At 56.0% G+C, this 119,677-nt stretch overlaps 9 protein-coding genes across 12 annotated transcripts; 1 reads left to right on the forward strand and 8 right to left on the reverse strand.

Annotated features, from left to right (window-relative positions):
* Positions 1-4,638: 4,638 nt before the first annotated feature.
* On the forward strand, positions 4,639-15,721 carry EPS8L1 (EPS8 signaling adaptor L1; the record flags this gene model as incomplete). Of its 2 annotated transcripts, XM_079723943.1 has the most annotated exons (19): positions 4,639-4,655; positions 6,252-6,292; positions 6,509-6,567; positions 7,129-7,290; positions 7,620-7,769; positions 8,346-8,428; positions 8,804-9,065; positions 9,316-9,442; positions 9,647-9,735; positions 9,831-9,905; positions 10,004-10,152; positions 11,279-11,420; positions 11,527-11,555; positions 13,505-13,634; positions 13,735-13,848; positions 14,055-14,463; positions 14,648-14,822; positions 15,264-15,396; positions 15,485-15,721. In XM_079723943.1, 19 exons carry the CDS (start codon positions 4,639-4,641, stop codon positions 15,569-15,571), a joined length of 2,433 nt encoding a protein of 810 aa, XP_079580069.1. In that variant the 3' UTR covers positions 15,572-15,721. The 2 variants fall into 2 exon arrangements, with proteins under 2 accessions (XP_079580069.1, XP_079580068.1); XM_079723942.1 differs by lacking the exon at positions 4,639-4,655 and having other exon boundaries at positions 6,151-6,292; positions 7,129-7,341.
* Positions 15,722-18,510: 2,789 nt separating this feature from the next.
* PPP1R12C (protein phosphatase 1 regulatory subunit 12C) lies at positions 18,511-39,304 on the reverse strand. 2 transcript variants are annotated; one of them, XM_079723944.1, is made up of 22 exons: positions 38,926-39,304; positions 34,975-35,105; positions 34,780-34,898; positions 28,505-28,664; positions 24,621-24,765; positions 24,457-24,531; positions 23,058-23,131; positions 22,850-22,977; positions 22,658-22,731; positions 22,240-22,398; positions 22,096-22,163; positions 21,345-21,482; positions 21,095-21,185; positions 20,885-20,968; positions 20,746-20,806; positions 20,506-20,588; positions 20,361-20,407; positions 20,189-20,282; positions 19,867-19,971; positions 19,484-19,534; positions 19,242-19,292; positions 18,511-19,149 (listed from the first exon to the last, which is right to left on the reverse strand). In XM_079723944.1, exons 1-22 carry the CDS (start codon positions 39,244-39,246, stop codon positions 19,063-19,065), a joined length of 2,346 nt encoding a protein of 781 aa, XP_079580070.1. In that variant the 5' UTR covers positions 39,247-39,304; the 3' UTR covers positions 18,511-19,062. The 2 variants fall into 2 exon arrangements, with proteins under 2 accessions (XP_079580070.1, XP_079580071.1); XM_079723945.1 differs by having other exon boundaries at positions 20,506-20,591.
* Positions 39,305-43,082: 3,778 nt separating this feature from the next.
* TNNT1 (troponin T1, slow skeletal type) lies at positions 43,083-53,863 on the reverse strand. The gene is made up of 10 exons (XM_079724457.1): positions 53,844-53,863; positions 53,000-53,021; positions 50,591-50,654; positions 49,778-49,894; positions 49,487-49,564; positions 47,126-47,239; positions 46,607-46,716; positions 44,241-44,331; positions 44,081-44,121; positions 43,083-43,225 (listed from the first exon to the last, which is right to left on the reverse strand). Exons 4-10 carry the CDS (start codon positions 49,874-49,876, stop codon positions 43,180-43,182), a joined length of 579 nt encoding a protein of 192 aa, XP_079580583.1. The 5' UTR covers positions 49,877-49,894; positions 50,591-50,654; positions 53,000-53,021; positions 53,844-53,863; the 3' UTR covers positions 43,083-43,179.
* A 3,451-nt stretch (positions 53,864-57,314) lies between these two features.
* Positions 57,315-60,658, reverse strand: TNNI3 (troponin I3, cardiac type; the record flags this gene model as incomplete). Its single annotated transcript, XM_079724148.1, has 8 exons — positions 57,315-57,464; positions 58,030-58,206; positions 58,737-58,826; positions 59,225-59,356; positions 59,615-59,656; positions 60,108-60,200; positions 60,345-60,357; positions 60,648-60,658. The coding sequence occupies 8 exons, from the start codon at positions 60,656-60,658 to the stop codon at positions 57,381-57,383; spliced, it is 642 nt and encodes a 213-aa protein (XP_079580274.1). The 3' UTR covers positions 57,315-57,380.
* A 1,085-nt stretch (positions 60,659-61,743) lies between these two features.
* On the reverse strand, positions 61,744-66,838 carry DNAAF3 (dynein axonemal assembly factor 3; the record flags this gene model as incomplete). The annotated part of the gene is given in 12 exon segments (XM_079723298.1): positions 61,744-62,152; positions 62,237-62,311; positions 62,471-62,648; positions 62,651-62,748; positions 63,217-63,346; positions 63,590-63,698; positions 63,803-63,928; positions 64,140-64,322; positions 64,619-64,776; positions 65,865-65,958; positions 66,314-66,456; positions 66,754-66,838. Coding segments are annotated over 12 exon segments (1,788 nt in total).
* Positions 66,839-71,238: 4,400 nt separating this feature from the next.
* SYT5 (synaptotagmin 5) lies at positions 71,239-76,549 on the reverse strand (the record flags this gene model as incomplete). The annotated part of the gene is made up of 8 exons (XM_079723629.1): positions 71,239-71,814; positions 72,414-72,547; positions 72,832-72,949; positions 73,246-73,413; positions 73,736-73,903; positions 74,019-74,138; positions 75,732-75,904; positions 76,471-76,549. The coding sequence occupies 8 exons, from the start codon at positions 76,547-76,549 to the stop codon at positions 71,614-71,616; spliced, it is 1,161 nt and encodes a 386-aa protein (XP_079579755.1). The 3' UTR covers positions 71,239-71,613.
* Positions 76,550-76,733: 184 nt separating this feature from the next.
* Positions 76,734-93,104, reverse strand: PTPRH (protein tyrosine phosphatase receptor type H; the record flags this gene model as incomplete). Its single annotated transcript, XM_079724149.1, is given in 22 exon segments — positions 76,734-76,742; positions 76,917-76,987; positions 77,676-77,766; positions 78,962-79,066; positions 79,179-79,208; positions 79,212-79,314; positions 80,162-80,174; positions 80,177-80,321; positions 80,527-80,544; positions 80,548-80,649; positions 81,016-81,069; positions 81,073-81,150; positions 81,248-81,324; positions 81,590-81,680; positions 82,563-82,653; positions 87,486-87,533; positions 87,650-87,728; positions 89,256-89,396; positions 89,399-89,455; positions 89,458-89,514; positions 92,513-92,748; positions 93,040-93,104. Coding segments are annotated over 22 exon segments (1,761 nt in total).
* A 1,095-nt stretch (positions 93,105-94,199) lies between these two features.
* On the reverse strand, positions 94,200-96,694 carry TMEM86B (transmembrane protein 86B). 2 transcript variants are annotated; one of them, XM_079724338.1, is made up of 4 exons: positions 96,641-96,694; positions 96,032-96,129; positions 95,462-95,705; positions 94,200-94,790 (listed from the first exon to the last, which is right to left on the reverse strand). In XM_079724338.1, the coding sequence occupies exons 2-4, from the start codon at positions 96,113-96,115 to the stop codon at positions 94,408-94,410; spliced, it is 711 nt and encodes a 236-aa protein (XP_079580464.1). In that variant the 5' UTR covers positions 96,116-96,129; positions 96,641-96,694; the 3' UTR covers positions 94,200-94,407. The 2 variants fall into 2 exon arrangements, with proteins under 2 accessions (XP_079580464.1, XP_079580463.1); XM_079724337.1 differs by having other exon boundaries at positions 95,462-95,708.
* A 1,417-nt stretch (positions 96,695-98,111) lies between these two features.
* PPP6R1 (protein phosphatase 6 regulatory subunit 1) lies at positions 98,112-118,018 on the reverse strand (the record flags this gene model as incomplete). The annotated part of the gene is made up of 23 exons (XM_079724336.1): positions 98,112-98,187; positions 98,270-98,380; positions 98,848-98,929; positions 99,087-99,157; positions 99,250-99,430; positions 99,512-99,645; positions 102,017-102,189; positions 102,276-102,333; positions 104,772-104,869; positions 104,944-105,033; positions 105,195-105,280; positions 105,363-105,478; positions 105,570-105,634; positions 106,181-106,315; positions 106,431-106,583; positions 106,678-106,840; positions 107,167-107,280; positions 107,367-107,479; positions 108,827-108,892; positions 108,976-109,113; positions 109,194-109,380; positions 110,953-111,185; positions 117,995-118,018. 23 exons carry the CDS (start codon positions 118,016-118,018, stop codon positions 98,112-98,114), a joined length of 2,667 nt encoding a protein of 888 aa, XP_079580462.1.
* Between the last annotated feature and the right edge of the window lie 1,659 nt (positions 118,019-119,677).

Raw genomic sequence — 119,677 nt, forward strand, 5'->3', positions numbered from 1 at the left:
AGAGGTCATCCGTGACTACCTCACCAGAAGTGGCCACACCTGCCTGCACCTCAGCGACTCCATTTCTTCACATTTATTTCCTCCACAGAGATTACCACAATCTGAAAGTCTTACTCATGTGTGTCTCCCTACCTGTTTACCTTCTGTCTCCCCACCACACCGGCTAGAATGACAACTACACAAGGGCAGGGGCTTTGTCTGCCTAGCACTTAGAACGTGCTTGGTACACAGTAGGTGCTCGAGTATTTGCTACTACATGACTTTGGGACTTTGCATACGCCACTCCCCAAGCTTAGGATATCATTCCTTGCTGCATCTTCCTTGGTGAACTCCTATTCATCCTTCAGAACCCCATCCAGTTATCACTTAACCTGGGTAGTCTTCTTTGACTGCCTCACATACTCACCACAAAGCTGGAATAAGTGTCTCCTCTGGGGACACTCAATGCCCTGTTGCCACCTCCAGCAGTGCACATGTCACTGTGAATTGCTACCGTGGGTGCCAGAAGGGTCTATTTCCCCAGTCGACCTGACTTCTTGAGGGCAAAGGATGAGGCACAATTAGGTCTCAGGGACCATTTATTGAATGAATGAATGAATGAATGGACAAATATGTAAGTAACTCTATCTCCCTGAGAGCCAGCTCCCGTCTTATTTACAGGCCCTGCCCCAGCAAGCTGCCAGACCTGTGCATTCGACCTCCCTCCCTGTCCTAGGAATTCATCAGCAAATCCTACAGTTGGGGGACAGATGTGGGGGGCATGACTCGGGCGAGGAGGATGAGGGAAGAGATGGGGTGCTTTCAGATGCGACCTACAGAGGATCTTGGCTTAACAAGCAGCAGTGAGAGTTCTGTTTGGTTCCTGGGATCTCCCGACAGAGAGAATAAACAATCCAGTTCCCCAGTAACAAAGCTACCCCAGTTCAGAGACAGAGGCACATTCAGACCCACGGAGTCCTAAAGTTCACTCAGTACAAAGTGCGCTACCGTTGGTGTTGTGGTGCCGGGTTCCCCCCGGTGAGCGCCTCCACCCAGGGCTTACGGAGGCAGACTGTGCAGGGTGTGGGCCTCCACTGGTATTTGGGAACCACGTGCTACGGTTTGGAAAGAGGGAGGCGCCTCCTTTGTGGCAGGGAAGAAGGAAGGAGGCCCTGGGCCCTGAACGAGGGCGGAGGCTCGGGTTTTGGTCTCACCTGCTGCTCCGGAGCACAACGGATCTGCTGTGGGTGGGGCCTGGGGGTGCCTGTGTTCCACCGCCCTCCCCCCTCAGACCCAGGAACCAGGCCCCCAGCCCCTCCCGCCTCAGACCCAGGGGTCCAGGCCCCCAGCCCCTCCCCCCTCAGACCAAGGATCCAGGCCCCCAGCCCCTCCCCCCTCAGACCCAGGATCCAGACCCCCGGCCCCTTCCCCCTCAGACCCAGGACTCCTGGCCCCTGACTCACACTGAATGCCTTTACAAGGACACTTCTCTCCACCTGCACATGAAGAAAGAGCCTGGTCTCAGCCAGATCTGCATCTGTCACGGCCCGGAGCCACTGAGACTTGGACTAGTGGCCTCCCCACTCCGAGCCTCTGTCTTCTCTATCAACGGGGTACCAGTCCCAGCCCCGTCTGCCTCACAGAGAGTAAAGGGTCTGCTCCTTCCCTCGGACTCCAAACCAGGCAGGGCCAAGCTCAGAAAGCATTTGTGGCATGGATGTGCCAGGGACACAGACTGACAGAAGCCGGACACAGAAGAGCACAGGACCCTCTCCCTGCTGCACGGAGGAGGGGGGCAGTGGCTACTCGCCCAGCTGGTCACTATGTCTCTGTGCCCAGCAGTGCCCGGCACACTCGCTGGCTAGACGGCCCTCCCCTCCGTGGCTCAGGCGGCTCCTGGCCTGGAACACTCCTCCCTCATGCTCCAGGCCACCTGGGGCTGCCAAACTTGCCCTTCAGGTTTAGCTCTGGCCACCCCACCCCTCCTCCTTCAGGAAGCCTGCCCTGACCCTCTGAGCAGCCGCTTCCAGGCTTCCAAGGCATCCTTAGCATCTGCCATTGTAGGACCTGTGGAAAGAAAGACATCATCGATGTGGTCGCTAACACTTCTTCCCTAGGATTTTCTCTTCGTCGAGTACTGTACTAAGAGCTCTCCGTAACCTCCTTTAATCTCCCCAGTGCTGTTGTCCCCATTTTACAGATGGGGGACTGGGGCACAGAGAGGTTAAGTAATTTGCCCAGGGTCACACAGCTAGATAAGGGCCTGGACCATGAGGTGGTGGCACAGAGTAACAACCAAGATGCAGTGTCTAAACTGTATGGCCTGGGTTCAACCATCTCTACCACTTATTAGTTGTGTGATTATAGACATGTTACGTAACTTGAATATGTCTCGGTTTCTTCATGTATAAAATGGGGATAATTGAACCCATTTCCTAGGACGTTGTGAGGTTTATACAAATACACACACACACACACACACACACATAAGGTACTCAGAAGAGGATATAAGCACACAATAAGTATTACCAAAATTATTAAGCGGCAAAGCCAGGACTCGAACCCACACCCACTTGAGCTCTTTACCATCACACCACACAATATGATTATCTCTCTTTCTGTCTATTCTTTCTTCCCCATCAATCCAGGACAAGGATGTGCCTTCTGTGGTTTCCAGCCTCTCTTAGTATAGACTGTGGGGTCAACATGTGTTCAGTGAAGCAATAATGTACATGAGTGCACCAAATGCAAAAACTCAGTAATTCAGCAAATGTCACTCTAGCACTTACTACGTGCAAGACCCTATTCTATACGCTGCAGATACATTGGGGGACTGAACATACAATAGTCTTTGTCCTCATGAAGCCTTACATTCTAATGGGGAAGACATAAAATAGACAAAATAAACAGGTAATATAGTGTGTTACAGGGTGATAAATGATCTGGAGATAAGCTAAATGTTGGGGGAGGGGGAAGAGACTCTGAAGGAGGGAAGGGTCAGAGGTGCTGCCACGTTAAACAAGGTTGCCAGCCAGGCCTCCCTGAGGTGGTGCCATTCAAGCAAAGACCTGAAGAAGATGAGGAAGCAAGCCTCTTCTCATCTGAGGATGTGAGAAGAGCTTTCCAGGCAAAGGGTACAGCAAGTGCAAAGGCCCTGAGGCAGAATGGCATCTGGGTACTCAAGGAGCAAAGGAAGAGATGAGGTAGGGTACCATCACTTACGGCCTTGTAGAAGGTCTTCTTTTTTTTTTTTTTTTTTTTTGAAGTTCTTCTCTTTTATCCAGAGAAATGGGGAGCCACCGAAGGCTTTTGAGAGTGGAGTGACGTAAGCTGATTTAGGTTTCTATGGGGTCCATGCATTGAGACCGGACTGGGGAGGAAGACAGCAGGGAGACCACTCACTGCATGTGTAACTCTGAGCAAGTCTCTGAGCCCTTGTGAGCCTCAGTTTCCTCATCTGCAAAATGGAGACACCCCAACACTCACTTCACAGGGTTCGGGGAAGAAGTGGTGTGTATAACTCAGTTAGCGAGGACCATGGCACAGGGGAAGTTCTCGAAAGGAGATTTTTATGCCTGAGGAGGCTGTTCATTTTTGTGATGCCCTTGGAGCAGTGTTGGGCATTGAATCTTAGCTGTCATCGTTATCGGGAATTACTGAGGGACATTTCCAAAGGAGGAGGGAAGGCGAGGGCTGGGGGCCGAGGGCACCGGTGGAGGATTGCTGTAGTTCTTGTTCTCCTGTTGTGATGGAGACTATTAGCGTTCTGGCTCCCCCGAGGACATCCCAGCCGGCGCCCTGGGTCTGTCAGCCAGCCCCGCCCAGGGGCCACGCCAGCAGGCTGTACCAGGTGAGTGCTCAGGCATGCGGAGGAGGGAGGGCCCTGGGAGTGAGCAGGAAGGAGAGGCCCCTGTCGGGAAGGGAGAGAAGAGCTCAGAGCCTCCCGTCTGACACAGCTTGAGCAGCAGGTGAGGAGGGGGCCCAGGGAAGAGAGCCGGGTCCTAGTGAGGAGGGGCTGGAGGTGGGGACTCCTGGGTCTGGGGGAGGGAGCAGGGGGCCCAGACTCCTGGGTCCAGACCCAGGCAAGGCTGGGGGAACTAAAGTCTAGTTCTGAAGAGCTAGAGGCTGGAGATCGGACCCGGACACCTAAGGGAAGACTATGGGGTCGTAGGGGCTGAAGAATTGGATGAATGGTTCTCTGAGGAGACTTGGTGTCAAAACCCTTTAGTTCCACGGGACAAGGAGCTCTGAGTTCTGGACTCCTGGGCCCCTGAGAAAGTAAAAGGCTAGAAGACAGGGAGACAGGATCCCTGGGTAGAGGAAGGAAAATGGAGCACACATAGGTTAGGGAGCTGAATGTATGGAGCCCTGAGGGATTGGGGGTGCGGCAGTGTACTAGGTGTGAGGGGGGAGGGGCTGGGGGTCTGGATCCCTGGGTCTGAGGGAGGAGGGCCTGCAGGTCTAGATTCCTGGCCTGAGGAACAAGGGCCTGAGGGCCTGGACATCTGGGTCTGAGGGAGGCGGGGCTGGGGGCCCGGATTCCTGGTCTGAGCGGGGAGGTGCTGGGGCAGGGATCATAGGTCCTGCGATCAGGTCCGGCCTCACCTCTTTGCTGGCTCCCAGGGCTCCAGGTGGCAGGAGCTCCCCATTCTCAGTGCCATGAGCACCACCACTGGGTAAGTACCCCCGTCCGCCAGGTCCCCCGGCCGCCCACCCTCCCCCCCCACCCTTTCATCCACACCCGCAGGTGGCATTTACAGCAGCCCAGGCCTGGACACTCTTGATAGGCTAACGCACATACAGGACCTAGCAGAGCATCTGACCAACAGCAGGTGTTCAACTCATGAGAACTGCTAGGCTATCGTTGTTACCTTTTCTTTTTCTTTCTTTTTTTTTTTTTTTTGGCGGTACGCGGGCCTCTTACTGCCGTGGCCTCTCCCGCTGCGGAGCACAGGCTCCAGACGCGTAGGCTCAGTGGCCATGGCTCACGGACCCAGCCGCTCCTTGGCACGTGGGATCTTCCCGGACCGGGGCACGAACCCATGTCCCCTGCATCGGCAGGCGGACTCTCAACCACTGCGCCACCAGGGAAGCCCTCTTTTTCTTTTTTTGGCTGCGCTGCGTGGCATATGGGATCTTAGTTCCCCAACCAGGGATGGAACCCGGGCCCACGGCACTGAAAGCACCGAGTCCTAACCACTGGACCTCCAGGGAATTCCCAGTTGTTATATCTTATTATTAAATATTGACCCTTTGCTAAAAACTCAGGGCTGTTTATAATGAAGGGTCAAGTCTCCTGGAGTGAGCAGGGAGAAGGATAAAGAGAGAAGCATGGGAATAGCTGCATGGGAGATGGAAGGAAAGGAGTTCTCCAGCCCAGAGGTAATCAAATTGTGGGGAGATTTGACTGACAAGAGCAGGATGAGGAGCAGAGGTTTGACTAAAAGAGCTTCTCATCCTTCATCTCTCATCTCCGACCCCAACCAAGCTCCGAGTTTCTGTTATTTCTGTGGAAACGGGGACTCGAGAATTCTCAGAGAAAGTGACCTTGAAGAGGAGGTCGAGGGCAAGAGACAGAGAAGGATTTGGTTGAAAAGAACCTGGCCCGTGGGGTAGGAGAGGAAGAAGATAACTTTCCATCTACTCCCAATACTAATGCTACTGTAAAAAATCCCATTTATTGGGAGTTCCCTGGTGGTCTAGTGGTTAGGATTTGGCACTTTCAGTGCCGTGGCCCAGGTTCAATCCCTGGTCAGGGAACTGAGATCCTGCAAGCCACGCAGCACAGCATAGCCAAAAAAAAAAAAAAAAAAAATCCCATTTATTGAGCAACTACTGTGTGTTAAGCCCTTTGCATCATCTTAACAATGATAATAACAGTTACTAAGGCTGCACAGCATTCCAGCTGCATCATCTCATTGAATTAGCCCAACAGACCTACCAGACAGACACTATAGGGTAACTAACCCCTGTCTTATGGAAAGGGAAGCTGAAGCAGGAGAGATCGTCTCCCACCCGGGGTCTTATGACAACGCAGTAGCTGACAGAGGAGTCGAACCCAGGTCTGTGTGACAGTAGAGACCACACTCGCCACCACGACACAGTACCACTGCCATACTTGTCTCGTTAAAGTCCAGCTCTGGCCCTGCCCTCCCTTGCTCAAAACCCTCCATGGCTCCCCACTGCCCTCACAAGCTCTGCTGGGCACTCAAAACTCCCATGACCTGCCCCCAATTCCCATGGCCCCTCTCACCCCTCGTTTCCTTCACTAGTCCAGAAGCTTCTCCCAAACGGAATGCCAAGTCTATCTATGGTGAGTTGAGGGGCAAGGAAGCCCCAGGCCAAGAGAAACTAGGTCTGGGGGAGGAGGTAACTGAGGACCCGAACTCCTGGATCTGATGGGGGAAGGGTTTAGGGGTCTGGACTCCTTTTCTCAGGGAGGAGGGGCTGGAGGTCTGGCCTCCTGGGTCTGAGGGGGAAGGGGCTGGGAGCTGGGTCTCCTGCAGCCATTCTCCTTCTCCCCCCACAGAACAGAGGAAGCGTTACTCCACTGAGGTTATGGCCGATGTTTCCCAATATCCAGTCAATGTGAGTCTGGGGTCTCTGTTGCCACGGGGAGTCTTGCAGGAGGCAAGGCAGGCCTGAGGAGATGGGGGAGTTGAAAGCAGTTAGACCTCCAAGCAGCAAGAACTTGGGAAACTCAGTTTGCTCATCTGCAAAGTGGACTTCTTCTGCCTTGCCTCAGATGTGGGTATTCCGTGGAGGAAATCAATTCCACTTGAATCTGCCAACTTTTCCTCTGAACCAGCTCCTGTGCTGGATAGTTGGACCACAGGGACAAATCAGATGCAATCCTGGATGAGTAGGGGTCAGACAAGGTCCACAGGTACCAGCAAAATTGCCAGGTGCTCTAACAGAGGTAGAGCTGCTTAGAAGGAACTAGATATAATCCAGACCATTCTCTGCCTCCAAGGGGTCTAGCTGGAGAGCCTAACCCAGGGAAGACACACAGAGGGCACTGGGAGGAGGTGGCGCAGGTGATCAGAGAAGGCTTCCCAGAGGAGGTGTGCGTAGTCGCAGGCTGGAAGGCTGATTCCAGGGGCTTCTCAGCCCACCTGGCTTCATCTTGGGACTCACTGCTTTCTCCAGCACCTGGTGACCTTCTGCCTGGGTGACGAGGACGGCGTGCACACGGTGGAGGACGCCTCGCGGAAGCTGGCCCTCATGGACAGCCAAGGCCGCGTCTGGGCCCAGAACATGCTGCTGCGCGTGTCTCCCAAACACGTTGCGCTGCTGGACCCAGTCTCCAAGGTGCCACGGGGCACATGGGTGGAAGGAGCAGCTTGGACTGAGCCCACTAAGGCATGGAGAGCCCCAGGGACGTCAGGGATCTGAGTGTGAATCTTGATTCCTGCACGTCCTTCCTCTAGGAACTTTGGCAAGGGACCCCCGCCCCCTTTTTGAGCCTCATTAGCCTCATCTATTAAACAGGGGTGTTATCCCTGGCCCCTCAACTTGGGGTGGAGGTTGCCCCGCGCAGTGCCTGTACGTGCTGGCACTGCTGGCACTGCTGTCACCACTTAGGAGTATCCTTGGCTCAGGGTCTCAGTTTACCCGCCGTCCCACCCTCCACCCCACAGGAGGAGCTGGAGTCTTACCCGCTGAGCGCCATCGTGCGTTGCGACACGGTGATACCGCCGGGCCAGAGCTGCTCACTGCTGCTGCTCGTGTGCCAGGAGCCCGAGCGCACGCAGCCCGACGTGCACTTCTTCCAGGGCCTGCGTCTGGGGGTGAGCGAACGGGGGTCGGGGCCACAGGCTGAGACCCTGCGGATTCCGGGGGCGGAGCTGAAACTGGGCGGAGCCCGGAGCCGGACCTCCAACGGGGCGGGGCCTCTAAGACGGGGGGCATGGTGTACGGCAAAGGCGGGGTCAGGGCCAGCGGAGGGGGCGTGACCTGTAAAGGAATTCTGGGAGGGAGGGGGATTTGAGGACAGATTGAACGTAGGGTCGAGAAGGAACGAGAGGGCATAATGGAGACGGAGGCTAAGAGCTAAGAGCTCGGACAGCACGTGGACAGAACATGGAAGTGAGAGTCTGGGGGAGCAGCCAGAACTAGGATGGGAGTGAGTGTGGTCCAGGGGCGAAGTGCCGTCTGGACTGGGTCTCCGTGGTTGGGGGCGCGGCCCAAGGCAGGGACAGTTTAAGAGGCGGGGTGTGAGTGCAGGGCGTGGACGTGCGTGGGCGCAGTGCGTGAGCTATGACTGGACGTGGTCTGGGGCCGAGCTGAGGAATCGATCCGGTCGGAGAGCCGCCTGGGCGGGCAGTGGGTGGGTTGGGGTCGTGCCCTGACGGCGTGATTGACAGGCGGAGTTGATCCGAGAGGACATCCAGGGGGCTCTGCACAACTACCGCTCGGGCCGCGGGGAGCGCAGGGCGGCGGCGCTCAGGTAAGGGGGCCGGGCTGGAAGCTGGGGAGAGGAGACGACGGGGAGGTCTCTGGGGAGCCGGCTCCCCTCTTTGGGCCTCAGTTTCCCCATCCGAGAAATCGGTGGATACCACTAGCCTAGAGCAGAACGAGTTTTAAATGGAGTCAAACAAACCCTGTACCAAGTGTACTCCCCTCCCCTCGGTTTCTCCTCCCTCTGCCTCAGTTTCCCTCCGGAGAGGTGCTCTCCCATCCCCCATATATCGGATTTCTCCCTACCACTGAGAGCCTAGGTTTGACCCCTTTGGCCACAGTGTTTCAGATTGAAGCCCCGAATTTCTCCCCTCCCCGGACCCCTCGGTGTGCCCAGCCTCAGTTTCCCCTTCTTCCCCCGCAGGGCCACGCGAAAGGAGCTGCAGTGCCACCCCTCGCCCACCGCCGAGACCCCGTCCCTGCAGCACCGCCCGACGGTCCACGCCGCGATCAACACGGTGGAGCCGGCCGCGGGCCGCGGGCGACCCCAGGCGGACCCCATCCCAGAGACTGCAGAGATACGGAGGCCGGGCCGGGCGGAGGTCTGCAGCAGCGCTGAGCCGGCCTCTCGGGACCTGGGCCCCTGCGGCCCAGACCTGGCCAGTCTGCAGGCGGAGCGGGAAGTGGTGAGTGAGGCGGGGCTAGGGCCGGGGCGGGACTGGCTGCAGGTGTGAATCTTCGGTCAGGGGGTGGGGCTTGGTTCTGGGGACTTCTGGGGGTGTGGCCGGCGGGGACAGAATGGGGGCAGGGTCAAGCATCAGAGGGCGTGGGCTGGCCTGAATGTGCCTAAGCGCTCTTGGTTTAAGAGGGCTTGGACAGGGGTGATGAGGGTCCGAGATTCAGGGGTCCCACGCATCCCCCTGCTCTGCCCCCCAGGACATCCTGAACCACGTGTTCGACGACGTGGAAACCTTCGTATCAAGGCTGCAGAAGTCTGCCGAGGCGACCCGAGTGCTGGAGCACCGAGAGCGCAGCCGCAGGACCCGGCACCGGGAGGCCGGGGGTGAGGAGGCGCCACCGAGTGGCAATCCTGAACACCCCCGTCCCGGCCACTCCCAAATATCCACCCTCTCCCTTGGGTCTCCCCTTGCACCCCCTGCCAGTTTGACTCCCTATCGCGATCTCACTGGGTCACTGCCTCTCTCTTCGACCCTGCCTGACGCTGTCTGCATGTGCCCCATCACCGCGCCTGCCTCTCTACCCACAGAGGGCCTCCTGACGCTGCGGGCCAAGCCGCCCTCAGAGGCCGAGTTCATTGATGTGCTTCAGAAAATCAAGTACGCCTTCAGCTTGCTGGTGAGGACGCGTTCATCCCGGGGCGTCAGGGGGCGAGGGGAATAACAAACCTGACCTGTCCGCGCACTAATACCAGCACCTCCCCGGCTCCACAGGCCCGGCTGCGCAGCAACATCTCCAACCCCTCCTCCCCAGAACTGCTGCACTTCCTGTTCGGACCTCTGCAAATGGTGAGACACCCCCGACCTCAGCCCTCAGGGCAGCCTGCAGCAGGAGGGTTCCACTTCAAGAAGGTCTGATAGCTTGCCCACTCTTGCGCCCCTGCCAGATTGTGGACACCTCGGGGGGCCCCCAGTTCGCGAGCTGCGTGCGGCGGCCGCATCTGACTTCCGAGGCTGTGGCGCTGCTGTGGGACAACGTCACCCAACTTGAAAACACGCTCTGGACCTCGTTGGGGGACTCTTGGACCCGCCCGGGGTAAGGGGCGGGGCTGGGAGGCTGGAGGAGCGGCAATTTAGGGTCGGGGCTGGGAGGCTGGGGTCGTGGTGATTGGAGAGACAGGTCTGGAAGGCAGGAGGCGTGGTGATTCAGGGGCGGGGCGGGGGGGCTGGGGTCGTGGTGATTGGTGAGACAGGCCTGGAAGGCAGGAGGCGTGGTGATCCAGGGGCGGGGCGGGGGGCTGGGAGCGTGTTGATTGGAGGGACAGGGCTGGGAAGCAGGAGGCGTGGTGATTTACGGGTGGGGCTGGGAGGAAGTGGCGGGGCTGTTGGAAAGATGGGGCTAGGAGGGTAGGTTAGTTGTGGGGTTTAGCTGGAGGGTGTCGCCAAAGAAATTGAAGTTCAGGTGGGACTAGGTCAAATGCCACGATCCGATTGGAGGGAAGGCCAGCAGCTTTCCGTGGCGTATGAAACTGTCTGCTGAGCCTCAGACAGCAGCTACCCCCTTTGGTGGTGTGGCGGTGCCCGTGGTTCTCTCCTAGGCAGGCCTATCAACTCCAGGCTCTGTGGTAGTAATTTGTACCCAGGACCTGTCCTCTTAGTCACTCACCTTTCCCCAAGGAGTGTGTTGTTTTCTCTGTTTAAAAAAGTTGCAAAAATAAATCTTAAAGTTAGGTAGTTAGGTTTTTCGTAGCATGGTTAAAAAAAAAAAAAAAAACAAACCTCAAACCGGAATAAAAGGCAGGACTTAGAGGAATGGAGTGAGGCTATGCCCAAGAGGCCGGCTTAGGAAACGTTTGGTCTGTGGTTTTGGAAAGGGGGTGCAGTCTTCGCGCTTGGAGGCTGAGAGCTTCAAGGGAGTACGTGCAGAGCTAGTTGCTGCGCTTAGGGGAAAGGGACAGGATGTGTGTAGCTAGAAACACGGTTTGGAATCAGAAGTGAGATTCAGAGGCCAGGGCGGAGCATGAATGGAATCAGGGTATTTACAAATATAGTTGATGTTGTGGATGCAGCTTAGAGGCAAGGGCAGGGCTTGGCAAAAGGGGGCAAGATTAGAATTGTTGGAATAGAACGAGGCTTAAGGGGAGGGGGAAAACTTCACGAAGTTACTGACAGGGAGGTCAGACCAGGGTCCCTGAGGATCCCTTGCCCCTCCTTGGCTGCAGGATGGAGCTACCCTCAGAGGAGGGAACCCCATACAGACCTGAGTTCTACAGCGGCTGGGAGCCCACAGCCACGGACCCACAGGGCCGCACCTGGGAGGACCCAGTAGAGAAACAGCTACAACACGAGCGGCGGCGCCAGCAGGTGAGGCTAAGGCTTAAGCTCCCCCAGGTGACACAGGGGGGCCGTGACTGGGAATTCTGGGGTGCAGGCCGGGCCCCACCTGATCTACTGCTCTCATCTCCTGCAGCAAAGCACTCCTCAGGTCGCTGTCAACGGGTGAGTGTCAATGGGTGAGTCGGGTCAGGTGGGCTCCAGGAGGGGTGCGTCCTGGGGGCTCCCAGCGCTGACTCCGCTTCCCCTTTTTTCTTTTTCCTTTTGTCTTCCGGCTCTTCGAAGGTGGGTGAGGTGGTGATGAGGCAGGGGCCCGGGCTGGGAGAGGGGGGAGGATCAAGGAGGGAGGGAGTGGGGCCCAGACTTCTGGGTTCGGGGAGGAGGGAACTGGAGGCCCAGATTCCAGGGTCTAAGGGAGGAGGGTGCTGGGAGTGGGTGAAGTTTGAGAGGGACCCCTAGATCCCCAAAGGTCTGGAAGAAGGCAGTTTGGTTTCCCAGGGCCTGGGAAGCTCCCTGCCTGGGTCCCTATATGGACAGAGTTCTGGGTGTTGGAGAGAAGAGGCTGGGGAATTATATATTGGGCTTTGAGGAAGAGCTCAAGTCTGGTGCTTGGGACCTTGGAGACCCAGGGAAGTAGGCTTGGGACTTAAAGGGCCAAGGGGCAAGTTTCTGGGAAAGTTAGGAAGTGGTAATATCTCTGGGCTCCTGAGAGAGGTAAAGGCTGGGAGGCTGGACCCTTGCTTTCCCAAGGCTGTAGAGCAATTGTCTCAGTCCCTGCTGGGTGTTACACTGGGACCTTTTAAGCATTAAAAGGTGGAGGACATTAAAGCTTGAGATCTGGACTCCTAGGTCTCTGGAGGAGGAAATAACTGGGGGTGCAAATTCATAGTTCCAACAAGCAATGGCGGTGCAGACTCTTGGGTCCCGGGGGAAGAAGGGCCTAGAGGAACTAGGATTCCTTGGGCAAGTCGGGGGGCAGATGTGAGGAAAGCTGCGTGGGATGAGAAGACAACAAAGCAGCAGGTCTGGAGGAGCAGAAGGGGGTGTGGGTGAGGGGTCAGGCAGTCTCAGCAGAGACGGCGGGAGCTGCCGCCGGCCCCGCACGGGGTGCCTCGGCCCTGAAGACTCCCCTCTCGCACAGGTAGGCCTGATCCGGGCTGAGGTGCCTTTTACTGGGTTGTCAGAGCTAAAAGTCTGCTCCCCCTCCCCCCAGCTGCCTGGTCTAGCGGACCCCCCTCTCGGTGCGCTTCTGAATCTTGAGCTTGACACCCACAGCTTTTAACTCACCTTTTTTTTGCGCTTCAAGTTCTTTGTGGGGGGCAGGAGAGGAATGGAAATAATAATAATCCCTCCCTGAAAGAGGGAGAAGTCTGTGAGGCTGTACAGGCTAGCAGTTAGGAGCTCAGGGTCATGGGAGCACTCAGGTTCACGTCCAGCTGTGTGCAAGTAGAATGGAATTACTCAGGACATGAGCTCCGGGGCCAGCCTGCCTGGGTCCCAATCTGACTACACCTCTTTCTTGCTCTGTGACCTTTACATCACCGTGTCACTTTCTATCGCTGTTCCTTTCCTATAAAATGGAGATAACAGTTGGGTCTCTGGAGGGAGGAAGGAACTCGGGGGTCCGAACTCACGGCTCTACCAAGTGTTGTCTCTAGCATCAAATCAGCTAATATATGTAGTATGTAGCAGACTTTGAACAGTGTCTGGCATGTAATAAGTGCTATATAAGTGTTAACTATTGTTTTTATTATGCTTGTGAGTTATCATTATGCATGACTCAAGTACACAGTAGATGCTCAATAAATAGCAGCTGTCTCTAGCTGTGTAATCTGGGGAGAGTCATTTTATTTCTCTGAGCCTGAATGTTCTCATCTATAAAATGGAGCTGAGGCTAGACTCATATCATGTGCTTACTGCATGGTGCCAGGCACATAAGGAGCACAATATATTCAAACCCGTATTCCAATTTCAAACCTCCGTTAACAGTATTAACCTGCCTCCCCTGCCTCGACCCCTGCTTGGCTTTAACCCCAGCTCACACCAACACCCTACAGTCCAGAGCAGTGGAGCTGGCTACCTCCTTACCCCCCAACCCTTCCCCTTCTCCTCAGTCACCAAGACCAGGAACCAGAAGATGAGCCCCAGGGGCTGGAGCCGGCGGGAAAGTGGGTCCTATGCAATTATGACTTCCAGGCGCGCAATAGCAGCGAGCTGCCCGTCAAGCAGTGGGACATATTGGAGGTCAGAGGAGTGGGGGACGGGGTGGGGGGCTGGGGGGTTGGAGTCCACCCAACCCTAGCTACAGATACAGCCTCAGAACCCTCCCCTGTACCTCTTCCAGGTCCTGGATGACCAGCGCAAGTGGTGGAAGGTTCGGGACCAGAGGGGGCAGGAGGGATATGTACCCTATAATATCCTGACACCCCACCCGGGGCCGCGGGGGGGCCGCAGCCTGGTGAGCCAGGGCAGACTCCTGGGTCTTGAGGGAAGAGGGGCTGGGGTCAGATCCTGGGTCTTGGGAACAAGAGGCGTGGGGGATAAGGGGTCAAAATCACTGGCAGAGGAAGTGGCTGAGGATTCGGAAATTTACCTCCAGGCGAAGGGGACTGGGACTCAGTCCTCCTTCTGATCCAGGTGCTCTCCTCTTTTTCCCCTCTCTAGGAGAACAGCACTCCCTTTCCCCCTCCACCACCAATGTCGGCCCCGGCTCCGGCTCCCCCTCCACCACCAGCGCCGGCCGTGGCTCCGGCTCCCCCTCCTCCACCAGTGTCGGCCGTGGCTCCGGCTCCCCCTCCACCACCAGCGCCGGCCGTGGCTCCGGCTCCCCCTCCACCACCAGCTCCGGCCGTGGCTCCGGCTCCCCCTCCTCCACCAGCGTCGGCCGTGGCTCCGGCTCCCCCTCCCCCACCAGCCTCGGCCCCGGCTCCTCCCCCGCCGACCCCTCCCGCACCAGCGCCGACCCTGGCTCCCGCTCCCCGTCCCCGACCAGCGCGGACCCAGGCTCCGGCTCCGTCTCGGTCTCCCAGGGACAGCTGCGAGAGCCTCAACAACTTGGACTCCGGCAAGAAGGGTGAGTGGTAGGGGCACCCCTTCGAAGGAGCGGCCCTTGTCCTCGCTTTCCAGGCAGAGAAACCGAGGCTCAGAAAGAGTAAACGGACTCCCGACCCATCACAAGGACGCTGGAGGTCCCCGACCCTCTGAGCCCAGGGCCCTTCGCCCTGAGTCCGCCCTCCCTCCCGGTTTCCCGCCTGCAGAGAAATTCTCCCAGATGCTCAGTATCAACGAGGAGCTGCAGGCACGCCTGGCCCAGGGCCTCACGGGCCCCAGCCGCGCAGCCCCGGGGCCCCGCGCCCCGGAGCCGCAGCTCAGCCCGCGCTCCAGCGCTTCGGAGGTCCGCGCCTGGCTGCAGGGCAAGGGCTTTAGTTCAGGGTGAGTGTGGCAGGTGCCGGCTAGGGGACCCTGAGATACCGGCGCTAGAGGCGGAGCGCTCCGATTGGCCCAGAGGGGGCATGGAAGACCACGGGAGACCGGGATTGGTCCCAAACGGGGGTCTGCCTGATAGCAACTAGACTGTCGGGCTGTGATTGGCATGTTTTTCCAGGCTCCGATTGGAGTCTCCAGGGAAGCCCCGCCTCCCTTGGAAGGCAGCCCCCACCCCACCCCACCCCACCCCACCCCACGGCGCGCTATGATTGGTGGTGGATGGGGATTCAGGAGCCATCAGCAGCGGCCGCCCCCCAGCTTGAGAGTTAGACTGCTGCTCAGATTGGACAAAGGGCTAAGCGGGCGTAAAGTGGTTGGTGGGGCTGAGGAGGCTTGAGCCGTGATTGGCCAACAGGCCTGACTGTGCCCTGGGATGACCCTGCTCAGGACCCTGGCCGCGCTAGGCGCACTGAGCGGCGCGCAGCTATTCTCGCTGCAGAAAGAGAAGTTTCGGGCGCTGAGCCCCGAGGAGGGGGCGCGCGTGTACAGCCAGATCACAGTGCAGCGCTCGCTGCTGGAGGTGAGGCGGGCGCTCGTCCCCGAGCCCGGACTGGGGAGGGCGCTGAGGGCTCTGCCTCCAACATCCTGATTTTCCACCCCCCCTCCAGGACAAAGAGAAAGTGTCGGAGCTGGAGGCGGTAATGAAGAAGCAAAAGAAGAGGATGGAAGACGAGGTGGAAACGGAAGTCATCTGATCCTTCCCCGCCCCTCCACTAAGTTTCCAGGCAGCAGCCCCGCGGGAGAACGGACTCTGCAGACTGCCCCCACCAACGGAAGTAGATCCCTCCAGGGACCGCCGACCTGTTCCAGCCTTGGTCTTACCCCGTCCGGTTAGATAAATCGGCCCGTCCTTAATGGAGTCTCCTGAGAAGTGCTCTCGTATTGGCCGAGAACGGGCACTGAGACAATTTAGGGCAAGTGCTTGCGCTCTGGAGCCCTGTGTATTGTGATAATGCTACCCCGTCTATAAACAGCCTCCTCTTAGCAGGCGGTGTCAACTGCTGTCCCTTCTCTACCCGGGTACCAGGGGCCAGGAACCTGACCCTCACCCCAGCAACAGCCTCACAGGAAAGGAATCTAGCAGATGTCCCCACTCTCTTTGGTTTCTTTCTCTGAATCCTCCCAACTCAGGCTTCCTCCTGACCTCCCAGCCTCCAGTCTGTCCTCTAGTTCACTCCAGAGGGATCTTCCGAACACCCAATGCCCCCGTCCACCCCTTGCTCAAAATCCTTTCCTGGCTCCCCGTTGCCGTCATAGCCCCATAGCCTGGCATTCGAGGCCCTGAGTGGTTTGGTGCCTACATCTCCAACCTCGTCCTCACCTCCTCATCCCCAGTGCATTCTGGTCCTGCCCTTCTCCACACACTCCCCCAAACCCCTTCAATCACTGGGGTTTTAACAGTTGCTGGTTTCTGCTGGCTGGAACGATTCTCTGCCTGTTGAACTCCTATTCAGCTGTCCTGACCCAGCTCAAATACCCTCTTTGGAAAAGCCTGCCCTCATCCCCTAGGTTAGTCTCCCAGCATCCACTTTCACACCTTGTTCCCCATCTCCAGCCAGGGGTCCAGCTACGGAGAAGTGGCTGCCTCCTGAATGTGTCACAGGCTTCCTGGCCACTCTTCATCCTGTGAGACGACAGCCTAACAGGAAGCTTCCTACCTCCTCAGCAACAGCTCCTTTTCCCTCTGGCCAGCCAGCAACTTTTTCCCGTCATCTGGGTGGCTGGCGAGGCTGGTTTGGGACTGGTTTTCTCTGGATCCCAACCTGGTTCAGCGTGGACGCTTCTGCTTCCCCAGAATGCCCCCCTGACAAGCTCCCCTCCCCACCCCAACCAATTCCTGTTGGCCTCTCCCCCGGAGCTCAGCTTCTAGCCGAGCCACCAGATGGCGCCCTCCAAAATCAGATCAGAAGGGACCAGAGGCACAGCCCTAGGCAGGCAGGAGCTGATCCTCAGCCCCTATTTGCCGCCCTGACGCCTCGGCTTCCTTCTGGAACCAGACACATCATCTCTCCAAGATTCCTTCCCACCTCAACCCCACCCTCTCCCCTGCTCACACACCTCCCCTGGCTCCCCATGTCCCACCAGATAAAATGCAAGGTCTGGCTCGGCAGCTGAGGCCCTGTAGCCTGCCAAGCTTACAAGCTTCCCGAGCACAGCGCTCAGCTTCCCTCTTCCTGTCTCCACGCCTCAGTTCATGCTGTTCGTTTCACCCGGAATACTCTCAGCCCTAGCAGGTGTCTAATCGTCTTTCAGCCTCTTGCCTGGTGCCCCAGCCCGTTTCTAACCAAAGAACCACGGAAGCAAGCAGTTCCCCCAAACAAAAGTTTTCCCCTGGGACTTCCCTGGAGGTCCAGTGGTCAGGACTGCACTTCCACTGCAAGGGACACAGATTCAATCCCTGGTCGGGGAGCTTAGATCCCACAAGCCACGCAGCACAGCCAAAAAAAAAAAAAGTCCTTACCAGGGCCACACTCCTACAAGGCCAGCCCTTACTTCTTCAACCTCATCCCTTGCTACTTTCCTACATTTCAGGCACATTTTTATCCCTTTGCCCACGCTGTCCTCCTCATCCAGAACCCACATGGCTCGTTCCCAGATGCCTTCAAGTATCTGCCAGTGCCAGCTTTCCAGTAAGGCCGATTCTGACCACCCTGTACAAAATGTCACAGCCTGACATTCGGTGTTGCAATCAGGCCCCCGTTTTGGACCAATCCCGGACTCCCGTGGTCTGCCACGCCCCCTCTGGGCCAATCAGTGTTCCGCCAGGCACGCACTCCTGCACACGCGCACACCAGCCTCCCTAACCCCTGCTGCCCCCTCCCTCCGCTTTCTCTCCGCAGCACTACCACTGGCAACACATTTATTTTGTCACTGGGTGCCTCATGCCTCTCCTCCTAACATGTATCGGATCTTTACCTGTCTCATGCACTACTGTACCACCAACACGTAGGACGGGGCCAGGCAAGGAGAACAGGACCATGAATGGGCGAGTGAATGAATGAATGCCCCAACTTGGAGGAGAGCTCCTACTTGGCTCCAGCCAACTGCTGCCGTGCAGGACTGAACAGCTCGCACTGTCAGAGTCCTGTTTAGTCAGAAAAGTCAAAACCCCGGACTTTATATGTGAACTACCCTAAGTTTTAAATGTTGGCAACTGACTCAAATTTGTTTCAAAAGCAGTGATGGGGGGCTTCCCTGGTGGCGCAGTGGTTGAGGGTCCGCCGGCCGATGCAGGGGACACGGGTTCGTGCCCCGGTCCGGGAAGATCCCACATGCCGCGGAGCGGCTGGGCCCGTGAGCCATGGCCGCTGAGCCTGCGCGTCCGGAGCCTGTGCTCCGCAATGGGAGAGGCCACAGCAGTGAGAGGCCCGCGTACCGGGGGAAAAAAAAAAAAAAAGCAGTGATGACAAGACCCAAGCCCCCGACCCGATATCCGCAGCCCCTACCGTCGCCCGGCTGACCCTTCCTGCTCTGTACCAAGCCAGCTTGTGACCACGTGGGCCCTGGATTGCGACCTCTGCTCCAACTGGCCGCTCTTCCTGAAGCCCCGTCCCACCCCGTGACGGGCAGGCACAGCCCCAGCACGGAAGGGGGAAGCAGTGCCCCACCTCCAGCCAAGGACGCAGCCACTGAGTGGCAACTTCCTGACTTTTATTTGTGGTGCCTGTGTGCTTTATCTCGAAAATACCTTCTCCCCCTGCCCCAGACAGTGGGCCGCAAGGGGGCAGCAAAAATAGAAGACACCCCTCCCTATTGCACACGGACCCTATATACAGGCCCACCTGGCCGAGGCCGGAGGGACTATTGGCACATTCTCGGATCCCTGTTCACGAGTGGGAGGGGTGATGAGGGTGGCATCACACGTGAGGGGGGACCTCTGGGCGGCCACTCTGGTCCTGGCGCTTCTTGGTCCTCGGTTCCTTCCTGGTCCCACCTCCAGCTCCAGTCCCCCCTCAGCGACGTCCCCCTACCTGGCTCGGCCTCCGCCTCCATCCCGGCCTCGGACGGCCCCCCTTGGCTCCCGGGGACTCTGTTCTCCCCTCCCAGTCTGGAGGTCCCCAGGGGAGGTTATGGCTTCTCAGAGACTCCCCGGGAGCCCTGTCACTCGTGTTCACGCAAAGGAAGGGGTGCATGTGGCAGAAGCAGCTGCATAAATATGGGTGCAGGGGAAGGGCCTCCTCCAGAGTCACTTGGAGAGTTTGCTGATGACGCGAATCAGGGCTGCGTTCTCATCCTTGAGTCGCTGGTTGTCAGCCCGGAGGTCGGACAGGGCCTGCGAGGTGGGACGGGTCAGCCAGGTGGCCCTGGGCAGGCTGCACCCACTGCACACCCCCGCTCTGCCCTCAGCTCCCCATTGACATTCACCTTCAGCTCCTCCTCCAGCTCCGCTGCCTTCCGCTCCAGGGCCCTGCGCTCCTGGAATGAACAGGGGAAGGTGAGGACGAGGCACTGGGGGTCGGGGAGGGCCGCAGGTCAAGTACGGCTGAGAGAGGTGGGGCATGAGCAGGGGGGCGGGTTAGGAGGTCAATGCGGCCCCTTCATCCAGAGCCGCCTGAGCCTGTAAGGCTGGGGACACAGCTGGCCCCACTGCAGCCGCCCTTACTCACGAATCTCTCCAGCTCCAGAAGGGCGGGCCTCTCTGCGAATCGCTCCTGCCTCTGGTGAGGACACAAGAAGAGCAGGGCTCAGAGAAGCGTCCAAACCGCAGTGGCCAGAAGGGGGAAACCAGCAGTGAGAGGGGGAAAGGCAGACCCCTGGCTGGCCCAGACCTCCCCACCCACGGCTCAGGACCGCCAGCCCCGCCCCTCCTGGGCCAGGCTCCGCCCCCGAGACCTTAGCTCTGCCCCTCATTCGCCCCTCACTGCCCACGCTCCTCCTCCCAAGGGTCCTAGTACCCCCGCCACGCAGGCCCCTCCCCTCGACGCTCCGGCCCTACCGCCCAGGGCTCCGGAGCCAATTCCCACCACCTCCAGGGCCGCGGCGTCCTCACCTGCGTGGCACGCTCCAGCTCCACCTTGAGCTGCGCCAGCTGCAGTGTGGTCTCGGTCAGGGCCTCGCGAAGTCGTTCGTTCTCACTGCGCAGCTCTGCATACAGCTGGGGGCCCCGGGAGGAGGGACACGGGGGTCAGGCTTGCCGGCTGAGATGCCGCATGTTTGCGGGGAAGGAGGGTGACTGTGGCTCAGGTGGGGCCGGAAAAGAGCAGGATGCCCGGACCGGTCAGGCAGAGCCACTAAGTAGGGGGCAGGAGGGCAGGTATATAAAAGCCAGCACGTGGGGGTTAATGGCACGATCGAGGGGTGGGATCGCGAACCTTCCTGAAGCCTCCATCAGGCTCTTCTGATTCTGGCTCTGGTTCTGGGTTGAGGTCCCGCTGCCTGCGGGAAGAGGGGCCGCCCTCGGGAGTGCTGGGGTGAGGGCAAGGAGGGCGTCATGGGGCGCGCCCACGGCCCCACAGACAGCCCGGACCCCTCCCCACCCTGTACCTGGATCCTGGGCTGCGGTCTGCAGGCGCCGGCTCCGCCTCCTCCCCCTGTGGGCGGAGGTGGGCGTCAGCTTGGCTCCACCCCCAGCCCACCTCCAGGGCCGGCCCACAGCCCCAGCTCGCCCCGCCTGGGCCCCACCCCGCACCTCCGCAGGGCCCCGCCACTCCTTGCTGGCTCGGCGGTGCTCCTCGGCGGCCTGTGGTCCTTGCCCTTGGCCGTCGGGCGCCTCTGCTGGGGGAGGGGCAGGAGTCAGCCCAGTGGTCGGCGGAGGGGTCCCCTCTGCAGGGTCAGGGTCTCTGGGCCCAACCCCCAGGAAAACAGTAAGACTGTAGCAGGAGGGTGCCGGTGGGCCCAGGACGACCACCTCCCAGAGACCAGACCTCACCTCTCTGCGCAGGGCCGTCAGAGTTCCCGACCCCAGGGACTCGGGGTCGCCGGGAAGCGTCCTGCGGGAGAGGGGCACGGGGCTCAGAGGACGAGGGCATCGTGTACCACCCCCTGCCCGGGCACCTGAACCCCCTCACCAGGCTTTGCAGGCACGACTTCTCTGGCTCTGGGGCCTTTCCTGCAGCCTTCTCTGCTTCTTTAAGGTCTGTCAGAGTCACACCCTGGCACGGAGAAGGGGCAGTCCGGGGGTCCAGGACTCAGGGCCCAGCCCCTCCCCCCTCAGACCCAGGGGTCCAGGCCCCCAGCCCCTCCCCCCTCAGACCCGGGGATCCAGGCCCCGCCCACACCTGTGTGGACCTCCGAGACTGGCGCATGAGCCGAGAGCGAGCTTTCCGCTGAGACTCAGACTCCTCATCCCGCACAGGCATCTGGTAGGACCTGAGTGAAGGGCCCCCGACCTCAGAGAGGGTTCCTTTGGACCCTGTCCCAGCCCATGGTAGACACTCTCAGGGGGAGTCAGGTTCGGCCAGAGGACCTCAACGCCAACCCGCAGCTGTCTCCCCAGCTGCTTCCTGCCCCCAGGCCTCTTCACCTCACCTCCGGCGGTCCCGGGAGTCCGCTGGGGGCGCTGCAGAGGCTACGGGGACATTTGGCTTCACCGGGGATTCAGGCTCCGGAATCCTGGAGGCAGGAGTGGAGTTATCCAAGGGAGGAGGAGGCCTGGAGATCTCAGACCTGTGTGAATGCATTCAATCAGCAAATGTTACTCAAGCCTGCGTTACGTGGCAGGCACCAGACATCCAGCAAGGAGCAAACGAAAAAGAAACAAATGATCTCCGCCCCGATGAGTCAAATGTGAGCAGAAAAGATGCAAGCAAAAGAAAGGATAACCACAGAAAGATCAGGACAGCACATGACACGTCAGGAGGATAAAGTACTCTGGAGAAAAAAAGAGCAAGGACGGGAGACCGGAGGTGTGCGTGTCCGGATGCCGGGGCGGTGCGTGCAGTGGGGCTGGTGGGCCTCCCCGAGAAGCTGACATTCAAACAAACCTGAGAGAGGGAGGAAGGAAGCCCTGTGCGGGTGAGTGGGGAGCCACAGTGAAGGGCCCGGGCAGGAGCGAGCCCGTGTCAGAAAGGAGGGCGGAGGGGTGGAGCGCGGGGTGGGGGCCGCCGGAGGCCGGATCACGGTGGCCTTGGAGTTTTACTGTGAGCTTTTACTTGATGCACCAAAAGGGAAACTGAGGCCAAGAGTGGGAGGCAGGGACCAGACCCCCGAGAGCAAAGGCTGACAAGACAGGGGCCCAGACCTGCCCCACCCCCGGCGGGACCCGGGCCGTCAGACTCACGGGGCCGAAGACTCCGGCACCTTCCGGGAGGGGGTGGGGGTAATTCTGGCAAGACGGGGCTCCCTGGCCTGCGGGGAGAGGAGAGGAGGGGGCTATTCTCCTTGACTAGGCAGGGTCTGGTCCCCTGCCCCTCACCCTGCTCACCTGAGTGGAGGTCCCTTCCAGCCGCGAGGAGGAGGCGGAGCGCTGCGGCCCAGCCCCCGAGGCACCCTCGGCAAACCGCCTCTCCGCAGGACCTAGGGCCCCAGAGCTCCCCGTCTTCTGGAGGCCAAAGCGCGTGGAGAAAGGGGCCTTGTCGGGAGTCTGGAGAAGGGAAGGGTATCAGTTACAGGGAGAGGGTCCTACTTCTCAAGAACTTCAAGCGTTACCCCCAAAAGGCCCACCACAAACTACAACTGGGGGGTGGGGAGGACAGGCACAGTCAGGAAAAGGCAGTTGTCCCAGAGGATTCTGGGAACTGTAGTCTTCACCCCACCTGCCCTGACAAGAGGTTCACAGGCTTTATGGCTACGCCCCCCACAACCTCCCAGGCCAGCACGGCCTCCTGGGAACCCAGACTCACCATGGGGCTCCGAGGGCTAGAGGGTGGCGGGGAGGAGACCCCATTGAGGGTTCTGGATTCTGCAGGGGGTGGCTCTACAGTGTAGGACGCAGGAGAGGTCACAAGAGTCAGCCAGCTGCCTCTGAGCACCAGCCCTTCCGCCCTCAGACCCCTCCTCTCCAGACTGAGGACCCCAGCCCCCCAGCCCCTCACCTGAGGGGCCTTCTTCTCCCTCATCCTCGTCCCGGATTGGGGGCCCCCCTGCCCCACCAGGCCGGCGCTCCTTGGACAAGTCCTGGAGGGAGATCTTCTCACGGCTGCTCAGACGACATACAGAGCTCCTGGTGGGAAGGGGAGGGCGTTGGGGTCCAAGCCCTGGGGAGCCTCCAGCCCACCTACCCTCCAGGCGCCTCTCCCCTACCTTCGGTGTTTGCTGCTGGAGGGCCCCTGGGGCTCCTGGCCCCTGCTCGGGGAGGCTTCCTTTTGGTTCCGAAGCTGAAAGGGGGACGGGGGGCCACTGGGGAGGGGCAGAACACGCAGACCCTCCTGGGTCCCACATACAACCGTGCCGGGGTGGACGTGGTGCAGGGGGGAATGGGATGATCTGTGCTCTCGCTGAGTTTTCCTAGACATGGCGCCCTGGGTCTCAAGTGAGTCGTCCAGTACTCAGGGGCCCCCAGGCTTCCTGGCCTCTACCTCCCAGGGGCGACCTGCCCAAACTTCCCCCCAACCCCTCAGCACACCCGGACACGGGCTGCCAGGCCCGGCCTCCTCCCTTAAGGCTCGCTGTCAGGCCCAGCCCCCAAATGGCATCTCAGGGCGCAGTTCCCAGACTGCTGTGTCTTCACACCTCGGAGCCTGCACAGCAGTTCCCCCGCCCCTCCCAGCAAACCCCTTGTGCTGCAGGTCTCCCTTCCCAGACACGCCCAGGCCTCGTCTGCGCCCCCACCTCTCAGAGACCCTGCTTCACCCACTAAACGCCCTCCCAGAGCCCCCAGCCTCCTCCCCGTCGCACTGCTCCTCCCTGGCATTCAAGCCCCTTCAGGGTCTGCCCCTCTCCAAATTCCGGGTACCATACGACTCCCCACCCCTGAGCCTTTGCACGTACTGTTCCCTCAACAGTGTGCGAGCCCTGGTCCCCAGGAAGCTGCCCAAGTCCGCCAAGCCAGAAACAGGACCATCTCCCTCAATGTTGCCACAGCCAAGCTTTAAACACGGGGATCTGGCCCTGTCTACCTACCACTCACCAGAAGCTCCAGGTAGAGGGCCTGGCCCCCAGAAGGCCTCAGGAGATGTTTCTTGCTACCTTAGAGTGCTTACTGTGTGCCAGGCAGGGTTCTGAATGCTTTTGTTTAGTAACATACATACCACTCATAGCATAATACATATTCCACGTAACAGAACACGTAACTCATAAAGTGCGCAGTACTATCCCCATTTTACAGCTGAGGTAACTGAGGCCCAAAGAGGTTAAGTGACTGGCCTGAGCTCACACAGCAAATCCATGGCAGAGCTGGGATTCAGACCCCGAGTCCACACCGTTCACCCCTTCATTCTGCGTTTTTCCAGCGACAAGGCCTGGCCCAGTGCTGGTGTTGGGTGGGGGGGGGGTCCCAGGGGTGACAAGGCCCAGCCCAAGCCTGGATAGATGACCCTCATCTGCATCCCAAGGTCCCCCGGGGGCCCCAGGCCCCGCCTCCCCCTAGTGCCCAGCTGTGCCCCTCCTCCTGGCTCCCCACTGGGCCCTGGTCACCGGCCAGGGAAGAGCAGGTCCCCAGGGATGTGGAGGCCCTCCCTCCTGGCTGCAGACAGACACTCACGTCCTCCTGCTTCCGGGCCAGCTCCTCCAGCAGGCTCAGCACCTCCTCATCCGCTAGATCACAGGGACGCTGCCCCTGGGTGGGGAGGGGAAAAGGCAGGTGAGGAGGAGGCGGAGGGGCCCTCCCACCCCCCACCGGGCCCGGGCCCCAGACCCAGCCCTCACCGCGTGCGTTAGCGAGTCCATGCCCCCGCCGTGCTCTGCCAGCAGGCGGCAGGCGTCCTCCACGCCCCAGTGGGCTGCGGCGTGCAGGGGCGTCCAGCCATCCCCGTCCCGCAGCTCCGGGTCGTAGCCGGCCTGAAGGAGCAGCCTGGGGGCCGGGGAGGCTCAGGTCAAGGACCAGGACAGGGGCTCGGGGCCAAGAGCTAAGGTCGGCCAGCTGTGCTGTGGTGGCAGTACCAGCTGTGACAGTACCGAAAACAGTCCTGGGCCAGGGGGTAAAGCGCCATGGCCCCAAGGCGCCCCCTCCCCGAAGTGACCCCCTCGGCCACCGCTTTGGCTCCTCCCCTGGCCCAGCAGGTGGCCTCTGGAGCCCTGCTTCTTGCACCTGCAGTGCTCAACTCTTGTGAGCGTCACCCCTGGTTGTGAGACAGCTCCAGGGGAGGTGAGGGCAGGGGTTCCCCAGCACCCAAGCCTGGAGAAAGGATGAGACCCCAGAAGGGGCAGCCTGGGGGCAGCACTGTTCCAGGACCCCTCTGGCTCAGAGCAGCGGTTCTCAACCAGGACCACACTGCCGCCTGGGGACGTCTGGCCGTGTCTGGAGATGTTTCTAGATGTCACAACGTAGGGGTGGGTGCCAGAAGCATCAGTGGGTCGGCACCAGGGATGCTGCTTAACATCCCACAGCACAGAGGTGGGCCCACAGCCAGGAACGATCTGGTCCAAATGCCACCAGTGCCGAGACAGAACCCCTGGCTTAGGCGATTCTTTCCCGGGAGATAATCACCACCTTAGACCACACGACCTGGTCCAGGGCAATTCTGCAAACTCAGCTTAGGGTAGACACGCCTGCTTTTAGAGAACTGCATTTAGGTTCTGTGTCAGTGAGAAAGAGCTAAAGCAAGGTGGGAAAGGCGGAGAAATGAGGTACCTTGTAAAGAACCATTTTAAACAAAAGCTCCTCTGTGGGGCCCCCCAGCTCACTCTGCTCCAGCCGTGTGGGCATCCCGCTCCTCCCCCAAGCATGCGCCCACCTTGGGCTCCGCTGTTCTCTCTGCCCAGTGAATGTTCTCGAGGCATCAATGCCTTTCACGCGGCCAGGGCGTGACCACCCTCTCGGCAGTCACAACCTCCTCACCAAATCTCGAAGGGGACCTCCCCACCACACTCACTCTCCCCCAATGCCCTGTTTATATCCCTCTGGACCAATGGTTCTCAACTGGGGATGACGCTGACCCCAAGGGACATTGGGCAACGCCCAGAGATGTGCCTGGTTGTCGTGACTGCGGTGGAGTGTGGCTCCTGGCATCTAGCGGGTGGAGGTCAGTGTCCCACCCCCATGAACAGGACAGGCCCCCAGGGTTATCCAGCCCCACGTCACCAGGGTGGAGGCTGAGGACCCCTCTCTGAGCACTCAGGGCCATGTGATGTGACCGGCTTCCTCAGTCACTTGTCTGTCTGTCTCCTCGACAAGGCTGCGAACTGCACATGGGCCCAGATCTGTCTCATTTGCTGCTATATCCCCAGTACCTAAAAGATGGCCTGGCACACAGCAGGTGCTCAGTAAGTGTTGAGTGAATAGCATCAGAGAAATGTACACCTTTACTCTGCCACTCATCTTTAACGAGGAGAACGTCAGCTAAATTCTTCCAAAAATGCAGTCCATAGATGTGGCTGTAAACCCATACTAAGGGGCGGAAGTGAAATTACAGTCAGTGAGTATCTCTAAGGCCAAAGCGTTTCAGTTCTGTGGCAGAGAATGAGGCTGTCCATGAATATCCACTCTCCTTCCACCTTTAATAATGGCACCCAGGGACTTCCCCAGTGGTCCAGTGGTTAAGACACTGTGCTCCCAATGCAGGGGGCCCGGGTTCAATCCCTGGTCAGGGAACTAGATCCCGTGTGCTGCAACTAAGACCCGGAGCAGCCAAATAAATAAATAAATAAATAAATAAATAGGTGGGGAGCCACTGCAGAGCCCTGAATGAAGATGAGGCCCCCTGCCCTGGGAAGACCCTTCTAAAAAAAAAAAAATGGCACCCAGCTTTCAGTGGGTCACCTGCTGAAGTAGAATCTCCCAGTCTCCCTCACAGCTAGGAGTGGCCAGCTGAGAAGGGTCTGGCAAATGGGATGTCAGTATTCAGTATGTACGCTGCTTCTGGACTGTTCTTTTAAAAGAAATGGACATTTGCTCCTTTTGCCCCCTGCTTTTTCCTGCTGGCTGGGACACAGATTCAGTGACAGGAGGTGAAGCAGCCACCTGAGACTCAGGGGTGGAAGCCATGGGTAGAAGAGGGCACAGCTTCCAGGGCTGGGCACGTCACCGGGCCTGACCAGTCACAGGGTCCCACCCTCCTTGCCACAGGGATCAGCCCTGGGATGAGCAGGTGTGCAAGGCAGCCCAGTGAGTATCAGACCCAGGGCTTTCGCTGGAACTACGGAGGACGAGGCACCCTACCTGTGAATTAGGGGAAGCAGCCAGGACATAAGCCTGGAGCTGTTAGGCGTCATCTTAAGTTCCTCACTGAAAAGCTTCCTTTTTTTTTCCCCCCCAGCCGCACCGTGCAGCTTTCGGAATCTCAGTTTCCCGACCAGGTACTGAACCTGGCTCACGGCAATGAAAGCCCAGCATCCTAACCACTAGACCACCAGGGAATTCCCCTGGAAGACCTTTCTAAAAATTCATTAACACAGAGGTGAGCAGGGATGGAGAGATTCATCTGGACTCCATGTATATACTAAATATAAAGTATAACATCACATGAGAGAGAGGGAAAAAATAAAGAGAGAACAGGGGAGTATGATGATAAGAAGTAGAACCAACTACTGACAGGAAGGGGTGAGGCACTCAGAAATGGACAAAACCAAGGTGAGGATGAGAAGCAGAGAGTACACACTGCAACAATTTAAAATACAGATGCACCAAGCAACCTGGCCTTGAAATATGCAGCACAAACATTGACACAACTACAAGGAGAAACAGCAAAAATCCACAATCATCGTGAGACATTTTACTGTACTTCTCCCAGCAACTGACAGAATAAGCAGATGAGGGGAAAAAATCACTACGGATATAGACGATCTAAAGAGCATGAGTACAAAGTGGACCTAATAACCTATATGGGACGCTGGATTTAACAACACAATTCGTTTCCAGCTTACGGACTGGGTTATGAAGCATTCCAGCTTACACAGACTGGGGTATGAAGCAAACCTCAATGAATTCCAGAAATCTGGAATCATAGAGAACCTGTTCTCTGACCACAGCACAAGTAAGCCAGGAAGTGAGTACAGGCAGATCTCGGAGATATTGAGGATTTGGTTCCAGACCACCGAAATAAAGCAAATATTGAAATAAAGCGAGTCACATTAATTTTTTGGTTTGCCAGTGCATATAAAAGTTAAGTCTGTTATGTGTACAACAGCATTATGTCTTAAAAAATGTACATACATTAAAAAACACTTTATTGGTAAAAAACGTTCACCTTCATCTGACAACGTAGGGTTGCCACAAATCTTCAATTTGTAAAAAAAAAAAAAAACCACTATTGGCGAAGCACAATAAAATGAGGCATGCATGTAATTCAACTACGACTAGAAAATCCCATGTATTTGGAAACTAACGACGTACTTCTAAATGATCCCTGGGTCAAGGAAGACTACAAGTTGGAAAACGTTTTAAACTGAAGGACAGGGAGAAGCCTGCACATCAAGACTTATGGATGCAGCTAAGGCTGTATTTAGAGGGAAATGCATGGCCTTAGGTACATAAATTAGAAAAGGGAGGGAATGGACAAAATCCACAAGAAGGTGTAAGACAGTGAGAAGCAACAGGCTGGCCCAGTGCAAGGGGCGGGGGAAGAGGGAGGGTCTACACCGGCCCAGCTCACCTCATCACTTCGATGTAGCCCTTGGCGGCGGCCACGTGCAGGGCAGAAGCCCCCGTGCGGGGGTGCCGGGCCTCTGGCATGGCGCCCCCGTTCAGCCAGCACCTTGTGTCGTGAAGCAGCAACTCCTCCTCGGCCCGTTTGGCTGCTTCCACATCCACACCTGGGAGGACGAGAAGGGGGGATAGGTGGGACTCCCACCCTGAGACCCAGGAAGCACAGAGTGGCACCTGGCCTGGTTCCTCTGCTCTGAGCACTCCTCAGGGGCTCAGAGGACCTGAACTAGCTCTGTTACTTCCCAACCATGCTCCGTGAAGCCCTGGGTTCCACTAAGGGTCTCTGAGTCACTGCTGGGGGCTGGGAGGATGGAGGGCGCAGGAATCTTACATCTCACACTTCCTATCACTACAGATACAGCCCTTAGCCCAGCAGCTTTGTGTGTTTCGTCACCATTATCACTCACGAGGAGGATAAACCAGGCAAAAAGCGACTAAACAGTGCCCGTACCTTGGGGCAACAGCACCTTCCCACCAGCTGCTGTCCCCTGCTGGCACCTGCACAAATCTGTGCGAGGCAAGCATGCTTCCTCACTCGCCAATTTCACTGCAGTCAGTTGGTCTCATGGACAACTGTACTGCATTTATGGATGCAAAAAGCAAGTTATGACTCTAAACATAAGTTGACTGTGGATCAAAACAGGCAGCCATGTTGAGGCTGGAATATTACCTTTTGACTGTCACTGAGAATCTGTACTTTGCACGTTATGAACTATTGAGACGGGAGTCAAAAACAGTCTCTTCTAGGGAATGTGTACTCTTTCTCCTGGGAAGTGTATTAATGGCTGTTATTTTTTCGATTGTGAAATTTCTCACTCGCCCAAGTGCTGCACAGAGTTGAGCCGTCCTGCTCAACAGCCTTCAGCAACGTGCAGCTATGGAGCCCCTGAACTGTGGCTACTTCCCACTGAGACGCCTTGTAAATGTAAAATACAGTGGGTTTCGGGCTTCCCTGGTGGCTCAGTGGTTGAAAGTCCGCCTGCCGATGCAGGGGACACGGGTTCGTGACCCGGTCCGCGAAGATCCCACATGCCGCGGAGCGGCTGGGCCCGTGAGCCATGGCCGCTGAGCCTGCACGTCCGGAGCCTGTGCTCCGCAACGGCAGAGGCCACAGCAGTGAGAGGCCCGCGTACCGCAAAAAAAAAAAAACAAAAAAACCAAAACAAAACACTGGATTTCGAAGCATAGAAAAAAAGAGTGTGCGGCAGCTCACGCGTAGTTTTTCATATTGATTACATATTGAAATGATAATGTCTTGGACGTACTGGATTAAGTAAAATATATTACTATAATTAACTTCACCTGTTTTTGTTTTTCCACGCACCTACTTGGAAATTCTCAATTATGCTTGTGGCTGACTCTGGCTTTCCACTGGACAGCACTGGCGAAGACGCGGTGTATGGCCGCTTGGCTTACAGCAGTACAAGGCGACAGAGGCAATGACAGGGTGCCCCTCCCCGCGGCCCCAGAGGTAACCACCATCACGAATCTGCTTTCATGAACGTGAACCTGGTTACACCCTTACTGCAAGTTGTAAATGCTGCCCCGGGGCTACCCGGAGGATCCCAGAAACGCAATCCCCGCCGGGACCAAATCCGCCCCGGTCCAGCTGCGCACTGGCGCCACCCGGTGGCACCTGGGCACTCGGACTAAACTCCAACGGATTACCTTAGGGTCCCCGGGCTGGCGGGGACTCCCAGAGGCAGCTATTCCAGGAATGTCTGGCTGGCTAGGGCCCATCCCGCAGGCGCAGGCTGGGGTGGAGGCCAGGAGAGTGCCGGGGACTCAGGGACGCCCCTCCCTCTCTCCTCCCCGACCTCCTTAAAGGGAATCACCTACATTCAGTCCTATTATAGATGCAGGCGCCTTGCTGCGGGCGGGAAAGGGCAGAGTTTGCCAATCTTTTATTCAGCAACCACGGTTAGTATCCTGCGTGTTCAAACGCATCCTCTGCAATTTTGCTCTTTGCCGAGATGTGCCCATGTTTATTAACAGAGCTCTTGATGGGGGTTGGCAAACTACAGCCTGCACGTGCAGGCCACCTGTTTGGTTAACATAAAATTTACCAATTTCACTATTTTATTTATTTATTTATTTATTTTTGGCTGTGTTGGGTCTTCGTTTCTGCGCGAGGGCTTTCTCTAGCTGCGGCAAGCGGGGGCCACTCCTCATCGCGGTGCGCGGGCCTCTCACTATCGCGGCCTCTCTTGTTGTGGAGCACAGGCTCCAGACGCGCAGGCTCAGTAGTTGTGGCTCACGGGCCTAGTTGCTCCGCGGCATGTGGGATCTTCCCAGACCAGGGCTCGAACCCATGTCCTCTGCATCAGCAGGCGGACTCTCAAACTCTGCACCACCAGGGAAGCCCAATTTCACTATTTTAAAGCGTACTACTCAGTGGCTTTTAGGACATTCACAACGTGCAACCATTGACCCTATCTGACCTCAACTTTCTCATCACCCCAAATGGAAACCTCGTACCCCATTAAGCAGTCCCTCCCCAGCCCCTGGCAACCACCAATCCCCTTCCTGTCACTGCGGACTTGCCTCTTCTGGACAGCCACCTGTGTTTGTAAGTAAAGTTTTATTGGAACACAGCCACACCCACTTATTTACATATCCTCCCTGGCTGTTTTCCCCACCACAGCAGCAGGGTAGAGTGGTTGCAACCTGACAGCATGTCCCGCAAAGCCTAAAATATTTACTGGCTACGGACTTCCCCAGTGGTCCAGTGGTTAAGACTCTGAGCTTCCACTGCAGGGGGCATGGGTTCGATTCCTGGTCGGGGAAGTTCCGCATGCCATGCAGTGTGGCTAAAAAAAAAAAAAAACTGACTGCCTAAAACGTTTGCCGACCACTGCTTGGATCACTCATTTATAGATTATTGACTGATCCGTTCGCCCTTTGGTGTCGGCCACATCCTCTCAACACCGAAGCCTCGAGTTTGGAGTGCTCCGTCAGGTGGCCTAGGAGTGGAACTGCTGGAACCCTGGGAATGTGGATCTCCAGCTGGAAGCCGTGCTGCTCGGCTGGTTCCCACAGCAGCTGGATCACCCACAGCCCTGCCGGCCAGAGGTAAGAGGCCATCACTGGAACTGACTGTCGAAGCCGCCCGTCTCTGAGAGCAACTGCCCCATGTCCACTGTCCTGCTGCTGGGATTCCACGTGATTGCTTCAAATGCTTCAGAAACACTTCACGTGTCCTCCGTGCCCAGTTCCGAGTTCCTGTGGGTCCGACCATGGCCCTTCCGAGCAAGCGGCCAGAGAGTCCTGTGCTTGGACTGTGTCCCTGCGGCCTGGGCTGTGGGAACAGCATCTGCAGTGGAGCTGTTTCTTGGACCTGCAGGCATCCAGTCTCCCGCCTCCGTGAAGACGTCTGCCTTGTCCTGAGCCCTGCTTTCCGCGGATGTGGCTGAGCCCACAGCCCGGCTCTGTGGGCGGCCGCGTCACCAGGCCCGACCATCCTCCTTGCCACTGTGACTGGCTCAGGGGCACGCTTGGGACCAAGGTGGCCCTAAGAGCGTCAGGCAGAGGACTGTGGATGGGACTATGGACGCGTCGAGTTCTAGCCCCGCTGGGGCATCAGCCTGCACTGCTGGCAGCCATGCTAAGAATCAACACCTCACGGAGAGGACCTGTCTAAGAATGAAGTCAGTACCGAGTTCATCAGTGATGGAGCGATGCTCTTGACTCTGTGCCCCTCGATCAAACCACGCCTTAAGTCCATATAACTCCTAGACCGTGGTTACCTAAGCCCATAAATTGTCTTCTTTTTTAAATTGTGGTAGAATACAGAGACTCTGCCAACCACACTCGGCTGAGGCTTCCGTGTGAAGGCAAGCATCACGGAGCCGTGGGGCAGGAGCCCCCCGATTCCAGAGGCGGTGGCTGCAGTGGTGCTGGCAGGCGCCTCCCACCCCCAGCAGTGCAGCAGAGGGTCTCCCCAGTAGGACCACAGGCCTTTGTGCCTGGTCGGCCCTACAAGCCAACATCCCCCAGCCTTCGCCCCGCAGAAGGGGAACGTGGGCTGCTGTGAGAAGGTGATGTGAGCTCTGGGCACTTCCTGCAGCAACACACAGGATGTCCAAGAGATCACCCACCCCCTGGTGGCCTCCAAGCATTGCCCTGCAGACTACTTTTTTTTTTAATTTTTAAATTTTATTTTATTGATTTTTTATACAGCAGGTTCTTACTAGTTATCTATTTTATACATATTAGTGTATTATGTGTCCATCCCCATCTCAGACTACTTTTTAATGACAAAGGGAGGAAGATGCCTCCACGGTAGTCACCTGGGCAACCCCCCTGAACGAGGTTCAAGGTTTACATCGCCAGTAACGGGGCAGAGACAGAGCCTGTCTCCCGGAGGGACTCGCTGAGAAGGTCCTGCCAAAACTGCAGAACTGAAGAAACAGCCAGGTCCAAGCTGAGGGACCTGTGTGTGAAACAAGGGAGGGGGAGAAGGGCAAAGGCTGATCCAGGTGGAGGGAGCTGGACGTGACACGAGACCCAGGTGCGGGGAGGGACCCAGGGAGGTCCGTCCCAGAGGCGAGGGAGGGAGCACGGGCAATCGTGCCCAGAAGTTAAAAACCCCCGAGTCCATACTTTACGATTCCACTTGTACAAAACGTCCAGAATAGGCAAATCTAGAGACACAAAGCCAATGAGAGGGATGCAGGGCTGGGGATGACAGCTCAGGGGTGTGGGATTTCTCTTGGGGTGATCAAAATCATCTAAAATCGATGTGGGGACTTCCCTGGTGGCGCAATGGTTAAGAATCCGCCTGCCAATGCAGGGGACACGGGTTCGGGCCCTGGTCCGGGAAGATCCCACAGGCCGCGGAACAACTAAGCCCGAGCGCCACAACTACTGAGCCTGCATTCAAGAGCCTGCGTGCCACAACTACCGAGCCCGCGTGCTACAACTGCTGAAGCCCGCGCAGCCAAAACTAAATAAATAAAATAAAATTTTTAAAAATAATAAAAATTAAAAAAATAAAATAAAATCGATGTGGTGATGGATGCACAACATTTAGTGTGAATACACTAAAAACAAACAAACACCAGATCGTACACTTCCAAAGGGTGAACTGTACACACTGTGAATTGTATCTCCATGAAGCTGCTGAAAAGCCCTGGTAAATCTCAGTGGAGGTCATGTGGACACTCATCGGACTGCTATCGAAACCCGCCTCTGAGTTTGAAGTTTTTTGAGATGAAAAGGTGAACACGGGGAGGGAGAAAACCCCGGTTCTGCCTTTCCTTTGCTTCCCCTCCACCTGAGCCAAAGCAGGCCTCCTGGACCCCAGCCGCCCACCTCGGCTCGCCCACCAGCACCTCCATACCCTGTGCGGCTCTCACGGCCACCGACACACAGCTGCCCAAGGGCGGGCCCTTGCCCTTCCCACCCAGAGCCAAGCCGGCAGTCTGGGCGTCACCTCGGACGCCCCGGCATCTACTTTTCACCAGCCTGCCCGCACCTCCTGCGCAGCCCTCCAGGCCTGCCAGGCCCACGGGCCCTGCGCTCATACCTTCCCACCCACTGAGCCCTGACCACCCGCGAGGCACTGCTGCCGCCACCCTCGCTCTGCGGATGAGACAGTCACCTCCACAGATGGGCTGTGACCCAGGGCTCCGGCGGGAGGCTGGGTGAATTGGTGAAGCTGCTGGCCATCCCCCACCTGACCTGCCCCGTGTCCTCCGCCCCCAGCTCAGCCAGGCAACAGCCTTCCCCACGCACACTGCACACCATCTGGCCCCAGACGGCTATTTTTAGCGGGGCGGGGGGAAGGTGAGAACCTGCCAGAAGTAATACACACTCCCCCTAGAAAAATGAGCATGGCCAGACAGAGTTTTGAGGGGTCCTGGGCCCCATATTGAGGACACTGGGGCTCAGTGACCCTGAGCACGGGAGAGACCAGTTCCCCAGAAGCCTGTGCATTCCCCTACCGGCACCCCAGCAAAATTCCTGAGATCACCTGCAATCACGTAATGAAGCCCTGGACAAGCCTCTACCTCAATTTCCTCAGTCACTCGAGGATAAAGCGACACTTCAGGCCAGCAGTGGTTTGAGCTCTTATTCTGTGCCAAGCACTTCCTCCAATTACTCTAGGTAACCCTGGGGGTAGGTACTCACACCCCGCTTCCCATGTAGGGACACTGAGGCCCAGAGAGTCAGTGTCCTCGGAAACGGAGGGCCCGCCCCACAGCAGCCCCCGAGGCCCACCTCGGCGGGCAATCTCCACCTTCAGCAGCCCCTCCATGGCGTCAGACTCGGCCAGGTCCAGGGGCAGGTCCCCGTCACTGTTCACAGCGGCGATGTTGGCCCCGTGGCTCAGGAGGTACCTGGGGGCAGGGCGAGGTCAGAGCGGAGGGGTCCGGGCCCATTCTCATCGGGCCCCGCCCACCCTCCCCGCCTCACCTGGCGATGTCCAGGTAACCACAGGAGGCGGCCACATGCAGGGGTGTCCAGCCCTCGTTATCCGCCTGGTTCACCGTGGCACCCTGCTCCACCAGGAAGCGCACCACCTCCAGGTTCTCGTCGATGCAGGCCTGGGGGGGCGGGACAGAGTGTCACCTTCACCTGGTCCAGACCCTGCATGCCCTGCAGGCAGGACCCCTGGCAGGGACCGCTAAGCAGATACAGGGCCAAGCGGCCCTGACAATCAAGGAGAAGACCCAGATGGCCCTGGAAAGCACCAACCCTGTCCGTGGAGGCCCCTCCAGCCACGCAGCTGTTTAAAACCCCCCGGCTTCCCAGTGGTTAGGTCAGCCAGGCATCTGGGGCTTACTGGAGACCATGAGAGGAGGACCTGGACAGAGAAGAGAGAGGGGCTTCACATCCAGGTGTAGGAATCCTGAACGGTGCCTGTTAGATGAGATGCACCCCACAGTCACCACCGAAGGGTGGGGCTTCCAGTGATGAACCAAAGGGAGGAGGCCCAGCCCCCCTCCCTCAGACCCAGGGATCCAGGCCCCCAGTCCCTCCCTCAGATCCAACAGATACTCTACAAGAACTGACCATGGCCCTGCCTTGTACCTGGAGGGGAGACTGCTGGACCCCTGGGGCCCAAGGCTGTGCAGGGCTGGTAAAGTCACCAGGTCCCTGGAAACCTGGAACAGAGTGAGGGTCCCGGGCAGGCCTCCTCCACTGGGAGACGTGGCTGAGTTAGCACATGCCCAGGACCTGGGGCCCGAGGAGAGGCAACTCCCCTGCGCCGAGGGTCTCCTAGGCACAGGACGCTGCACCAAGGGGCTTCCACGGGCACCTTCCCCAATCCTACGGCTGTCAGGGTCCTGTTCGATGCAGGAAGAATCAAAGCTCCAGGAGACAAGCGCTCTTGCCCAAGCTGGCACCCCAAGTGGGGGCCAGAGAAGGGATGTAGCCCCGGGCACGTGTGAACGCTGGGTGGGCACTGGGACCTGAGCGAGGGCTGAGGGACAGGAGTGGACCTGGACTCCCCGGTCCTCAGGGTAGATTAACCTCCAGCTCCCTCACCTCTCCAAAACCTTCCATCTGGAGAAGGGGGAGGAAGCTACAAGGGCCAAGAGCATGAAGTCATGGAAACTCAGGCTGTGGAAGGGGGGCCACACGTGCCCTGGGAACGGGATGAACTCTGGGCTCCGTTTATTTCCATTTGGTTGTCATGGTGATGGGGGGGCAAGCAGGGAGATGGGCCTTTCCCTTTCAAGGACCTGGCCGGGCACAGGCATCCATGTGAAAGATGCCTGAGGCCTGGGCACCAGGGATCCGAGAATCTAGGCCCCCAGCCCCTCGACCCTCAGACTCAGGGGTCCAGACTCCCCCGCCCCTCCCTGTTCAGAACGAAGAATCCTGGCTCACAGTCTTTCCTATTCTAGACCCCAGACCCCTGGCCACTAATTACAAGGTAATTTCAGGGAGGGGGTGGAATATACCGGCCTCGTCTAGCAGTGGACAAACCAGCCTGAGGTTGGGGCTGAGGCTCCAGGACTCCTAGGGACACGACCAGAGCAGGGAGCTGATGCCTGGGGACCTGCCCCACGCAGAACAGAAACCACAGCCGCAGGACTCACCCAGATAACGTGAGCAACTGTTCCGGTTTGCCTCTCTGGGGGTTTCCTGGGACCTGGGACTTTCAGTGCTAAAACCAGGCCGGTCTTGGGCAAACCAGCACGAGTTGGTCACCAGACACCCAGCCCTGACCCAAACCCCGGCACCGCTGCTTGCTGGCTGTGTGACCTGAGGCGGGGACTTGCCCTCTCTGAACCTCAGATGCCCGAATCCTTCAGGCCTCCTGCAAAGTCCTGGCAAGGGAGTGTACCGAGGGCTCGCCTGCAGCGGGAGCGGGAGAGGGATCCCCAGGGATCCCGCCTGACAGGCCCGGCCGGGGTGCTCTTCTGCAGGGTCTGGGCCAAGGGAGAGGGCGGCGAATGGGGCCTGGCCTGCAACGCAGGGCCACGAACCCCTTCGGGAAGGTCGAGGGGAGCCAGGGGCGGGGACGATGGAACCTGAGGCCCCTCTCCTGGGCGAGCCACGCGAGACCCTCCTCTAGATGGAGGAAAACGTCCCAGAGAGCACTAGGGCCTCTGCAGGGCACAGGCCTGGGAGTAGGGAAAGGGAAAGCGGGGAGGGGTAGTACTTGGACCAGGGGCTGCAACTCCCCAACTGGATGCCCACGGCCGCTTCCTGAAGGGTGTTTTTCCTCCTTTGCCAGAGCCCTGCCAGGGAGGGGCTGACTACTGGCCCCATTAACAGATAAGAAACCTGAGGCACAGAGAGAAAAGACACTAATCCGAGATCACAAAGTTGAGCAGCTGAGATCAGAACTCAGGACTATTCCGCTTTGCTGAGCCGCTCCTCTTCCTGGGAACCTGAGAAGTGGGCCTCTTCCTGCCTCCACCCCAGTCCCCTGCCCCCTGCCAAGGTTTCCTTCCCAGGGTCCTCTCTGGGCCCCAAAGTAACCAAACCCTAGTGGTTCCGGCACAGAAGAGGGCTGGGGACTGGACCAATTCGAGGAGACTAGGAGGCAGACAGCCTCGGGGACAGGGCTCTTCTGTGGCTTGTGCCTGGTGCTCCCACTGGAGGGGGGTGGGGAGTGACAAAAGCACGCAGAACTAGAGAGAACTCTGGTTGTGGGACATGTGGGGGGCCCTAGTTCAGAGGAACCCTGGAGACAGCAATCAGAGTGTTTTGGAACGGCATGGGGGCCCCAGGGTGGACAGAGAGGAGAAACAGGGTGCTAGGCCCCTTGGGAAGGTGATATGACGGGGGGCTGGGAGAAATGGCACATGCTGCGGGAGAAAGAATCTGCCCAAATCCACAGGAGGGGATCCAGGCAGAGAAAGCAAGGTGACCAAAGGACAGAGAGGTGTCCCGAAGCCAGGAAGAGGTGGGTACTCTGAGTGTGCCCAGAAAAAAAGGGTGAAGATGCAGGTCTGGCCAAGGCAAGAGGAGAGGCAGGGAGGAGGTGCCTGGAGAAGAAGAAACATCCCTGAGAGAAGAACTACGTGGGAGACAAGAGGTGGCACAGCCCTAAGGAGAATGAAGAGGCCATGAGGGTGAAGGGGGGCGGGGAGACAGCATGGGGTGACCCAGACCCGGGGAGCATCCCCTTCAAGAATACAGAGCTGGAATTCCCTGGGGGTCCAGTGGTTAGGACTCCGCGCTTCCACTGCAGGGGGCATGGGTTCGATTCCTGGTCAGGGAACTGAGATCCCACGTGCTGCGTGCCACGGCCAAAAACAAAATACAGAGCCTTGAAGGCAGGGGCTCAGGAAGGAGCATCCTTAGACAGCAACACATGGCACAGACCAAGGACGGAAGAAGTGGCGTGGAAGGCCCTAGGCCTAGCCAAAGAGGTGGCCCAAACCAGAGACCAAGGGGGGAAGCAGCACAGGCCCAAGAAAGAGGAGGATGCTGCTCCAGGAAAGTGATACCTGCATGGAAGGGGGAAACTGTGGGCACCGGTTGAGCTGTAAGTGTCACAGACTCAGGAAAGAGGTCCAGCATTAGATGACAAAGTAGAGGTGGAACCGCTGGAAGTGGCACAGGCGAGACTAGTAAAGAGAGCTCAAGGTCGGGAAAGAGCAGCGCGAAGTGACGAGGCTAGGAGGGCCTGGACTGAGGCTGTCAGCAATGGCTCGGGTCCAGGGAGAGGGCGGCGCAGGGTGGCAAAGACCAGGGTCAGTTCAAGTGTCTCAGGATCGGAAGAAGGGAGTTCGAGGTGGGTGGGCAGAAAAGGGCCAGCACGGGATGGCAAGGACCGGAGCAGCAGCGACGGCGCAGACCAGGACTAGCAACGGTGACTCCGAACAGGAGGGAGGGTGCTCGAGGTGGGGCAGACCCAGGGCGATTCAGGTCCCCGGGACGGGCCCGGGCGGGGGCGCTGACCTGGTGCAGGGCGCTGATGCCGTCGGCGTTGGTGGAGTCCAGCACTGCGCGGGCGGGCGGCGGGGCAGCAGGGTCGAGCTCGGCGCCCGGGCCGGGGTCGGCCGCGCGCAGCATCAGGCGCGCCTCGTCCAGATCGCCGCCCGCGCAGGCCGCCAGGAACTCGGCGGCGCGCTCGAAGCGCACGGTGCGGGCGCGCCGCTCCCCGGGGCCCGGCTCGGCGCCCGCCCGCGCCCCCCACTGCCGCAGCTGCTCCCGCCGCCGCTCGCGGGCCGCTGCCGCCGCCGCCCCGGAGCCCGCCCCCGGGCCATCCTCGCCCGACATCGCGCCGCCCGCCCGCCCGTGAGCGAACGAGCGAGCGAGCGCCGAGCTCCGAGCCCTGAGCTGCCGCCGCCCGCCCACGGGCCGCCGGGATCTGCCGCCCGCCCAGCACCGTCCCGCGCCGCCCCGCGCCACCCAAGGATCCACTGGCCCCCGCCCGGCGCGTGACGTCACCACGCCATCCCGGGGCGCGCTGGGAAATGGAGTCCTCAGCATGGAGAGGTGAATGGCAACCGCCTCACGGAAGGCCGCGGGGAGCGCTGGGAAATGGAGTCCATAAGCGGAAATTGCTCTTGGCAACACTCCGGCCTCGATCGGCCCCGAGGCACACTGGGAAGTTCGCAGCTCCGAGGTGTCGAAAGGAAACATGATTGAGAGAATTCTCCTGCGAGTGCTGGGAAATGGAGTCTAAAGGCCACAGGTGTGCCCCCCAGGGCATGCTGTGAAATGTAGTTCACAGCATCAAAAGGACGAAGAACTGGCCCCTGGGGACCTAGTAGGAAATGGACCTGACAGCCCGGGAGTCCTAAATGGTATAGAACTAATTGTTCCATACACCTTACCCGCTTTCCTCATACCATGTAATTTATTTATTTTGGGTTAGTCTCCTCGCTTCATCTAGAAATAAGCCCCAGGAGGACAGGAATTTTTGTCTTCCGTGTGCACTACTTGCTCCCAGTGCCAAGAACTGAGCCTAATAAAGCGCGATCGGAAATAGTATTTTGGATTAATGAATGAATGAATGATTGGATTCCCTAGGTCGTGGGAAACGTCAGGACACTACGGGAAATTGAGTCCGCAACTCTTACACCAAGACAATCCCTGGGTGACCTCCCGGGGCATGCTGGGAAGTAAAGATCCCTGCTACTGACTGTCTCCTTGGGACGTGGAGCACGCTGGGAAATGTAGTCCGGGCTCTACATCCTCGCAAGCCATGCTGGGATTTGTAGTCCAGGGCGAGGAGATCGAACAGATGTGGAGGGTGAATTGCCTCATACATAGCACCATAAAGCATGAAATAATCCTTATGTTAAGCACTCTGCACTTAAATCCTCATTGGGAAAGAGGCAGGCACTTTTAGACCGGAACAAAGACCCATAAAAAGCGCAAACGTTTCAGCATAACGGCCCTGAAATCCAAACAGAAGCAAGATTCTTTTTTCCTGGGACTTCCCTGGTGGCGCAGTGGTTAAGAGTCTGCTTGCCAATGCAGGCGGCCACAGGTTCAGTCCCTGGTCTGGGAAGATCCCACATGCCGCGGAGCAACTAAGCCTGTACACTACAACTACTGAGCCCGCACGCCCTACAGCTCACACGTCGCAACTACTGAGCCCGTGTGCTGCAATTACTGAAGGCCGCATGCTTAGGGCCCGTGCTCCGCAACAGGGGAAACCACTGCAGTGAGAAGCCCGCGCACCACAGGGAAGAGTGGCCCGCATCCCCCACAACTAGGGAAAGCCCATGCGCAGCAACGAAGACCCAACGCAGCCAAAAACAAACAAAAAAGATTCTTTTTTCCCAAGGGATGTCGGAGCAGCCCTACCCACTCTGAAGTCCCTGGGCTTGTGCAATAATAATAATAATAATAAACTACAAATCCCGTGAGGCCTGGAGACCGTTGGGATGGACACAAAGGGGATAGCAGTCCCGGGAGCTCTTGGGATGTGTAGTCCCTAAATCCCACACTTCCCACTCAAGGTACACACCCACCTCCTTCTCCAGGGAGCTTAAACTATTCGTATGTTGTTACGGTGCCTGTATTTATGTGTGTTTCTGTGCCTGTGCATAACTGTGATAATTGTGTGTATTTGTGATCATGTCTGTGGCTGGGTGTATGCTGTTTCTGGATGCTTGTGTTTGTTGTGTCTGTAAGTTTTGGTGTAAATATGTCTGTATTTTTGTGACTTTTCTTTATGGGAGACACAATTTGGGGTATCTGCTCAACCCATACAACTTACTACTACGGGATGTGCTCCCACCATAAGTTCTATTAGGAATCTTTAGGTTGCTATGCTTAGACTTTAACCTCTATTTAACAAATTATATTCTACTACAATTGTTAGGAATTCCAGCTCTGGTTTAGGCAGTCCTGGATTTGACCTTGCCTCTGCCCACTTTCTAGCTCTGTGACCTACGCTTAGTCTCTTTATCTCTGCCTCTCGTAGCTGCTGGGATGGTGTACCTGGCCTGTCTCATAGGTAGACATCGGCTCTGTACAGGCACTTTTATATTCCACTCATTACAATTCTCCTCTGCCCTTCTCTTTTCCATGATGAAGGTTTTTTTCACTTCTCAAGCCTGCTGTTTTCTCTCAGTGCTAGCACTGGAAGTTTGATGCTTAGCCTGGGAACTGCAGGCCCTCCTCAAGGCTGGTGAAAATAACCTCAGAAAGATAAGAAGATGTGGGTTGGGGGAGACCGGGTCAGAGACCACTAACTGCCTGCCCATCAAAAATAGAATTCTGCTTTTGTTTGGAGCAGCAAAGCACCCAACCAGCTAAAGAGCGAGCAAGAGACCTAGTCATCTTTGCACTTAGGGGTGGCCATAAGATGTAAGTGAGCGTTGCTGGGTGGGGCATCCAGAAAGTCTTTGGAAAGGGATTTGATTTAGCTGAGAGGTGCACATTTCTGGCTTCTTGTCTTCTGCTGCCTTCCTTCCTGGAAGCGGATGTGATGGCTTGGAGCTCCAGAAATCATACTGTGACCCATCTGTGACCTCACAGACGGAGGCAGAACAGAAAGGCGGGAGGCATCTCGGTTCCTGATGGCAGTTTTGTTTTTGTTTTTTTTAGGTTTATCCACTTTTGGCTTTCTGTTTTGTTTTGTTTTGTTTTCAAGAGCCACAGTGCATTTAAGCATTTTTAAAAATTGAAGTACAGTTAATTTACAATGTTGTGTTAGTTTCAGCTATACAGCAAAATAAAATAACTCAGTTATTTTATATATATATATATTATTAAGATTCTTTTCTCCTATAGGTTATTACAATTTTTTTTTTTTTTTTTTTTTGGCTACACCCTGCAGCTTGTGGGATCTTAGTTCCCCAACCAGGGATCGAACCCAGGCCCCAGGCAGTGGAAGTGCGGAGTCCTAACCACTGAACCACCCTACTACAAAATATTGAGTATAGTTCTCTGTGCTCTACAGTAGGTCCTTGTTGGTTATCTATCTTATATATAGCAGTGTGATCAGTGGGATTTTTTTTTTTTAGTCTATTCACAAGGTTGTGCAACCATCACTACTGTCTATTCACAAGGTTGTGCAACCATCACTACTGTCTAAGTCCAGAACACTCCCATCACCCCCAAAATGAAACACTATTCCTTTTAGCCATAACCCTTCATTCCTTCCTTTTCCTGAGGCCCTGGAGACCACGATTCTACTCCCTGCCTCTATGGATTTGCCTTCTAGAAATTTCCTATCAGTGGCATCACACAATGTGTGGCCTTTTGTGTCTGGCTTCTTTCGTTATGATTTGGAGACTCATCTACATTGTAGCCTGTGTCAGAGTCTCATTTGTTTTTATAGCTGAATGATATTCCCTTGTATCCATTCACCAGTGGACGGACGTTTGGGTTGTTTCCACCTCTTGGCTCTCGTGAGTAATGCTGCCAAGATTCCTGTACAAGTTTTTGTGAGGACAGAGATTTTCAGTTCTATTGGGGCAGAACTGCTGGGTCCTATGGTAACTCGACGTTTAACGTTTTGAGGAACCGCTGGACTGTTTTCCAAAGCGGCAGCCCTATTTTACATTCCTGCCAGCTGTGTGTGAGGGTTCAACCTTACACATCACCGTCATGATTGTTGAAGATTCTAATAATAACAATCAAAGAACAGCAGGTGCTGAGGGGGAGCATTTATTTCAAGTCCCAGATGGGACACACACTCCAAGGGCTCCCGGGTGCCTGGAGCGGGGTTGGGGGGCAGCGCCCAGATCCTCACTTCCAGCGGCCTCCAACGCGGCCCTTCCCGGCCCCCTTCCGGCTGTAGGAGAAGGAGTGGCGTCAGGAAGGAAGGCCTCCCTGACCCACCTCTGAGATGGGTCCCTGTCCTCAATTCAGGGAGTCCATCCCCCCAAATCCCCGCCCTCCCCGCCAGAGGAAGAGGCCGGCAAGTGCCTTCTCATTAGGCTCACTGCCTGGAGTGGTGATTAGTGGTCACAGGCCCACAGGCGGGTAGGAGTTGATGTCAGTGGGTGAGCTCAGGATGTTCATATGGGTGCTGATAAATATTTATGGGTACAGGGACAGGGGGAAGGAAAGGGTGAGTGACTGAGAGAGGATCAGGGAGGCTGGGGTGAAAGAGACAGAAAGACGAAAAGTGAGGTGGAGAGAGAAGATGAAGAGAAGGCAGAGGGGAGGGAGGGAGGGAAGGAGAGAGGGGAGATAGAACAAGAAACAGAGGAAAAGCCGGGCTTCTCAACCTCAGCACGAGCGACTCGGGGGACGGATCGTTCTGTGGTGAGGGCTGTCCTGTGCGTTGTAGGACGTGGAACAGCAGCCCTGGGCTCCACCCACCAGGTGCCAGTAGCATCCCCCTCCCCAAACAGGTTTGAGACATCCCCCTGTGTCCCCGGGGTTGGGGGCAAGATCACCCCCTCCCCGAGAACCAGTGATTTAGAGGGACATAGAAACAGGGATTGAGACCCCAGAAGAGAGCTGGAGGGTGGAGAGGAAAGGACAGATTATGAGACCGTCCCAGAGGAAGAGGGACAAAGACAGAGCCCCCAGGAAGGGGTGGAGAACTGAAACTCAGAGTAAGGGACAGCCAGAGGAAAGGAAAGAGCGGCCCCAAGAGTCAGATGGAGGGGTGTGGGGCTCAGGGCGGGTTCACACTTACAACTTCTGGGCGTGGCTGATGCGATTGTACAGAACATTGATCTGCAGAGACAGGAGGGAGATTCTGGCACAGCCGGAGGGACAGGCCCGCTCATCCCCTACCCAGCCCCCCACCCAGCCATCCCCAGCCCAGCCTGGCCTCCAGCAGAGATGGGTCTCACCTCATATTTCTGCTGCTTCAGCTTCTCCATCAAGTCAAACTTCTCGGACTCCAACTGGTGGATCCAGTCCGACAGTTCCTGGGCCTTGTCCCTGGCAGGGCAGAAGGGCTGTCAGGGAAGGGAGCCAGGCCAGGCCATGAGCCCAAAGAGGTTGAGGGAATTGTTCAAAGCCACACAGCGAGTCTCTGAGTTCGACATTATTGGTGCCATTTTGTTAATATTTGAGGCCACGATATTCAAAGTGAATTGCAGCAAGGGGTTTTAAAATCTCTGCCCACTTCTCCATATCCAAAACAGAGAGCTCACGTTTCTCTAAGGGAGAATGAGCATGGTTAAGGGCCTAGGCCCTGGAGTCAGAAAGCCTTGGTTCAAATACCAGCTTTGGAATTCTCTGGTTTGTGACTATGGCCAACTGACTCCCCCTAGGATCCTTCTTCCCTCTCCAGAAAAATGTAGAAATCAAACGGTGAAAGAAATGGCTGGTTGCCCACCTTCTCCCCTTCTTCCTTAGAAATCGAAGTTTTTGCAGTAGGCTCAGTTAAAATGTTTCTCTCCCCAATCTCCCTTACAGGTAGGGTAGCCAATGGGATGAAAGTAGGTCATTGGGTGGAGCTTCCAGGTAAGACTTTGTGGGTTCTGCTTTACAATTTCTGCTGCTTGGATATGATGGCTGGAACTCCAGCAGCCACATTGGACCATGAGGTGATTTTGAGAACAGAAATATTGGGCTAAAAGTAGTGGAGCAGAAAAATAGGAGCTTGAGTCTCTAATGATGTTGTAGAGTTGCCATACCGGCTATGGACTACCGATTTCTTCTATGTGAGAAAACAAACCTCTATATTTTAGGCTGCTATAGCCAGATCTCAGTTATTAGAGGCCAAACTTATTCTGAACTGTTAAAAATCTACTGCCTTGAACTGTTATAGAATGAGAGAATATGTATAAAGTACCTGGCACCTGCTAAATATTTGACAAATATTACTATTCTTTTTATTCTTACTAGCAGTCTTTGTTTTCTTTTGCCAGCTAATGGTCTTCAAATGCTGTCTCTTCCATGGTGTATTTTACTTTAAAATTTTATAGACCATCATATGACCTCTATCTAATAAATAAAACTTAAATAACTCGAGATCCTCAAAATATATTAGTAGATCCAAATTATGAGTGGATGTGTGGTGAGGGAAGGAAAGAGGAGGAAAAAGGAACTTTAGCGACATGGTGGGCTGGAGCCAAATCTGCGCATCCTTTCCCGACTCCGAGTGCACGGTTCTCACGCTGGTAGTTTGACCTCAGCATGGTGGGAGTATTTACACCATGGAAATGAGCAAATGCTAAGATGTGGACTTTTAGGCCCTGGAGATCCACTTGTTAAACATTTACCATCACACCACTTTGTAAAAGAGTGAGGAAGAGCACAGACTACCGCACCAGACTGCCTGGGTTCAAATCCCCACTCTTCCACTTGCAAGGTGTGCAACCCTGGAAAGGTTACTTAACCTCTCTGTGCCTAGGGTTGCTCTTTTTTTTTTTTTTTTTTAATGTTCCAGTTGCTTGCTTATCTTTAACATGAGGGTGATAACAGTATTACAGTGTCTACCTCATAGGGTTGTAAGCCCTCCACAGGGGCTGCTGCTGCCATTATCATGATGATGAAGATCAGCCCCCCGACCTTTCACTGCTCTGTGACGTAGATTTTGTTATCATAGCCTCATTTTACCAGTGAGGTAAGCAAGGCTCACAGAAGGTAAACAACGTGCCTAAGATCACACAGCTGTACGTGGTGAAGCCGGCACTGAGCCCCTGGCAAGTGGTTTCAGATGTTGAGCTCCAAACCCCATCACTGTGCTGCCTAGGAGGTGGTGGATGTTTCTGACTTTAAAGTCTGTGCCTGGGCCAGAAAATGTCAAGACGCAGACAAGGGCCCTGAAGGAAAGACCCTCCCCGGCCTTCCCTCAGGTGGCTTACCATGAGATGCAGGCTGTGCAGACAGTGAGCTGTGAAGGGCAAGACAGAGCCCCATCCAGAAGAGATTTGGCTGGAAAACTGTTGCCAGTGCATCTGGCTTTAATTCAGGTAAAAGATGGGGCCCATTCAGAGTTCCCAGGGGGCATCAAAACACCATAATCTCCTAAATTTTGGTCAGATCTGTTGTCTGGCTTCCGTAGTATCACCCAGACTCTACAGGTCTCGGCACCCACAAAACGTGGGGCCGATATCAGTGAAACGTTCCACAGGGGAGTCTACAGGGGCGCAGAGAGGGAGAGACACTTGCCCAAAGGCACACAACACCAGGGCTTCCGCCCATTCGGATCTGGGTCAGGTGTCCCCTTATCTGCCTATCTCATACCCAGGCCCCTGCCACCTACCGGAGCTGTTCTTCTCCCATGTGGTCGATGTTCAGAGGCTTTTTACGCTCCGACAAGATGCGCAGTTTCATCTCACGCCCTGTCTGGCGCTTACCCCGCTTCTGTTCTGCCTGAGGTTGAAAAGGACATCGTGAGCTGGGGGATGGGTCCTCCGGAGGGCTCCGCACATCAGGACCCAGGGGTCGGGGCCCCGAGCCCTCCTCGCTCAGACCCAGACCTCCAGCCCCTCCTCCCTCAGACCCAGGGGTCCAGGCCCCCAACACCTCCCCCCTCAGCCCAGACACCCAGCCCCTCCCCACTCAGACCCAGGGAACGGGCCCCCAGTGCCTCGCCCTTCAGACCCAAGGGTCCGGGTCTCCAGCCTCTCCCCCTGCAGACCCAGGAGTCCTGCCCCTATTTCCTCCCACTTCAGACCCAGGGGTCCGGGCCCCCAGCCCCTCGCCCCACATCTTTGGGAGACCAGTCCTTTGCGTACCACACCACCCGTTTCCTGTTCAGGCCCTAGCAGGCTGAACTCACCTTGACCAGGTAACCCCCAAAATGGGCCCCCATGTTGGACAGAACTTTCTTCTTTTTGGCGTCATCCTCAGCCCGCTTCTTGGCCTCTTCCTCTTCCTTCCGCATCTTCTCCTCCTGTGGGAAGAAAGGGGTTAATCCCTGGGCCTCCCTCCAGCACCCTGGACTGAGAGGGGAGGGGGTCTGGGATGGGCACGTGGGAGGGGGCCCTCTTCTGCACTGAGTGAAGCAGGGATCAGTCAGACCCAAGCATAAAACAAGGTCAATATCAGAACAGACAAGGATGCCGACGGTCCCCTCCTCACCTTTCCAGGCCTGGCTGTGTGACCACCTGCAAGTCCTTCCTCCTCTTTGAGACTTTATATACCACCCCCAAGGAAAATATTAAACTAGTGGAGGGATGTGCTTGCTTTTTTCTGCATGCTCCAGCCTGAAATGGCCAATGGTGATCTTTGCTGTGTGACCTCAGTGCAGGCACGTACCCTCTCTGGGACTTACTCTTCCTTAGTCTCATGAGAGGAGAATGACTGTCCTCAGAGGGTCATGGAAGGTAACTTGTGATGGGAGTTGGGGGGCTTGGGGCAGTAAAGAGGCTCTTGGCCTTGAGCCTGAGGAAGAGGTTCTAGAATGCCTTCACTAAGGCATTACCACATCCAGAAAGTCTGCATTGCATGTTCCAGAATTAGTGGCTTGTCCAGACCAAAGGCCCCTCCCCACTGGAGAGGCAGGTGAGATGGGCATGATGGTGTTTCACTTGCCCAGGATTCCCCACCTGAATTAATTTCCTCTCGCTGATGTAATTTGCAAACAGAGTGGCTTAAAACAATGAAAGTTTATCAGCTTATATTTCTGTAGGTCAGAAGTCTGAAATGGGTCTCACGAACTAAGTTAAGGTATGGACAGGGCTGGGTCCTTCTGGAGGCATTAGGGGAGATTCGCTCCCTTTGCTCTCCCGGCTTCTAGGGGCCGCCTGCATCCCTTGGCTCGGGGCCATTTCCTCCATCTTCAAAGGTCCTCCCTTGTTTAAGGGCCCTTGTGATAACACTGGGCTCATCCAGAAAATCCAGGAGAATCTCCCGTTCTCAAGATCCTTAACTTAATCATACCCACAAAGTCCCTTTTGCCAGGTAGGTTCCCATATTCATAGTCTCTGGGAATTAGGATGTGGACATCTTTGGGAGACCAGTCCTTTGCGTACCACACCACCCGTTTCCTGTTCTTTAAAAGTGGTTTCAGGGGGCTTCCCTGGTGGCACAGTGGTTAAGAATCCACCTGCCAATGCAGGGGACACGGGTTCGAGCCCTGGTCTGGGAAGATCCCACATGTCATGGAGCAACTAAGCCCGTGCGCCACAACTACTGAGCCTGTGCTCTAGAGCCCACGAGCCACACCTACTGAGCCTGCGTGCCACATCTAGTGAAGCCCACATGTCTAGAGCCCGTGCTCTGAAACAAGAGAAGCCACCACAATGAGAAGCCCGCGCACCGCAATGAAGAGTAGCCCCTGCTCACCGCAACTAGAGAAAGCCGGTGCACAGCAGCAACGAAGACCCAATGAAGCCAATAAATAAATAAACAAACCAAAAAAAAATAAATAAATAAATAAAGTGGTTTGAGGGACTTCGCTGGTGGTCCAGTGGTTAAGACTCTGTGAGGGAGCATGGGTTCGATCCCTGGTCGGGGAACTAAGATCCCACGTGCCGCACAGCGTGGCAAAAAAATAAATAAATAAATAAAAAGTTGTTTGAGTGAGCCACTCCTGATGCCAAGTCAGGTCATGTTTTCAAGGGTTAAACCAATGGGAGCATTCTAGCCACTCTCTCCCAACTAGCCAGTGATTCACTCCACAGTGGACAGGTGAACAATCTGAAAACATCCCAGGATTTGTGCAGGAGACAGAGAAAAGAGGAGTTTAAGCCAAAGCTGCTGGTGGCCATTTGCCACTCCTGCCTGGGAACCATCTGGTTTGCCTGGGACTGATGGGATGCAGGATTTTCAGGGCTCAGACCAGGAAAGTGCCAGGCAAACCAGGATGAGTTGCTCACCCTCCTGGACACACTGTCCACAGAAATATTGGCCAAGATGGGAAGATAAAAGCTGGGTCTTTGTGATATTATTTGAGTCCCTTGATCCAGCCATGCCTGAAGCAAGCCATGCCCTAGACCTTTTAGTTATATGAGCCAATAAAGTTCTCTTTCTGCTAAGTTCAGTTTGGGTTGGAGTTTCTGTCCCTTCCAACAGAAAGACCCTTGAATAATACAGCATGAGGACTTTTATGGGATCACAGAGAATATCGTGAGTGGAAAATTGCAGTGTCCAGCTGAAAAAGTAACATATGGGCCCCGGGAGGAGGGGAAACACCCACCACCAGCTTAGCCTGACGCTCGCGCTCCTTCTCGGTTCTGAAGCGCTGTTGCTCAGCTCTCTCCGCCCGGCGCCGCTCCTGGGGGAGAGAGAAGAATGAGGGGGTGCAGGGACCACCACGCACCCCCTTTATCACTTCCCACGGTAGGTCAAGAGTGGCGATGGGCACCAACTTGGGTACTTTCCCAAAAGTTTCAGCCTTGGGTCTGTAGTGGATGGGAACGTATCTCCCAAGGCCCAAAGGATGGAAGTAGGGAGAAGAATTTGGGGAACCCCACCTCCCTTGACTCACAATGCGCTCTTTTAGCGCCACGAGCTCCTCTTCCTCTTTCTTCCGCTGTTCAAAATGCACGTCAATGAGCGTCTGCAGCTCCAGCAGATCTTTTTCCATGCGCTTCCGGTGGATGTCCTAGGGGCAGAGGGTGGGAGCACGGTCATACCCCAGGTGGTGCCCCAAGAGGGCGCCAACCTCTCAGCACTTCTGAGAAGCATCAGGAGAGGGAGCCCTTTGCAGCAAGAATTGGTGCGGTTGGGCTTCCCTGGTGGCGCAGTGGTTAAGAATCCGCCTGCCAATGCAGGGCACACATGTTTGAGCCCTAGTCTGGGAAGATACCCCATGCCACAGAGCAACTAAGCCCGTGGGCCACAACTACTGAGCCTGCACTCTAGAGCCCGCGAGCCACAACTACTGAAGCCTGTGCGCCTAGAGCCCGTGCGCCGCAACAAGAGAAGCCACCTCAATGAGAAGCCCGCGCACCGCAACGAAGAGTAGCCCCTGCTCGCTCTGCAACTAGAGAAAGCCCGCGCACAGCAACGAAGACCCAACGCAGGCAAAAATAAATAAATTAAAAAAAAAAAAGAATTGGTGGGGTTGACAGCTGGGACAGACGTCTGCCATGCATTGCGTTTCCAGCAGATGGCAGCAAAGCATCGTATTCTGACACTAAGGGGCTGTCAAGACACAATTCCAAAAGAAGGGGGTAGGAAACAAACAAACAAAAGGGAAAAAACAAACAAAAAACAGTGGCTAGGGAGGGGCACCTCTTCCTAATTTTGCACCCTATAGGCTAGCAGCCCCTCCTGGGATGGGATGTCTGTTACTTACATCGAAGTCCACACGTTCCCCCTCTGGGATCTTTGGGGGTATCAGCGGAGGCACCACGGGCCGGCTAAGTGGACAGAAGAGAAGAAACACTGAGTAGTCTGACCTCCCTGCTGAATGTGAAATATTTTACTAATAACGTTTTATATGGACTAATGTTGAAATTATGAGATTTTGGCTATAACAGGTTGAGTAAAATACACTATTGGGATTCATTTTACCTGTTTGGGTTTACCTTTTAAAAGGCTTCTAGTAAAAAAAAAATTGTTTTTTAAGTTATTACATATGTGGCTTGCATTGTGTTTGTACTGGGTGGTGCTGCTCTGGGGCACTGCCCTTGTCCTCGCCTTGATTTCCTGCCCTGGGCACTCCCACTTCTTAGAATTTTCTCTTTCTTTGGTTTCTTTCTTTCTTCCTTTTTTAAGCTGGAGAATTTATTTTTATTCTTGCAGTTTTATACGAGGAAGTCAACATTTAATTTAATAATTCATTGTTCACAATGGATTTATAAGAAACTTTAATCCTTAAGTTGTACATCAGTATCCCATGACTCCAAATCTTATTTATCACTCTCCTTCCAGTCTAAAGAAAATGATCATGTCATTTATTAACTTCCACAGACAGCACAGTCCCACTGACATAACATTTGGCTTGAAGTCCTACACTCATATGAAAATTAAGAATAGCCAGTATCAAACTGGCCTGAAACCTGATTGTGTTCCTGGCTCAAGATACCTGTAGTAAATTTGTAAGTCCACACTAAGACACAAAAATAAACTAGGGTGTGTATATCGTATAAAAAACTTTTCACAGTAGAGTAAAAATAACATTAAAATGTTACAAAATTTCAATCATATTACAGTGTTTTAATCAATTAGCTTTCAAAATGCCTGATTAACTGAATTAAATGCAAATAACTTTGTATGGGATTTTTTTTATGTTTGCCCAGCATTTCAAAATGGTTATGGAATATAACTTTTAAAATATCAAAATATGCTATACATATTGCACTTTTCTGCTAGGCTGGGCTAGTATCCCCCATGGCAAGATACCAAAACTACTGAATAAAATACACTTTAAAATCAATAGGTATTTTATTAATTTCCTTGAAATTATCATCATCATTACCAAAACCTTCCAGGATTTTGTAAGATTTGATTTCTTAAATACAGTTTTAAAGTTTAACTTAAGGAATGAAAAAAACCCTCATATACTTGACTTTTTATTTTTGGTCATTCAATGATCAAAGAGAATATTAAACAAATTATGCTTCATCTTTCCTGGCTTAATAAAAAGCAACAATTTCTATTAACCAAATTAAGAGAGCTTTGCCCTTTGATTCATTCGTGGGACACTCTTGTGATTAATGTCATTCACTCCTGTGACTTCGATTATCATCAATTACCAAGGAGTCACCAACTCTGTCTCCAGCCCAGACTCTTTCCCAAACCCCAGACTCCAGTAAACAGATGCTTCCTGAACATTTCCTGCCTTTGCACACACCCTGCCCCAACTGAGCTCATCAACCTGTGGGTCTCTCAGTCTGTGGCCCCTTTCCACCCTATGCCCTCTGCTCCAGCTTAGGCCTTTTCCCCTTGAAAACTCACCACATCCTACAGTTCCCTGGTCATGTCACGTGCCTTTGTGCCCCCGGGCCTTTGCACACTCTGTTTGCTCTGCCTACAATGCCCTTCCCCTGATATACTCCACCCCTGAGACCTTCCCTCCTCCAACAAGCTTTCCCTGACACTGAAGCACACCTGTGCTTTCATGTGCCCCTGTGCTCTCAGCCAGATCTGATCCTCGGCCCCCTCTGCTCAGAACCCTTCCATGGCTCCCCGGTGTCCCAGAGAATTTCTGCAACTCATGCTCGATTGCTGCCTCCTTGCATCTCCAAGCTTTGTCCCCAATGTCGCACCCTCCAGGGGTGAGCTCTCACAGACTTCACTGGTCTGCCTAGTTTGGATCTTTCTCATCAGAATGACCTGTGTCTGCCTCTGTTCCCTGAAACACTGGCCTAGATCCAGCTACTGGACCTTGCACACACTACTCCGCTTCGTCATCTACAACCTCCCTTCTACTTCCTTCAGCTAGAAAACTCTTCTGCCCTCAGGACTCGGCATCACCTCCCCTGGGAAGCCTTCCTTGATTGCCTAGGGCACAGATAGGGCCCTCTTCTGCACTACCATTGCTGTATCTGGGTCTGTTTCACCAACAGGACAGCAAGAGTCTGACTCTTGCCAAACACAGTGGGAAGTTCACCAGAAATGTTTGTGGAAAGAAGGAATCACTGTCCTTTTCTATGTTTCCATTTCCCCGCTCTCCTTCTCTGCCTTTCTTGCATCCTATCTCTGGAGGTGGGCGACATATCTAAGAGGACATGATTGGGACCCTCACCCCCCAGGATCTCACCTTGGCTTGGGGCGCTCCTCTTCTGGTGGAGGGATACAAAAAGATAATTAGCAAGAGTTCGTGGGGTGAGCATGACACATCCAAAGTAGGGACCCGCCTCCAAGCCTTTGTCCCCACAAGCCCAGTTCCCTTCTCCTGCAGCTCTGGGGGAAGGGTATGGGGGGGGAAGAGGATAAGGGAAATCGGGGTGGCCATAAAGGAGGGATAGGGTCACACGCATCAGATATACATTCAGAACTGGTGTGGGGATCACCCTCCCATTTCTCTGGGAACCCAGATGTCCAAACCCCCAGACCATAAGGAGAAAAAAAAAAGCAAACCCACAGACCCTCGTTCTACATACCCAGAGCTCCTGCCCTCCATCAAGATCTAGCAGTGCAGGGAGGCCCCAAGCACCCTCTTCACTCGGTGACCCAGGAGTTGTGTCCCCAGCCCCCTCCCCCTTGGGGACAGAGGAATACAGACTCCCACTGCTAGTCCCTGCTACAACCCACGCCCCAACCTTTGAATGTATATGAAGGAGACAAGTAACAGACAGGCGAAGATGAGAGGGGGGAGGGGTGCCTTTCCGCACACATCCAACCCTTCTATAAGTATTCCTCCAGACTGGGGAAGAAGGCTTGGGTGTCGGTCCCTTTAAGAAGGAAGGGAACGGGTTAAAGCCATTGCGAGGCTATTTCCCTTCTTGGCCACCAGAGAGCGCGACAGCTCTCCGGGGCTTAAAGGACCGGGCCTGGGACGGGTTACGGGGACGGGTTACGGGGGAGGGGAGGGAGTCATCTTGGAGGTCAGGGCCCTGAGGACCCCCGAAATCGGCCTCAGGAAGCGAAGCAGCCGCGGTTACCTCGCTCATCCACCGGCTCCGGCTCCTCGGGGGCTGGGGAGGGGGCGGGAGGAGAAGCGAGGACTTGGGGAGCCGGGGGAGGGGAGCAGCCATGCCCGGATGCGGGAAGGGGAGAGAGGGGAGAGAGGGGAGAGGCTGTTAAAGGAGCTGAGGCCGAGGCCGTCGAGATCCCCGTCCCCCGCCCAGCCTGCACCCCGTGGACTAGCGTCCCCACCGCACCCAGCCCCCCGGTGCTGCGTCCAGCTCCAGACCTGCGGAGTCCAGGGCCTCACCTTCCTCCTCCTCCTCCTCAGCAGCCTCCTCTACTGGAAGGGGTGGGGGAGAGAAGAGGAGGCGTGAGGAGCCCGGGTCGGGGTGGGGCGGAGACCGAAGGAACTTCAGATGCGGGGAAGAGTGGGTGAGTGCGCAGAGACCCGCGTTCGGGTTCGAGTCTCATCTAGACGGGGGGAACCCCTCTGGGCCTCAGCTGCAAGTGGGCCCACTGAGCTTTTCCCACGGGCTGTGCGGACCAGGAGGGTGGGCTTGGGGCAGGGTGGGCTAAGATGCGCCAAGGTGTCCCCACCTCCCCTCCCCCCCAAGGCCAGCCCACTCTCCACTCACCTTCAGGCTGCTCCCTGAGGACCCGGGTGGGAAGGAAAGAGGGAGGGGGAGAGTTAGGCGCCTTGGAGGTGGGAGGTGTCTCCACCGCTCCAGGGCCCCAGCCCTCCTGCCAGCATCACTCACTCCTCATATTCCTGCTCTTCGGCGTCCGACATCCTGGTGTCCTGCTGTGACCTACTAACAGCAGAGAACAGGCGGAGTGGGGTGGGGTCCAGAGGAGGAGGGGCTTGGGGCCTGGATCCTGGGTCTGAAGGAGGAAGGACTGGGGGTCTGAGGGGGAAGGGGCTGGGGGTCTGGATTCTTGGGTCTGAGGGGGGAGGGGCCGGGGACCTGGACTCCTGGGTCTGAGGGGGGAGGGGCTGGGGGTCTGGATCCTGGGTCTGAGGGAGGAGGGGCTGGGGACCCCCAACTCCTAAAGACTCCTAAACCGTGGGTGAAGACAGCGCGTTGGGAGATACGGTCCGGGCAGAGCCCCAGGGCTGCAGCCCCCGCCCCCTGACCACAGCTGTCCCCTTTTGTCTTATGACAAGTCCGTAGGAACCTGATCTGGGTAGGGATTAGGAGGAGGTATTTGGGAAGGGACAGTGGTCCGAAGACAATAGCTGCCCCACCCCCAGGGTCTATTTTGGGGGGATGTCATAGAGGGTGACACAGAGGACATTTCCTGAGAAGTATTCGTGGAGGGGGGGGTTCTGGGAGAATTAATTATACCCGCTGCCCTCTCCCACCCCAGGTCCCCTCCCCTTTGGCTGGTTATCTGCCCACCTGTCGCCTCCTTTCACCTTCACCCACTGCCATGGAGGGGACAGGACACATCAAAGCAGCCTCTGTCCCCAGACCTCATCCTGACCCCTAAATACTAAGACCCCTCAATCTCTGAGATCCCCAAGGCGCCCAGGTTGAGAGACCCCAAAAAATCCCCATACCCACAGACCCCAATTTATGAATTCTGAAAACCAGTAACTCCTCATATCTCCAGGTTCTGAGACTCTAACTGTCGAGACTCCCGATTATGGGTGCCCTAAAATCCTGACCCCCTAGGTCTTGACATCCCCTAAATTCTGAAACCTCAGGACTGAGACCCCAAAATCTGGATGCCTAAACTCAGGGGACTGATTCATGAAACCCCCAAATATGACATTACAAATTCTAATACCTCCCATCATGAGACATCAGATTCTGCGACCTCGATTCCTAAATTGCCAGATTCTGAGACACTGCCCCCCAGTTCTGACACCCAAACTGTCTGTCATCCAAGCCCAGGGACTCCCAGTTTCTGAGATTCCCTCAGACTCAGACCTCTGAGGTCCTAAGGTGTTATATTCTGGGACATCCAAACCCTGCACTCCCAGCTTCTATAACCCCCAAGTCCTAATACGTTCCCTTCCATCCCCAGTTCCTCTGGAACCGTTACCTGAGGCTGCGTCTGCAGAGGCGTGAGCGGTGGGGCAGTCTTGCTGGGCAGGCTGAAGCACCCCCAGTTTATAGTGGGAGGCTCAGCCCCGCCCCAGGGGGAGAGGGAGGGGTAGAGAATTCCTTTCCTCACACTCAGAGGCTGCCCTGCCCCCACTCTGGCTCCACCTTCGGGATCGAGGCACCTCCTGGCTGTTCCAAAGCCTCTCCTCCATCCCAAAAGCATTGTCCAGGAACCCCGGGCTGGGTCAGGCCACCCTCGGGCTCCCCATCTCCCAGATCACACGGCAGACTATGCTCTGAAGCCCCTGGGCTCAGCACGCAGTAGGTCCTTGGAGGATGCTTATTGATGAAAGGGGTACAAGGGACCCCTTCTCACTCCATGAAGGGGTCCCTTTCTCCGTGTCTCTCTGGGCCTCCACTTCCCATACCCCGTTTCCCTGTCTCTATCTCTCCTTTGTCTCTGTGACTCTCCGTCTGTGTTTCTCTGTGTGTGTCTGTCTCAGCTTCTCCGTCTCCCCACTTCTGTCTCTGTCCATCTCTCTGTCCACCCCCTCCCCACCCCCATCCCTTTGTCTGCCACCAGGATTCCACCCTGGTGACAACAGGCGCTAAAGCGGGGAAACAGGTGTGTGAGGGGGGAGGGGGAGGGGGGAGGGGTGTGTCAGGCCCACAGGACCTCACACTCCCCACCTCCATCGGACACTGATCTTTTTTGGTATCTCCCTCCCCCTTCCCAGCCAATCCACAACCTTGAAGTCCAGGGGCTTCCTCACCCCTCTGTGCCAGTGTCTGTCTCTCTCCCCATTTCTGATTCTATGCGTTTCTCAGGGGTTGGCTTTGGGGCTCTCTCTGCATCTGTCTCTGAGTTCTTCACTCTGCCTGTCTCTGTGCTGCCAGTTTTTCTCTCTGCATTTCCGTGGGTGTCTCTGTGTATCTGCCTCTCTTGATGTCTGGCTATTGGTGTCTGTGTCTCCAGGTGTCCCTGTGCTTCTCTGTGACTCGGTTTCTGTCTGTCTTTAGCTCTGTGTCTGTTTTCATCTTTCCAGTTCTTGTGTGTGTGTGTGTGTGTGGTGGGCAGGGGGTGTCTCTTTGTATCTGCAGTTCTCCCTCTGTGGGTCCTCATTTCTGTCTCTTCCAGGGCGAGGTCATCTCTGTCTCTCTGTGTATCTGTCTCTGTTTCCCCTTTCTGTGCACTTCTTCCTATGAATCTCTGCCTGTCTTCCCTCTCCCTTTGGGTCTCTGCCTGGCTCTCTCTCCCTGGGTCTCTGACTCAGTCTGTCCGTGTCTCTGTGTGTCTGTCTTTGCGCCCTGGTCTCGGCACCTCTGTGCAGCTCCACGTGGAGACCCAGCTCTGCTCCTGACGTGCTCTGTGGCTTTGGGGGAGCCTGGCCCTCAGTCCTCCCGCCTCTCTCACACCTAAGCCCCCCTGGTAATAGACACACAGCCACGCCCAGCTCAGAGAGAAGCTTTATTCCTCGGGGCCATCCTCAGGGCCAGAGCCAGGGCTGTGCACAGGCTGGCTCAGCCCTCAAACTTTTTCTTTCGGCCTTGCATTCCACTCAGCGCATCGATGTTCTTGCGCCAGTCTCCTACCTCCCGGTTTTCCTGGAGGATCGGGTCAGAGGTTAGGGTGTCTTCCTGGTCTACAGGCTCTCAGATATCCTCCACTTGCCCTCCCACCTGCTGGGCCACTCTATTCTGGATGCCCATCACAGAGTCTGGTTCTGGAACACTCCTTGTCCCCTTAGACGATCCCTTCCAATTTGCCCCACTTCCTGTCTCCCTCCTGCACTTCCTGTCTCCCCTCTGCATTTCCTGTGTCCCTCCTGAACTTCCTGTCTTCCTCCTGCACTTCCCGTTTCCCTCTTGGACTTCCTGTCTCCCTCATGCACTCCTTTTCTCTCATGAACATCCTGGAGACATCATGCACTTCCTGACTCCTTGCCACTTCCATTCTCTCTAATGCACTTCCTGCCTTCCGCTTCTACATTCTGTCTTCCTCTTGCATTTCCTGTGCCCCGCCTGTACTTCCTGTGGAAGACCCTTACCAGATACTTCTCCCCACAACTCCCAGTGCCACCTGCCCTCAGGCTAGTCCCTAGAATTGCTCACACACACACACACCTTCTCCCCTAAGCACCCCCTTTCCTGGACCTGTAGCCACACTCACCTTCTCCGTGTCCTCCTTCTTCACCTGCTTGAGGTGGGCCCGCAGGTCTAAGGACTCCTTAGCCCTGGTCCCCAGCAGTGCCTGCATCATGGCATCCGCAGAGATCCGCACTCTACGCAGAGTGGGCCGCTTAAACTTGCCCCGAAGGTCAAAGATCTTCTGGGTCAGATCTGCGATCTGGTAGCAGCCGTAAAGGGAGGTGGAGACCCCTCCTCCCACTTCCTCCTTGCCTCACTCTCCCACCCTGCACTTCCCTCCTATCCCGATCCAGGTTCTACCTAGCTTAGGCTCCTACCACCTTCGAGACAAACTCCAAGCTCCCCATCCTGAAATTGGAACCTGATCTGCCCCAGCTTCATCTCTGAAAACTACTGACACATCCCAGTCCAGCTACATGCATCTCACAGTTCCTTGGCCCACACCTGAACTCACTTACCAACACTTGAGGCTCCAGCCACACATGTTCACAAACACATTTTCCACTTTCCCACCTCCTGGGTTTTGCGTGTGCTGTTCCCTCTGCCTGGAACAGCATTCCCTGACCGTACTGTACCCAGCCTTCCGCCCCCTCCCTGCCAGGCTCCCAGAGCTGTCCTGGGTCTCCTAGTGTCTGTAACCATAAGCAGCTGCAAGGGTCCAGGCTGAGACCAGAGCCCCAGGCATCACCCCCTACCCTGAAGCGACCCAGACAGCCCAGCGTCTCCCACCTCTGTGATGTTCTTAGTGACTTTCACCTCCACGTCGTATCTCTCCTCATCCACCTTGTCCACGCGGGCGTGGAGCTGTCGGCACAAGTCCTGGTGGAGGAATGCAGTGTGCGTGGTGGGGGGAAGGCTGGGGGTCTGGACTCCTGGGGTCTGAGGGAGGAGGAGCTGGGGACCTGGACATCTGGTCCTGGAGGAGTAGATTGAAGCCAGACCCTGGGGAACTGCGAACAAAGCAGAACTCCAGAGCCAGGTGTTCTGAGAATCTGGACTGGAGTGGGTTGGAGGAACCGACCTCTGGGTTTTGAGATTGTAGGCGGCTGCAGGCCACATTCTGAACTCCTGAGGGTAAGAATTGGGAGTTTGGACCCGAAGGTCCTGAGCAGAAAGGGGGCGTAGTAACTGTACCCCTGAGTCCTAAGGGATGCAAGATCGGACAGTAGGAACCTCGGATCCGGGGCTAGGCAGGAGTCCCTGATTGGAGCCGGTACCTGCAGATCCGCGAAGCCCAGCCCGGCCAGCTCCAGAGGCTGGCACCGCGTGCTCAGAACGCGCCCCTTCTCTCCTCGCCGCTCCTCTGCTTCCCGCTCCAGCTCCTGTTTCGCAATCTGCAGCATCAGGGTCTGCGGAGGAGACGACGGGTACGGCAGCACAGGTATGGGGATGAGGACAGAGCGGGATAGCCACCCCCGCCGGGCCCCGCCCTCTAATCCCAGGCCTGCTTCCAGAGACCTGCCCCCAACCAAGGTTGATGTCCATCATTCCAAGGCCCCGCCCCTCCCTTTCAGGGCCTCCCGCCCACTTGCTCTTCCGAAGCCCCACCCAACTTCCAAGCCCCGCCCCCTGAAGACACCTAGGCGCTCTCCCCAGGCGCATCGCACCTTCAGCTGCAGTTTTCTCGAGGCGGAGATCTTAGACTTTTTCTGCCGGGGTAAGACAGAGCAAGGAAGGATGAGCGAGGAGGACCCGAAGGAGGACGCCGGGAGGAGCTTCAGAACCCGCCCCCTCAAGCCAGGTCCAGATTTAGTCCCGCCTCCAACTCCAGCCTTCGGTCTACGGGAAGCCACGCCCCTCATTCCCATCCACCAATGTGGTGTCTCTGGCTACGCACCTCCCCCCACCATCTCTAAGCAATCTCAGTTCCCACGGGCAGCAGGACTTCGCCCATAGGCAAGCTCTCACCAATCAGAGCCCAGCCCTCTGATAAACTCCGCCCCTGAAGCGCCTCATCCGCTTGGGCTCCGCCCACGACCAAAGACCGGTAAAGGCCCTGGCTCCGCCTCTCCTCCCCAAGCTGCGGGTAACCTAAGAATCCGAATCCAGACCCTGAGAAGTCCCGCCCGGCTCCGCCCACCGCGCTGGCCCCGCCCCCACCTTGGCGTGCGGCTCCGTGGCGTAGGCGCGGTAGTTGGCTGAGGAGCGGCGTCGTACAGGGGGTGGCGCCGGGCGCCGGTCCCCCGCCTGAGACTGGGGGAACGGAGCTGAGTCATCACAGGGACCCCCTCCCCAGCCCCTTTCCATGCAGTCTTCCAGGGCTGCAGCCTCTCGCCCCAGAGCCCTCCCGGTAGCGCCCTCCCCGACCAGGCGGGTCCAGCCCACGCCGACTCTCACCACATCGTCGCTCCTGGAGGGAGAGAAACCAGGAAAAGGGGGTTAATGGTAGGCCTGGGTCCTGTCCACGCCGTGTCCTAAGGGACCCCAGAGGCCCCTCTGACCGACAGGTCCGGCCCGCCAGCTGCCGCTTCTCGGCTCCTAGGGGTCGGATTCCCAGACTCTTACCTCATTCCGATGCCCAGGAGTCCTGTCCCTACCTCCCTTCTCAGGCCTCTCACCCCTCACAGGAACCCGGGAGATCACCCCCCTACCCGCCACTGCCTCGGGCCTCAGGAGTCCCGGTTACCAATCTTCACTCACCAGTCCTCCATGCTGAGTCTCAGGCCAGGGGTTGCGGAAGGCAGAGCAGGGGACAAGGGGCTCTTGGAGGGTCAGTGAGGGGGCGTCCGGAGTGACCTTGAAGGCCCCTGGGGCTTCTGTCTCGTCCGGTCTGCTCAAGCCTCACTGAGGACACTGAGATAAAGGGCGAGGACAGAGACTAAATATATTGCTGCCCCCTCCTCTCCCTGCCCAGGATTCGAGATAACGGGGCGCGTGAGGGCTGGGGCGGGCCATGCTCCAGCTGGATCACCCCTCCTTCTTGGCGGCCTGGGAATCCAGCCCCTCCCTCCTCCCACCTAGGTGTCCAGACCCCCAACCTCTCCATCCTCAGACCCCGATGGGTGCCCAGGCCCCCAAAACCCTCCTCCTGACACAGGAGTCCAGGCCCCCAGCCCCTCTTCCCTCTGACACAAGAGTTCGGACCCCAACCTCCTCCTCCCTCAGACCCAGGAGTCTAGGCCCCGCCCCCTCACTAAATTGTAACTCTCCTTGAGGGCCGGAACTTTTTTTTACCATGTTATGGCCAGTTTCAGTGCCCCAAACCTGTTAGCCAATCCATAAATTTTGCTGATTTATTTGAGAACCCAGGTGTGGGGTGCCCAGGCTCTCAGCAGGCAGCACGGAGAAATTCACCCCTAGCCCTCTTGGGAACGCAGAAATCTGGTCTCGAGTCTCCTCTCTTGAACACTCCTGCCCCTCCCCTCTCCCAGCCCTGGAGACAGACAGGCAGGAAAGACACACGGACACACGGGGAAGAGGATCTGGCTCTCTTTACTTTGACCACCCTAGTGTTGACCAGCCTGTGAGAGGAGACACCCCCAGCCCCTAGTTAGGAATGGGATGCCTGGGGATGAGGGGACCACGCAGAGGGCCTGAGCCCCAGGGCCGGATCTCCAGGCTGGTTTTAGAGTCTTGGGAGCGGAATGTAGAACTCAAGAGAACAATCTAGAATTCTAGGAATAAAATATAGAATCCCAGGAATGGAATCTGAAATTCTAGCGACACCTCTGGCGCTGAGAATGCTGGGAGTGTAATTGAGTATTCTAGAGGCGCGTTCTGATCCTAAGACCCGACTTTAGAAGTTAGGGATTGGGGAGTTGGTCTCTGGAGGTACAGTCAGACTCTCTGGTGTGGGGGTCTGACTCCCTGTGGGTGGAACCAAAGCCTCCAACACTGAAGCCTGAGACTCTGAGGGCCGTTTGAGGGGTTCAGAGGGTGGGATCCCGCCTTCAAGGGGCTGGGTCAGGTCTTCGGAGGGAGGGTTGGTTGCCTCAAGGGGCGGGGCCAGGACTCCAGGTGGCGGAGTCCCAGATCCCACAGCTGGGTCCTTGTGGCTGGGAGCAGAGTCTCCGGCCTTGTAGAAGCGCTCGAAGGTCTGCGAGCGCCCGGCCCCCGGCTGTGGGGCGAATCCAGCCGCCTGTGCTAGCTCCGCGACCCGGGTGGAGAACCCCTGCAGCTGCTCCTGACGCAGGTCCACTAGGAACCTGGAACCAGGAAGCAGCGTGTTAGGGGACCTGGCTTTCCGCCCCCAGTCTGGAAGTTCCCCGCCCTGCTCTCCGCTGGCTCACTGGGCTAATTCGACAATGAGGCGTCCTCCGGGGGCCACGCAGGCACCGAGCTCAGGGCTGAGAAGGTGGACCATCCTGCGGAGAGAGAAGGGGAGGGCTGAGGCTCAGACTTTTAAGTCCTGAGGGAAGAGGCGGGCTGGGGACCTAGATTCTGATTACGGAGTGTCTGGAGGCCTGGATTCCTGGGTCTGAGGGAGGAGGCGTTGGGGGAGGGAACCTCCTAGGCCCTCTTACCCACAGGCCACGTAGAGAAGCTGGAACCGTCCCTTGTAGCAGCTCTTGTGGTGAAGGGTCTGGGCAGAACCGAGGGACAGGAAGTGGACAGTGAAGGATTCCGGGACAGGGGCTGCTGGGGAAGGGAAGACTGGCAGAGTTAGGCAGACAGACAAAGCTTGGAGACGACTCGCCTTGCCGTCTTCAAGCCCTTTCTCATCCTTTCTCTTAGGCAGATTCCTGGAAAATTCTGGGAAGATTGGCCTGGCATGCAGAGACCCATTTTACAGACCAGGCAACTGAGATTCAAGAGAAGAAAAGAGAGTGGTTGGCCATGGCCACACAAGACATCCATTCACACGGGAGGGCCAAGTTAGGGGATGGGTAGAAGGAGGCACGACCAGATTTGGGGGGGGGGGGCTCTCCAGCGTTAAGCTGGGACCCAGCTTAACCTTGTTAAAATGTTCTCAGCCTCTTGGACTTCTGCAGGTAGGATGAGAATTCTACTACTGGAATTCAGAATGCTAAGGATGGTGTCAGGATTTAGGAAAGGGAGAGAAGCTCAAAGAGAAGAGAGAAAAATAGACCGGATGTCGGGAAGGGGAGGTCACTTGTCCAGGCATTAGATACCGTATCAGTCCATACTTGGACTTGAAACACCAGAAGCCTGAAGCCCGGGACGGGGGTCCGGGTCCCATTCTCTCTCAGACATGATCACCCGAGCCCCACTTCCCATCTCAAGGAAGAAGGCTGAGTCCGTCGCTTACCAGGCTCCGGGCTTCCATCCGCGTCGCCTTGCACCTGCGCGGGGTCTCCCTGGGCGGCTCTCGTGCGCCCCCAGGCGGCCATCTCTCGAAACAGCTCCGTCACGTTGTGCTGCGTGATCTCGCCCGCGGTCTTTGGGGGAGAAGGCGCGTGGCCGGATGCGGGGCTAGGACCGCGGGGCCGGGCTGGCAGGGGAGAGGCTCACACTCCCCCACCCCCAGAGCTAGCATCTGGCGGGCAAGCTTACACTTCCAGACTGGCCCTAGGAAGTAGAGAGGGGGCGCATAGGGGGCGGGGCCTGGACGGCAGGGGGCGGGGTCTCGCGAACTCGCCTCCAGCCCCAGCACCTCCAGCCTCAAACCTTGATAGGTTGCCCGTTGCTGGTCCTCAGGAGGGTCTCGTCGTCCGCTTCGATGCCGAAGGCCACGAAGGGCCCCGTGACGATGTCCCCCCAGTACCCGCGCGCTGCTACGCGCTCCCCGCGCTGGGAAATCAGGGAGAGAGGAGACGCGTGAGGTCGATATTGGGGACTCCGACTCCTGGGCCCCCGAAAAGAAGAAGCAGCCAGGGCAGGGAGTGGACTCGCACGTGGCTCAGGAGGCGACCGGACGCCAGGGTCCGGTTGGGCACGTGATAAGCGCTGGAGTCTCTGAGTTCAAAGGCGACTCCTGTGTCCCTCCAGCGCCGGAACTCACTGGTGTGGATGACTCGGGCCTGGAGTGGGGGGATGCAAGAAAAGAGGCCTCAGTGAATCTGGTATATGGATCCCAGGATCTCCTCCCAAAGACCCAGCACTGAGGGCCTCTGGCACCCTTTTCCTTCAGACCCAGGATTCCGGGCCCCCAACCGCTGCTTCCTCAAGCCCCAGCCCCTCCTCCTACACACCCAGGACTGGAGACCCCAGGCCCCTCCTCCCAGCCCTCACCCCGCGATCGTGCAGCTTCATGTGCAGGTCCCAGTCGCTGACACCGCGCCGGGCGTCGTACCGGGAGCCCAGGTAGTGGCGCAGCCTCGAGTCCCACAGGCGGCTCATGGGGAAAGCCTCGGGCCCCTTCTCCCCTCCGGCCCAGAAACGGAACACGGCCTCCAGGGCGTCGCGCTCGCGGAACTGCACGGCCAGGCCCGCGTGGAGAGAGAACGAGGGAGAAGCGGCTGCAGGGACGAAGGCTTCTCTTACCCGATCCTCCCTTCCCTCCCAGGGCGTGGGAACGATTCTCTTTTTTCTCAGATGAAGAAACTGAGGCTTCGAGAGTAGAAGCCACCCCCAGGGCCATATCCCACTGTGGGAGCCGGGGAGCCCTCAGCTCGATCCATCAACGCAAACCCTTTTGGACTACCCATCCCCATTCTTCCCGCCGCCACGCGGATCCCCGCCGGTGACGGTCGCAGGCCGGGCGGCGGCACCTTGAGGGCGCCCAGGCTGAGCCAGGGCAGCTGCTCCGCCAGGCGATCGGGCTCCGGGACGAGGCGAGCCAGGCGGCCGGCCTGGGCGCGCACGAAGGCGGCCACAGGGGGGCGCAGCAGCGCGTTCCCCCACACCTCCAGGAAGGTCTCGCTCCTCTCTGCGGGGAGGGGGAAGAAAATGAGAGGAGGAGCTAGAAGAATGAGCCCAGAAATGAGACCCGTGCGGATGACGCACACCCACTTTATAGTGATCTTCTTATTCCACAGTCGTGTAATGAGCACAACGGGCCCAGGCAAACTCCCTACCCACCTGAAGAGCTAGAACACGAAGAATAACTTACACCTCACCTAGGTCTCCTCGCCTATTCCTTCCCACCCCCTGCAGGTAACCCCAATCCTGAATTTCATGTTTGTTTCCCTTGCCTTAAAAAAGGAAAAGTTGTATATAGATAAAGATGGAGATGAAGATTTATGTATGTTAAAGTGTTGAATATTTTCATTTTAGTTAAGAATCTTATAAAAGGGACTTCCCTGGTGGCGCAGTGGATAAGACTCCGCGCTCCCAATGCAGGCGGCCAGGGTTCGATCCCTGGTCAGGGAACTAGATCCTACATGCATGCTGCAACTAAGAGTTAGCCTGCCGCAACTAAGGCCACACAGCAAGCAGAATCAGAATTTGAACACAGCCTCCCTGAGTCTACACTCTGCTCTAGGCACTAAACTGAAGTTTTTGTTACTGGGAAATAATCATTTACCACCCAAGTCCTCCTTCTCCCCCTCCTCCTTATAATCTCACTTCCAAGGCCTCTTCCTCCACGCAGATTCCCTGGGGTGCACACCTCTAACTAAGGGAGACTCAGGCCTGAGGGAGGCTTTGGGCAGGACTGAGCTCAGCTCAGCCAAACCCTCCCCACATCTGGAGGACTCACTACCTCTCAGGAAACCCTTTGATCTCTTTTGGGCTTCTCCCTCGCTAAGAGGTTTTGAATGCTTACACTGTGTCATGCACAGTTCTGAGAGTTTTATGTGGCTTTTCTCCTGGAATTCCCTAAATGATTCTAGGAAGTATTATCTTTTATCCCCATTGCAAAGGTGGGAAAAGCTGAGGCTCTAAGGCTACCAAACAAGTGAGCAAGTGATGAAATAGGGAACAATGTCCAAAATGTTTAACCGCACCCTTGAAATGCCAGAATTCCTGCAGGGAGGGGGAAGGAGGTGGGGGCCAGATTGCCGGGTCTTTGCTGACCTTGCAACCCCATCTTCTCAGGATCCTCCAGGGCTAGGCTGAAAATCAGCATGTGTCGGGCTACAGCTTCCATATTATTCTCCAGCACATAAAACTGGAAGGATAGACAGGCAAGAACGATTCTGAGACCTGTGTTCCTGGCCCCTAGGAGACCCTGGAGTGGGAAACCTCAGCCCCCTCCTTCCACAAGACCCAGGAGACCTGTACACCAACCCCACTCCTTCAAACACAGGAGTGTGGGCACTCAGAACCCTCCTCCCCATCACTACTCAGGAGACTTGATCCTTAGGCTCTTCTTCCCACTTCAACCCAGGAGTCCCCAACAGCAGCCCCTTCCCTCCTCAGGACCTAGGAGTCTGGGTCCCCAGCTCCCTCCTCCCTCAAGGACTCAGGAATCTGTGCTCTTATCTTCATCCTCCTCCTTCCAGGACCCCATAGTCCCAGCTTACACGGAACCTCCTTCGAGGCCAGAGAGCCGCCCGGGCCAGGGTACGTAGCAGGTGTCGCCCATCCACGGAGCCCAACAGCAGCACATTTAGCTCGGGGGTCCCGTGCTCTGTAACGGCCTGTGAGTCTGGGTCCACAGGAGGACCTGACAAGACGACAGCAGGCTGGGGTTGGTGGCCTGGAGAGCGCCCCCTGCAGCCTCCCCCAGCACTATGGACTACAACTCCCAGCAGGACTTGCACCCCTGGCCTTGGTTTTAAAAGGAGCTGTGCCTCTAAGCATTCTGGGACTCGTAGTTCGCAGAGGTATCTAGGCTGTCCACTGGAGGGCGCCCCCCGCCCTTGGAGCCTCAGAGAACGATAGCGCCAGAACGTTAGTGTCTGCCAGGCTGTGAAAGCAGCCGTTGTGTCGGATGATTTGTGGTCCTGAGTGGGCGACTCACTCTCAGCCTGCAGGTCAACCGCCGGGGACAGGCCCCACCAGGACACAGAGCCGAAGCCAGTGCCCGAGCCCGCTGGTGTGGTCATCGCCCTGCGGGACAGACAACCCGGGAATCCCCAAATATCGTGTCTGCATTGCCCACCCATTCCCCTCTCACCTCCGCTGACTTCTCGCCCCTTTCACACCCGCCTCACCTTTATCCTTCCAAATAACCCGAGACGTCCCTTCCCTCCCCTCTCGGTGCGGCGCTGGGATCCGAAGGCCCCTACACAACTGCTGCCCATAGTCCCCGCCCTTTTCAATCAGTCGGCCAATAGGAGTGTGCGGGCTGGCACCACCGCGATCAACTGACCAATGAGAGCGAGGGAGACCTGTCGGTTGCAAACTTTTAGCCAATGGGAGCGCTAAAGGTTTGTGGGAGCGGTGGGCGAGAGGACGCGGTTGTCATGACGACGGCGCTGGAGGAGAAGGGGTAGGGCAGGAAGAGGCTGGGGCGGAGCTGGGGGCTATCCAAATTTCTGGAACCTGGAGGCCTGGGCCGATTCAAATTTAGACCGAACGGAACAGAATCTTGATAAACCCAAATTAAACTGAGGTGGCTTAGAACATAAACTATAGACCTCTGTGGCCCCATTTCCCCTCACACCCTGGCTCTATCACACAGGGCTTCTCTCCAGGTGAGAAAAACACAGCGAAGTACTGGGGCCAGCTAGCACTGGCCCCGGTTGTTAAATTTTCAGGAATTTTGTGACCTGGTTTTACACACAGTCATTACTAAAAATTAAACTTTTTACTAAATTAATTACTAAAAATTAAATTCCAATAAAATACATTAAAATAAAAGTAATCATACTCAAAACTCATCACTTCCTACTTTATTATATTTTACAATTATTGATGGTCTTAAGGTTATTTACAGCTATTGTACCTGTAAGAAGGAAATGCTACTTTAATGCAATAGTTAAAAAAATGAAGTTGGCAAACTAGGACCATGGGCTGTCTATTTTTGTAAATAAAGTTTTATTAGAACAAGGGCCAGGATTAGGATAAGGCAGAGTGGTCCAAGTGAAGGGTCAGATCTTGTCTTTAAATTTTTTATATGTTATTTATTTTTCCATCTTGTATTTCTTTTTTGCATTAGTTTTGAATTTTAAAAAATATTGCATTAAAATACTATCTATCTTGATTACTGGGTGTGTTGGTTTTGGTGACTTTGTTTTTGTTTTTGTTTTGGCTTTGCCTTAAATTTTGGGACCCTTGTTCTACTCTGGGAAATACTATAGAATGGTGTGGTAGTAGGCATCTCTTCTCAACTCTATATTCAGACTTCACATTGGTGGCTTGAAATCAGCCACAGTGACAGTATTTACACCACGGAAGGGGGCAAGCTACACAACAGGGCTTCAGAGGGATGGTAACAGCACACCGCAGGAACCACACCAAGTCCTCTTTTGTCTCCAGGTCTATATGGCTTGTGTTTTTGTTTATTTATTTATTATTTATTTATTTATTTATTTACTTGGCTGAGCCAGGTCTTAGTTGTGGCACGCAGGATCTTTTTTTTTTTTTAGTTTCAGCACGTGGCATCTTTTAATTGCGGCATGTGAGATCTAGTTCCCTGACCAGGGATCGAACCTGGGCACCCTGCATTGGGAGCATTGGGAGCACGGAGTCTTAGCTACTGAACCACCAGGGAAGTCCCTTTATGGCTTGTGTTGCTCCTTCTAACATCCTCCCCTTCTCCCCTTGGAAAACTCCAAATCATCCTTCTAACCTTAGCCGGGGATCTTCCTGAGTTCTGTTCTTGCTTTTTCAGCAGATGGCCACTGTAGTCTACCCTGTGACTCCCTGTACTTTATATCTGGGGTTGAGGACGCTTGAGAATGTGGCTTTTGGTGCCAGACATGGCTGGGTTTACACCTTGTCCTGTCATTTGCTGGCTGAGAGAACTCGGCCAGGTGACATAACCTGTCTGTGAGTTCCACAAGGGCAGGGACTCCAGTGAGACACATCTCCAGATCATCCCCAGCACCCAGCCCAGGGCACAGCACCCAAGGAGCCTCGGTTCTCTGTCCCCTCTCCTCACTCTGCTACATGAATTTAGCCAAGTCAGTCACCCTCTCTGCCTCAGTTTCCTGCTCTGTAAAATGGGAAAGGTAACATGCAGCTAGCAGGAGTGTGGTGGGTTGAAAGGAGGTCCACCTGCCTGCTGAGGACAGTTCTGGTTAGTGGGAAGGAAATGAAGGCTGAGTTTTCAGCAACCCTCCAGGAGTGGGCCAGCCAACCTGGGCCCCTCCTGAGTCAGCCTTCAGCCCACTAGAGCCCCAGATCCTAACTTTCTCCAGTGAGGCTTAATGTCTTTTATCTTCATCACCGCCACTCTCCACAATGCTTCCTCCACGGAGGAGCCAGAGTAATCTGAAATGTGAACCAAGCCATGCCACTTCCCTCTAAAACCCTACTGAGGTTTCTCACTGCATGTAGATACAATCCCAGTTCCTTAGCTTCACCCCCTAGTTCCTGTGTGATCTGGCTCTTGGCTGTGTCTCTTAAGTCCTGTCCCCACCCCCACCCCCACCCCCATACATCCGCTCTGATGCTCCTCTCCAGCCACACTGGCCTCCTGGCTCTTTTGAGAATACATCAAGCCTGTTCTTGCCCCCAGGGCCTTTGCAAGGAACTTGGGGCTCCTTCTGTATGGAATTTTCTTCCCCCTCATCTTTGTGTGTGTGTGTGTGTGTGTGTGTGTTAAAATACACACAATACGAAGCTTACAATTAATGATGTTTAGTACATTCACAGTATTGTGCAACCATCACCACTATCTAGTTCCAGAAATTGCTCATCATGCCATAAGGAGACCCCATACTCATTAATCAGTCACTCCTCATTTATCCCTCTCCCTAGCCCCTGCAAACCTCTAGCTTACTTTTTTTTTCTCTGTGGATGTGCCTATTCTAGATACTTCATATAGTTGGAATCATACAATATGTGGCCTTTTACGTCTGGCTTCTTTCACTTAAAATCGTGTCTTCAAGGTTCATCTATGCTATAGCATGCATCAGTAGTTCATTCCTTTTTGTGACTGTATCATATGCCATTGTATTTCCCCTTCATCTCTGGAAGCCTCACGCCTTCTTGTCATTCATATCACAGCCTAAACACTACTTCTTCACAGAAGCTGTCCCTGACAACCCTTTTTAAATGATCTGAGCCCTTACTGGTTTCTTTCCTAGTTTGGTCGCCACTTGTAATGGTTTTATTCTCATTTGTCTGCTTACTTGTGGAGACATAGACCCAGGGATCCCAATGGCATCATCTAACTCAGAACACATTCAATCCCAGGATTTAGAGAAGGACTCCCTTGATGTATGATCCCGAGCAGGTCATGTTAATTCCCTGAAGCACAGTTTCCTCATTTGTCAACTGGGAATAATAATCATGTCTATTTCATGAGGTTGCTGTGAGGATTATTATCAAAAGTAGTAGCAGTAATAGTAATAATAGTAATAATATATACATAGTACTGTCTTTATAAAGATGCCCCCCACTCACTCACACAAGAAAAATTACTGCATTCCTTTGGAGAAATTTTTTAAATTTCATGGAGCTCACAACCTAGGTAACTGATCAGATTTCCCTTTTCCCATGGCTACCAGGAAGCTCAGGGGGTAAGTTCTGCCCCTTTCCTTAGCACATGGCAGTACTTGTTGGCTCATTTTCCACTTTACCTGATGCTCAGAGAGCTCTCTTGCCAAATGTCATGGGCCTTTGTCCGTCACCTGAAATCCTGTCTGGGATGAGATGGGGGAGAAGCCAATAAAATGATCAACTTTCCTAGACACAGACTGAGAGAAAGAATTTGTTGAAAAAAGAAAGGTGTAGCTGGAACTACTGTGTCTCCCTGAGGAAATCTTGCCCTTTCTCTCATTCTCTGGGGATTTCATTCCTAGACGCTGCATATCTACTTTGTTTCCTTGATGACAGTAAGTTGCTTGGAAGTAAAGTCTGGATTTGCATCTATTTAGGGGTCCCCAGCATCCAACAGAAGCTGGCACACAGAGGGCCTCAGGGAATACAGAAAGGATGGATGATGCAAGGAAGAAAGAAAGGGAGGGAGAGAAATACGGGTATGAAAATCTATGTAAATCATGGGTGAGGGAGCAGATAAATTCATGAATAACTAAGTGAATTCTCATTGACTCCTCACAGCAAATGTACAGTAGGTATTAGTATTATCATGATTTTTTTCAGATGAGGAAGCTGAAGCTTGGAGGGGTGAGTGAGTGAATAAGTGATGGAGTGAATGGGAGAGTGAGTGGGTGAAAGGATGGATAGATGAGTGGGTGGGTGAGTTTCCATGTGTGTTTCCAGGATAGGCAGCCCTATCCCTGCCCTTGTGTGGTCCCACCCCTGGAGAGTCCCTCCTGGGTTCCCAGTCCTCACCCCTACCCACCCCCATCAAGGAGCACTGGTCCAGGCCAGCAAAGTTGCTGAGTATTTATTTGGTCCCAGGAGCGGTGCAGGAATCAGACTGGGGACAGGAGTGGGTGATACTGTGCAGGAAAAGGGATACTGGGAGCCAAGGGGATAGTAGGCTGGGATCACTGATTGTCAAAGCGGAGGGCGGGACCCTGGGACGGCAGGAGCCCAGACCGCTCCCCTACCCCAGGGGTCCCTGGGGCTTTTGGGCATGTGCCATATTGGGGGAGTTGGCAGGTTATCATGATTGGCATAATGGGGGTGGGGAGAAGGCAGGAATGGGTGGAGTTGGGGGGTGTTAGCGTTCAGAGAAGGCTTAAAGGTGGGCATGGACGTGGCTTTGGCCAGGAGTCTGGGGTCAGGGGCTTGAGGGTGGGGATCAGGGTGCTGGCGGTGGCCTCACTCGGTCAGGGGGCCGCAGCGAGTGCCACTGGGCGATGGGCCGCCGGGGGTTGGCCAGCATGTCTGCCCAGTGCCGCAGGCCAGCGCCCCCGGCCGCTGCCCCTACGGCCACCCTCCCGATGGCCTCGTTCTTGCCCAGCTTGTCATAGTCCAGCACAGTCAGCTCCACCTGAACCTTCTGAGGTGGGCAGGGGAGGAAGAGACAGAGAGTGGGGTAAGGAGGTAACGCAAGGGTCTCAGGTTTCATTGCTAAGGAGTCCCTCTCCCTCGCAACCCTCATTCTGAGAGGCCTTCCTAGGCCCCTGGGCTAAGGCTTCATCTGGAGCTCGGAAGTGGGGAGGGGGGCGGATAGCCCTGCGGTTGGTTACAGGGATGCTCTGGAGTCTTCCTGTGATCAGATTTCAAAGGAGATAAACTCTCAGGACCCCGCTGCTCAGGGGTTGTTAGTAGGCCCCTTAGGGTCAGCCTCCTAAGGCGGGCAAATCTTCAAGACTTTGAAATGGGTGGAGGGGCCAGGCCTTAGGGTTGTGGGGAAGTCTCTTTTTCTCAGTAACCAGAGCTCCTGAGGGCAACGGGCACCCTGGTCTTGCTTGGGGGAGGGGCTTCCTGGTCCTCATGGGAGAAACTGAGATTGAGAACACAATCAGGCCCCCAAGACCTGGCTTCTAAGGGTTGCTAAGGAGTCTCCCTTCCCTTAGCAACAGGGGTTTTTCTAAGGGCCTGGGACTCCGGGGTAAGGGCTGCTCTGGCAGGGGCTATGGGCAGGTCTGAGCTCACCTGGACCTGGTCACAGGGCACCTCGAAGCTGAAGGCCTCGTTGTAATAGGGGTTCAGAGTATTCTTCTTGATGGTCGTTTTCTTCTTCCGCACCTTTTTGCCGCCCTGCAGCAGGTGGACCTTGACATACGGATCTGGGGAGAAGGAGGAGGAATCTTATAACCCCACTACTCTGGTGAGTCCAAAGGGATCAGATTGAGGGGAATGCATGAGGCTCTTCTTTGGAACAACATAGGGACAGCCCATGGACCCCTCAGGTCTCCCTTTCTCTGTGCCCAAATAGAATCTAAATCCTCCATGACAGCCTGGATCTCCCTCTCCCCTATGAGACCCTCGGGGCCCAGACACTGCCAGAACCTTAGCCAGAGAACCTCCCCCGCCCATCACCACCACCGCCATTTGCTTGCTTCCCACACACCTGACAGCCCTGCTACATCCATCTTCTTCAGGTTTTTAGCCTCCAGGACGATGACGGTGAGCTTCCCGGCCGTGGGGACATAGCGGAGGGAGAAGCAGATGTCACCTAGTCTCTCCTGCTAAAAGATGGAGAAGGAGCCATCACCGGAACCGGGGCTCCGCATCCAACCCCTCTGCAATTTTTCTTCCCTCCCCCTCGTGTTGAAATGGTATGGTCCAGAGTTAAGACCCAGGTGGTACAATCCGAGGGGGACTGACGAGGGGAGGCGTTGATCCACCAGGATAGACCTGGGAGCTACTCTTCTGCAGTAGGTGTAAGTGCTGGAGCCCGGAGGATCCCGGAGGCCTGTGATCTGATTGGCCCAGGTTTGAGGTGGGCGTGGCCAGATGTGGGGGCGTGGCCACGCGCGCTCACCTCCTCCCGAGGAGCCGCCTGCAGCTCCCGCCAGGCCAGCACTGGCCGCCCCAAGTCCACGGAGCTCATGGGGACCCGCACCTCCCCAATGGCGTCGTTGCGGGAGAAGCGGTCGAAGTCGTATACTGCCATGACCAGTACCCTGCCCCCCAGCTCCACGTAGGGGACCTGGGGGAAGGGGGACGCAAAGAAAGCACACGGTGAGAGTAGGAAGTGGGACACAGCACATCCAGGTGGAAGGCGATGAGTGGGGGCAGCGAGGGTCCCAAGGAATAGTTAGGGGGGTGTCCATGGACCCCAAATGGGACAGCCCAAGGACCAACGAAGCAGTCCAGGGGCCAGTAGTGCCCCCCTAAGGGACAACGCAGGGTCCAGTGGAATAGTCCCCAGAGCTGGTAGCTGCCACCAGTAAAAGCTGAAGATATCGGTCCCAAGTGTTTCAGACTGGGGACAGGCTGCCGGGCGTAAAGCACTGAGGCCACGAGCTCACCTTGAAGGCAAAGTTCTCCCCAAAGTGTGGGTTCAGCGTCTGCCGATGCACCCTGGTCTCGTGCCGCCTCCGTTTGTCTGGCAGCAGGTAAACCCGCACGTAGGGGTCAGAGGACCCACCTAGGTCCAAGGCTGCCAATCCCTCAGCTTGCACGATGCCCACCAGCAGCTGTACAGTGATAAGGGGACCCTAGTCTTAGCTTCCCTTCCAGAGCCTCCTCCAAGAAGGCGCTAGAACCCCTGGGACCCTCCCCTCCAAAGCAACTCCCCTCCTCCACACCCACCTGGCCACTCTGGAAATCATAATCCAGTGAGTACTGTAGTCGTCCTAGTTCATGTTTCTCTGCCACCTGCTGCCCTGGCCCAGATGGTGTCGGCTCCAGCTCCTCCACTTCTGGCTGCACCTTAGGGAGCCAGGGGCAAGGGCAGGTGAACTCTTCCCCTGATAATGATATCCACCCAGGCGCAGAAGCTAAAGGAGACTCACAGATCCCTCCAGCTATACCTGAACACTTGCAAGCTAAGCAGAGTCGGTGTTTGATTAGTCATGTCTGCCACAGGTGGGACTAGCCATGGCAACACAGTGTGGTACGTTTGTCAGTGTTTTATTAGTGATGCCTGCTACCGGTGGGGCATAGACGTGGTGACACACATGCAGTGTGTTTGTCATGCCTAGACTAGAAAAACAAGCACTGACAGTGTCTCACTGCCTACAGGATGGATGCAGATTTTAGTTCACACATTAATGGATGAATTGGGGTGATTGTCCAAATTGCCACACTGATTAGTGATCTTGGACAGAAAATATGGAGGAAAATGGCATATTTAGTGTGTATTTGCCATTCTAAACTAGAACAACGAAGTCAGAAAACTTCTTAACCTAAGCCACCGATTTTCAAAATGCAATGTGAATCAGAATTGCCCTGAGTAATGTGGTAAAATGCCTTCACTTCAGAGATTCTGATTCAGTAGGTCTGGCACAAGATCCAGAATTTGCATTTCAACAAGTACCTGAACTGATTCTGATGCTGATGGTCTTTGGAGTCACTGGCTTAGGGGAGAGGGATGGAGACTGGATACCAGGGCCCTAAAGGACACCCCTTAAGGGTAATAATTATAACAGCTATTTGTTGAAAAGGGAGGTAAGGAAATACTAGTTATGGTCCACAGACTTGAGGCTCAGAGACAGAGAGTGAATTTCCCAAGGTCACGGAGCCGGTTGCTCTGGGTTGGAAACCTATGACTCTGGCTCCCAGGAGAGCCTAATTCCACTCTGCATTCAGAGGCACAGTGCTCAGATACTTGCACCTGTAGCTTTCCACGCCAACGACGTCTTCCAACTCGCGTTTGCTTCAACCTCTCAAGGCTGCCATACAGCCTCCTCCCTTGTCTCCTTGCCCCAGACCAGTCCTCCACAAGGGTTCCAGGGGATTCATCCTAAAGCCCATGTGAACTTGTGCCTCTCCCACTCAAAACTTCTGTGGCTCCCAATCACCTTCATTACATGGGTTCTGCTGAGCTCTCCAGAAACCTCACCCTAGAGCACAGGATATCTGTATGCTATACCCCAGCTGTTGTGAAGAATGACTCTTTGTTCTCCAAATATCCCTCAGAATCAGGATTCCAGGCCTCAACACACGCTCCTCCTTTGAGGTAGAATGTCCTTCTCTCTGCTCTCAGTTAATTCTGAATTCCTTTGGGTCTCAACACAGAAGTCACCTCCTCCAGGAAGCCTTCTCAGACCCCCTAGGCTGTCAGGTGGTTTCTCTGTGCTCCCATATGCCCTGTACTGCCTCTAATGTGGCACATACCACCCTGTATTTTGAATGTCTATGTGAGCATCTGACTTCCCCATCAGACTGGAGGTTCTTGTGAATGTCTGGCCTATCTCCAGGTCCCCAGGTCCAGTTTAGGGCTAGACACACAGGGGAGATGAGCAAATACAGCGGGTGTGGGAGGGATGCAGCAGGGACCGAGGCTGCTGGGCCAGGCCACACCTTGTCTATGTAACTCCGGCCCAGCTCCTTCACTTCCTGAAGGTGGACCTGGGCTTGAGCCTGGCTCTTCTTGCCCATCCGCCTCCGACAACGCTTCCGGTAGAGACAGAAACAGCAGCTGAAGACGAGGAGGCCTGAGACCAGCACGATGGTGGCCAGAGCCCAGGGGGGCACTGCAGAGGACATGAAAACAGCAAACATTGAGGCCCTGAGAGACAAGCAGCCTGATTCATTCTGTATGACACGTGTCGGCTGAAATCCTGGCCTTGTTTTTCCTCCAGCCATTTCCATTCCATTTTATTCCCATGTTTTCCTTCCAACTGGTCTCACATATAAAACTATTTGAAGACCTAAGGCAGGCTGACACCATCTAGATTTTCTTGCCTATTAGGATTAGTTCCACCTCCTCTTCTACCCCCATTCTAATCTTTCTGCTCAACTGCTGTGTTTTAGAAGGCTTAACCCTTCCCTGGGCCTCAGTCTTCCTCTTTAAAAGAAGGGAGAGGTGGACCTTCCAATTCACCAATCCACGGTTCCATTCCATTCCACACCCCTTGATTTGGTTCCTGATTTTCTTGCAAACCTGTTCCTTTTTCATTTCATTTAGATTCCAATCCAGGATGCCGACTATAATCTCACCCGTATTTTCCAGCCCGCCAGCCTGAATACACCCGTTCGAACCCCGCCCCTGGGAATCCTAGCCTGGCTTTCCCTCCGCTCCACCCCGGGTTTCGCTCACCAGGGCCGTGGCTGATGCGACTCGAGTCAGGAGGCGTGTCGGTCGCTGGAGGCCCCGGTGTTGGGGGCTCCGGGAACATGGCGGCGGGGTCTTACTGTTCTTTCTGCGGAGGCACCCAAACGCTCTAGTCCCCCCACACCCACCCCGTGCATCCGTTGAGCCATCCGAACAACAAAGAACTCCAACTCCCATTGGCACCCTGGGCCGTACGGTCCCGTATGGGAACCTGCCAATCGCCGCGAGGCATGCTGGGGGTTGTTGTTTCAGCCTTCCTGCGACGGAGAGCGAGGGCTGGGGGTGGATTCCAGGACCAAGTCTCATCCCAAGGGACACCCCCTCCCTCCAAGGCCTCCAGGAATCCAATCCCGCTGACTTCTGTCCCTTCCTTGCCCTTCCCCGGGGCCTGAACCGGAAGTGGGCGAGGGCGGGCGTGGGAACCAGCTCACCGGGTTGCCCAGAGCAACGGCTGGCTCCGTGAGGGCGGGGTGAAGGTAGCGCTGGTTGCCCCGGCAACGGCCTGTTGCCAGGACAACGGGCGGGACTGACGCACAGAAGCCGAGTCCCAGAAGCGCAAGATGGTTCGGTTCCCCGTCCCACCTGGCACCTCAGACCCGGATACCTTGCCTTGCCCGTCTGTCTGTCCACGCGCCCACAGCTGGCTCCTCCCTCCACATCTGGCCCTGGGAGTGAAGACTCAGGCTGCCCTCCCTCTCCCACTCTTGCGGGGAATGTGGGGGGCGGGCGGCTGCCCTGCTGCCTTGGCTGGGCCCCCACATCCTTTTCAGCCTGTTTGTCTCTTCCGCGCACCCTGAGCTCTGTCTTCACACCTGTCCTCGTGACCGCCTCGGCCTCCATTCCTCTCTCGACCCCACATCGAGGTCCGTCTCCCCGTCGGCTTCTCGCCGCTCCTCCGCCTGGGTTGTCTGGCCTCTGCCTGTTGTCTGACCTCAGTCTACCGGGGTCTCGCACCCTCTTCCACTGCCTGCTCCTCCCTTCCCTCTGGCTCTTTGTCTCCACACCTGTCTCTAAATCCCATTCTCCCCGTTTCAGGCTCCAGCCCTCCCACTCCATCTGCTGGTCTCTCCCAGTGTCCCCGCCACCACACACACACACACACACACACCATCTCTCTATGGATGGGAATGAGGATGGGGCTTAGGGAGGGGGTTCCAGCGGCTCCTACCTGCTCGGTGGCTAGACAGGACCCTCCCGAGAGACACCGAGGCGCCGGCCCCGCCCGGACCCCGCCCCCGCACGCGTGTGGCTGGCGCTGTCCTGGGTGCTGATCGCGGAGCGCTGTGGGGCGGGGGCTCGGCCGAACGGAGCCGGCCCGGGGTGCGTATGTGCCCGTGTGCGAGTGTGTGTGCGTGTATACGTGTGTGAGAGAAAGCCTGTGTGTGTGAGTGTGTATGTGTGTGTGCGCGTGCGTGTTTGGAAGGTGGAGAACCCCGCCCCGGCCCTCGTCCCGCCCCAGCCTGGAACCACCAGGGCGCCCACGGATATTTATCCTGGTCCCAAGGATTTTCTGCCTTCTAGTCCAGCCACCTGGCATACAGACCCCTTCTCCCCACCCCAGCCCCCGGGACTGTCCATAGAACCGGGCTCCAGGATATCGGGTTCTAGGACCCAGAAGACCCTCTCCGGAGACCCAGCTATTCAGATATCCAGACAGGAGACTAAGCGTGAAATTCTCCAGCAAATCCGATACAGACTTCACTCCACCCTCTACGTTGCCCTAAGGCCGGGCCCCGAAGGCAAGCCTCCATGCTCCTAGCTCCAGGGAAGCGAGTCCACACTGCCCAGACCCTAGACCTACAGCCTTCTCGGAGAGACTCAACTGTCCAAACCTACATTTTGCAGGTGCAAATTGTGAGTCCCTCTAGTTTCCTCCCTAGGACGTTGGCCTCAGTAGCTAAACATCAGGAACCCACCCCAATATTATTTCCAGACCCAGACATCCAATGGGGCAAGTGTCTCCGGGGAGAATAGTGATTTAATAAATTATGGGATAAAAGAAAAAATATGTACAGGCAGTGGGGTGCAGGGAAACCTCAGATCCTCGAAGACTGATGATTTAGTTTCTGGAGTAAAATATGGGCAAGATCCTGCCTGGCCTGCCCTTGCTCCTTGGGTGGCCAGAATTCTGGACCCTCATTACTTCCTTTCTTCCTCAGAATTCAGCTTGTTTCCTTGAGACCCTGCAGCCTCTTCCTCCCTCAAAAAACAACAAGGAAATCCTAGATCCCATCCCTCTCCTTCTTCAAGGAACTGGAAATCCAGGATCTGGGCTCCCACCTGACCCCTCTCCCCCGCCCAGAAAGCAGGATTTAGGCTGCCAGCCCCCTCTTCCTGCAGGGCCCAGGAGTGTGGGACCCCAGCCCTCTGTTGTCCCAGGGGTTCAGGTATCTAGGCTGAAGTAGGGATGCAGAATTTGAGTCTAGATGGGCTGGGGTCTCAGCCCTCCCGCAACTTAGGCCTCTGTAGGAGCTACATTCTCGAAAAACAGGTTCTCATAGGTGGGCCCCTTCTCAGCGGGCACTGGGGATGATTGTTGCAGAAACCTAAGGATGCACTGGTGCAAGGACACATACTGGGCCTGGGGACAGAGCACGGGCAGGTGAGGGTGCGCTACTGAGCCTCGGCCTGCTTTCCTCTGGGGCCCCACCCCACCCCACCCCACCCACCCTGTGCCCGAGGATCCCCATCACCTCAGTCTGCACCATATGTGGCCGGCTTTCTCACATCTCCATCATGTAGCTGAAGGGCCCCATGAGACCCTCACACTCCAGCTGCCGCAGCAGGACATCCAGGGCAATGAGGGTGCCCATGCAGCCCACGCCAGCGCTAGACAAGGACAAGAAGGGTCAGACCACGGGAGGGGGAGTCTCAGCTGGCTGGAGGGATCTGTGTTTGGAGCACCCAGGGGTCAGGGTATTCAGTGAGACTATTTTGGAGGCTACAGTGTTAAGTGGGGGTTACTTAATTAAGTAGGAAGTAATAACAAATGACTATGCTCTGTGTTCTGTCTATCTGCTAGGCCCTGTTCCAGGTGCCTTATGTGCTTTTTTCACTCCTCGCACTCCTAAGAGGTAGGAACCATTAGTTGAGCATGCCCATTTTACATATGGGGCAATGGAGGCTAAGTGAGGTGAAGTCGATTGTCCCAGGCCACTCAGCTAGTAAGTGACAGAGCTAGGGTTCACACACGGGAAGATGAGCTCCCAAGCTTGTCATTTAAAAAAAATTTTTAAACATGAAAATGACCATTTTATTTTATTTTTCATTAAAAAAAATTTCTTTTTGGCCGCGCTGTGAAGCCTGTGGGATCTGGGCCCTCGACAGTGAAAGTGCTGTGTCCTAGCCACTGGACCACCAGGGAATTCCCCCAAGGAGCTGTTTTAAATGTTTCTTAAAACCTTTGGCTGCCTCTCCCTCCTGCTCTTCACCCCTCCTCCCTCCTTCTCCCCATGCATGCCTCCTCCTTTACCTCTTTTTCTTTCTTTCCCATCTCTTCACCTTTATCATCATTCTCGACCTGCATCACCGCCCCTTCACCTTCTGCCTCCATCTTCCCCGTCCCCTCCCCATCTCCTCCACCTCCTCTACAAGTTCCTAAGGACCCAGAGAACCCTGGTTTCTGAGCCCCAGGGGGCGGTTTCCTCACAGGCAGAGGGCTCCGGCTGGTCCTCACCTGCAGTGCACATTGGGGGGCCTCCCCCCACGGTCTGGTCCAGCCACCGCCGGAGCATCTTCCAGAAGGCCAGCAAGGGGTCTGGTGGGTGGGGGGTGCCGTGGTCTGGCCAGGTCACGTAGCGGAACTGACACACAGATAAAGTCTTCTGCTCTTGCATCTAGAGGGAGGGGAGTTGCGGGGAGCTCAGGACCCGGGGGCTGGTTTCTGACCGGTGGGGACATCCCTGGGGCACATTGTGGTCCCTTGCGGGAGTGGCAGAAGCTTAGAATTCATGGGGAGCTCTGGGGAGGGGACTGCCTGGAATATCACAGGGGAGGAACTGAGGGTCAAGGTGGGGCTGACGGGGTGGGCTGGGGGCTTACATGCCGGAGCTTCAGGTTTCATACTGTCCAGTTCTCCATCACCTCCTCACCCACCAGGGTCACTTGTAGGTGCCCATGGGTGCAGGGCTGGGCGTCTAGAGGCCAGTAGTGCTCACACTTCACCTGGGGGAAGACTGGGGTAGGTTAGAGCACAGGAGGCCCCAGAGCACCTTCCCTGGTGCCCCTCCGCAGGGTGGCTCTTGTATTCAGTGCCGGAGAATGGCCCCTGCTCTGGTGACAAGGCAGGACCCACGGGCAGCCAGGTGTAGATTCATCCCAGCCGGGAGGACTCTTCTTTCCCAAGGTCCTTAAAATCAGCTTCACCCCGTAAGTGGACAAATGGGTGGACTGGGGGAGACAGGAAGGTTGGGGCCGTGGTGGAGGGAATCAGTGAGGTCTAGGTCAAGGTCTACCCTGGGATCAGTGTCTGGGGCAGGGTCACGGGCTGGAGCTCAGGGATCAGCACCCAGGGCCCAGGTGTCCTCTCACCTGGGCAGACTCCACGCAGTTGGTCAGCATGAGAAGTGTGGGGCTCCGCTGCCCCTACACCAGGTGCCAGAAGTCGCCCACAGTGTGGGGAAGGGGGCCATGGGCTGCAGTGAACTCCCGGAGGCTCCAGAGACCCTGGTTGAGGAAAACAAGTGGGTCACGTCCCGCCTCATCTGGCCCTCGTCTTCCGAGGCTCATTCAGCATCCTCCCAGCTCCCAACCGCAGACTTACAGGGATGCAGCTGGCGTTGATGTACTCGGAGCCCAGCTCCCCAGGGAGGGGCGTCAGGGGCACGTGGGACCAGTCATCTAGGGGAAGAGGCCGGTATTAGCGATGCAGGGGGCAAGGTGGGAGACCCGGGGATAGAGGTCACACCGACACATCACGCTGCACACAGACAAGGGGAGCTGGGAGAGGGGCCTCGGGGCCTCGGGCGAGAGGAGCCGGCCTGGGGTTCCTCAGCTCACGGGGGCAAGAGCTTTGTCCCTCACGGGGAATAAGGGGCAGGGGGCAGGCCTGGGGTGTTGACAAAGTCACGGCTGAGAACAAAGTCAGCAGAGGCTCATGACTCACAGGGCAGCACGTTTCTGTAACGGTTTTTGGCGCTGTTCTCCAGAGCTGAGGCCACCGTCTGAGACTGGCTGTGGTCCTCCAGGGCCGGTTGCTGGGGACGAAGTGAGGGGAGGTTGCACAGATGCTGGATTTTCTCTGCCCTCCCCCAGGGATACCCGCGTTGCTCCCTCTGCCTTCCTAAGTGCCACCCCACTCACCCCTTACACCCTGGAATTCTGTAGCACCTACAGAAATAGGATGAGTAGGACATCCCTGGTGGCGCAGTTGTTAAGAATCTGCCTGCCGGGCCTCCCTGGTGGCGCAGTGGTTGAGAGTCCGCCTGCCGATGCAGGGGATACGGGTTCGTGCCCCGGTCTGGGGGGATCCCATATGCCGCGGAGCGGCTGGGCCCGTGAGCCATGGCTGCTGGGCCTGCGCATCCGGAGCCTGTGCTCCGCAACGGGAGAGGCCACAGCAGTGAGAGGCCCGCGTACCACAAAAAAAAAAAAAAAAAAAAAAAAAGAATCTGCCTGCCAATGCAGGGGACACGGATTCGAGCCCTGGTTTGGGAAGATCCCACGTGCCGTGGAGCAACTAAGCCCACGAGCCATAACTAGAAAAAGGCTGCGCACAGCAACGAAGACCGAACGCAGCCAAAAATAAATAAATTTATTTTTAATAAAAGAAAGAAAGAAATAGGACAAGTGTGTGCACCATCCCCAGGGGCATTTGGGAGGACGGGCAGGAGGATGGGGACTGGAGAGGTAGGTGAGAGAGGAGGGGTCAGGGGAAAACCAAGGTGTTGCTTTAGGACTAACCCATCCAACCAACACTACAGTAAGAGTTCAGTGAGTCAAAAAGGTGGATAATCATGGCTGAGAATTTCTGTATGAGCCAACCAAGTATGTATCCCTGCTTCTGTTCAACCCCAAAGGGGTGGAAGGTCTCAGTGGGCACGTGGGGCTCGGCTCGGCCCCCTCTGGTCTCACCCCACCTGGTACTCCTCAGCAAAGCCACAGCCGCTGTCCTCCTCGTGTTTCCTGACGTGGTCAGCAAAGTCTTCAGCCAGGATGTCCCCTGGGAAGCTGTGGGGGAAGAGGGGCACATAAGCTCCTTTAACCTTGTGCGCTTGGGATAAAAGAAAAGGAGTTTCTGTTTTGTTTTCTTTTCTTACCTCCCCAGGACTTATTTATCTTATAACTGGAAGTTTGTACCTTTGATCACCTTCACCCATTTCACCCTCTGCCTCTGGTAACTACCAGTCTGTTCTGTGTATCTACGAGTTCGAGGTTTTTTAAATTTTTAAATTTTGGCCACACCGCACAGTTTGTGGGATTTTAGTTCCCCGACCAGGGATCGAATCCGGGCCCTGGCAGTGAAAGCACTGAATCCTAACCACTGGACCCCCAGGGAATTCCCTCGAGTTTTTTTTTAGAGTCCACACACAGGAAGTCCCCTGCATACGAACCTTCAAGTTGTGAACTTTCAAAGACGAGAATGTGCGTTCACATGTCCAATCACATAAGGCATGAGTGAAATTGCAGCTTGCCCTCTGTCTCCTACGGCTGAGGATCCTTCAGCTCTGCCATCTCCCACCTCCTCTCTCTCCTCCAGTCAGTAACTCTTCTTTCCTGTTCACTCAATGCCAGCCCCTGGATGCCAGCTGTTATACTGTACTACTGTACTTTTCAAGGTACTGTACTGTAAGATTAAAAATGTTTTATTTTTTGTTTGCTTGTTTTTATGTATTATTTGTGTGAAAAGTATCATAAACCTATTACAGTACAGTACTATATAGCCAATTGTGTTAGTTGGGTACCTAGGCTAACTTTGTTGGACTTATGAACACAGTCTTGGAACGGAACTCATTTGTGTGTAAGGGACTTACTGTATAAGTGATATCTCATACAGTATTTGTCTTTCTCTGACTTATCTCACTTAGCATAATACCCTCAAGGTCCATCCATGTTGCCACAAATGGCATTACTTCATTCTTTTTTACAGCTGAATAATATTCCATTCTATATGTATATTACACCTTTTAAAAAATTTATTTATTTATTTCGGCTGCGTTGGGTCTTTTGTTGCTGTGAATGGGCTTTCTCTAGTTGCAGTGAGCAGAGGCTACTCTTCATTGTGGTGCGAGGGCTTCTCATTGCAATGGCTTCTCTTGTTGCAGAGCACAGTCTCTAAGCACATGGGCTTCAGTAGTTGTGGTGCACAGGCTTAGTTGCTCCGTGGCATGTGGGATCTTCCTGGACCAGGGCTCGAACCCGTGTCCCCTGCATTGGGCAGGTGGATTCTTAACCACTGTGCCACCAGGGAAGCCCTATATTACACCTTCTTTATTCATTCATCCATTGATAGACACTTAGGTTGTTTCCATATCTTGGCTATTGTGGGTAATGCTGCTATGAACATGGGAGTGCAGATACCTTTTCAAGTTAGTGATTTTGTTTCTGATTCATCAATTCCATTTGTAGGTACATATCCAAAAGAATTGAAAGCAAGGTCTCAGATATTTGTACACCCATGTTCATAGCAGCATTATTCACAGTAGCTAAAAAGTGGAAGCAAACCAAGTGTCCATTGATAGATGAATGGATAAAGATTTGGTCTAACCATACAATGGAATATTCTTCTTCCTAAGGAAGGAAAGAAATTCTGACACATACAACAACATGGATGAACCTGGAAGGCATTATGCTGAGTGAAATGAGCCAGCCACTAGAGGACAAATAAAAGGACAAATACGATTCCACCTATGTGAGGCACCTAGAGTCATCAAATTCATACAACCAGAAAGTAGAAGGGTGGTTTCCAGGGGCTGGGAGATGGGGGAAATGGGGAGTTAGTGTTTGATGTGTACAGAGTTTCAGTTTTGCAAGATGAAAAGAGTTCTACGGGGAATCCCCTGGCGGTCCCGTGGTTAGGACTCCGCGATTTCACTGCCGAGGGTGCGGGTTCAATCTCTGGTCGGGGAACTAAGATCCTACAAGCCATGTGGCGTGACCAAAATATATAAATAAATAAAGTTAAAAGAAAAAGAGCTCTATGGATGGATGGTGGTGATGTTTGCACAACAACGTGAATGGACTTAACGCCACTGAACTGCACACTTAAAAATGCTTGAGGTGGTAAATTTGTTATTTGGAGGTTATTTGTTTCTTTTTTTTTTACCACAATCAAAATTTGTTTTGACTCAAAAAAAAGGAAAAGGTGTTTCTTCTCCCACTTAGGACCACTGCCCTCCTCTGGGCCCCAGTTCCCTGTGGCCCTCTCGAGCCATGGTTCTTCCCTCTGTGCTGTATCTCTCCCCTCTCCTCTTTCCCTTTTGTGTGTAAACATGCTAATCTTGCTTTTGTATTAAAAAAAGAATCCTTTGACCTCCTGTGGCTCCAGCTCCAGCTCTTTGTCTCTCTTCCCCTTGTAGTACAGTGTTATATATACAGTGTTATATATACAGTCTTGACTCAGTTTTGAGACCCTGGTTGGAGTTTTGTCAGTTTACCTTTTTCTTTTTTTCGTGATTGGTTTTTTTTTTTGGCTCTGTTTTGTTTTTTTACATTTTTGTTTATTTATTTGGCCACGCTGAGTGGCTTGTGGGAGATCCCCGACCAGGGATTGAACCCCGGCCTAACAGTGAAAGCCTGGAATCTTAACCACTGGACCACCAGGGATTTCCCCAGTTCTCCTTCTTGAGAAGCTGATTAAATCCACACCAACTCTCCTTTTGGGATCCATCTGCTGGGATCCCCGCCAGGAACAGGGTACAGGCCCTGTGCATCAGAGTCCACTGAAATGATTCAAACTAAACCCGTTTGCCTTGGATTGCCCACTTCTTCCTGCAGAAACCACAATAAAGCCTCTTCCTCAGGTGTTCCCCGACCTCCCAGCTGGCCCTGGTGCTTCTCTGCATGGCCTTGCTTGGTGTAACGTGTAATCCCTCTCCTGGGATCTGTGATTGTAATGAACTATCTTTCAGTGGTGTCTGTCTCTGGATCCATTGGTCTTATCACACCTAAACAATAAGACCTATGAAAACACACCTTCACATTCAAACTTCTCACACTGACCAGTTTTCTCTGCTTCCCTTTTTTCAAAGTCCCCTATCTTATTTGCCTCCTTATCACCAAGTCCAAAGGCCACCTCTCAGTCCATCCTTTGCGTGAGTGCTCAGCAGCATTTAGCACCTTTGACCGTGTCTTCCTTTCTTCCGGATCCACCCTCTTCCTGAACACCCTCTCCTGGTTTGCACCATCACCACCTCTCTGGCTGCTGCTTCTCCATCTCTTTGGTGGGCCCCTGGTCCTCTGCCCATCCTAAAAGGTGGGCATCCCCGGGAGCCCATCCTCAAGCCCCCCTTTCTCACTGGACACACACTTCTTATGGGGTTTGTCCACTTCCTTAGCTTCGCTTTCCATCCATTCATCTGTGATTTCTGAATCTCCGTTGCCAGTCCCTAGTTCTCCCCCTCCCGAGCTTCAGAGCTGTTTTCCCACCTGCCTCCTGAAATCTCTACCTGTGTGTCCTCGAGGGTCATCGCTGGGACATCCAAACACGCACGTTGAGGTTGAGGAGGGCAAGATGCTCAGCATACAGGTGGGGCCAGACTTGGAATCCAATGGGTGCAGTGATTTGTTGCAGATGCCATATAATGGACACAGGGTAAGGAGGGGAGAGGTCACAGGGTGAGTGGGGCGGGACGCTGGCCAGGACAGATTCTATGGCAAAGGAGAAACTGGACATCATCGTATTTACTCGCCCTCAAGCCTCTGCCTCTGATGGCCACGCCCTCAGTTTATGCCTCTTTCTTTTACACCCAGGCCGCCTCAACTGGTTTCGCAACATCCCTTAACTCCCTGGTCTATCTCTCCTCTATTGATCCCTGGGGATCATTCTGACATAGAGATTTGATGATGATTGACCCAACCTAAAGGGGATTCAGAGTGATGAAGACATCTGCACAAACGTTTTTCTGAACCACGGAACTCTGTATCCAACAGCCCATTCAGTATTTTCACTCACACGTCTGACAAGCATCCCAAAATCAGTGTGTCCGCCACTGAGCTCCTGATACTTTCCCCCAAACCTGCACCCCGCATAGTCATTCCGTCTCAAGTAATGGCCATTCCAGCCTCCCTGGGGCTCAGGCTGAATTCCTTGGGTTCACTCTTGAGCCCTCTCTGAATCCCACACCATACATCCGTTCTTTTTTTTTTTTTTTTTTGCGGTACTCGGGCCTCTCACTGTTGTGGCCTCTCCCATTGCGGAGCACAGGCTCCGGACACGCAGGCTCAGCGGCCATGGCTCACGGGCCCAGCCGCTCCGCGGCATGTGGGATCTTCCCGGACTGGGCACGAACCCGTGTCCCCTGCATCAGCAGGTGGACTCTCAGCCACTGCGCCACCAGGGAAGCCCTTGGTTTTGTTTTTTGTTTGTTTGTTTTGGCCATGCCGCACGGCTTGCAGGATCTTAGTTCCCCAACCAGGGATTGAACCCATGCCCCCTGCAGTGGAAGCGTGGCGTCCTAACAAGTGGACTGCCAGGGAATTCCCAATCATCTTGTTTATTAATGGCTGCTTGTGCTAGAATGTTAGCTCCACAAGGGCAGGAATCTTTGTTTCAGCCAGTTTCCTCGGCACCTAGAACAGTGCCTGACACTTAACAGGGGTTCAGTGAATGTCTTTTTGGATAAATGAATGGAAGTCCCAGAACTGAGACTGAAAGAGATTCCACAGCCACCGGCCCAGGCTGCTTAGGGAGTGGGCAGTGGTGAAGGCATTGCAATCCCTGCCGCAGTGGGGATCTGAGGCTGGTGTGCGTGGGTTCCTTGGCCCTGCCCTCTGACCTATACAGTGACCAGCTGGATTTGACCTGACAGTGAATCTTTTGGATGCTCCCCCAAACCACTCACCTGAACACCAGATCCCTGGGTGCTGGTTTCTTCTCACTCTTCTTATGCCTGGGAAAAGGACATGGGGATGAAAGGCTTGGGGAATGAGGCCAGAACCATGGATCCCCATCTTTCCCCAGGCCCCCTCCCTCCTGGCGCCCGATAAGCCCTGCACCGAGTCTCACCTCCTCTTCGGGAAGAAAACCAGCAGGCCCACCAGGATGAGACACAGAAGGGGACTGACTATGGCTCCCGCGATGGCCCCTGGGGGAAGGAGGCGTGGTGGGCCGTGAGAGCCTAGGTCTGCCCTCCTGCTGTCCCATCTCCCCTACCTCTGTCCTCACCCAGACTGTGATCAGAGGGTCTAGAGGGTAGATTCGAGGGCAGAGAAGGGAAAGGAGAAAGCTTCTGGATAGAGCCCTACCTCCCACCCAACCTCTTCCCCTTAGTCCTCACTTCCTGAGGAGCCTGATCCAAAGGCATCACTTTCTCAAGTGACCTGGTTGTTAGAGAATGACTCTGCCCCAATTTGGCCTAGACTAGTCGTTCTCAGAGAGGGCGATTTTGCCCTCCAGGTGACATCGGGCAATGTCTGGGGACACTTCTGGTTGTTACAGCTGAGACGGTGGTGCCAGTGGCATCTAGTGGGTGGAGGCCGGGGATGCTGCTCGACATCTCACAATGCCCAGGGCAGCCCCCCCTCCCCATCAGAAAGAGTGATCCAGTCCAGGATCCAAGAGGACCTGTCTTCTCAGAGACCCTTCTTGCTGAACCAGAGAATCCTGGACAGTGGGACCCACTGAGCCCAGTTTAGAAGAGCATCCATTTATCAGTGCACCAAACTCCAGTGTCTCCAGATCAGAGACCCGGTCTCATAAGAGGCTTTCATTCCTAGGAAATGGCTGACAGGGCCCAGGGAGGCCCATGACCACGGTCAATGGTACATGATAAAAGATTTCCCGAGTGTGAGGTTCAAACTTCTTCAAATACCCCACTGGTGGGTGAAAAATGGTGCGGCCGTGTTGGAAAAAAATTTGGCAGTTCTTCAAAAGATTAAACACGGACTTACCATATGATCTAACAATTCCACTCCTGGGTATACACCCAAGAAAAATGAAGACATACGTCCACATGGAAATATACATACGTCCACATGGAAATATGCACACGAATGTTCAAAGCATTACTCATAATAGCCAAAAAGTAGAAATGGCCCAACAGATCCATCAGACAGATGGATAAACAAAATGTGGTCTATCCACACAATGAAATCTTATTTTGGCAATAAAAAGTAATGAAGCACTGATACACACTAGAACAGTGGATGAACCTTAAAAACATTATACTGAGAGAAGCCAGTCAAAGAGGACCACATATTGTGTGATTGTATTTTTAGTAAAGCTCTAAAAGAGGCACATCTATAGAGACAGAAGTAGATTAGAGAGTGCCAATAGCTGGTTGGTGGGGGATTGGGGAAATTAGGGGGTGATGGCTTAAGGAAATGACTTTTCTTTATGAGTTAATGAAAATATTCTAAAATTGATGGTAATAATGGTTGCAAATACTGCAAATAATATACTAGAAGCCAGTGAGCTGTACACTTTCAATGGGTGAACTGTTGTATGTTATAGGAATTACAACTCAATAGAGCTGTTTAAAGAAAGCAGGAAATAAAACACAAACAAAAAGGACTCCATGGGTTGGTGAGACTGTCTCACAACAGGGTGTGAAGGGGTCTGGAGAGAATGTCATTGTATCTATAGCTCTCTGTCCCTGTGGGGCTCTGCTCACCTGTGCTCTCGGTGTGGCAGGTCACGGAGGCAGACTGGGCCCTCATTCCATCCCAGATGGTCGTGATGGTGGCTGAGTAGGACTGAGCCAGCCTAAGTCCTGACACCCACATGTCCCTCCCACAAGAGGAGCTGTCCTGGAGTCCTGCTGCCTGCCCACCTCCAACTCAAAGGCCTCATAGCCTCCCAGGGGCAGGACTAGGTGAGGATGACTCCGTGGCCCCCCGAGGCGCTGACACAGGCGGTGACGGGATCCGGGGCTGGGTGGAGGGGACAAGAGGAATCAGTAGGCTCCATCCAGGGGGGCTTTCCAACTCCCCAATCCTCACCAGTCAGGCCAGTTCTCTGAGAAATAGCTTATCCCTTCCTTCCCCCAAATCAAAATACCTCTTCGTCCCTCATTATCTGTTGTCCCCAAATAGACATGCCCCCCTTAAACTACAACTCCCATGAGCACTTGGACTCTCTGTGTCACTGCAGCTCATGAAGTCATGACCCCATGGCCTGATGGCATTTGGAGTTCACTCACCTTCACTGTTCCAAGGTTTGATATGTTACTACCTGGACCTTTACAGGAAACGTTTGCTGGCCCATGACATAGTTATTTTCACCAGCACTTTTAGGTTCACAGCAAAACTGAGCAGAAGGTACAGGGATTTCCCATACACCCTCTGCCCCCATCATGCATAACCTCCCCCAGTGTCAACATCCCCAAAATGTACACGTTACCATTGATGAACACAATGATAATCATCCAAAGTCCATATTCCATTCCTTTTCATGGCTGAATAATATTCCACTCTATGGATAGATGACAATTTGTTTCTCCATTCACCAGCTGATGGACATTTGGGTTTCCACCTTTTTGGCTGTTAAAAATAATGTTGCTTGAATTGTATGTTTTCAGTTGTATGTTGTATGTATGAAAACATTGTATGTTTTCAGTTCTGTGGGGCCTGCCCCCAGGAGGGGCCAAACTCTCTTTTTACAGACTCCGTGGCTATCCTCTTTCTAGCCCGCTCCAGCTGCCAACCCTGTCCACCCCTCCGCCACCAGCTCACAATCCCCTTCAATCTTCCCAGGAGTTTCTCACTGCTTTTGCTGCTCAGTGGACGTCAGTCTCTCTGCTCCATGCTTTCTTCTCCTTGTGTGGTTCAAGAACTGAAGCCGTGTTCCTTCACCATCTTGAAGCAATTCCCTGCCTGCCTGCAGGTGTTTACCCAACACCTATGGCTTTCTGCAGACCGCAGGCTCAACCAGCACCGGGGACTCCAAGGGCAAACAGCCTCTTCCAGCCCTGGCCAAGCTTACACTGTGGTGAGGAGGCAGACTGGGAAGGTAACTGCAGAGTGACATGAAGTGGGCTGCAATGGTGAGAGCACCAAGGAAGCATCTGTCCCTTAGTGGGAGGTGACATTGGGGCTGAGTCTTCGTACAAGAGCAGGGTTTGGTCAAGTGAAGAACTGCATTAGGAAGTCATCACAGGCAGAGGGGAGAGCCCATGTCAGGGCTAGGAGGGAGGAGAGGGCTGGGGGTAATCTGGGGGGATTTCTGCGTGGCCAGAACACCAGGTGGAAATGGAACTGGAGGGAGTGACCTTGAAGTAGGGGTCAGGCCACCCGGTCCCAGCCTAGTCTCAATCTATAGTTGGCCTGCGGGGTTGGTGAACACGTGGAGATTGGGGAGAGGAACACTTTCTGGATAGGGCATGGAAGCTCTGTGCCCTCTCCCCACACCTTGCCCTGTGCCTGTGCTTCCATCTGGCTGTTCCTGAGTTACATCCTGTAATAAACCAGTGATCTAGTAAGCAAAACGTTTTTCTGAGTTCTGTGAGCTGCTCTAGCAAATTAATCCAACCTGAGGAGGGGGTTCTTGGGAACCTCTGATTTATAGCCAGTTGGTCAGAAGCACAGGTTAACAACCTGGGCTTGTGACTGGAATCTGAAGTGGGGGTGGGGGGTAAAAGGTGGCAGTCTTGTAGGACTGAGTCCTTAACCTGTGGGATAGTGTCAGAACTGAGTTGACTGGTAGGATGCCCAGCTGGTGTTGGAGATTGGCTTGCTGGTGTGGGGAGCAAGCCCCACACTGGAATTGAGTGCAGAGTAGTAATTGTTTATCATCATGAAACACGGAAGGATAAACAACACGGTCCTATTGTATAGCACAGACAACTATATTTGACGGTTTTTTGTTTGTTTTTGTTATTTGGCCGCATCACAGGGCATGGGGGATCTTAGTTCCCCAACCAGGGATCGAACTCACGCCCCCTGCATTTAAGTGAGGAGTCTTAACCACTGGACCACCAGGGAAGTCCCTGGAGAACTGTATTCAGTACCCTAGGATAAACCATAATGAAAAAGAATATTAAAAAAAGAATGTTTATATATGTATAACTGAATCACTGCTGTACAGCAGAAATTAACACATTGTAAATCAACTATACTTCAATTAAAAAAATTAAAAGGAAAAAGACAACACTGAAAACAACCCAAATGATTGGAAACACCAACATTTAAAGATGAATTATGGGGAATTCTCTTGCAGTCCAGTGGTTAGGACCCTGCACTTTCACTGCCGAGGGCACGGCTTCAATCCCTGGTCGGGGATCCTGCAAGCCACGCGGCACAGCAAAAAAAAAAAAAAAAAAAAGTGAATTATGCTAGTGGTTTCCTTGGGCTGGAGGGGATGGGTGATTTGTAAAAGGCACGGGGTCTCTTCTGGGGGTGATGAAAATGCTCTAAGATTGACTGTGGTGATAGCTGCAAAACTGAAAATACTAAAAACCACATGCACACTTTGAGTGGGCAGTTGGTGGTATATGAAGAGTATCTCAGTAAAGCTGCGATTATAACATTGTTTTCAGGAATTGGATATAAATGCCTTCAAACAGAACATGGTCACAGTATAGTGATTACAGACAACAATGCTGTATCATAAACTTCAAAGTTGCTAAAAGACTAGATCTTAATTGGTCCTACCACAAAAAAAAATGGTTGTTATGTGAGGCCATAGAGATGTTAGCTAACATTACCAAGGTAATAATCATACTGTGACGTATCAATGTATCAAATCAACACCAGTACAACTCAAAGGTACACAATGTTTTATATCAACTATATCTCAATTTAAAAAAACAGAATATGGGCTTTAGACAGATGGAGGCTGAAAATATTGCTCCTTTAGCACGTTTCCCTGGGGTGGAAGGTTGTTCTGGGGGGCCCTTTAGGAGGCGAGAGGGTGCTCACTTCATTCACCCACCAGTTAGTCTGTCATGAGTCTCCGGCCCTTTACGGCTGACAGTGATGAGGACCTTGGCAGCGTAAGAGGTGGTCATGACCACCAAGTGGGTGTGGGGTTGAAGGAAGACATCCCAGGCCAACGTGGCATCTGAGATTGTGAAGAGCAGGGCACCCCCACCCAGAACACCTGCCTCCTCTGGCCTGAGGCCTTCCTCTATGGTGAGTGGGGATCCTGGCCTGAAGGTGAGGCAGGCACTAGAAACCAAGGGTGGGCTCTGGAGGTCCCTAAAAACACATCACGGATGAAGTCTCCTCTCTGATATGAGTCCCTAAAAAACCACATCATGGGTGTATAAGTTCCCTCTCTGCTATAAGAGTCCCTAAAAGCATATCATGTTTGTAGAAGTCCTCTCTCTGCTGTAAGAGTCCCTAAAAATCAAAGCATGGATGTAGAAATTTCCTCTCTGCTCTAAGAGTCCCTAAAAGCACATCATGTCTGTAGAAATTGAGCAGGGTTTGGAGAGCAGCTCTGCTTTCTGTCCTCACATGTAGAACCTGAGGCCCAGAGAGGGGCAGTGGGCTGCCAAGGTCACAGCCAGGATGAGGGCCATACCCAGGTTCTTTCTTCTCTCGTACTCTATTCCCACCGTGTTGCTACCTACCCCTTCCTCCAAGTCTCTTCTTGAGTTTCCTCATCTCCTCAACCCTCTCCTCTCCTGGTACTGTACGTGACTGTCGTCAGTTGAACTGTGGCCCCCAAAGAGATATGCCCAAGTCCTAAGCCCCAGCACCTATGGATGTGATGTTAGTTAGGAATAGTATCTTTGGAAATGTAATTAGGGATCTTATGAGATGAGATCATCCTGGATTTAGTGTGGGCCCTAAATCCAACAACTGGTGTCCTCAGGAGAAGACAGACTCACAGAGGGAGAATACCACGTGAATGTGGCTGGGGCCCCCAGGAGCTGGAAGAGGCAGGGACCCTCCCCTAGAGCTTTGGAGGGAGGGCACCCCTACCAACACCATGATTTTGGACTTTTGGCCTCCAGAACTGTGAGACCAAATCTGTTGTTTTAAGTCACCCAGTTTATGGTAATTTGTGACAGCAGCCACAGGAAACTAATACATTGACCAAACAGTCTCCTCCTGGCCTCAAATCTGTAAAATCCTCATCTGTACAATAAGCATAATGAATCCCCACCACCATCAAAGGGCCCAGGGTGGGGGGCGGTTGGTTATCCCATATCCCCTAAGTCCTGGGCACCAGGACTGGTCCACAGGGAGTCTGCTGTGGGTATAGTTAACAACATTGCGTTGTACATGTAAAAACGTGTTCCAAGGGTAGATCTCACAGCAAGTGTTCAATGCACAACACTGTGAATGTACTTAACGTCACTAAGTCATACACTTAAAAGTGGTTAAAAAATGGGCTTCCCTGGTGGCGCAGTGGTTGAGAGTCCGCCTGCCGATGCAGGGGACACGGGTTCGTGCCCCGGTCTGGGAAGATCCCACATGCTGTGGAGCGGCTGGGCCCCGTGAGCCATGGCCGCTGAGTCTGCGCGTCCGGAGCCTATGCTCCGCAACGGAAAAAAAAAAAAGTGGTTAAAATAGTAAATTTTGGGGGGGGCGGGGGAAGGACAACAAACCACTTGCTGTTATTGTGATCACCCCTCCCTTCCCACCCCTCCCCAAATAATGGAGATGTCACCATTTCAACACCCACTTTACTTAGGCAACAGAAAAATAGATCAGGGCCACAAACAGTTGTGTGTCTCCAGATAGACTGGCACCGGCAGATGGGAGTCTGGGGGACTGGCTCTCACCCCCAAGGGTGTTTCTCTGGCCTCACTGGTCTTGGGGGCCCAGGTCCTTGAGGGAGGAGGGGGGTGGACATCTGTGTGCCTCAGCCCCTAGTCAGTTGGACTTGAGCCTGGGGCTCTGGAAGGCCGACAGGGCGATGAGCACCTGGGCAGCATAATAGGTGGTCATGACCACCAGGTGGGCATGGGGCAGGGGATGGACGAAGATGTTCCAGGCCAGCACGGCATCTGAGAGCGTGAAGAGCAGGGCGCCCCAGCTGGTACTCCCGCCCCTGGCCAAGCCACGCCACAGCATAATGGCCAGGACCAGGGAGTAAGCTGTCAGGGGCAGGACCATGTCAGGCGGGAGGTGCCAAAGCAGGAGACCATAATATGGGATGGAAGCCAGGAGAACAGGCCGCAGGAGGCTAGGCTTCAGGGGAGTGAGGCCGAAGGCCCAGAGGTACAGCAGGTGGGCCACGGCGAAGGCAGCCATGCCTGGAGGAGACAGGGGTGGGTGCGTCTGCTGAGACCCCTGCTTCCCGGCATCACCTCGTTGCCCTCAGAGCCTAAGGAAAAGGGCCGTCCCCAAGCACCAGCTCCCACCCTGGCCACACCACCCCATCTGCCAGCATTACAACGCTGGCCTCCTTGGCGGTCCTCTTTCCTCCTGCTCTTGGCGCCAGAATGACCTAAAACCGTGCACTGCATTCCATCCTTACTCTGCTCAGAACTGTCCACTGACACCCCATCTTGCTGAGCCCCTGGTCGGCTTCACCCACCCGGCACACCCACCCCAGGGCTTCTGCACTTGCTGCCCCTCTGCCTGGAAGGGCCCTCCCTGGAAGGGCACCTGGCTGGTACCCCGCACCCGCTTTAAGACTTTACCTTCTCGGCAAGGCTGTCCTTGACCAGCATCCTCAGGACTGTGACCCCTGGACACTCACACAGCCTCAGGTAATGCTGCCCGTGCCCTCATGGAAGGAGAGCTCCTCGGGGGCCAAGGTTTGGGTATGTCTCCCTCACTGCTATCCATTCCCCAGTGCCTTTATACGCCAACTGGCTCAAGCACTCGGCAGGGGCTCTGTTGGGGAGTCACCCCCTGCACCCCGGACCCCGCCCCCCTCCGCCAGGGTCCAGAAGGAACAACACAACACAGTCCCTCTCACCATGGAGGAAGGCCTCAGGCCAGATGAGGCAGGAGTCCCCCACAGCTGAGCACAGAAGGGCCCCCTGCAGGAGCAAGCTGTAGCTCCCGCTGGGGTACACGGTCCACAGGAACACCACCAGGTAGAGGATGGGCAGGCACTTGATCAGGGCACCGACCCAGGACGGCTGGTTCTCAGGGCTCCAGAGGAGAAAGTAGACAGCACAGGTGAGGAAGAACGGGCTCAGCCACCAGCCCACATGCAGCTGCTTCGGGGGACAAAGGAGCCGCTGAGCCACTGGAACTCAGCCCAGCCCCCAGGCCCTGGGACCAGGCTCCAGATCCCTCCTGGCCTTGGTCTCAGCCAGTTCCCAGCCTTTGGGGGTCAGGCCCCACCCAGCCAGGAGTTGGGAGTCAGGGCTTCCATCCCACCCCCACCCAGGGACGCCAGCCACGCTGTCCAGGGTAGGGGGGCAGCTGCACAGGGACCAGGACATCCAACCCCACAGAACCCAGCCCCCCAATTCTTCCAGATCGCGTGGGTTCCCAGGAGCCCAGGCCCAGCTCCCATCCCACGCTCCGTGGCTCTCACTTGAGCTGAAAAGCGAGGTTTTCCAGGCAGCCCCTCTTCCCGGATGTCCATGTCAACGTGTGACCCACCTAAAGTGGCCTGCATGTGGGCACCGGTGGCTTTGGGGGTGGAGGGGATGGCGTGTGGTTACACGTTAACCCGAGGAGTGTCCTGTGGACTCTGGGACTGATAACAGGGCCCAGGGAGGTGCTGCCCCCACCCTGGGGATGGCCCTGCCTGGCACCCGCTGATAAGGTGCCCACTGGGACCCAGGGGTCTCTCCTCCTCCATAGACCCTGCCCCTGGCTTCCTCTCTTGCCTAGGGAGCCATGGCTGCCAATGGCCCTCCCACTGTGCCGTGCCTGTCAGGTCAGAAGGGCACGGGGTGCAGAATTTCAATGCCCTCCCCTCCATGAACCGGGGGGAAGGGTAGGGGGCCAGAGCCCAGGGACAGGTCGGGAGGCTCCCTCCTCCCCTCGCCGTCCTCGGCCCTGGCCTTCCCTCTGGAGTCCCCACCACAAACACCTGCTGAACCAACAGGAAGGAGCTGAACCAGGAGGCCGTGCCAGCCCTCAGCTCCAGGGAAGGCTTCCTGCACATGTCCACCAACGCACCTGGTATGTTCTTTACCTTTCCGTTGGAAGACATGGACCCGCTGGGCGCCCACTGGTCTGGCTTGGTTGGCTGCCCCCAACCACCACTGCTCCACCAAGGGGAAAGGGCTCAGGGGACATGGCTTCTGCAACACGCTGGGCAGGTGAGGGGGTGCTGGGAAGGGGGCTGGTTAGAAGCCCACTCACCACACCTCCCAGAGCCTGCGCGTGTGGACAGGGGACGGCTCGCTGGGACCAAGACCCGCGTGAGGCCAGGCAGTGCTCAGCTCGTCCAGGAAACGCTTAGCAGTCTGAGCAGAAGTCACCCCACAGCAGCATGGAGGTTAAGGACCCTAATTCCATGCTCCAAGGGTCCCACCCCAGAGGCCACGATGCGGGAACAGCTCAGGCTCCCCGACCCCATGTCCCAGAACTCAAGGTCTGAGAAGCAAGAGTCTTAAACTGTCTTCCTTTATTTGTTTACATTTGCAATATGAAACAGAAGCTCGGCACAAACACACGCACACTCACGCCAGCCTGGGGAGAGGGAGCTGGGACAAGGTCACTTGGCAGCTGGGCTGGACCCCAGACCCTTGGGAGTAGGACGGGGACCCCAGCCAGACCCCCACCCCAGAGTCCATGGGAGATAGGGGCGTCTCAGTGAGTGCGTCAGGGCCCCGAGGGAATGTCACCGGGGAGGCCCCCTGGGACCAGGACCCCCAGCTCCCTCCCACAGAGCTGGCTGGGCCAGGTGGAGGGTCTTTTAGCTCCCAGCCTGGGTCAAAGTGCAGGGTCCGAGGCAAGGGGATTTGGGCAAAGGCACGACCCCGACTCGGGCCCTCCCCCAAGGCGGACCTGAGCTGAAAGGCCGAGTGTGGGTGTGGGCGTCTGCACCGGAGGGTGGGTGGGCATGGTGGGAGGGGAGGGTGGGTGGCAGCCTCAGGACCCTCACCACAGCAGCCCCAGTGGGACAGGGTGAAGGTCCAAGCCCCTGCCGCCCAGTCCTGCTTCCTTCTGGCTCCCCGCCTGCCCACTCTCTCCCCTCGAGATATATATATATATATATATATATACACACACACACACATATATATATATATATATATAATATATAATATAGGTCTCTCTCTCTCTCTCTCTCTCTCTCTCTCTCTCTATTCGACTCTATTCTAGGAGACAAAACTCCATAATTTCTTTTCTCAGTGCAAATGGGGGTGGGGTGAGGGGCCTGTCTCCCTGGCACCAGCCTCCTGGGAGTCCAGAGAGGACCTGGGGTGGGTAGGGTAGGGATGGGGTGATGGGGCAACAGGGCCACTGCGGAACCTGCCCTGCCCCCACCCGGACAGGGTCCACGTGGAGTACGGAGGATTTGGCGGCCACCACTGGGACCGGGCAGTTACCTGGGAACCGAGAGGAAGACCCACGTGAGGAGCCTGCCACCCCGTGGCCACCCCGTGAAGTTCCTGCCTGCCCTGCCCCAGCCCACCCTGTGCCCCCAGCCCCACCACTCACTGGGAGCCCGGGGACGCCGGCCCTCCTGGGGCAGAGCCATTGGGCATCCGAAGTGGCTCGAGGGCCAGGGCACTGTTGGGGGAGAGGGACAACATGGGGAGGTCAGTGCCCCCTGTGTAACACCAGCTGCCCTGTGAGGCTGCACCATGCTTACCTCTGGCTTTGGGGGAGCCCCAAGGACTCTGGGCTCTTCACCCCCTCCGTGGTCTGGGGGGGCTGGTGGGCCCTGGGGGCCGGGACAGAGGTAGCAGGGTCTCTGGTTGCACTGTAGGGGGACCCGTGGGGTTACTGTCACTGACACCCTCCTGGGCACTCTCAACCCTCAGCCCCCTGCTTGTGTAAGCAGGGAAGGAGTGCACGGCTCAGGGGTGTCCCTCACATCCGAAGACCCCTGGGAGCCGCCCACCGGCAGGAGCAGCTCAAGGTTAGTGGGACACGAGCTCTGCACACTCCAGCCCCCTTCTGACCCTACTAGGCCTTCCCACCCCAGGGCTGAGTGCGGGACCCTGGGATCCAGGATCCTCTCCTGTGGCCACGTGTGGGCAGAGGCACAGCCCTAGACCTTCAGCTTCCCGAAGCTCTGAGGCAGTGGCACACACCTGGGCAGAGGAGGGTTCTGCAAGGGCCACGTGGAGTAGCTCCAGGGCAGGGACAGCCCAGGGACCAGGCTCTACCCGCCTCCCCAGATTCTCCCCTTCTTGGCCCCCCAGCGGCTGCTCCCTAGCCAGTTACCTGTCCAAGGAGCTGGGGGCGGAGTGTGTCCCTCTGAGGGTGGCCTGGAGGTCCCCAACACTGACCAAGGCCTGGCAGGGGGCTGTGCGGAGTAGAGTGGCCCAGAGGTGTGAGACTCGGCGAGCTTCACACCAGCCTCGCTCCTCAGGACCAGGTGTGGACAAGGCCAGGGGAAGGCTGTGTACGGGAGGGCTGAGGGTGAGGTGGGCAGGATGGGGAGCGGGTAGAGAGTGGCTCACCCGAGGGCTCCGCTACTTTGCTGCCGTCTGTGGCTTCCTGAGGTGCTGAGGAAGGGATGGGATCCTGAGACCTAGGAGGCAAGAGAAGGAGCCTAAGGTGCAGCTGGGGTCGGCGCTGGAGCTTGAGACAACCAGGCCCTGGGCACCCGCCACTAGGCCTCACCTGAGCTGCAGGGTGCTGGGGGCCGCAGGGCCAGCTGGGCTCGGGGCAGGGAGGTCCGGGGGCCCGCTGCGGGGCTCCTGTGGGGCAGGGGGCCCAGAGTGCGGTTCCTTCTCCCTGCAGGCTTGGGGGCCAGCTGGGGCATCCACAGGCACTGGGTCAAAGGTAGCTGTCCAGCTGGGGCCTGGAGAGGTAGGGCAGCACAGGGGTGAGCACAGAGGCAGCCAGATGCACCCGACCACGCCCACCCCGCGCACGCACCCACCTGGAGGCTGGGGCCCGGGGCTGGGATGAGGGGTGGGCCCAGCCCTGCCACGGGCCACCCGCCGGTCACCATCCTCGTCGTCCTCGTCCTCCTCATCGTCCTCGTCCTCCTCGCTGTCTGTGCTGCCTCCGCTCCTGCCCCAGGGACACCTGTCAGTCAGCCACTGTGCTGGGCACCCTCCTGACCCCACCAAGGCCGGCTCCAGGCAAACGATGGGAAGGAATCAAAGGGATGGAGGAGGGGGCAGCGGGGAAGAGGCCCAGAGAAAGAGCCCATGTCCCATGGTGGTGGGAACTTGAGTGCCCTCTGGAAAGAGCGTGGCCAGCAGCACAGGGGCGGAAAAGCCCCACCCAGCCCTCAGCAGGAACAGGGACACTTCCCACCCCCTGCACAGCCTTCGCAGGGAAGGCTGACTCCGCACTCCTCCTCCATCCATTATAGCCTCGGAGGAGGGCAAAGTCCAGCAGTGCAGCTGCTCCAAACGTAACGGCCGAGTGCTGACTAACACGCAGACACCGTGTCCAACAGGGAACCGCTAAGCAAACATGGATGCTGCTAGACGGTCACTGACTACCGTGACCAAAAGGGGCTTGTCCGTACAGTGACAACGAGCCAGACGCTTGGGTAGACAGACAGGGTAGAGGGAGCTTCCTGAACCTGGAAACCTCGGAGGGCATCTCCAGAACCCACAACCCATGTCACACTCAACAGGGAGACCCGATGTTCCCCCAGATCAGGGAAGTGACATGGGGGCCTGCTCTTCCCACTTGGAAAGGAAGGAGCAAAACTATCTCTAACTGCAGAAAGGGTGATTTTGTATATAGAAACCTAAGGAACCCTCTAAAACTGTTAGAACAAGCAAGTTCTGCAAGAATGCAGGATACCAGATCAATGTGCAAGAGACTTGTATTTTTACACACTTATGACAACTTCAAAATGGCTTTGAGAAAACAATTCCACTCAGGATTGTATCAAAAAGAAAAAAATGCTTAGGAATAAATTTAACAAAAGCAGCATAAAACTTATACTCTGAAAACTACAAAACACTGTGAAAAATAATGAACACCTAAATAAATGTAAAGACATCCCATGTTCATGGACTGGGAGACAAAATATTGTTAAAATAGCAACACTCCCTGAACTGCCCTATAGATTCAGGGCAATCCCTCTCAGAATCCCAGCTGGCTTCTTTGTTGAAACTGACAAACTGATCCTAAAATTCACCTGGAATCTCCAGGAACCTGGAATGATCAACACAACTTAAAACAGAAGAACAAACTGGATGCTCCCATTTCCAATTTCAGAACTCACTACGATGAAACAGTAATCAAGGGTGGCCCCGCCGCAGAGAGGTGTACAGACCAACGGACCAGAAGACAGAGGCCAGAAATAAACTCTTGCACGTACAGTACAAAGATTTTTGACAAAGGTGTCAAGACCATCCAGTGAGTGGGAGTCTCTTCAACATCTGATGCTGGGACACTGGCATTCCCACACACAGAAGAATGAGGCTGGACCCTCCCACCTCACACCACATCTAAAAAACTAGCTCAAGCTGGATCAAAAACCTAAACATTAAGAGCTGACATTGAAAACACAGGGATGCATCACAACCTTGGATTTGGCAATGACACCCATAAGCGCAAATCAACTTGGCAGGCACACAATGACACACCAGTGGATGGCAAGTGACACACAACCACACCTACCCGAGGGATGGGCCTCACACATAGGAAGAGGCAAAATCTATAGGGCAAGAAGTCAGGAGAGCATCACCCTCGGAGGGCGGCCAGCAGGGGGCACAGGGGTACAAGGATGGTTCTGCTCCCTCCTCTGGGTGCTGGCAAAGGGATGTCCACGTGTCCGGACACTTAAGATTCGTCTACTTGTCTGTCACCCGTCAATTAAAAATGTTAAAACACTCTAACCCTCAAATCAGAAGCCACAGGGGTCAAGTTGCAGGCCCTGAGTTGGTATTCACATTGGCAAGTCTATGCCACCCAAATGCATTTAGTCAGTGATTCTGGGGCCAGCCAGTAAGAGAAAAAATAATGTACTTCTTGTACAAAGAGCAGGTCACAGCTTACTGACCTGCATGCTGGGACTGTGAGGGAGGGACAATCATCATGTCTCATTTCACTGGAATTTGGGGAAGGAGCCGACAGGACACTTACTGCCCTTTTGGGAAGAACACCTCACTTGCCCGACAGCTACCGCAGGGGAGAGGAGGGTGGGGGTGGGGGCAGATAATGGTTCCATTCGCACCTGGACCAAGCTGTACCTGAAGGACCCACCTACTGTTCCAGCCTTGCACACGCGGTTATCCTACTCCTTTTGTAACTGAACTCATCTGAATTGGGTTTTTATCACTCACAATTGAAAGCGCCCCAAATAATACACACACTACATTCTCCTTACTTTTCTCACTCACTCCAGCTGGTGAAAACCGTTTTACATGGGCCCTGTGGCCCTGCTGTGCTGGGGAGCCTGCAGGAGGGTACTCACCGCACACCTGGGGGCTGACCCAGGCGGGCCCCCCTGGCCAGCTGGCCGCCCTGCCAGGCACCATCCTCTCCATCAGACCCCCCCGAACCCTGGCCCTCTTCCTCGTCCTCCTCCTCATCATCGAACTGCTGGATCCGGTCCTTGTAGCATATCTCAAGCAGGTTGGCGTTGGGCTGCGGGGGGGGGGGGTGGTGGGTGGGTGAGGTGAGCTGACTGCCTGCAGCCCGCCCCCACCAGCAGGGGTCGGGGCAGCACTCACGTTGTCGTCATCTGCGTTGAGGGAGAAGGTGATGTTGGCCGTCTTGTCGAAAGGCGCGCTGCGGGAGAAGCACAGGGGCAGTGAGGGGAGGCTCGGGCCACTTCGCCCTCTCATCCCCTCGCTGGACGACCCTCGCTCTCCTCGGGCCCTGTACCAGCGAATGCACCTCCTCGCTAAAGCTGATCTGTACCCCCAAATCAACTCTGGCAGCACCCTCCGTCAGCACAGATGTCTGCAGAGCGGAGTTGAGTGAGTCGCCCAAGCTGCACACCCCCAGCCGAGTGAGGTCCCACAAGGAGACGGGGTCAGGCCCCACCTAAGACTCCTGAACCTGTTTCCTCTACCGTAAAATAAAGGACACAGAACCTAGCTGGAGAGGTTGTTTTTAGGGTTTGAGATCATATGCTGGGTGAGATTATTTATTTTCTATGCACACACTTCCCCCAGAAGACGGCTCACTGTTCACAGTGACTTTACTTGGATGCAGCCTCACATGGGCCGCCCCACACAAAGCATCGCCCCAGCCCAAAGAGGGTCAGCCTGGGCCAAAGCAATCAGCCTTGGAGCTGAAACAAAAACGCTTCTGTGTGGGTCCCACTGCCAGCCCGAGGCAGGACCCAGACGGGGGCGAGTGATCCTAGGGCTCGTGGGGAGCGCGGTGCTCATCACCTCCAACTTCCAGCCTTTCAGTGTCCACATCTGCCCACACCCATCTCTGCTCAATTCTCTCTCTTTCAGAAGGCCTCACAGAAGTGCAATTCCTGGGTTAAGGAATTAAATCCATGCATTTAAAATACTGACACAAATTGTGGAAAGAGATTTGTCAGTTTATACTCCTACCCGCAGACTGTGCAATTTTTCAACAGCCTCCTACTTGTTTTGTTTGCATCCTGCACCCCCTTTTTTTTCCTGGGGCACCAGTCTGTCCTCCTCCTGTTCTGTGGAAAGAGCACTTTGTATCTATGCCGAGGTCTGGGCTCCACGCCATGTGGTAGGGATACTCCCCAGGTTGTTATCTGTCTCTCTGACTCAGGAAGTACATTAACAATCTGAGTGCTGACTTGGCACCAGCCGTAGTCCAAGCACGTGACAGATGGACTCACAGCCACCACCAGGGCAGGTATTCTCATCTCCTTCACAGAGAGAGGGAGCAGCCCGCTCGCACAGCTGGTGGGCACGGCAACCAGAGCCCTGCGAGCAGCACCTTCAGCCCTGAGATTAAGATACTCGTCCATTTTCTGTTCCAGAATGCTTCATGGCTTTACTTTTTTCTTACATTTAAAGCTTTTAACCTCACTGGAATTTATCTTGACGGAAGAAGCAACACAATTTCATCCCAAAAGGGCAGCCGGCTAAGCTGAGGCCATGCACCGAGTGTCAACACCCCCGCCAGGAGGGGTGGTGTCTTCCTTGGCCAGTGTCCTTCCTCTCCAGGGGCCTCCCAGCACCAGGCGCTGTGCGGGACAGAGCAGCAGCAGACACGAACCTCACTTCTGAGTCCTACAGGGTCTCTGTCCGGCTGTGGGCCCAAGTGACCACAGCTGACCCTCCCACAGTAACTGGTGAGTGCCCTGGGGTGAGTGACAGCGCTACGTCTCCCGGCTGCAGATGGGCTCCTGAGCCCTGAGCAGAGGGTCGTCATGGCACGTAACTGGGCAACACCTGAGAGGGCCCGGCATGCTGCCTGTGATGAAACAGACCAGGCCAGGGCCCCGGCCCCCACATGCAGCCCCTAAGGGGCCAGCCGGGCCTTTCTGTCACTACCCAACTCAGGAACACCCCCATGGCATGCCCTTCGGTGACTGTTCCACTTTTTCTTGGGTGTCATGGACTCATCTTCTGCTCTGACAGCACTGGCTGCGCTGGCCACTGAGCACATCCCCCAGGAGCCTGCATGGCCCCCAGGGCCCAGTGTGAGTCCACAGGCGGTGGCTCCGCTCCCACCCCAATACAGTCTCCCCTTCAGACTCTCCCTGCCTGACCTTCCCTTCGCTATCTACCCGTTGCTGTCGAAAGGCTGTTCGTGAAATTGACAAAACACTAAAACTTTTAATTTTTCTCTGTCAGCTAAAAACTTGGACAATAAAGAAGGCAGGTCACGAGCGCAAGCCCAGAAGCGACTGCTGTCAAAGTGTTACAGGACAAACACAAATAATCAGACCTGGTCACTGAAAACCATCTCTCATGAGGCCCTGAGGCCTCCGCGGGGGGAGGTAGGCCAGCTCTGAGTCTGCGAGTATCTGTCCCACAAGCTCCGCAGCCCAGCTCTGCACAGCCAGCCCCCGTGTCCCAGGATGCCCACGCCTCCTGCCTGGTCCTCAAGAGGCGGGGAGAGGGCCGAGGTCAGCTGCTCTCCCGGCTGAGCCCCACATAGGGACACGAGGAGGATGCGGGGAGGACGGCGGGAGGAGCGCGTGCTGGACGGCCACCTCACACCCCTCGCGTCACGCGGCCCGTGGGCCCCGCCTTCCCCAGTCTCGCACGGGCCACACTCACTTCACGCTCTCCTCCTGCTCCCCAAACTCCTCGTCGTTGAAGCCAAAGTGGTCGATGAAGGCTGAGGTCATGCGCTGCATCTGGAAGTCCATGAAGGCCTGCCAGGGTGTGGGGTGCGGTCAGGGCCGGGCGTCCAGAACAGCCTCCCCGCCCCACCGCCCACCGCCCCCACCTGCTGCAGCACCGCCTCCTCCGGGAAGTTGAACTCCTTGAGCCTGTCATCCTCGTCATCGCTGGAGGAGTGCAGGTGGTGGGTGTTCACCTGGGCAGCGGGGGTGGGGTGGGGGGCAGAGGTCAGGGCCTGCGGAGCCCCCAGAGAGGACGCACGCGAGCTGGGGCCGTAGGGAAGGGCGTCCGGGCTGGACCAGGAGGAGGAGCACCGGCGAGGGCTGACGTGGGCGCGCCTGGGTGCAGGGGCCTCACCAGGTCCACGGTGTTCTTCTTGTTGGTCTCCGCCAGGGGTCCCGACACGAACGCCTCCCACCGCTCCCGCAGCTCCTCTGGCAGCTCTGCTGGGGGAAGGGGAGTGTGAGGACACAAGGCCCCGGGCGCCCAGCCTCCTCCCGCCCCCAGGCCAGCCCCAGCCCTCACCCTTCAGCAGCTGCCCCAGCTGCTCGGCGTTGGGCCCCTTCTCCGAGTTCTGCGCCAGGGCGTTGGCCACCCGTGTCAAGTGGCCCATGTAGCCTTTCCGAGGGCCCCCTGCGGACCTGGACGAGAGGGGCCGCGGCTGGACACAGACCCGCCCCGCCCACCCAGCCCTGCCCTCCCCAGGGAAGGCCCCGACGCTCGCTCGCTCACTGCACGCGGTCGTTCTCCTCCCAGGAGGTCAGGATGCGCTCCACCAGGCGGCACTGCTGCAGCAGCTGGGGGGAGCAGCGAGGGGCCGGTGTGGGGTGGGACCACGGCTGGGCCCTGCTACCCCAGCCCGCTTCCAAGCCCCTGGTCTGCCTACAAGGAGCGTGCAGCGAGTGTGCACACGTACGGTCCTCCTCTGCTCACCCAGAAACGCCCCCTGCCTGTGTGATGCCCGCTCAGCTCACCCAGCAAACCCCAGAGCCACTCCACCTGCCTCCAACTCCTGCTTGTCCAAACCCCCAGCGCCCCACTGGTCAGCTCCTCCCTAGGCCCCGGGCTACAACCAGAAAGGCATCTCCACTAGCGAGGGGGCCATCACCCTGGGAGAACCCTTCCTGGTCCCCCAGGACACCCACTGTCCCCCAAGGTCCCCACTCCACTCATCCCCACCCCCACACGTCACCCTCTACGTTCCAAGGCTCTCAACCTAAGGAAGAGGCTGAGCCCCCAGTCCCTGGCACGTGAATGGCCTGGCAGCACCCAACAAGTGAGGGGCAGGCGTGGGGCGGAGCCGGCCCCCAGGGATCCAAGGGGGACCGAGGAGCCCCACTCACGTGTTTCACGACAGGGTTCTGGGCAGGTGCGTCAGAGCTGCTGTTGGAAGGAGGTCCAGAGCTCAGCATCGTGCTCACACACACCTCCACTTGGGCGTGCAAAAAATTGTTGAACACATAGTGGAAGAAGAGGTCCTGGGGGGAAGGGGCACAGGCTGGCTCGAGCGGCCCCCACCCAGCCCCCGTCCTCCCCGCCCAGCCACCCCTCCGCACAGCGCCCCCTCCGCCCCCTGCCCTTCGTCCCCTGTACCAGAAGGGTGTTGGGCACGTCCAGCGCCAGGAGCTCCTGGGTCAGGGCCGCGTCGCTGGCGCTCAGGGCGCTGGCCAGCAGCTTGACCACGTGCAACCGCGTGTTGCCCAGCGGCGGGGCCAGGCTGCCCCATGTCGTGCGCAGCGGCTCCAGCTGCAGGCACAGGAGCAACTCAGTTCCTGCCCCAGCACCGCCCTGACTGCGGGGCGCCCTTGCTGCCACCCCCTCCCCCACGCGCCCTACCCACCTCAGGCGGCTCTAGCAGGAGTTGGTGGAAGCGGCTGAGCCGTGGGCGCAGGGCATGCAGGGTCCCCACGCTGGACACGGCGTTGTCCAGGGGTGTCTGGGCTAGAAGCTCCAGCTGCCCATCCACGCTGCTGAAGAAGTTGTTCACAGTCACAGACTCGGACCTGCAGAGGGACGGTAGAGGGCAGAGTGAACCGCCCAGACACCCTGTGCACATGCACGTGTGTGCACACGTCTGCATGTGTGAACCACACCTGGGAGGGAGTGAGAAGCTGCTGCCCTTGGGAGCCCGGGATCCTGGGGGCAGTGACCCGCCCCAGCAGCCCGGATCCCAAAGACCAGCTCGAGGCTACAGGCGGTCTACTCACCCTGTTTCCTCATCTGCCAGAAGGGAACAAGAGGACTCCTCTCCGGAACCCAGCGACCCCCAGCCCGGAACTGAAGGGTGGGGCTCCGAGGGGTCACCTGGGGAGGGAGGCCGGCCTCTCACCTGGGCCTCCTGGGCTCCAGCAGTGTCAGCAGCACCTGGATCCCGCTCACGATGACAGACTGGCTCTGATCCCCCTCCAACATGTTGCTCAGAAGCTGCTCGATCGTCTCCTGCCTGGGGCCGGGGTGGCAAGCGTCAGGGAGGAGGGCCCCCAGGTGGCTCCCCCTTCCCTCTGGACTGGGCACCACCCGCAAACCCACTTCTCCAGGGTGGCCAACAGCTGGTCAGGCTCCGGGCTGTCCTGCACTTGGATCATCTGTTCCTGGCTCAGGCGGACGATATCGCACAGGGACTGGGAGGCGTTGGAATGTTGCTGGGGGAGGGGGGAGACAGAGCTGACACCCCGGCCCCGCCCTTGGGTCGGGAAGCCCCACAAGTTGAAGACTGGGCACCCGCCCCTGAGGACAGAGGGTCACACAGACCCCGGGACACACGTGCCGAGGGAGAGAACAAAAGCACTGAACACTGGGAAGGCAGAGACGACAGAGAGAAAGGGAAACCAAAGACGACTTCCTGGAAAAGGAGACACCCCACACAGACACCACACTATGCACAGCAGCTACAGAGGAGAACAACCCGGGTGTCCCCACCTGGTGAACAGATAAGCAACCGTGGTCTACCCACACACTGAAACGTTCTTTGGCCTTAGAAAAGGATGAAGCGCTGACACACATTACAACATGGATGAACACAGACAACCTGGCGCTAAGGTGAAGAGGCCAGTCACAGAAAACCCTGCATCATGCAGTCCACTTATACGAAACGCCCAGAACAGGCAAACCCAGAGACAGAAAGCAAACTGGTGGCTGGTGTGGAACAAGCAACCATGAGGGAAATGGGGAGCGGCAGCTAATGGGTACAGGGTTTCCTTTGTGGAGTGATGAAAAATACTCTAAAATCAACGTGGCAAGGGCTGCACAACCCAATGAATATACTAAAAGCCACTGAATCCTATATTTTAAATGGGTGAGTTATGTGGTATGTAATAAAGTTGTTTCAAAATAAACAAAGAGAACCATAAGCAGAGCTCTGAGTCTAACCCAACATGTGCTTCCAGGGCCCACCCACACAGACCCCCGACCCATGCAGACCAACCAGGCCACGGGCCACACTTCAGAGCCCCTCACAGATGCCCTGCCACCTGGCTCATGGCAGATACCTCTAGTCCCTCTACCACAAAGGCCTGGACAGTCATCACTCTCCCAGGCCAGGCACTGGCTGAGTGCCTGGTGCTGACTACCTGCGCCTGTGGACCTGTGCCTACAAGCCAGTGGGCCGGGAGGACAGACTCAGGGCTCCTGGGTGGCTTCTTTGAAGGACCGGCAGAGCTGATCCAGGCACAAGAGACAGGAAGAGCCACCAGGCCACAGAGCCAGCAACAGAGGGGAGGAGGAGAGGGGCCCCTGGGCAGGGCAGCAGCGAGGGGCCAGGGCCAAAGGACCCCCTTCAGAGCCCTGACCCCTCAAGGGATAATGGGCCAAGTTCCTGAGAAACGTTCCATGTGTGTACATGCCTCTTCTGTTCTCAGCAGGAGCCCCCCGCTCAAATACACACAGTTCCAAATGCTTCCTTTTCTCATCAACTCATTTAAGAAGGGAGTGGAGGGACAAGCTGGTGTGGGTCGGAGGCTGGAAACATCAGGTGGGTGGGCTGCACTCACATTGTCGTCCTTTGATGGGTGGATCTGCTCGATGAGCCGCTGGACGATCTTCTCCTCGTTGAGCCACTGGGGGCGAGAAGGTGGAGCTGCGCTCACTGACCCCGCCCCTGCCGCCCGCCCCTGCCCCGCTGCGGCCCCTCGGCACTCACGTTGACCACGTCCTGCCTCAGCTGCGGCCGCTCCACGCAGGTGAGGAGGCGCAGCAGGAGGTCCATGATGGCCGAGGTGCCGATGTGCTGCAGCAGCAGGTCCACAAAATCGTCCTTCTTCCGCAGGAAGGCCACGAGCTGGGGACACAGGGACTGGCACGTCAGCGCAGGACCCGGCCCCACGACCACCCGCCCACCTTCCTTGGGGCCCCAGGCACCTGGTCGGTCTTGCGGTTGATGAGGACGCCCATGACCTTGCTGAAGAAGCTGGCCAGCAGCGGGTTGAGTCTGCCGCTGCTCTGCAGGAAGCCGTAAAGCCGGTGCAGGAGGGACTCGTCCGCACCCAGCGCGTCGTTGATCTGGGGCACGTCCGACGTCAGGATCTCGCAGGCCACGCTGGGGTACCTGACACACCCAGAAAGGGGCGGGGAGGGCACGGTGGGGGCGGAGGCCAAACCACCCCGCCTCCCAGTCGCAGCCCATTCATGCTCCCCACCCCCCAAGGCAGCATCCAGCCTCCTGAGCCTGGACCTGACCCCCTACCAACACCTGTCCCTCTATTCCCTCTACCCCCCACCCTCCAGTCTGACCCAGGCCCAGCCCCGATGACCCTTCTAAAATCCAACCTCACCCCCTCACCTCCTTGTACACCCAGGAGAGGGCTGCCCCACCCAGTGTGCCACCCAGGGCCCTGGGGGACCACAACCTTCTCCATCTCTGCCCCATAAACTGCAAGGCCTCTGGGAAGCGGGTTCCTTGAGGCAGGGCAGGGACCCCAGGGGCAGCTCGGCACAGGTGTCAGAATGGAGGCTCCCTGCTACTATGAGCAAAAGCCCAGTCCACGGGGCCACTGGACACGCTCAAGGGGGTACAGAGGCCGGGCGAACAAAGCAAAGAAGGGAGAAGACACACGTGGGCGCAGGTAAGTGACAGATGAACACTGGGGGACACTCTGCTGGCCCCCCCAGAGGTCCCCACTGTGCACCAGACCCCACACTAAGCAGCTGGCAGCACCTCACAGACCCCCACTTCACAAAGGGCAAAATGAGGAGAAGCAGTCACCCACTCCCCATCTGGCTCAAGACCTCCGGGGACAGAAGATGCAGAGCTCGTAAGGACCACCTGCGTGTCTACAGTGTGAGGAGCCAGGGAGAGGGCGACACCAGGGAACCAGGACTGTCCAGGACAGACTGAGCAGGGCTCAAGAAGGGAAGCAAAGGGACTTCCATGGTGGTGCAGTGGTTAAGAATCCACCTACCAATGCAGGGGACACGGGTTCGAGCCCTGGTCTGGGAAGATCCCACATGCCGCGGAGCAACTAAGCCCATGCTTAGTTACAGCGGCAACAAGAGAAGCCACTGCAATGAAAAGCCCGCACATCGCAACGAAGAGTAGCACCCGCACCCGCTCGCCGCAACTAGAGAAAGCCCGCGCACAGCAATGAAGACCCAACGCAGCCAAAAATAAATAAAAAAAAAAAAAAAAAAAAAAAAAAAGTAGGGCAGCAGAGACCAGGGCAGACAGAAGCCTCCCGTCAGGGAGACGATTCCCACTGACCCTCAGCAGGGCCCTGCCCTCCTCGCCCACCCTCCCTGGCACACCCGAGGGCCCTACGGTGGGAGGGCAGGACAGAAGAGCATGGGGGAGGGGGCGCAGGCACACCCTTAGCACCTGGCATCGCGCTGGGCACTGGGGACGTGGGGGGTGAGGGGGCAGGCCTCACGCTGCCCATACTCCAAAAAGGGGACAAAAACCCAACGGAATAAACCATGGAAATAAAGTGGGGGTGGGGCGTGGGCCAATGAAACAGACTGCCCAAACACGGCGCCCCCGACGGCTGGGGAAGGGCCCTTGGGTTCCTTCTGCCCAGCCCTCCGTCTGGGAGATGTCTGGGAAGTCCCATAACAAAAACGGAGTCAACAATGTCCACAGCAAGTCGGGGTGTCCCACCGTGGGGGACCGACAGGCGGGGCTCACTTGTAGCGCAGCCGCTCCTCGCCGCTGGCCGGTGGCTCCTGGGTGACCCAGGCCACCATGGCCTGCAGGTGTGGCGGCTGCAGCAGAAAGTCCAGCAGCTTTCGGTTGACGACCTTGCACTCCTGCAGCACGTCCTCCTCGTCCAGCAGCTCGGGCAGGCTCAGGTCCTCCCGCTCCAGCAGCGTGTCGAGGTGCGAGCTCGTGTGCAGGTCAAACTTCCAAAACATGGCGCCCTGCGGGCAGGGGCTGTCACCACGTGGAGTCCGACCCCGCCCGCTTCCCTCCACCTCCCAGCCTGCGAGGACCACCCTATGGGCGACTGTCCTGTCCACTGCCGAGCCCCCAGGCCTGGGGAAGACCCCCGGGTGCGACCACACACAGGCCCCGTGGAAAACAGCCCTGACGCTGTGCACGGAGCCGCCATGATCCTGTTCCCCCCCAGGGCCTGTGTCCACTGTCCCCACATCTAGGCTGGAACTGTGCTCATCCTGGAACCTCCGGCATCAGACTCGCTTCAATCTGCATTGCTGAACAAATTAAAATGCCCCATGACAGCCAGCACGGTTGCCATCCAGCCCAGCAATCTCCATGCTGCGTGCAGGGTGTGGGGTAGAGGCAGAGGAAGGAAGGTCTGCGACGTCTCCAGGCTGTGGCCGCTGCCTGGACACTACACACACACACACACCCCAAGCCCCCGTACCCAGTGCCACAACAGGAAGAGGAAAAGTTTGAGGGGAGGGGGTGGCAGCTCCCAGAACAGCGGCTGCCTGGGGCCGAAAGGAACCAGGACAGGGAACCACCTTATCAGGGAGGGCGGAAAGCCAGCGCCCACCACTGGAGGATGGCAGCTCGCTGGCCAGCACTGGAGACCCTGTACACCTGGCTGTGGCCCACCCCACCCAGCACTGGCCTTAGGGCCATCTCGGGTGGAGCACTGACTAGGTGCCAGGTGGGTCCAAGCCCTCGACGAGCAGGGATTTGGTTGCTCCTCTGAAGATTTCTATAGGCTCCCAGCGTCGATCACCGGGTAGAGACCCGCCCTGAGCTGGCCGCCAGTTCCCAGGCCACTTGTTGCCCACTCAGGTTCCCTATGCACCGGGTGCTGTGCCTATGGCCCTTGGGAGGGGCTGTGGTCACCCCACTGTACGGGCAACCACACCCGGGTAAGCTGGGCCCCCCGAGCACCGTGCAGGCGCTGACCAGAGCTCACGCACGTCAGCCACCTTGTGAAGACCACCTGAGGCAGAGACCACTGAAGACAGACCCAGAGGCCAGGATGCCCCTCCCGGAACCTCCCAGATGCACAAGCCAGTCCCTCTCCTACAAAGCCCTCCCTCGCTGTTTCTGGCCCACACCATCCCAACCACCGAGAGCATGCCTGCCAGACGGGGCACCAGTCCAGGGGAGAAAGACGCTCGACTTGGGAAGCAGCTGGGGCTGAAAGCGGGGCAGAGTTGGGTGGCATGTGTGGCCGCGGGCAGGCAACTGGCCTTCTGCCCCTCGGTTCCTTCAAGACGCCACCAGCACGCAGCTCTCCCTTCCAGCCTCCTCAGGAGCCTCACTTATCTCCTCCCAACCCTCAGGGTGACTTCTCAGTGACTGGAAACAAGTGGCTCTAAATCTGCAATCCCTGCCGGGACTCATGTCAGTTCCTAAGCCCTGGCCACCTATGGTTGAAGGTGGAGTGGACGAGCCATGACCTCGGGAGACAGCAGCAGACACCGACCCCAGACAGTTGGTGGATATAGGGGGCACTTGAGAGCACCCAGTCCCGCAGGCCTCATGGGTCCTGTCCGACAGCATGCCGGGATAGCCCCCTTAGCCCTGCACCCCACCCCCCTCAGGACGCTTTTCTGAAACACAAACATGAGCACCTCATGCTTGTCCCCCCGAGGAGACCCTGAGGTGGCTCCCCCATCTCTGCACAAAGACCCCAAGGGCCCCTGACCATCTCCCGGCGCTCCCCACCCAGGACTTCCTGCTCGTCAGCACTCACTGTCCCAGTCTTGCCTGAGTATGTGCACCAGGCTTTTCACACCTGCCACCCCCTTGGCCGACCCACCTCCATGTGTGCGCCGAGCCCAGGCCACGTCCCCTGGTACCACCCTGTCCCCGAGCAAGCTCTGGACTGGCTGCTCACATGTCGCCCCGCGACTTCCCTTTCAGGGCGCATCTCCTCCAGAGCCTGCAGCCCCCTGAGAAGCCTCTTGTGTGACGTCACTGCCTCCAGCCCTAGGCCTCTGGGTCTGCGGGAATGGGGGCATTCTGCAGACAACACGCCAGACACATGAAGTGGACAAACCACGTTAGCTGCACCCCCGACACCGTTCCCAGGCCCACACAGCCATTATCTCAATCTACCCTCACAATCGCCCCCAAGGAAGGAACCGATGGCCCCATTTTACAGGTGAGGAAACTGAGGTGCACCGAGGTCTGGGGGCTGGTGAACTGTGGAGATGGCACCCAAACCCCAGGAGGTAATTTCTCGGGGTGCAGGGCCTCATCCCATTCACTGGTGCCCAGCCACTGCCAATGAACACTCACTAAGTAAGTGAGTGAGCTCAGGCCCAAGGTGGTTGCCAGCACCGGCTCTGCCCTGGCTATGGCCTTCCCTAACCTGGCTCTCACCAGCTGACACCCTCAGGGAGCTGAAGGCCAGCTCTTTCCTGGTCCCCGTGGGGCTGAGCAAAACGCTAACCTGCAAGTCCAGCACTTACTCAGTGGACCTCTCTGAGTTCAGGGAGGAAGGCTGGGCCAGGTCCCTCACAGCCTGTACAGCCCTTACGCAGAATGTGCCCTGATAGGATGGTGGACAACGCAGAGAGAACCTTCCTGGCTGGGCTGCTGTGAGCACCCTGGGCAGTACCTAGCACGGTACCTGGCATGCAATATGTGCTCAGAAACACTGAATGAAAGACACCCCAAGTTTTCCCACGGACCCTGCTCCTGAGGCAGGAAGCTGACATACCTGTCAGGGCATCAGTAAAGGGACCCGCTCCCCCCATCCTGTCTCCCCCAGCCACACTCAGAGGCTCCCTATAAACCACAGTCACAGGTCAGGTGGGGTGGGGTAGGGGTGACCACCAGGGCAGGCACGCTGGGGATGGGAGGAAGGAGAGTGGGCTGAACCCAGTGCCGAATGTGGGTCCCTGTGTCGGAGTGAGGACCACTCTCCAAAAGGAAATCAAGGCAGCACCCCCGCCTCTGCAAGTGCTCAGAGACCTGCCTTTGCACGAGGGCAATTCCCCACTTCTGCCCAGTTCCCAGACCTCTGAGGGACCCTTCCACCGTCCTCTTCACTTCAAGACACAGCCGGGCCTGAATGGGTTTCCTCAGCTGGGTGGACCTGGGACCAGAATCACTTCAAGGGGCAGCCACTGCCGGGCCCAAGGGACAAGGAGCTCGCCATGGCGAGAACACCACCTCCTTCTACATCACAGACTTGTGCGGCGATAAGGAGACCAGAGAGGTCGAAAGGCCACCCCGGTGGCGTGAACAAAGCCAATCACCAAAGACTACGTCGTATATTTCCATTTACATGAAACATCCAGAAAAGGCAAATCCATAGAGACAGAAAGCGGATTAGTGGTTTTCAGGAGCTGGTGGACATGGGGGGTGGGGGGGAAGAACTGCTAGCACGTATGGGGTCTCCTTTTGGGAAAAGGATGTTCTAAAAAAAAAAGTTCTAAAATCAATTGTATACAACTTTATTTGTCAATGATACCTCAATTTAAAAAATCCATTGTAGGACTTCCCTGGTGGCACAGTGGTTAAGAACCTGCCTGCCAATGCAGGGGACATGGGTTTGAGCCCTGGTCCAGGAAGATCCCACATGCCGCAGAGCAAATAAACCCGTGCGCCACAACTACTGAAGCCCGCGCGCTCTAGGACCTGTGCGCCGCAACTACTGAGGCCGCGCGCCTAGAGCCCGTGCTCCACAACAAGAGAAGCCACCGCAGCGAGAAGCCCGCGTACCGCAACGAAGAGCAGCCCCCACTCGCTGCAACTAGAGAAAGCCCACGCACAGCAATGAAGACCCAATGCAGCCAAAAAAAAAAAAAAAAAAAAAAAAGAAAGAAAGAAATGATTAAGCCACAAAATGTCTGGATTAGGATATACTGTCAAGATGGGAAGGAATAAAAAAGTCTATAATAGTCATTAAAACTTGAAAAAAAATCCATTGTGGTGACTGATGGTTGCACAACTCTGAATAGACCAGAAAATGTTGAACTGTGCACTTTAAATGAATAAGTCATATATGGTGTATGAATTACATCTCAACCAAAAAACCGTTATCAAAACCAAACAAAATCAAAGCTGTCTGAGGCTGCTGTGACAGGGCCAGGCCTTGGCCTTGCTCTGCATCCAAGACACCCCGAGCTGACCAGCCGCCAGGGCGGAGCCGAGGCTGAGGCGTGAAGGCTCCTCCTCGGGAGCACACCCAGGTCCCCCCTCCCCACCCTCACTGCCAACGCTGTCCCTGAGCTAAGCAGGCCCCCCAGAGCTGGGGGACAGGGCCCTGCCAACCCCTTCAGAGAACCTGTGCACCTGCATGGCACTGTATCTCTAATCAAGACGACCAGGTACAGCACTGTTATTATTCCAATTTGATAGCTGAGGAGATGGGGACCCGCAGGGGTCGAGTCACAGCAGAACCAGGACTCAGCGCCCTCTCCAGAGCACAGGAGGAAATTCTCAAGGCTGAGACACACCCACACACTTCCAAAGCATCTGGAGACATGGCACAGGCTACGCTCCTCCCACCCCACCCCTCCCACCCCTCCCACCTGCTTCGGACAGCAGGTAGGACTTCCCTCCCAAAGCTGGCTTGCCAGAGAACGGAGAATGGAGAGCGGGTGCGGTGCGGAGGGCTGGGGGGTGTGGACTCCAGCGGCCTCAGAAACCAGGTGGCCCCTTAACTCTCGGAACCTCAGGTCCCTCCTCTGAAAATCAGAGGAGGCTGCAAAGATCAGATGCAGTCGAGTGGTAGTATCCTACGAACATCAGGTCTCAAGCTCTACGCAGAACGAAGATGCAGACACAGGAGAAGTGGAAAAAAGAAAACAGAAAAAAGAGGAAAACACTTTCCCCCACCACAAACTCTCAATTCACTCTAGCCTCAAGTCCTGACAGTCAATCCCACCTTCCACTTAATGGAACTTCCTGGAAGCCCTGGGAACTGGACAGGAGAGGTGGGTTTCGTTCTTACTCTCTAAGGTGTGAACGTGGGCAGGCACTTGGCATCCAAATGCCTTGTTTCCTCATCTGTGAAATGGGGGCACAGCCATCGGGAAGGGCCATTTTATGAGAACAGCTGGGTCAGGCCAGTGGTCCTGATACAGCAGGTGCTCAGCAGGTGTTGGCCTTTCCTATCTGTCCCTGAGGCCAGGCTAGAGCCTGGACACTTCTGAGCAGGAGGGAAGGAACAGCCACTACCCAGGGTGACGGCGCTAAAAACAGAAGACCTGAGGAAATGCCCCATTTGCCTGAGTGACTGAGGTCACTCAAGTGCTCTGGTGGGCGCCATACACCCCGCCACCCCCACTCTTTGCAACTTTTAGCGAACTTCAAGAAAACGGAAGTGACTACCTACTGGTATTTAGCGACCGTTTGAAAACCATGACTCTGGCTGCAAACGGAAGAAGGGGAAACTGTAAATGAGAAAGGAAGCCATTAAAAACGAAAACTACCCCTCTCTCTGCCAGCTCTGCCCCATCGCCCCAGGTTTCCTGCGTTGTTGTGCTCAGGCCTCCAACACCAGCTGCCCCTCTCAGGAGCCTGCCAGGCCCTGGCCCTGCCTGGGCTCAGACAGGGCCCGACTGCAGCTCCCACAGAGCGTCCCCACTGCCGCTGCTGCCACCGTCCATCCAAACACAGCCCCGCCTGCCAGGGAGCCCGCGGGCTGATCCTTTATCTGCCACCCCTTTCTCGCCTGCCCTGGCCCTGAAGCACCCAGAAGTGGAGGTCAAGTGTGAAGAGGCCTCTGGGAGGGCCTAGGGGCGGCCACCTGAGATGCCCCGAGGCTCAGCAGAGACTCCAACATTGGGAGAGGCCATCTCAGGCCTGCTGCCGCTGCTGCCCTCCGCCACCACAGGCCAACAGGCCCCTAAAGAGACAGCGGCCAGGCGAGCCGCAGGAGGGGAGAACCTGCTGCTGGCTGGCCAGCCCCCAGCCCCTTGCAGGGCCCAGCAGGTCAGAGGACAGCGAGACCACCACCCTCTAACTGCCCCCCGTCTGTCAGCTCTCAGCCAAATCTGAAATGAAATGGGGGTGGGGGACTTCCAATTCCAGGAAGGGGACAATGGATAACAGCAGGACCCAACACAGACCCAGCAAGGTAAGCGGCGGGACATCCATTTGGAAGTAGGGGCCACAGAGGCCAGAGGAGAGGGACCTGGCCAAGGCCACACGGGACGATGGGCTGGGACTTTCCTGTGGCTCATCCTTCCCATGGGGGGCTGGGGGGGTGGGGAGGCAGCAGTTAGGGGCACCACCTCCCACCACTCTGGCCCTAGACCACACCTGCCCAGGGGAGGTGGCAGCTCTGGTCCAACCCCAGAGGATGGAACAATTAGGAAACAGAAGAGAATGGGATACCCAGCCAAGGACTGAAGAGGGGCCTGAAAGCTCCCATTCAGTGCCATCTCCTGGATCGGTCATGGGTTCAAAGGGGAAAAGAGCAACGAATAGATTTTGAAATAGCTCTTGGAAAACAGAGGGCAGGAGTGTTACAGGGTGATCCAAAGTCAGAAAGGCCTGAGTTCCAATCTGCCTCTCCAAACTCCCATCTCTGGGGCCTTAGACCAGGGACCTCACTCCACTGAGCCTCAGTCTCTCCCGAGAGACACCTTGCGGTCACTGTAAGACGGCACTTCCCATGGGAAGATCCACAAAACCAGTGTTCAGGGGGAAGCCATGGTTCAGCCTGGAAAGGAAGGTGTGTCCCCACCTGCCAGGCGCTGAGCCTGCCCAAGCTCCCTTTAGGAGACGGCAACGCGGGGAAGGCTCCTCGTTTCCACCAAGGCGTCCAGGCCTCTCTCACCTCATCTCTTGCTGCAACCCGCATGGCGCTCACCACTCCCGCCACACCTGCCTTCCCTCCAGCTCTCTGGGCCTGACTAGCCAGCTCCTCGTGGGTCCTTCAGGCTTCAGCGCAGACACCACTTCCTCCAGGAAGCCTCCCCTGACTTAGAGGCCTTCCCTTCTCCACACTTGCACAGCTCCCGTGGTCACACTACAATGGCATCTGAGCGCTCTGCGACAGGACTTGCCTGTTTGGTCACCTGCCTCCCGCAGCAAGATGCCAGTTTCCCGGGACCTAGCGTAAGGCCGAGCCCACAGCTAGAGATACTTCTCTTCTTTAATTTATTTTATGGAAGTCTAGTTGATTTACAATGTTGTATTAATTCCTGCCGTACGGCAAAGTGACTCAGGTATACATACATACACATTCTCCTTCGTGTTCTTTCCCATGACGGTTTACCCCACGATACTGAATCTAGTTCCCTGTGTTATACAATAGGGCCTTGTTGTTTTAGAGATACTTCTTGAACTGATGAAAACTGGAGTCCAGAGGGGAAAGGTGACCTGCTATGGTCACTTGGCCATGGATCCTGAAAGAACATTGGGTGGGTGGGTGGGTGGGTTGGGGGGAGACCAGCAGATTCTCCTTTACTGGAAAGAAACAGTAGGTATCCCAACAAAACTAACTATTAAAAACACACAAGTAAATGAAAGTACACAACTCAGAACATACAGCCGCTCACAGTAGCAAGAAAGCCAATAAGCCACAACAATACAACACCCAAGCAAGAAAGCAGAGTTTCTCCACTGCAGCACTACTGCCAGCTGGGCTGGGAAACACCGTGTTGTCGGGGGCTGTCCTCTGCACTGGAGGAGGTCGAGCAGCATCCCTGGCCTCCACCCACTACATGCCAGGAGCACCCCCTGAGCTGTAACAACTAAAAATGTCTCCAACCGTCAGTAAACGTCCCCTGGGGGATACCATCGCCACACCCCCCCGCCCCCGAGGTGAGAACCACTGCAATGGATAATCCCAACTAAATACTGACCCTAAAAGCTGCTCATCCTGGTGCACTTCCTGCACCTTGCTCTCTGCTACAGGCTTCTACACACTGCACGCTGAACCCCAGAACCACCCTACGAGGAGAGCACTGACGTCAGTGCCACGCTGCACCCCACCGAAGTTTCTTCTTCACAACTCTGAAGCCCGTCCCACACGTGACAACACATCTTCCTTTCCAGAAACATCCTGCCTTTCAGGCCGGTGTTACCGGTAACAACTGTGTCCTCAGCACGGACGTACCCTAACCGGGTCACGTTCAAGGGCCTGGACAAGCAGCCTGGCCAAGGTGTTCCGCCCGCGCTCCCGGCACATCTGCACCGCAGGCGCGCAGACTCCTCCCGGGTTCCCACCTTCACACATCTGCACGTGCTGTTCCTTCCACCTGGAAGGCCCTTCGTCCCGCTTTCCATCTGTCAACTCCTACTCATCCTTCCTAGACAGAAAAAGCCACCCGCTGAGCCAGTCTCACCCGTCCCTCTGCTCTGTGGCCTCCACAACACCCTGAGTTACCTGTGTCACTACACCAGCAGCGTGACTGTCCGGCTCTGCCTTTGCTTCCCCCCACCCCCACCCCCGGCAGGGCCTGGGCTGGTCCCTCCCTCCCTCTGTGCCCTCAGCCGGCCTCACCTCGCAGAAAGC

The sequence above is a fragment of the Hyperoodon ampullatus genome (genome assembly GCF_949752795.1).
Source record: "Hyperoodon ampullatus genome assembly, chromosome: 18".
Classification (NCBI taxonomy): domain Eukaryota; kingdom Metazoa; phylum Chordata; class Mammalia; order Artiodactyla; family Ziphiidae; genus Hyperoodon; species Hyperoodon ampullatus.

Coding starts and splice junctions, on each gene's coding strand:
- TMEM86B (XM_079724337.1), bottom strand. CDS start 96,115: ATGCAGGCCACTTTAGGTGGGTCACACGTTGACATGGACATCCGGGAA. Junction 95,709..96,031: donor AACCTCGCTTTTCAGCTCAA/GTGAGAGCCACG, acceptor TGTCCCCCGAAG/CAGCTGCATGTGGGCTGGTG. Junction 94,791..95,461: donor GCCTGAGGCCTTCCTCCATG/GTGAGAGGGACT, acceptor TGTCTCCTCCAG/GCATGGCTGCCTTCGCCGTG.
- PPP1R12C (XM_079723945.1), bottom strand. CDS start 39,246: ATGTCGGGCGAGGATGGCCCGGGGGCGGGCTCCGGGGCGGCGGCGGCA. Junction 22,164..22,239: donor TGGAAGGGACCTCCACTCAG/GTGAGCAGGGTG, acceptor CTCTCCCCGCAG/GCCAGGGAGCCCCGTCTTGC. Junction 20,592..20,745: donor TGACGGCCCTGCGCAGAGAG/GTGAGGTCTGGT, acceptor CCCCTCCCCCAG/CAGAGGCGCCCGACGGCCAA.
- TNNT1 (XM_079724457.1), bottom strand. CDS start 49,876: ATGGAAAAAGATCTGCTGGAGCTGCAGACGCTCATTGACGTGCATTTT. Junction 47,240..49,486: donor AGCGTCAGGCTAAGCTGGTG/GTGGGTGTTTCC, acceptor TTCTTCCCACAG/GAGGAGAAGATGCGGAAGGA. Junction 46,717..47,125: donor TTGGGGGTTACCTGGTCAAG/GTGAGTTCAGCC, acceptor TTTCAACCTCAG/GCAGAACAGAAGCGGGGTAA.